A 125,471-nucleotide genomic window follows, 5' to 3' on the forward strand; every position below is an offset into this window, starting at 1 on the left:
GCAGAAGGAATTTCGCTTATTTTCGTAGTCCTCGTTGTCATCGTCGTCTGCATGCCCCAGATGGGCCTGATCCCCGACTCCCGCCTTTCCCTGGCCCAGCATCTCTCCCACCCAACGATTGATTTACGGGCCGAACTACCAACTACTGTAGAGATGCCAATAACGATGCCTTGGTCATGATCGTTGGCCAGGTCAGTTCCATTACTTTCGGGCCAATTCGCCATTGTTACAAATGCTAATTTTGAAATTTTTTGTATTTAAATGTACGCGAGGAAGGCGCTGAGACCAACTCAGCAATTCTTAAAACTGCAACTTCAACATCAGCAGCTGCTTCTGCTTCTTTTAATATTATAACCTGTACGAAAGAGTGTCAAGAGGTGTTGTTAGTATATGCCTTTAACAACAGGTCCGCCGAAGCTTTATTTCCCTGTAATAATATATTTTCATTCACGTGTACTTAGCTATAATGTCAACACATATCATGTTATTCCGATTTTTACCACCCCTCAGAAGAGTATCCAGTCTTCATCTATTAAACCCTTTCAGTGGTTCCTAGTTCATGGGGCAAATGTGGCATTGAATTTCATATTGCAGTGCCTGACCAATGTTTGGACCCTAGCAGGAGCGATCTCAAAATGGCATTCACAATCGAATGCGTCCTCGTCGCTGCTCCGCTTCTGCAGTCGATCGCTGTGTAATGAATGTTATGTTCTTGGCGGCGATCGCATGACAGGCGCATGTTGCAGCCGCTGGCATCCGCACCATTATGGCCAAGAGTCGCGAGCTGGAAGTAGCCCACCGTGGCCCAATGCAATGCACATTCCCCAAAAGCGTGTAATCAATAAACAACGAGACTCATCGCCATCGGAGCTTCTCTCTCAGCCGCACTATCTGGGCGTCTGGCTTCTTCTGGATCTTTGGACAGGATGGGTTGGGATGTTGGCCTGGACCTATGGCATCTCCCATCTGGCCGTGTAACCTATGGGAATGCCGTGGCGATTGCGCTCGATTGTATCTGCTTCGCTTTTGGTTTTATTTTAGTATTCGTGCCCGGATAATGATCCATTGTTTGCATCCTGAACTTGTTTAAAATGCACCCAGTCCGCGGATCCACGGGAGTGTATTCACTCCGCTCCATCTTGTTTGCTGGCTGCCTCATCATCGTATCGCGTCTACCATATCTGAAGCTATGCCTAATACATTATGTATTTTGGGCACTGATTATGTCTGCAAAGAATCAGGTTACCCAATTTTTGGGAATTATTGATTGTAATCATTTAAATTACTAAAATATATTTAATCTAGTACAGCTTGTATTAGTCCCAACTTAAATCAACATGAGAGCCTTTGCTTTTTCGATTTAACCTTCTGTGAAATTATCTTTTACGGAAGACCGAAATGTGTTAGGACATTTAGGGATACTTCATCACGACCAGAGCTAAAACAATTCTGCAGTTGCGGCCAATAATTTCAGGAATAGATACAAACTAAATAAATCACTCACAAGGACAACACCACCAGGTGCCCGAGGGGATCCACCCCGTGCTCTGAATCGTATTCGCATTCGAATTTGGGCATCTTGCAATACTTGTTGCCTGCCATGATGGGCAACGTGATCGCTAAGCCAAGCAAAGAGACAGGAGCAAGAGTGAGTCCGGCCTAAATGACCCATTGTGTAGCTGCCTCGCTGGCCCCTGAACAATTGTTCTGCCTGACTGACATCGGGTTGGGATGCTTTCGATGTTCTGTTTCGGTTTGGGAAGAAACAATCGATCGTTGGGTCTGAAAGCGATCCTGTCGCTGCGACAAATATCACGCATGAATATTTAAAAGTATCTTTTTTCCGCATAAAAGACAAAGGCTCTTTTAAATTTATGGGAGTCAGGGGGCCCCAATATTGTGGAATGAATTTTGTGGTCAGCAGGCCACGTAACAATTCCTAGCAAATCAGTTATGAAGGGTCTTCAGGGAAGCGTCATTCGCTTGAAAGTTCGGCACGTTCGCTGTGATTTACTGCAGATAGAAATCCCGGTCCGTCGATAAAGGTGCAGAGAATCTCTTTGTCCTATCGGCGACGAAGTCGTTAAACGATTATCTTGCAATCGCTAAAATGGTTTTACTGTTTAAAGCTCTCCAAGTCAATGTGCAGGCCAATTTGCCGATATGGATAAGGATTAACTAGTTCTATGTCATTCCAGAATTCTTCCTTCTAATAGCGACAATAATGATATTGATAATAATTGTGCAGGCGGATTTACGGCACAGATATGAAACTTACATCGTAAATCAGTCATTAGCTATCAATTCCTATGATTGATTTACACATTGTTTTTGATCGTTATTGATCACATTGTATTTGTCTTTTTTCATATAGATTAGATTGGTATTATTTATAGAACTTAAAAGAAATATTGATAAAAGCTTTATATTAGATCAGGTTAGTTTCATGTCGCCAACCAATCAATAAATTTAGTATGAAGTTCGAAATTTAAACATTTAGCTTTAGAAATGCTTTAGAAAAGTTCGTTTTTGCTTAAAGAACACAACCCATAATTGAACCGCACTTTGAATTTCACTAAGCGAAGTTTGTTACAACATTTTTGGCACGTTAAGTGAATCCGCATTTGCACATTCCCGATTCAATCAGTGGCACTTCTTTGTTCTTTCGTATCACATTGTTTTTTAAAGTAATTAAAGCGTCTTAGTCTGAATCAGGAAGCTCCCCCCGACCGCGTCATAATACACATGGCCAGGCGATGTCAATCCGGCGCAGCCAGGAGCAGCAACATAAAGATCACAACAGGAATAAGTCCTTTTAATGGCCGCCACAAAGATCGAAGACCAGGGAATGCAAGAGCGGGCGGTTAGCAAATTAAAATACAACAAGAGAGAACGCTATAGTCGAGTTCCCCGACTATCTGATACCCGTTACTCAGCTAGTGGAAGTGCGAAGAAGAGTCTTCAACACTGACGTTTTTGGCGGCTTGTGGGCGCGGCAAAAAGTTTTTCTGCAAATCGATAGTAATTTACAGGACCCATACAAAAATAAAAAAATATCAAAACACCTTTCAAAAGTGTGGGCGTGGCAGCTTTGGGCAGTTTGTGGGCGTTAGAATGGGCGTGGTAACATGAATCGACAAACATGCGCTGCTTCTATGTCACTGGAGTCTGTATGTTTAACCTCAACTTTCTAGCTTTTGTAGCTCCTGACGTTCATACGGACGGACAGACAGACGGACATGGCCAGACCGACCCGGCTATCGATCCTGATCAATAATATATATACTTTATATGGTCGGAAACGCTTCCTTCTCCCTGTTACATACTTTTCAACGAATCTAGTATACCCTTTTACTCTACGAGTAACGGGTATAAAAATGGCGACATGGGACTTACGAGCCCAATGCGGTGGCGCTAAATCAAACGATGAACACAAAATTGCCATAATGGCGACACCAGCGCCATTGCAGTGCGGGATCTGGGATTGGAAATCCGGGGCGACTCTAATTATATGGGTAAATTGCTGGCGCACGCTCCAAAATGTTTAACATTAATTGAGATCTCGCTGGCTATTTGCAAAATGACCGTCTTACCATCGCGCGGCACAGAAGCTGAAAACGTTCATCACAAGTGCCAATTTGGCCAAGTGAAGACCAAGCCGAGAATCCGCTCAATGAATTCATATATACAGCAAGAGATGGGCGAACAAAAGTCGGTTAGGTCACGATTATGAAGCTATTATTTAGAAATGGTGCCTGAGAGTTTGCCGGTCTTTGAGGCTATTCTACGTCTACGTTTTATTAGACGCTGCATTCCGCCATACGGACGGATGTATCTCAGTAAAGGCGATTTACCGGCGGCATTTTAAATTTTGACTTCATCCAGCAATTCAAACATTCTTCGGAATTACCGAAGAATTCCAAATTCCGGAATTACCAATTTCTATGTTAGTGTTTTATGATCCTTAATGAAAGTGTTTAGACCAAAACAAAACTGTATTTAAATAGAAAATCATAATATTTAAACTCAAAACTCAGTAACCTATTATTTAATACCTCAAAAATCATAATCAAGGTTCTTATTTTGTATTCTTAAAAAATATTTTTAACTCAAAAAATGTACAACATTATTGTTATTCTATCAATAATCCGATCATATCAATGTAGCCGATTAACGCCACAGATAGCACTGTCGATCAACAAAGCGTCACGACGCGTCGTTGATGCGATTGGATGGACGTTTTTTGATTTCTAAAATGCCCAAGGGAGTCAAATCCTGAGCACCCGGATATTCGTTCGCTGATTAATTAAGTACCGTATATACTTCATTTTCAACCCCTCAAACGTCGAAAGCAATTCTGAAAGAGGAAACAATGGCGATTTATCGATGTTCTGTTTACCTCTGGGTAGAGCCGCCCTTCTTATGCGGCAAGTTCTAAAAATTGTCAAAGACCCCGAAGCGAAGAAGGATTTGAATAACATTAGGTTTTCAAAAATCCAGGATTTTTTGGATTATAGCGACATGTCCTCCCACTTTTCGGGTAAAAAGCTCCTCAAGAAACAACCAACTAAAGAACGAAATCGAACTGCTTCCATTAATTTTACAGTCTCATTTTGACTGACACTGTTATGTCCCCCCAAAAATGTTTTCTTAATAGTTGCATAAAAACTTTTATCTTGTATTTGATCACAATGTTTTCTTATCCAATTTTATATCTTTTCGCCTTGGCATGTGACAGCCCCAACAAGGACTCGTGTTTTCGGATGTAAGGTTTATCCAGTTTCCATTCCACCTCCGATCAGCAGAAAGAACCAGTCTTTTTAAGGAATTTAAATGGCGCTTTCTGTTTTCTATCCTAAAATGGTAAAAACGGAAGGGAATTTTCAGTACAAATTTTTCATAGAGCAACTTTCAATCAAAATCAAAATTAAAAAATAATTGTACAATACACGAAATACTCTATACTACTGTTAAATCTTCTGTGACAATTACCTTGAAAAAGTAGGCCTAACGGCTTGCTGAAGGGCCGGACCAACTGAACGCGGCAGGAATCGTGTTGGGCCAAAATATCACCACCACTGCAGCGAGTATTTTAACATTCTATACAGTTGTTAACACAATCGTCAGTTTGCACGGCAGATTCTTCTGAACATATCGATTTCTTTGGCCAGTTAAAACAGATCACGTCCGCCATAATTTTACAGACGGATTCAACCAGTGGCTCCATCCGTGGCTTTTTGACTTGAATCTCGGTTCACCAGGCCAAACCCAAGGCCTGAACTCAAAACCCCGACTAGCGCTGGAGAGGGCATTTGGGTTCGGGGCGAAGGCAAGGCGCTGACAAACCAAAAAATGTTGAAAATGCGTTTTGCTCGAAACAACGAAAACAAGGCAAATGATTCGGTTTCGCTTTTCGTATCAGCTCACGGACTTAGGCGGTTTTCTCCTTCTTTACGCAGAATTGTCGCAAGGCCGCCAAGGAGTTTCCCCCGGAGCTGAGGTTCTCTGGGGATTCTGATCCTCCGGCAGTAGCTGCGGCTGCTAACTTTGCTTTGGAGTTAGCCCCGGCGCCACTGCTACCCAAGGAATCGAACATAGATGACAATGCGTTGAGCGAATCACTTGGATACTTCTTTGTGCTTTCCGAACTCCCATCGTAGGATTTGTGGCTAGAAGTGGGTGATTTAGGAGTTCCTGATCTCTGACTTTCGGCAGGGCTTTGAGGAGGTAGCAACCTAGTCTGAGGACTTTCGGCCGAAGGCGGTGTCTTCGGGGAGCACCTTTCCACATTATTATTGTTATTGTTAGTGGCACTCCTATTAACCACAGCTGTCTCTATTTTGGATGACTCGTCGACTTCATTTTGTTCATCAGCAAATTCAGACTTGATCTCCATATTAATAGGTTCCGATTCCGTCTCCCTTTCTTGCTTTATTGCTGGCTTTGACGACTCCTCCTCATGCCCTCCCCCTTGCTGCTGTTTTTCGGGAGTCGGTGCACCCAATCTCGGCCTGGCTTCTGCACTGCACTCACTGCCACTCCTTTCGCTGCTTGTATATCTATAGTGCTGATAGTAGGGATCATTGGTATCGATCAATGGCTTGTTGTAATCAACAGTTTCATCGATCCCCAATCGTTTCAGTATGCTGGAGGCCACGGGCGAGGTGTTTTTGGTGGATGAGTTGGATGGACTGCTAGCTGGCAGGCTGGCGTGTCTGGGTGGGGTGTCAAAGCTGGTTGTAAACATCTGCTCAATGGCACTCAAAACAGAAGAAGCCCCTGGAGCCTTTGCGCTACCGCCGTTCTTTTGCTCCACTAACTCTGGGGACTTGTTTTTCGTTAAAAGTTGGGCAGTAGCAACTTTGGCAATTTCTTCTGGGGCTTTTACCCCCGTAATATACTGCCGCATGCGTTCGGCAAAAAGAGCGGCATCGTTTTTATCGCCTCCCCCAGGTCCCAAGCCGGGTTTTCCTTGCACCGATGATTTTTCGTTTGAATGATCTTCCTGCGTCGTTCCTGATCCGCCCTTCATTTCCAAAAGTTTCCGTACAGGCAGAGATTTCTCGCGCTTTTTTGGAGTTGGTCGCTTTCGCGCTCCTGCAGACTGTAAGAGCGGTTCAGCATAGTGATTGTTCTTGGCCATGTGGTTGCTCAGATCACCTAAAGAATTAAAGGCCTTATCGCAAACTTTACACGTGAGGACTGCACTGAGGGTGCGACTTTCTTCGGAACTCAGACTGTTGTGGCTTTCCTTGGCATCTGAGATGGCATTGGCATTCCCTGATTTGATAGATATACTCTGCTCCTGCGATAGGATATTCGTGTAGTGCTGGGTCTCCTGCATGTGTTTTGTCATTTCGCCTAGAGATCGAAAACTCTCTCCGCAACGCATGCACTTAAGGATCTGCATGGCCTGCTCTACACCCTTGCCAAGCCAAACGTTCTGGCCTCTAACCAATTTTCGTGGTAGTGGCGTGGGTGGATCGCCTCGATATTGGAATGCATTCTTCACATTTGCCGATGGTGAGTGATTGGAGGCGCTTCCTGAACTGTGCTTTCGGAGGTTATGATTCTGCGGCGGTGGCGGTGGAGTTGGATGGTGTGGTTGCGGCTGGGGATTGTTACTTGGCAGATTACCAAAAGGTGGTACATTCACTCCACAATGCTTACTGTCCTTCATGTGAGTGGTCAGGGCCTCCAGAGTGGGGAAACTCTGCTTGCACCACACACACCTAAACACCGAACTGGCCACACCCTTATTTTGCCAGTGTGATTGCCAAATGTTATGCCTCGCTTTGGTCACTGCGCCACTACCAGCACCACCGACTCCGGACCCTCCTCCCGATTCGGAATTCTGTTTGGATGTTGGTTGAACCGGACTTTTTGGTGGCTGAGATGCTGCTTGTGGGGTTGTGGCCTTGGAGGAGTACATTTTTTCCTTGGTGCCCATTCCACTCGCTCCACCCTTTACAATATCAGACATCTTTTCTAGCGGATCCATTACCAAATCGTTTTTGCTATTCCAGTCGGGGAATTGTCCCGCTCGGAAAATATTGGCGGCTGCCACAGCGGCAAGATAAGGATTAACTCCTGGCAACAGTTGACTGGCTGAAGGCGAAGCCACGGAATTTGCGGGTGGGCTATCTGACTTGAACATTTTCTTAACCTGAATGTGACCAAGTTGAGGTTCCGATTCGTGACCACGTTTCCGGGTTCCTACGGAGAGATCAAGTGGATTGTTGGCACCGTCATCAAAGTCCTCCTCCTCGCCCTCGGAAGCAGGTGGTTCAGCCGATTCCGCCCTTCCATACAGATTGGTGCGAAAGTCCAGAGCTTCCGAATTATTACTCGATGTAGTGGGCGAAGCCTGTGGAGGAAGTTTAAATGGAGCCGCCGCCTCATTAGCCAGTGGGAGTGGCAGCCGTGGACCCGCCCCAGCAGCTGCAGCAGCGGCCAAAGGAAATCCATACTGCTGGGCGGCTGCTGCAACCATGTGCAAGTACGCCTCCATTGAGGGCGGCTGGGCGGGCAGGGACTGCGGAACTGCCGGAAATGATGAGTGTAGTGTGGTGGGCCCTTCTCCGGGCATCACTCCGGTGGATAGAGTGGCTGCGTCTAACCTATGACCTACTCCGCCGCTGGCAGCACCACCACCATTCTCTGAAGAGTTTGAGTCATGCGATGGACACCGTTCGCTGGAATTCGCCGACTCAGTGGAACGCGGACGAGCTGTGGGCAGAGCGCTGCAAATACAAAAATGGTTATATACATAATTAAATTAAAGTTTATTAATCTTTAAAAATCTAAAAAAAGAAGTTAATCATTTTTTGCACTTTTCATAGCTTAAAAAAATAGAGACTAGATGGAAAAACACGTGATCAAAGATATGACATGACGAACACATTATGTCAAAATAAGAACTCCTAAGAACAATAGGTACGTGTTACTACAGTAAAAATCATACATTTGGAAGCTACAGGAATAAAACGCGACTTCTAGATTGACAGAAGTGTACCTATGTATATATACTGATAGTCCATTAGGTAGAAAAGGATTGAATTTCAAAAAAATAACTAGTAGTAAATATAAATGCGGCAAAACCCAAACCAAATACAAAATAAAAACCAACAAACAAAAGCCTTGATAGGGCTTTATAGGACTAGTACATGTTTAACAAAACGTATTGACCGTTAAAAACTTTTTTATTTTACTATTCGCATTCGCCACAGTCAAGCAATTAAGCTTATCGTTGAGATCAATCAGCAATCTGTCACCTCTAAATAGCTGAATTTTAAAATAATTTGAGCGACAAAGCTATCTCTCTTCCTTTTGTCAACCGACTTTCGCAGGACAAACATTTCTCATGATGAGACCGGTAAATAAGCCATCAAAAGCATTGGAAATCATTATAGATCGGTTTACCTTTTATTTCGCTTCGTTCTGTGCTAAATCATTAGTCGGACAGGGGGACCTACAATGCCATCAATGGCCAAAATATGTCAACATTTCGATTTGTTATTCAAATTTTTGAGCGCCATAAGGCAAACGCGAATAGAAAAAATAAAACTATTTCGCAGAGAGCTGTGGTTAAGTATTTTACTCGGTTCGAGGGATGTAAAAATTCAAATGAAACAATGGCGATTAATTCGAGACTTTAAGCGTGCGTTATGAGCAATGCGGATCATAATCAAAAATACGAATCTGAGAAGAGATTTAAGTGTTTGACAAACTTGGAGGCAATAATCGTTTAGACGACCGACCACAAATTCCTCAGGGTTTGAATAAATTAATTGGGCTGCTAAAAAATGTGCATAAATAGAGATGAAAAAAACAAATTTTATTGCCCTCGTAGCAGAGAAAACCAAAAAAAAGAGAATAAGGAAATTATTTACCATCAAAGAGACTGAATCTCTAAACTTTATTTCCTTGATTTGTTCAAGTGTGTAACATTCAAATTAAAACCACTTATGATTTTAATAGCCCCGATTGTTTGCTTAGAAAATATTTCACAGAATCATAATTCAGCGGGTTTCGTATAGCTTATTTTGAATGATTGCCTGATTAGCTTTGAAGTATATGCAAAGGTTATAAATTGTCGATGATAGCTCTATATAATAACTATGTATTTGTGTGTGTGGGCGTATTGTGCCTTGCTGTTTGGGTTTGCATTTGAGTCGGGCGGAAATAACCGAACTTAATCAATAACCACAGTTTATGGGGTCTTTTTTAGTCAAAGATTCGGATATCAAGTATTTATCATGTGCTTTTGTGCGACGAACGATCATTCACCGAAAAAACATTTTTTACCGGCATTAAGTTGTTTGATTCGGAGGAGTTTTGTCACTGGGCCCTTTCAGAAAGTCAGTATTTAATTGATGGATTGTTTACTAACAAATCCGGCCTAGCACAATATTGATGGCATCTTAAGGAACGTCGAAACAAAATCTGAGCTGCACATGGCAGCTTATTTGGAGCTCAGTTACCTGCCAGGTGACAGCATATCAAAGATAGTTATTACACGCACTGTGCAATCACTCACCACTAATTAGCTATCCAGATTGCAAGGGGCGATTAAGCCCGCATACAACCCGCTCGTTTCCCCTTTATTTTGCTACACTACTATGAAATACTTGGCAACAAATTTTCCCGCAAGCATATCATAATCTGAAATCTCGTTATTCGATTAAGCTTAAATCAAAATGATTTATACGCAACTCCAGCAAGTGCAGTTAATTACAAGTTGAAATGTCTCATTAATAATCGAAAGTTACATATTGATATGCACCCGTAAAGCGAAGGCTAACTAAAACTGTAGTTGTAATTATAAGTCTGATATGGGAGACTTGTTTGGAACTAAGGTGAGAATAAAAACAAGAGAGAACGCTAAAGTCGAGTTCCCCGACTATCTGATACCCGTTACTCAGCTAGTGAAAGTGCGAAGGAGGTCTTCAACACTGACAGTTTTTGGCGGTTTGTGGGCGTTAGAGTGGGGGTGGCAAAAAGTTTTTTGGCAAATCGATAGAAATTTACAAAGCTAATACAAAAATGAAAAAATATCAAAACATTTTTCAAATGTGTGGTAGTGGCAGCTTTGGGCGGTTTGTGGGCGTTAGAGTGGGCGTGGCAACATGAATCGACAAACTTGCGCTGCTTCTATGTCTCTGGAGTCTGTATGCCTAATCTCAACTTTCTAGCTTTTGTAGTTCCTGAGATCTCGACGTTCATACGGACGGACAGACGGACGGACGGACGGACGGACGGACGGACAGACGGACATGGCCAAATCGACTCGGCTATTGATCCTGATCAAGAATATATATACTTTATATGGTCGGAAACGCTTCCTTCTGCCTGTTACATACTTTTCAACGAATCTAGTATACACTTTTACTCTACGAGTAACGGGTATAATAATACACTGAGTACGAATATGAGCTGACCGATCAGAATTTCATTACATTTAAAAAAGGTAACTTAAACTAAATAATTCCGACAATCACTTTAATAGTAAATTTTTCTTCAGAAATATATTTTTATAGCGAATACTTAACAACCGAAGATTCCTTTCTAAGTTTCTGCAAAATGAAGGTTAGAAATAAAAGAAGCCCTATTTAAACTGACTACAACCCTTCATTTCCTCTTGAACGAAATCCGACGAATCCGTTAAGGTAAATGAGTAAATATCACTAAGCACTCACATGCATCCGGAGACTCAACCACACGCACACGCACACGCCAGCGGCAAATTGTGAACATAAATCTCGCCCGTAATAGGCGCACACGGGGAAAAGGAAGGGGGTGCAGAATGAAAAGATGGGAAGCAGAGCGTAGCGCATTTTGAGTTTTTCACTTTTTCGCATGATTTATTCAATTCGGCTACTTCATCGCCTTGGAAAATCTTTAAAATTTGTATATATCTGCATGCGAATCAAACGAGAACGAGACAATTTGTCGCACTTTATTATTAATACACCCCGAAATACCCTCGCCACCACAAATGTAGTGTCATAAAACACGTTTTCAGCCTTCAGTTAATTTGCTCAGACTCAAAATACAGTTCGAGTGCAAGTGTGAAAATATATCACAAACTTGTTTAATCATAATTTCAGAGAACACCCAGATACAGATACACAAGCGCTTACCCAAGTCAGTATCCCATCATCGAACTATAGCGATTTATTTTGTTATTTTCAGATTTCCCCGGCCCCTCCCTGCGGCTCCCTTTTTTCGTCAAGTTTAGCTTTTTCCCATCTGAGGGAGTGCAAATCACCGTTTTCGGACTCGTATTCGGAAACTCAGTAGTCTTGGATTGGCGGGTGGGTGTTGTGATATATGGGCGCGCTATTGGCGAGGTGCTGAATTTATACAGACAGGTGTGCGACCACGCCGAGGTGCCGATGCCAATCATTAAATGCCATGGAATCATACATTCTTCATATATTTTTTATGCCGATCTGGCTGAGAGTCTACAATAATATTTTAATGGGAATTGAACAATTTCGGAATAATAAATCGGAAGTTAATTTTTGATTTTGATTAAAACGGTTTTATATTCAATACATTTGGTGTATGGTTTATGTCATTTTTTTTTAATCATATTTAGCCTTAGGCCAGATATGTGAACGCACGTACATACATAGCAAAAAAAAAAATGTACTGATTAATGATTAGTGTTAAAATTTAATATGTGAATATTTCGAATATTCGTCACTTTTAGTCTAGAATTTAAAATTTAACTATGTCAGAATGAACAAAACTTTAATCCCCTGCATCTAATCGTAATAAAGGTGTGACCCAAATGGTCCATTTGAGTTTTCTGTAATCTAAATCATTCACAGTGAATAGATAGTTCTATGGAAAATAATTGTCCATATGACACTTACCCGGCATTTAGCGCCTGTCTGTAGATCTCGAGCATCAGAGCCTCGTGCAACATTTTGAAATTTTGCTGAATTTCGACGGTTTGTTGGAACTCGGATGGTTTTTTTTTTTTAACAAACAATAAGGATGTCAGTTGGATTTCGGAACAACTTTAATTTGACACAATAACCATATAATCTATTGTTTTGCACTTGGTACGTTATCGTATAAAACTTGTTGTTGCTGGAGCGTATAACTTTAATTATTTTGTATTTTTTGGATTTTATAATTTATAAACTTTCGTATGTCAGACAAAAATGACGTTTCGAGGCGTTTGTATTTTTAATTCCTAATTTGTGTGGGTTTAAATTTAATTTAGTAATTGCATTGAATCGTATACTTCGTTAATTTGTTTGTTGATTTAAGTAACTGGTTTTACATTATATATGTAGTGTGGATTTGTTGAGTTAAATACCGTTTAATGTAAATATATGCAATAGTTTATCTTTAGTTTTGGTAATAAATATATTTTTGTGGTATATTTTATTTAACTTGTGGTAGTTTTACGTATACTTTGTTAAACCATTTGTAGTTGTTTCTCGTGTGTTTCAGTCTTGATCGAGCATCTGCGTTTGAAATTATCAAACCTCTGCTTCATTGACTAGATATGATGATGACGCCCTAAAAAACACTCGTTCTATCCTCCCCCAAAAGCGCGTTTTAAACTGAGAATTCACTGTTCTGGCGGAACCGCGGGTCGCGATGCGTGCGTCTTCTCATCCGGAATCGTCGTCACTACTCGAACGAAAGTCCAAAGGCGATTGAATTCCGTTGGCCGGGTTCCTTCGTCACTAGCATCTGCTGCGGTGCTCTGCCGCTGCGCTGTTGCTGCGCTGCCGCCGCTGTCAAGCTGACAAACAACAACAGGGCGCTGCTGCTCTGCCGTCACTGATTGATACGGATGAAAAAATGAAGCGACGCGACGGACGCGCAGCGATTGGAAGCTGCGCTGCTGTTGACGAGCAAACACGAAGCCCCCGTTTTGGCGACGGCAATTTCTGATTCGATTTTGCGTTCAGGCGACGGCTGCGCAGTTGTGTGTGTGCTGTGTGTCCCGTGTTTGCCACCCACACCCTTGCAGGACAGCTGGCTGTCAGCGTGATTAAATGTGCTACTCTCTCGCTCGCACTCGCCGACTGAGCCGAGAGGCTAACTAATTACCGTACGATTTTTTCAGATGCGGCGCGCGGCCGAGCTTTTTCGCACGATCGTACGCAGTAACGGTTTCTTGTCGACTGACTGACACTTGGTGAAAAGAAACCGACTGGTAGCCAAAAAGTGAGCGCGAGAGAGAGAGAGACAAGAGAGAAACAAGAGCGCAGATGCAGGGCTGTCTTTTCCCCTTTGCTGGCAAGTGAACGATTGGAACTGAAACAGGGGAAATTTCGAGGAAAAGAGATGGCGTTGTCGGACCGCTCCATCTCGCTCTCTCCAAAAGTGTGGGAAATCTGTTTTGTCGTTTCGTCACCCTTCTTTTGTCCCTATTCCGAATCCGATTCCATCACAATTAAGATTTATGACAGTTTAACACAAATGCTCTCAATCGCATGCGCCGTTCTGCTCGCAGGCACTCAAACTTTGGCTGTCCCTGCTCTGTTTTTATTTCTTTGCAAAACAAACAGTAGTTGTTGCTCTCTGAGCTTTCGTCCTCGTCACTTTTGGACTCTTCCCTCTCGCTCTCCTTTCTTCACGCCCTCTGCTGTCAACTTTTGTTCGCCTTTCTGTAGCATCTTCGTGGATTTCACTCCACTTGACATGACGTTTTCTTTTAGCTTATTTCGTTTCGTTGCATTGCTGTGCGAGCGAGAAAGAAGGTGAAAACGTGGAAAAGTGGTTTGGGGCAATTTTCACTTGAAGTCAACTCATTCCACTTTTATTTTTGGGTGCCAAAACAATTAAATTAGCGACAGTCCGCCCGTTCTGTCCTCTGAAAATGTGCCTAGATGCCGCGATTTTATTAGTTTAATGCCATGGTGTCTATGCATGTACAGCTGCGAAAAAAAAATAGCAGCACTTGCCCAGTAAAGCTTTGAATAAGTCTCCTACCTACATTTTAGGGCTTAAAAGGAGCTGAAATACCTTTTTAGAAAGGTTAAACAGCTCACTTTTTAGAAAATAAGAAATAACTACAATTGTTTTATTTATTCTTATCTTAAATGAGGATCTTTGTTAAAAACGACAAAATTAGGCGAAAAATAAAATAGCACCACTTCATGAAAAATGCTTAAATTTTCCATTTTAAAATTGATAGTAAAAAATTCACTAATAACAAATGTTTGCGTGCTAAAACTACACCCATCCCACTAATTTAATATTTGGTTGGGTATCCCTTATTACCAGTAACAGGATCGCAACGTTTTGGCAGGGAATCAACCAGGTCCTGGCACCGTTTTAAGGATATTTTGCTCCAAGACTCCTTAATTATACCCAAAGTTATTCGTTGTTAGATGGCTTTGAAGCTACAACTGCTTTTCTCATATCTGACCAAGAATTTTTTATGGGATTACGGCCTGGGGACTGTGAAGGCCAATCCAAAACAGGAACAGATTAATTTTCCTGCTGGTGTACTTGGGGTCATAGTCTTGTTAATAGTTTTCGGAAAAGGGTAGCATCATCGTCACCAAAATATCCACAAGCACATGTTGATCCATTATGGTTTTTATCCATGGTATATTATGGTATTGCCCCAACTACATAGTACGAGAAACAAGCCCATACCATTATACAGGATCCTTCGTGCTTAATTGCTTCTACTGTGTTGTTTGGCTTATATTCGGTGTTCCTAGGGCGCCTTACATTCGATCAAGATCCATTGCCACCAAAAAAAACCACCTTGCTCTCATCTGACAATAAAAAGTTCGTCCATCTTTCGCATGGCCAATTTAAATGTTCCTTGACGAACTTAATGCGCTTGGGTATGTGTCTCCCATTTAAACAAAAGTACTTTCCTTAGACTACAGCCTTTTAAACCATGTTCCCTTAGACATGTGTGAACTGTTTGCACTGTTGCGGATATGTTGAGATCCTTTTTCAGTTCGGTAGGAGCTTTAAATGGATCCTTCTTGCTCTCGGGCACTAGCCTTTTGATGAGATGGGTGCCCAATGATTATGTTTTCCCACTTTTTTCGGGATTCTCGTTGTAGGTGATTGCATTTCCTATCATTTTGTTTTAGCATTGAAGGATTAGACCAATATTTTTGTGTGATTTTCCTTCAGAAATTGGTTTTTTGACCATGTCACGTTTATCTGAAGTGCAATGTTCTCCTCGTCCCATTTTATTAATTTTTTTTGAGGTATGTTTAAAAAATAATACAAATGTCAAGTTTTATAACCATAACCAAAACAAAACGCCGACAAGTATTGAATATTTAAAAAAATAGATAGTGCTGCTATTTTTGTTTTCGCCTCATTTTAGACCTTCCTGCCAAAAAAAAATTATAAAAAATAAAGGTATGGACAATTCAAATTTTTTTCTTCATTTTTTGATGGGAAAAATATCTAGCATTATGCGAAAAATCTGTATTTCGTAACTTCGGTACCGCAACCTTAATTTATTTGATCGAGAATAAAATACGTAGTGGTGCTGCTAAGCTTACGCTTAATTACCTAATTTTTATTTTTGGTCAGAACTATGTTACCTTAAAATAATTATTTGCATATTTACATATTTATGTACGTATAATTTAGTATCTTTCAAAATAAATTTAACACATTTTATATGCAATAATCAAAAAGTTATCAAATCTTTTGATTATCCCTTTGCAGAGGATAAATTGATTTCAGTCCGACGTTTGCAACGCAGTGAAGGATCAGTCCAGTTTTTTCGATATGCCAACATTTTGGATATAATTTTCAAGCCAAGATAACACGGATTCCAATTTAAAACTTTTCAGTGTGCAATTGAATTTCATGAAGTAATTTAGTATTGGACCCATACTCAATACTTTTATTACAATGTTTCCATTCTAAGGTTTTATTTTCAATGGTTCGCAAATTTGGGGTTATGGTCCATTAGTGGACGAAAAGCACACATTATCGAAATCCGAACATTAAATCTGGGGAGGCATAAAACTCGGCATCAGAGGGCCTTACTTAAGTGAAAATGACGAAAAACTGGTTCGGTTTTTCTACTTTCTGCCGCTGGTTTTATTGTTCACTGGATCTTCATCCAATGGGAATCCTTGCTGCACTTGTTGCTTCCAGAACGGGCTCCGTTATAGGCTGAGGAAGGAATCGTTAAAGATTTAACGATCCACCAATTAACCGATAATAATCAAATCACGTGAATCCACTTGAGTCCTAAAGAGTATCTCCAGTATCATCCCCATCGGAGTCTTCTTTGTACCCTTGGCAATAAATACTTTTACGATTCGATGATTTGATTTGGGAATCTTTTTTAAATATTATTTTTTCTGCCTTTACTGTGACAGAGAGATCTCTTCGCGATGGGTCATCTATTGATTTCTCATCACATTAATTTTTTATGTTTTTGATCATTAAAATTTGTTTGATTTATTATTAATTGGAATTCATTCTGCAAACTATATTTTTTTCTCATTTGCACCGTGCTTAGCTTATAAGAAAAAATCATTATTATTTGTTTTAGTTTAATTCAAAATCTTCAGCTATTCAGCAAACACTCCATAGAGTGCAAAATAAGTTATGATATGGATGTATAATAAAATGATCAACAGTACATGTCTCTATGTAAAAGAAAATTTTAACCTTTTGATTTATGTGCATAAAACTAAAAAAAAATGAAAACATTTTTTAAAAGTGTGATCGTGGCAGTTTTGCGCTGCGTCTATGTCCCTGCAAACTGTATGCTTAATCTCAACTTTCTAGCTCCTATAGTTCCTGAGATCTCGATGTTCATACGGACGGACTAATCGGCTATTGATCCTAATCAAGAATATAAATTATGGTCGTAAACACTTCCGAATTTTCAACGAATCTACTCTACGAGTAAAGGGTATAATAATGGGAAATCACGAAGGTATAAGAGGCAGTCATCAGATATAAGACAATATTCGCCCACGAATAGCGCAATGATTGTACCGATTGTGCATAAGTTTTTTTTTATAACCGCAGTTCTTTGGATTTATTTCTTTCAGCCAACGCCATCCAATTTGAAATTATAAAGAGTGGTAAGTCTCAACCAGCAAATATGAGCTTAAACTTAAATATTACTCTGATGATATATGAAATATTCGGTTACACAAATATATTATAATGATCCATAGAGCGATCCACTTTTGGAATTGAAGAAAATATATTCGGTCACTTGATAAACTTAAGTCTCGATTTGATTGCGAAACTCGTCTGCGATTCTGGCTGTGATCATATTTATTCATTCGATAAATCAATCAAATAAATTACAATTAGCAAAAATCATAAAACTCAATAGCACAAAGAGCGCCCATAAATAAAATCCATATAAATATGAGAAAGCAAAAAGCGGCAGCAAAAGGAAGACAATCAAAAGAGACTCACATAAAAGCTTAAGAAGTTAAGTTGTTAATTATAAATGTGAAATTTATAGCGCCACTCTCCGCCAGAAAAATTCCACAAATTGATCATTCCAGATTTTCAAGCGAATCTTGATGACAACTCGAAATCGAAATCTGGTTTTCTCGGCCTCGGTTTCTCTTAATCATTATTTTGAATGGAACAATAATACAACAATTTGGCCGGTTACAACAAATTTTTATACCCGTTACTCTCTCTTGTTTTAAATTATACAGAGGCAAATGTTTTACTTGAATTTCTATCAGTGTCGTTACTTATCGCACACTGTATAAATTTTCAAACAGCCGGACACAAAAAACGACAAGGAATAGTAAGGGAATCAAAGGAAATCGAAAGCAGATTTGAGGACTAGCATATTTTTGGCATAAAACTGATGTTAAGTTTGTAATGAGGTTACATTGTCGGGTAAAATTCAATGGTATGGCCCTTATAGCTTTAAGTCTTTTAAATAATCTGCAATACACCAACCAACACTGCCAAGATTTGCGAACGCAAATTAAGGATAAAACAAGAGAGAACGCTATAGTCGAGTTCCCCGACTATCTGATACCCGTTACTCAGCTAGTGGAAGTGCGAAGAGTCTTCAACACCGACAGTTTTTGGCGGCTTGTGGGCGTTAGAGTGGGCGTGGCAAAAAGTTTTTTGGCAAATAGATAGAAATTTACAAAACTAAAACAAAAATTAAAAAATATCAACACATTTTGCAAAAGTGTGGGCGTGGCAGCTTTTGGGCGGTTTGTGGGCGTTAGAGTGGGCGTGGCAAAAAGTTTTTGCCAAATCGATAGAAATTTACAAGACCAATACAAAAATAAAAAAATATCAAAACATTTTTCAAAAGTGTGGGCGTGGCAGTTTTGGGCGGTTTGTGGGCGTTAGAGTGGGCGTGGCAACATGAATCGACTTGCGCTGCGTCTATGTCTCTGTAGTCTGTGTGCTTAATCTCAACATTCTAGCTTTAGTGCTGAGATCTCAGCGTTCATACGGACGGACAGACAGAGGGACGGACAGACTATTGATCCTGATCAAGAATATATATACTATATATGGTTGGAAACGCTTCCTTCTGCCTGTTACATACTTTTCAACGAATCTATTATACCCTTTTACCCTACGAGTAACGGGTATAAAGAAGGCACTACTTATATAGTTTTCAGGTTGGATTAACGTCTCCACAAGCTCTATCGCTCTGCTATCGAAAATTAGTTAAGCCGAAATATATGTACGAAAAACTGGGCGCTGCAAACCTATGAGCGGTTCTGTTAAGCTTTACTGGATCAATCGGCAGACTGTACGGTAAATTAAAAGTCAACAAAGCCGATGGACTTTTAAAAGGGGAGGTGGGAGGTCGACGGATCAGCAAAAGGGATTTTAGGACATTCTGAGGTGGTGTGCTTTAAAAGTGGACTCGAAAGTTTACGACTCGCTGTTGAAGCATTTGCTGAACTCAAAACGCTCTTCCTCTGACCAATGCTAATAAACCATTTTTACCTAATGGAAACGATTCGCGGTAGAAAAATCGCTGAATTTATATTTTATTTAATGTTTTCAAGGGCCGAATTTATTTACCAAAGTATATTTCTGCAGATTTAAACACTCATGTGAGGATGTTTTAGATTTGGTTGTTAGGGTTAGTGAAAACTTATCCCAATTCCGGTGTTTAGTAAAATATTTACTGTTAGCATTGTAAAATATAAACAAATTGGTATACCGTCCAAAAATGGTAATTTTACTCTAATTTTTACTTTAAACAGAGTCATTTTAATAAGCCCCGCCACTCACGCAACTTCAAGTTTCCGAGCCGAATCCGCATCGGTGGTAAGCCATCAAAAAAAATGAGCAAAATAGCATCCCAATCGGGATTCACATCCTCGAATCCAAGCGTCGATGAGATAAAGTTGTTGGCGTGCTGCGCCTGCGTCGTTCTTTGAGTTCGCCAGTTTGCTTTTAGTCGAGTTTTATTCGGGACTCGACTTGGATTGCTTTGTTCTTGGCCCAAGCGTTATTTATGAGAATCATTATAAAGTCGCCCATTTTATTGGGTCGCCCTCGAATAAATAAGGTTCAATAAAGTTGTTACTTTATATTGACACGCGCAGGCGGCAATCGCTCGTCACATTCGGCGATCGAGCCTTTCCTGTGGATCTCCGGCCTGTTGTTTATTTATGTGAAAGTCTTGAGAAAAAATTTCCCCCTCGAATTCTGATGCTGCCCAATGTCGTGTTTAGTATGTTTGTAAAATTTGAAAATGTCTCCAATATGTTTGGATTTTTATCAAGGCCAATCTGGTTACGCCCCAGAATCGGGCATGCTATGTCTGTAAAAATGATCGTGAACATATGCCGGTCCGATCTTTACGACCGGGTTCATTCTGAACAACCTCGAAAATTGTTAAAATATTTTTATTGAATGCTCGCCTTTATGATGTCCCCTTCAAACCAAGTTTGTTAACCAAAGTTGCTTAGCACGCAAAATGAAGCATAAATATTTTATGGTAAGTCAATGCCTGGGAGATTGAAAACTAAAAACAATTAAATGGATTAATAATGAACTTCATATTTTATATGTATGAAGAGCTTAACTCATGAAATCAATGTTCACTTAAAAAAATATGAATGAAAAAGAAATATAAATAAAAACAAGAGAGAACGCTATAGTCGAGTTCCCCGTCTATCTGATACCCGTTACTCAGCTAGTGGAAGGGAAAAGGAGAGTCTTAAACACAGTTTTTGGCGGTTTGTAGGCGTTATAGTGGGCGTGGCAGAACGTTTCTTGGCAAATCGATAGAAATTCACAAGACCAATATAAAAATGAAAAAATATCAAAACATTTTTCAAAAGTGTGGGCGTAGCAGCTTTGGGCGGTTTGAGGGCGTTAGAGTGGGCGTGGCAAAAAGTTTTTTTGGTAAATCGATAGAAAATTACAAGACTAATACAAAAGTGAAAGAATTTCAAAACATTTTTCAAAAGTGTGGGCGTGGCAGTTTTGGGCGGTTTGTGGGCGTCAGAGTGGGCGTGGCAACATGAATCAACAAACTTGCGCTGCTTCTATGTCCCTGGAGTTTGTATGCTTAATCTCAACTTTCTAGCTTTAGTAGTTCCTGAGATCTCGACGTTCATACGGACGGACAGACGGACGGACAGACGGACATGGCCAGATCGACTCGGCTATTGATCCTGATCAAGAATATATATACTTTATATGGTCGGAAACGCTTCCTTCTGCCTGTTACATCAACGAATCTAGTTTACCCTTTTACTCTACGAGTAACGGGTATAATAAATAAATATAAATTTATCATTAAATAATAAATATATTAATTTCTTTTTCTGGCTTATTAAATTGTGTTCTTTGCTTCATTTTTGTATTTAAAGTGAATACAATTTTACAAGTTCTCCCGGGCGGAACTGTAGAACTTCATACTGACCAAACACATAACTATTTAACAATAAGCCTTTCTTTTCGAGGCGGAAACGTATGCGCCAATAATACACTAGATTTAGTGGCTGTAATTTGGACTCTGCCATCAGCCATGAGCACCAAAATATCTCTGGTTGTGTGGCTTGGGGAGTTGGGAATCGTCCAGTTAAATCCACCAATAGGGCCGCCAATTATCAAATCGATAAGAGCAAAGGGAAAATATCACGTTGGGGCCGATTCCGCCGGTCATAAATATGACGTCAGCCGCGGTTTGTTTTGGCTGTTCGGTCAATGTGCCAATAGCGTCAGATGCGAATAAAGTTGCGTGGAAAGCAGGTTCCCGGAACGAAGCGCGGATTGAATAGGAATAGTAGGGATGTCCACCCCATTTCCTCGAGCGGTGGGTGGGTGGTGGGCGCCAGTGGAGCGGCAACAGCTCAAATGTGAAAGCGGCGCGAAACCCTTTGATCACCGCTGACTGGCCTGACTGGCTAATTGGTCCTAATGTGGGCGCTGCCTCTTTGTAATTGATAACATGCACAGGTATATCTTTATATGGCATTTGCTAGCGGCACATCCATCAACGGTCTTAGTGCCTTAAACCACTTAGTTTGCCTCGTTTGTTTTGGGGCTCTGCTCCTCAGCTGTTTCTTTGCCTTTGCTGACCAGTGGCCAAAGCCTGGCGAGGGTTTACCGCAGCTGACCGCGCTTTGCCGCCAGCAAAAGCCCATTGATCGATTGTAAATTTGGCAATATGCCGCGCACAGGCCGGTTTTGAGGGATTAATTCTCGATTCGGGCCTAACTCGCATTATGATGGATGGTAGATGGATCACCGACGATCGCTCTTTCATTTAGCGAGGTTTGGGTTTCGTCCGTTTGGAAAATTGATTAAGCCACGCGTTCTCCTTTTAGCAGGTGATATTTTGATATTTTGGCTACCACAAAAAGCGGCGCTAGTTACTCGATTTCTCCGACCGGCGTTCCCCAGCTTGATTGATGTCTCCAGAAAAAAAGCAAGTGCCGAGGCCGGTGAGTTTATAAAACAAAATTAAGCAAATAAACTGTCTCGCGGTGACGCTGATGTATGAATGGGTTATTGTTTTAAGGTTGTGCCGTTATATGTGGGTGCACGTATAAACACGAAGCTTTAAGTGGGTGGTGGTGGTGGGAGTGATTAATTTACCTGGGCCATTCAATACAATTGAAATCGGAGGTATTTACCAGTCGTGTTATTTAGTGTTGTACCCGTCCTGGCGTTCTCCATAAATTTATGCGTTCTTTCGTGCTTAGATTCCGCTTCGAATTATAAAATGCTTAAATAGGCCAATGGATTTACAGTTTTAGATATTTGATCAAGCACTTAACCTTAAATATACCGTATTACCGTTATAATACAGACAAAAATGAACCAAATACATACAGGATAGAATTATATTCCTAATCTGTCTATCATTCTGTCTGTCCCCGCCGTATCAGCTTGGGATGTTTTGCCACGCCTACTCTTACACCCGCAAACCGTCCAAAACGATTAAATTGTATAAAATTCTTTTATTTTTCAATTTGCCCCAGCTATTTCTGTGGCTATGCTAATTACAAGCGGCAAACAGTAACTGTTTACCGAGGAAATCGACTTCTGTGTTTGTGTTCACTTAATGTAATAAATTATTATTTTGTTGTCTATTATTTAAATATTCGCTGGGCACTGATGACCTAATAAAAAAATGGACAGTGCGAAGAAGGTGGTTTTCCATTTCCAAAATTCAACGCACTTGTGATACATCAGCTCGTAATAAGGTCTTGGCAACATATTTATTTTCACTCGCGGAAACCACAAACATGCAACGTGTTTAAAGTTTTGGTTAGCTTCGAGTTTAATGCGCTTTTAATGGGCTTGAGCTCTAGTGACTCCCAGGAATTTTAGAGTGGGCCATAAATACCAGGAGCATTGCTCATAAATCTCTCAGTGATTCCGCTGGCTAAACCGCTAGCTATTGGGTGCTTAGGCATCTTTCGATATTTGTTTTGATTTCATGAGGCACTGCTGCGCATCTCAGGGATATTATATACCAGCTAGCATTCACCATTTACTGCTTACAAATACACTTCATTCCCATACCAAGAAATGGGGCAAATGTGTTTTTGCTCCCCACATATCAAAACATCTGTCAGTCAACGCTCGCAGCCTGACAACAATGTTGAGATACAAATTATCTAAATTGTATCTGTACAAAGCAAATGCATCTGGTGGATTTGTTTGTTTGTTTCTACTTGGATTTTCCTCTGCCGTCTTCTCCTGCTAACACTTCCCCTCGCCGACGTTGACTTCTTGATTGGCCCAGCGCTGAATTTTCTGTGCCCCGTCGCGTAGCTATTCATTTTCCACTCTAACTTCTAGATCTCCAGCAATTACTCAGTGCTGGCATTTCAAGTCGAAACGGACTCGTGGTGAGAGATTTCAAATTAAACATTAAACTGACAGATTTATCAGGTATTAGACTATACATTCGTTAACACTGAGCTATCGCACTCTCGGCCCTAAATTTTCAATATACACACATATGTGGTTTTAATTCCAGTTCTGAGTTCCAGGCCCAGCAATACGCAATCACGTAATTAATGTGCAAGCAGTTCCAGAACGGCCGCGAAAGTCACATTGTTAAATGGAAGAGTGTACGAATGAAAAGAGTTTTATGATCTGATATTAATCACAGCAAACTAAAAAGGGTGCTAAAGCTGCAACTCTATTTAACTTAAAATTGATAAATAATTTAAAATTAAACGAAAAAGAGGTGGGCGATGGCAAATTAATAACATATAATAACTAGAATACTATTCGCCAAAGGGAGTGGTTGTTTCCCGTGATGAAATGATTCGTCGACCCACTTAGTTGGCTATCTGAATCTGTGGGTCAGTGAGCGCTTAGCCGCAATCATCCATCAATCAAAAGTGCTGGCGCATTTCGAAGTGTCTGACTGGTGAGCTGCCTCCTTTCCCGTTGCGTGTTTTTGGATGACGCAGCGCAGTTGCCGACCCCCTTCATGCGTAGGTTCGCGTCATAATCAGTCGGAGACCCTCCGACATTTGGCCAACTGTCGAGCGATCGATCAATCAACTCCCCATCAGTTGAAACATCAAAAAAGTGAACTGAGTCGTTTTCCAGAGCTTTTTACTTTTTTACGCTGATTGATAGGAGAATGAAGCTAGATAGTTTAAGGCAAATTTACTTAGCCGCATTTGTAACAGTTTTAATTTAGTTCTTATCAATATAACCGTTACTTGTAGAGTAAAAGGGTATTCTAGATTATTTTAAAGAATATTTATTTGATGAGGAAAGTGTTTTCGGCCCTATAAAGTATATATATTCCAAATCAGGAGCACCAGGCAAGTCGATATAACAAAGTCTGCCTGTCTCTGCCTTGTTCATTATACCCGTTACTCGTAGAGTAAAAGGGTATACTAGATTCGTTGAAAAGTATGTAACAGGCAGAAGGTAGCGTATCCGACCATATAAAGTATATATATTCTTGATCAGGATCAGTAGCCGAGTCGATCTGGCCATGTCCGTCTGTCCGTCCTTCTGTCTGTCCGTCTGTCCGTATGAACGTCGAGATCTCAGGAACTACAAAAGCTAGAAAGTTGAGATTAAGTATACAGACTCCAGAGACAGGATCTCAGGAACTACAAAAGCTAGAAAGTTGAGATTAAGTATACAGACTCCAGGGACATAGACGCAGCGCAAGTTTGTCGATTCAGGTTGCCACGCCCACATTTTTGAAAAATGTTTTAATATTTTTTCATTTTTGTATTGGTCTTGTAAATTTCTATCGATTTGCTAAAAAACTTTTTGCCACGCCCACTCTAACGCCCACAAACCGCCCAAAGCTGCCACGCCCACACTTTTGAAAAATGTTTTGATATTTTTTCATTTTTGTATTAGTCTTGTAAATTTTTATCGATTTGTCAAAAAACTTTTTGCCACGCTCACTCTAACGCCCACAAACCGCCCAAAGCTGCCACGCCCACACTTTTGAAAAATGTTTTGATATTTTTTCATTTTTGTATTAGTCTTGTAAATTTCTATCTATTTACAAAAAAACTTTTGGCCACGCCCACTCTAACGCCCACAAACCGCCAAAAACTGTACTTCGCACTTACACTAGCTGAGTAACGGGTATCAGATAGTCGGGGAACTCGACTATAGCGTTCTCTCTTGTTTTATTATTTATGTGGCCAACTTCTAGCGCTAAGCTGGCTGTTAACATTATTAATGTTAACATTAATACACATTAATAATATTAAATCTCAAAGGGTGGCATACATTTTGTTACGTATTAAATAATACTAAAATGCGTTTTAGTTTAAGGTATAACACTGCGCACATTCGGGAGTACATAGAAATATTAATTAAAGGTTATTGCTAAGCCTTTAAGTATCCATCAAATTTAATGATTTGGCAAATGTGGAATTTAAAACGGTCTTTGAGGCCATTGAGAATTATTTCACATGTTGCACACATAAAATAAAAATTTATTTTATTCATTTTTCGCTACCACTTAAAATGCAAAAGAACAATTTATGAAAGTATAGGAAAAAAGTAAAAAAAGTGAAGAGGAAACAAAGACTAAACACACGCACACCACCTAACTGATGGAATGAATAAATGAGCGGGGAGGGCTTGCGCACCAAGCAGGAAGCATAATTTTAAATTTGTATTACCACCCAGAGCCCAATGAGGAGCAGCAACAAAGGAAACCTGAATATTTTCCACTCTTCTTCCAACTCCCAAGTTTCCCAAACCGACGTACCACCCTCCACAACACCCATTTGCTCTCTAAATGAAATGCTCAAGTGTGCAAGGAATTCTGATTTTTGCCAAATATCCTCCCTCACATCGCAATTGGAATTTTTCCCTCTACAATTCCGTTCGTCATGTAGTTCGCTTGCAAATCAATTTAATGTTAGTCATTTTGCTGCTAAGTGGGAATTTTTTTGAAATTTCATCAAAACCCGCTCCTCCACACGGGCTCTTTCTCCACTTGCCGCATTTCTCAAACATATGCTGCTCTAGGGAATTGGCTGCACTGAAGTACTTTTCCAGAGACGAGGAGACGCTTTTCGCATCTGAGCGTAACACATTTGAATGTAAATTTGCTCAGACGCCGTTGCATGTCCATGAATTCTATCCGGCCCTCCTGCCACAGGACGTTTTACTTGCCCTTAGCTGTGTTCAGGCACGGAGAAAAACAAATATTGTATTAAAATGCTGGAAAGCAGCTAAAACGCATAATAGTAAAATTTTATGATATTACCAGCGTGAGGAAAACACGTCAGGCAGTTAGTCAAATAACGTAGAAAGAATATGTGCTGCTGCCCGGAAAACGCGAAGAAAAGAAAACACAGAGGGACAATGAAAGTTTAGATGACGAAAAACTGGAACTGACAGCACGATCCGAGCAGGGAGTTAAGGTCGGACGTAAGACATATATATGCACAAAGTTTTCCGGATTACAGAGCTCAACAGAAATCAATAAAATGGGAGACAAAAATATGTTCACTATCGAATTGATGAAATCTTTCAGATGAAAAAAGCGTTATCATCCATTTGTTAATTTCCTGGTCACAGAATTGCCAATAAGGCGAGTTGGTTGGGAATTTTAATAAAAATGCAGTATCGAAAAATATTAGTCATAAAAACCAAATTTCTCTTGCCACAGGTTTATCGTGAACTTATAAACTATTGGAAGCTGGCTTTTGAATATGTTTACCGACCATTTATTTATACATTTTGAAATTGGTGATCGTTTGGTTTAGTATGATACATATGTTTATTTCCCATATTATTTGCGTATCATTTAATAGGATGGCTAAAGCGGTCTGTAAAAATGGGAAAATTGAAAAAAGGTTTCCTGTTGCAAAAAAAAAAAACAAGAGAGAACGCTATAGTCGGGTTTCCTGACTATCAGATACCCGTTACTCAGCTAGTTTCCACTTCCGTTCGAAGGAGAAATTTCAACACTGACAGTTTTTGGCGATTTGTAAGCGTTAGAGTGCGCGTGGCAAAAAGGTTTTGGAAATATTTACAAGACTACCAAATATGTGAAAGAATAACAAAACATTTTTTAAAATGGGCGTTTCAATATGGGTCAACAAACTTGCACTGCGGCTATATCTCTGGACATGCTTAATCTCAACTTTCTAGCATTTATAGTTCCTGAGATCTCGACGTTCATACAGACGGACATGGCCAGAACGACTCGGCTATTGATCCTGATCAAGAATATATATACTTTATATGGTCGGAAATGCTTCCTACTGCCTGTTACATACTGTTCAACGAATCTAATATACCCTTTTACGAGTAACGGGTATAATAAAATAAAATCAAACGCAAAACAAGCGAGAAAACTTCAAATTGATAAAAAAAAAAAAATAGAACAGTTTGTCGGTGGAGGAGTGACCGCCAATTCAGGCGAAACGCATTACCACACTCCAGCCCTATAAGAAAGTTCAACTACAGGACCCCAACAATTTAAGCTGGGGCGTTAAAGCAGTACACTATTTTATTGGTCAAAAATGATTTTTTATTTTCAATTTTCGTCTCAGTTTGAAAGTGGAAATAAGAGTATCGTGTTGGACGAATGGTGAAAGCAATTTGATTTTGAATACGTTATGAGGCGCAAAAAAAAAACACTGAGTGCAAACAATTCGGAAAGAACCGTAAAAATACAAAAATAAAAGCCGAAATCGAACATGGCCTGAAAGCATCAATTCCGCATCCAGATCCCCGGAATAAAAGGGTTCTCCTTCTAGTGGCAATTTTCTGATTGTTTGGCAGCCGCACTAAAAACTAATGATTTTTTATATGTTTGTTCAATGAATCGTGCAAGCATTGAAGCCCTTCCGAAACCATTCAACACAGGATCTTTTTGATTCTACTGCACCTATTGAGAGAAGAATTACGAGTGCTTATAAATTGGAGAACATTAAAACGTTTGCTTGAGCCAAACACCCTTTTAGTCTAAGCACAGCCAGATTTAACAGAAGAGGCGTTGGGCTGAACAGTTGTAAAACTGTTTTGCGTCATTGAATTAAAACCTACTCTCCAATGTCAGCTGGTGCTGTCACAATATGTAAATAGCTCTCCTATTCTCTGCTTGCATAAATATATTTAAAAAATTAGTAGATAAGTGGATCCAGATTAGTATATCTGTCAGTATCGGCCTACTAGTACCTGGAATCTGTAGTGATGCTAAAGCTTTTCTTTTGACTTTCATGAATAGTAACATGAAATTGTGAGCTCTCTGAGCGAAAAACATCTGACGCGATGGCGAAGGAATGATTCGGAAAAATAATGGTATTTATACCCGTTACTCGTAGAGTAAAAGGGTATACTAGATTCGTTGAAAAGTATGTAACAGGCAGAAGGATCGTTTCCGACCATATAAAGTATATATATTCTTGATCAGGATCAATAGCCGAGTCGATCTGGCCATGTCCGTCTGTCCGTCTGTCCGTCCGCCTGTCCGTATGAGCGTCGAGATCTCAGGAACTACATAAGCTAGAAAGTTGAGATTAAGCATACAGACTCCCAAGATATAGAAGCAGCGCAAGTTTGTCGATTCATGTTGCCACGCCCAAAACTGCCACGCCCACACTTTTGAAAAATGTTTTAATATTTTTTCATTTTTGTATTGGTCTTCTAAATTTCTATCGATTTGCAAAGAAACTTTTTGCCGCGCCCACCCTAACGCCCACAAATTGCCAAAAACGGTCAGTGTTTAAGACTCTCCTTCGCACTTCCACCAGCTGAGTAACGGGTATCAGATAGTCGGGGAACTCGACTATAGCGTTCTCTCTTGTTTTGAAATGGCCCCATGTTGCACTTAACCAATAAAAGGGTGGTGCGGGCCACTAAGGGCAGAAGTGTCAACTGACAGTCGACTGACTGCGTTCGATATTTTAATGGGCCAGACGTCATTTTGGAGCCCGCCATTTGGATCCTGGCCACCACCAAAGCGCAAAATTTATGACAACATAACGAGCCAGACGATAGACGGCGGGCAGTGTGGCAAATCGGTGGGAAAGGGTGGTGAGAGATTCAGCTTGCATTAAATGTGACGTTTGGAGTCGAAAATAACAATAATCATAATTAAGGATATGCAAATGCACATTCCAGGACATCCCACTCCGAGTCCTGCACGCAAAAAAAATGTAATTCGATACGAACAAAATATATAAACTAATTATATATTATATATTATAAAACATTATAAACTAATAAGACTAATAAAAACAACTACAACGATCTGGTAGTTGATTCACTCAAGTAAATAGTTTATCCGCGCTTGTTTTAATTTTTCTCCAGTGTCTGTTGATCCTCTCGTGGAAGGGCGGTGGCCCGGAGTGGGCTGTAAATCGATCCATTTACAACTGCGAATGCAAATCCGAACATTCCGCACGTATGATGATGTCCCTATCCTGCAGTGTCCGCAGTCAGATACCATTGAATAATGACTGTTAATACCCTTCAATGTGCGAGGGCTCTTTTCGTCTCTTTCGGGTCTCCCTCTCCTGCCGAGGCAGTCACTCTGAATTTGCCCCTTGCCAATCTGATCTGCCATCGCACCGAAATGAAGTGGATTTCAATGCACTGCACAGCCAAGTCAGCACGGCCTGCGAAATGGACGAAGGAGCCAAACCGCCATCCGGCGGGTGAAGTAGAAGCGTGGACGGCGGGCAAACAGGGAAAGAGCGAAAAGTGCGTGAAATAATATGCGAATTGGTCGAAAAGTTTGATAAAGCACAGTCTGAATATGAAGCCTGTTACGGGATTGCAGCTCTGTTAAATAAAATAAAAACTCTTATTGTGGTACACTGCCGGAACGAATGACTGAGACTTAAAATAACACGGACAGGCGGACGGACGGACACTCCCTTTACTCCACGAGTTTACCATTTTTAGTCTACGACTTAAAAGTATATTTATCGTAAAATGTATACATACAACACAATTTACTATGCATTTTAATATTTTTTATTAGTCTGGTAAATTTTTATCGATTTTTTCGCAAATGTTCGCAATTCCACTAGCTGAGTAACGGGTATCTGATAGTCAGGAAACTCGACTTTTAAATTCTTTACCGATACAATATTTGCTATAATCAACAGCATATCTAAATATTTCAGTGTTGTTCATAGATGCCTTGTTCTGAAGCAAAATTTAAAATTAGTTAATAGGATTGGCTAATGAAACTTTCTAGACACGTTTCATCGTCTTAATCAGTTTGACTTATAAAGGCGTTTGCACCTGGATCGTCTTTGCAATGCAGAAAGCGCAGGATTTGGTTAAATCAACATTTATCAGTATGTTAAACATTTTATTTTAATCCAGAGCTAACAACGAAATGCAAACTCCACAGCTTGCACTGAAACGAGTGCGGGCTCAACTGCCAGCAGAACACTGAGTTGTAGTGAACACTAGGTAAGGTGTGCTCAAAGTCGAAAATTGGTTTTAATTAAATCGAATTCTGTTTTTTCCGCTTTTTGTTTGCTACTCCCTCCACGCTGCACTTTCTGTTATTGCCGTGATTGCTCTTTATTCGCACCCGCCTTTGCATGCGAATGAGGCAGGACTGAAATGAAGTGAGTGAGTGAAACGCAACTGATGGCAGCCAGGGAAGTGGACGTCGACATGTCCATAGACAGGATGTGGACACAAACGCATTTTACGCTGACGCTGCGAATTGGATGCTTCACACTGGGCGCCACAAGGGCCATCGCTGCCCTTTTGATTGAAATGTTGTCTGGCACTGCAACACTGCAGTAATGATGTGGAGAAAACGGAGGGGACTTCAAAACAGTTGAAATGTCGGCTGGTTGGCATTCAGGCATTTTTTTTGCTCACATTGCAACAGAAAATGTTGCACCAACCACCACCCACGTTGGTGAGTGATGTATGGTCGGTCAGTTTGCGGACATATAGTGGACAATTGGATTAACATGACGTAATTGATGCGGGAAGTGTTGAGTGTGTGGCAGCTGACAGAGCTTCTTCCTTTTTCCGTCGCAGACACATTGAAAGGGCGGAAAAGCTGTTTGTTTTCGCCTACACTAAAACAATTGACGTAATATAAACATTTATTTCATGTTGGAAGCCATTGCTCTGCGAACTTATTTTTTTGAGTCGAGTCGAGTCCTTTTGTCGACCAACGCTTCTACTTCACCGGCTTTCAGCTTTTAACGCAACATTTCATGCGGTCGTGTGCACTCATCATCCTTGCAACCCGTCGAGCTGGTGGTTTTTCAATGCTCACCTGCCCGAGGGAGGGTTGCATTGCAAATGTTTGTAGCCGGACACGCAACGTGCATTTGGCAGTCGGAACAGTACGCTGGAAAGGACGAGGACAAGGACGAGGCTAGGATGTCCTGAAAGGGGCAGCCACAGACGCTGCCAATATTGACTGAACCAGAGTTCTCGCTTCAGTTCCTTTTTTTCTTCCCCTCATATGGCGAGTGAGTGGGCTATCCTTGCATTTCGATGCGATGCAAGAGTATTTTTAATAAAATAAACCCAGAAATGTAATCAACATAAAGGATTTCACAGAGCATATATGAAATTTTCTGCTGCTGATGCTAGCATGGAAGCGCTTAACGAGATAGCACGTAGATATCATCCAGCAGATGTCCAGTCCCCCTTCGTCTTGCTGAGCTGCACAGTGGCACAAGATATTCCAAAAAATAGAAATTGTTTAAAATTTAAAAATCCTCGCCGAGCAATAAAATCTTAAGAAATTTAGGATGCTGCAACTGAAATGAAATACCTATGTACATTAAATACGTTGCTCTCATCAATCTTTTTACCACGGTTGTAAGCTAAGCGCAAAGGAAAGCCTATATAAAATATTGTCCACAGTAACCGTCAATATCCGTAACTCGTGGGATACAAGACTGCACTTGACTGTTTGATAAGTATTTTATTTTCCAATACCTACGGCTTACATTTAAGTGTCAAGTAAACTATCAACAGATGACGGTATTTTCAAACAGAGGATCATTTATTTATAAAGCAAAGGGTATCAGATTGTCTAGGCTCTCGATCTGTTCGTTTTGAAATACATGTGCAATTATCGTGACTTGAGATGACCTAGCCGAGGACCAGACAAGCAGTAATACAATACTGCCCGGTGGGTGGCATGCAGATGACAGTTTATTAAATCGATTACTTTCAGTTATTGATATTCTAAATAAACATATTTTTTCTCTGAAATCTCAAAGTGGGTGCGCTGGAACGGATTCGTCCGGGCCACTGACCACGCACTGGGCAATCATCGGTGTTACCATTGTTGTTGCTGGCCATTGATAGTATTCTATGTTGAAAAATGCTCAGACTCGCATTAACGAATCTTTCTGAATAGCTTCCTTTCGTTCCTCCCCATTGTCAAGCCAACGTCAGCTGCAGCGCAGGTAGCATCGTCGAACAGATTAGTTTATTGCTAATCAACAAAGATGGAAAACATTTCACATTTTGCATTAAATTGACTTTAAAATTGACGGCATTAGGCAAGTTGGTTCCTAAACCAAAATTTGCCTCTGCGAAATGCGTTCAAGGCGAGAGGAGGAGGTAGAGGTGTCAGGTATGTTGTCCAGATTTCCACACTTGTGCCTAATTCAAATACGTGTTTGGCCTTCTGATTTTGACAACTGGTTAAGGAAAATAGACAAATTTCTAAATGAATTTCCAGGCTTTTGAATGCTAGTATTAGTACGTAGAACGTTGCGTAATGTATGTTTGGTTTTCGAACAATTTTGGTTAGGTATTTAGAGGTTCATTAAAAATAATATTGAAGAAGTTAACTTAAAAAAAAATAATTTAAAGCCTACATAAAAAAATATGCCCTCATTGTGGTACCGTAGAACCAAACCCAGAACCAATCGATCGCTGCTGACTTTCTGATATTGTGCCAGAGACTCACAGATCTGAACTGAACCCTTTGACAAGGGACCACATGTGGTGCATTCAGCTTTCGCATTGCATGTGGCTGATATTGTATGGCGGTACTGCTATTGCGTGCTCAAGATGTAAAGGTGGCTTCACTGCACTTCTGGCGCTCTCTGATGGTAAAACGCTTCTGGTTTGAAACTGTAACAGCTTCAACAAGCGCCACAACAACCTCAACAGCAGGGGTACAAAACCTTCAAGCTCACAAACTAGAAAACAACACGTACAGCAAAGTCCGGACAATGTGATTGCCGATAATTTAAACGATACTGTGAGTAATTGCATCAGGCAGGGGAGCTGAGCAATATCTGCAAATAGAAGAGGTATTTCTCCAGCTAGCGACTACCAGTCATGCAATATTTGCCGCGAAATCGAGGCACTCCAAATGACCCGGCGTAGAATGTTTATAAATTATATTAGCCTTATATGAGTTGAATGCAGAAATGCACATAGCTGTTTAAAGAAACTCATGAAGCCATGGGAGTCATGCAACTGCACGTTAATCATAAACATCTTGGCAGAACTAAAAAGTTGGTCGTCTTTTTTTTCACATTCCGTTGGCTTCAGAATGATTTCTACAGATCTTTTCATTCAGAACACAAGAGCTGTGACATGTTCATGGAAGAGGCATTAATTTGTTTTAATTGAATATATGATGTAAGTAATTTCGAAGATAATTAAGTTGTGAAGTTGTGAAGGTAAGTGATAAATACTTTTTTAGTCCTCTACAAATTCAAGATAATTCAAAATAATTCAAAATTCAATTCAAAATAATCTTCAATAATAATAATCACCAAAAAAATAATTTTAGTATTAAATTTTCAAATTAAATTATTAATTAACGCTATTTTAATACCAGAATAGATATTTCATAAAGTATTTTTTTATGTTTTTGTATGACAGCGTCACCTTAAATTTAGTCATTTCTGCATCATATCTGTAGGGGCATTGCCTACCCATGACATGTGTTTCTATCGGCAATACCGACTAATTGATTCTGTTTTGCAATTGTCTGGGGACCAGTACTGCAGTTCAGCGGAATACCAATGCTAATAATAATAATCGTCATGTAAATTGCTTTCATCTGGCTTGTGCCACCTTTCCTCCCCTAAGCGTAAGCTTGGATATTTAAAATCCATCAACTAAACAGTTTGACGTAGTCTCATTTATGGGTTTATTTTGGATCCGAACTGGTTCTGGTGCCTTTTTGCGAAGCTTGAGAAAGGTAAATCCGAATGGTTCACTTGTCAATTGACTTCCCTTTGCTGCATTCATTTTTGTAAACTTCCAACATTTTTAACATAGGTTAACCTATGACATAATATGCCTAGATCGATAATATAAGCTTACAAAACCATTTCAGACATGGTACAATAAATTCAAAAATTGCAGTGTCTTCATAACTCAGTTAAATTCGAATTCCGATTTTATGTCTGATTATTGATTAATTCTTGTGGCTCTCGACTCAGCGACAGGCTTTTGACTCCGCTTAATAGCTTTCGGCACATGGGTATGCATTAGATGTAAAAGATACTCGGGCTCAAGCGCAAAGTACCGTGAACAAATATACACATAAATCACAAGAAGAGCATTATTCGAAGCGGGGTACGGGAAAATTCATTGAAGACAACATTCCCAGTGACGGTAAATCACTCAAGATGACATCTATCGATGGGCCCCGCCAGATAAGAAGTGTTTCGTCTCGTTTTCGCACTTTTCACAATCAACCCACATACGAGTAAGGATGAGCAGCGATACTTTGAGGAGGCAACATGAAAAGGGACATAATCAAAAAGGCTGCCAACTTGACGTCAGACTTAACGAACCTCAAACCTAAACCTATTCGATTCTTTAGCTGAATTGGGCCGCTAATAGAAGTCCAATGACGTACTGCGGGCGAGTCAACAAATCTAGACTACGTATAAAATGATGAAAAAGGAACCTTTTCACCCAAAAACAATAAAAAGACAAAACGTTCCATATTTTTACTTTATTTATTATGGTTTAATAGTTTATAACTTTTTTTTTAATAGAAATACATACCCTTTAATTGGAATAGCCGCTTTACGACTGTCAAGTGTGTGAAACTTTTAGCTGGACTTGGGAGACAATGAGGTACGAGATTTATTAGCAAATGAATCGAAGTTGATGGAAAATACTGAACTTTGCAGTTAGGGTGAAGGAGGCATTTGGAAAGTGAATACGAAATATGTAAAAGCTGAATGATGCCATCTGAACAGAAGAGAGGAAAAAATGCTACAAATTGAGACGGCAAAGTGGAAGAAAAGAGCCCGATCCAGACCTAAAAAACCACTTCGATAAGCCCGAAGTTAAAGCAAGATGTCGTGGGGACCGTGATATATCACACGCAACATTAAATCAATCCCAAGGAATGGCCATCCCGTAGGACAAGAGCAAACCGATGATGGTCGAAAATCGCTTTATTTCTTTTTTCTTTTCCTGCTCTTACCTCGAAGCTGTCGCTTTGACAATTTACTGGCCGAAACGCCGAGGGAGCGGTACAAAAGAGAGGAAAGGCATCCGTATAGTTGATTCTCACTTATCTGATGGATTCCTCGAAATTTTCCTCACATGCTCAGTCGACAACAATAACAAACTGTTCGTGCCTTTCCACTTTTGAAAGCTCAGCAATCGTTGTGGGATTTTGGGCTGTGGACCGCGGTTGAAGCCCGCTGCTCCACAACCCTCAAAAGAATGAACAAGAGCATGAATAATATTTATGAGGATGAAATGTTCCCAAATGCGACATAAATATGTCGGCAACACCCGCACATGAGACGAGTGCCAGCCAGAAATGCGTTGAGCTGCCGAGAATCGGAGTTTCAGGTTTTCAGTATTGGACTATTCCCATTGAATCCGAGGATGTCTTTTCAGGGGTGGGCAAACAAGGAGCGCTCTGAAAGCAATGGAAAGTTGTAAAGCTTTGCAAGCGTGTTCTGCGACAGTGCTGGGAATGAGGCGCATCACATGTGCAGTAATTACGAACTGGATACGGGGCGATATGGACCTCATAAATTAGAATTTGTGTCCATAATGGGTTTCAGCATTTTTTTTCGCATAATTAAGGCTTTCAATTTTACTTCTGTACTTCATTTTTATTTGATGCAGTAGAGAAAAACGTGGTTTGTACAAATTAAAAAAAAACAAAATGTCTTTTTTTTATATGGCTTGAAAGTACACATATATGTATGTTCTACTGGCAGACAGCAATCAATAACATTTTAAGGGTTGCTATAGAAAATAACTCGACCTAAGGAGAACTACCCCTTAATTTTGATGGATTGCTGTCCTCAAAATATAGGAGAGATGTAACGTAAAATGGATGAAACTCAGAAACAGCCGAGAGTTTTGGCATTTCAAAAAATGGAGTTTGTTTCGGAAAACTACGTATTTACTTTACAAGTAAAAAACACCCACAGACAAGCCCCGTTTATAACAAGAATCGCGCAGGAAGCTCTTATAATACATATGTACATAAGTCACTTAAGCATTCAAGATGCAAAACAGCAAAACAACAATTCGTTAAAAGAATAAAAAGCATAAAAAAGAATAAAAAGTTAAAAGAAAACAAAGCATAAAAACAAGAGAGAATGCTATAGTCGAGTTCCCCGACTATCTGATACCCGTTACAAATGTGGCAAAATGTTTTTCGGCAAATCGATAGAAATTCATAAGACTAAGAATAAAATGAATAAATATTAAAACATTTTTAAAAGTGTGGGCGTGGCAGTTTTCTGCGCGTCTTGGGCGTTAGAGTGGACGTGGCAAAAAGATTAAAGAAAATTTACAAGACTAACAAACATGTGAAAAAATATAAAAACATTTTTCAGCTTTGGGCGGTTTGTGGGCGTGGCAAAAAGTTTTTCTGCGAATCGGTAGAAATTTACAAAACTAATACAAAAAGGAAAATATATCAAAACATTTTTCAAAAGTGTGGGTGAACATGAATACACAAACTTGCGGTGCGTCTATGTCTATGTCTCTGAAGTCTGCATGTGGAATCTCAATTTTCTAGCTTTTATTCTTCCTAAAATATCGACGCACATACGGACGGACAGACAAATCGACTCGGCTATTGGTCGAAAACGCTTCCTTCTGCCTGTTACATACATATCAATCTAGTATACCCTTTTACTTCAGGAGTAACGGGTATGTTTTATTACCCATTATTTTGTTTCCCTATTTCTGCTACTAAAACATATAATCACTAATTTTACTATACTTTTAATTTATGATGTATGTATTTAAATTAGAGGTAACGTCTGTGTATACCTTGTTGTACATGTGTTTAAATTAATGTTAATAAAGAATTGAATTCACTTAACCCATTTTTTTTTTTCTTAGAATACATTATTTGAATAAAAATATAGTTTTAGAGATGCTTTGCAAGTCGCAGCTAGCTTAGTAGCCAATACTGATGGCTAGAAACCAAGATTTTGTGAAAAGAGGAGTCGGGATTTGTTCGTCTGAATGTTCGCTCATATACACAAATACGCGTATGTGTGCGAATTCATAGGGCGGGCAAACTTAAATCATTTCAGTATTGACCAAAAACGGCGTTAGACCGCACGCTCATGGCTCATGGGGCGGCTGCGTTTACATCAATTAATAAATCTGTCGTACCGGGCGTAAATTTGTCGCCAGTCGGACCGGTATTCCTATCGACTTATCCCCACAACCATGTCGGATCGGAAGTCTCAATGCTTGACCTGCTTGTCAATCAAGTCCGATCACTTTGGCAGACATCGGAATTCGCTTCAGCACCGACTTCGACTTCAACTTCTGATTCCACATGACTGGACACACCTGTCATAATCAATCACAGCTCGCACCGCGAATTGAATGCATCAATTATAATTTTGAGCTGGACCGTGTGAACAATCTCTTGAATTACAGTCCATTTCCACTTCTCTCGTCCGGATTTCTACATATTACTATTGATGGACTCTGACTCCGAACAGTTATCAAGTAAATTTAAAACTTTAGGCGTTAAATCATAAACAACCAAGTCAGTGAACAATGAAACTAAAAAAACTAAAGCTTCTTACTATAACCAAACAAGTTTTTGTTTTAAATTTGTTATATTAAGCACTCATAATTTGTTAATTAACTTGATTTATTATGTAAAATCAAAATTAAAGTATTTCATCATGCATTCATTTAGAAAGCGTCACGTGACTTGGAGATATCTATAATATACATATAATTTATACTCGATTGCGTGCAATATCGTTTTCTCTTCAGTTAACTTGGACTTGACTTGTCTTCAAAATCTGCTTTTAGAGATGCTAGAAAAAAATGTATAGAACTGTTCCTGCAGTTATTTGGCCCTTCTCTGCTCAGTTCTTTTTTCGCAGCTTGTTGACAAGAAATTTATATTAATTTATTACAGTTCGGTTGACAGAGAATTACGCGTCAGACAATTTATGGCCTTGAGGGGCAGAGAATCATTTATGTAAATATCCATATCAAGTGCGCCTCTTTCCTCGACCTATCATTTGCTTAACGCTGAGTGAATTCATTTAGTTGGCCAGACCATACCACTGACTTTAGGCATATCAGTCTTCAAATCTGAAGATGTGGTCCATTCTTAGTGACAAGGACATGAGCCACCCGGTAAAGAAGACAGAGAAAGCGAAAGAACACAGTTCAGAGACAGTAAAATTTTTCGCGACAGCTTCTTTGTTTTTTTCGGCAGCGACTGTCGCCAACTCTTCGCACTCGTCCCAAAACAGTCCTCTCTTTCCATCACGCTCTGGCATAAAGTTGTCGCTTTATTTCGGTACAGTCAACGCCACTCATAACGTACACACACACACGGTGGTGCTGGTGTTGGTAGCATCATCATTAGCAAAAGAGCTGTTGGCAGCTTTGTCGCAGGCTCCGCTGTCAGAAATTGATTTACCGTTTTAATTTCAAGTTAAAAAGCTGTCAAAAATAAATCATTCAATCCACTCGTCTCCATTGCCAGCTATCCTGCTCTTCCGTCTAACTCTCGGTGGTGTTTCCCTCTCTTTCTTTGCGTATTTACTCATAAGGCAGTGACCCAGTTGCCAGACTCTCCCCATCTCTCGCTCTTTTGCGCAGATAGTTTACTCGCAATTCATTAACAAGAATCTGAAAATGGGGATCGGCCGGGGACTTGATAATATCGAGCATTCTCATTCATGAAACGGTCGAGTGGCCCGCCTGGTTAATTGAAGTCATAGACGACTCTGACACTTTTTAATTATGTCAATAACTCTGCAGCGTTAAACCCAGGGGATCAGAACATTGACTCGCATGCTAGGCCAAAAACTTTACTTAAAAGCTTCGCACCTTAACGGCGCAATTCAGTTAAAATTAAATAAAAATTCAAATATGTATATAAAATCCATTTTTTGTTTCAAAAATATATAGACAGTGGCTAGTAAGCCATTTTAAGTTTGCCTATGAAGGTCACGTGAAATCAATATATAAAAAGTGTTATTCAAAAATATAAGTGGAAGCAGCTCACAGCTCATACTGAACCTCAACCAACATATAAACTAAAGATTTCCATCGATCCGACACACAAAACTGTAAGTGTGTACCAGCCAGCCACTGGAAATAATCCTAATTTGAAATCAAATCATCATATGGGCACTTGCAGACACTGGCGTCGAAATTCGATTAAAGGTATTCATGCGATCTTTTGGCACTGCAAGATGGAAGATTCTCAAACGTCTGTGAGGAGAGCTGTATGCATGCATAAACTAGCGACAACTAGCGACATCCAACAACGAAAATTCAACAAGCAACAAGCGAGAAACCACAAGCACAGACAACTACGACAACAATCGAAAAATGGATGAGCAGCCGAGGTAAATAAATCAAACTGATTTATAGTCATTCGAGTAGTCCAACGTGCCCGAAACAATGGCAGTATTGAAAAAAGGGGTGTCGATGTGGTGGGAAGTCCACGCGTGACAAATCAAATGAGAGGTGGACGAACGGCGAAGCAACGTCACTAGGGGACCCGACATGCCAACTGCAGGATGCACTTGGCTAATTGGTTGGCGAAAATAAGCACGGTGACTGATTATATTGCTTTGAAGCTGGCAGCTTGATGGTGACACATCAACCAAATGGTCGAGATGAACTGGCTGACGTCGGTTGAAAAACTGACAAATGCATCTGAAAAGTGAGGCGCGGAGCTGAACGGAACATATTGAAAGTCATTGACTCCATACACTAGCAATTGATTTCTCCTGGGGCAGCTATTATACTTCGATTTTTATAAAAGTCGGTTCCGAGCATTTAACAGTGTCTTTCTATTGATTTTTCACTTATTACATTGATACAGCGGCTGACAGATTGATTTGGCTGTTGACGTATCTCAAGATATTAAATTTATTATAATAATCATTGCGAGTCTATAAAAAGCAAGTAAAAGCCAATAAAAGGCAAATATCAAATTCATTATATAATATATCATATCATATCATACTAATAATTAGACCTAACGCACCCAGTGGCGGTTACAAAAATACTATATATTTTGCATGTCGATGAACATTAAAAAAGGAATCAGCTTCGGAAAGCCGAAGTTTATATACCCTTGCAGTAATTATTATTTAAAATAAAGTTTTCCTTTCTTATGTATAGTCGATTTCCTCGGCTATCAGATATCCATTGCTGAGCTAGTGAAAGTGTTTAAAAGAAATTTAAAAACTGGGAATATCGATAGAAATTGGCAAGAATAGAAATATCATAAAGTAATTTCTACAATTTCGGAGTGACAGCTTATTCCTGTTTGTGGGCGTTAATTGGAAGTAAATGTTTTTGACTATTCATAGCACTTACTCATACGGTATTTATAGTTTTTGAGATCTCGACGTTTATACAGACAGACAGACATACTTTATAGGTTTAAAAACGCTTATTATACCCGTTACTCGTAGAGTAAGAGGGTATACTAGATTCGTTGAAAAGTATGTAACAGGCAGAAGGAAGGGTTTCCGACCATATAAAGTATATATATTCCTGATCAGGATCAATAGCCGAGTCGATATGACCTTGTCCGTCTGTCCTTTGTCTGTCCGTCCGTATAAACGCTGAGATCTCAGAAACTACAAAAGCTAGAAAGTTGAGACTAAGCATACAAACTCCAGAGACATAGACGCAGCGCATGTTTACCGATTCATGTTGCCACGCCCACTCTAACGCCCACAAACCGCCAAAAACTGCCACGCCCACACATTTGAAAAATGTTTTCATTTTTGTATTAGTCTTGTAAATTTCTATCGGTTTGCAAAAACACTTTTTGCCACTCCCACTCTCACGCCCACAAACCGTCCAAAGCTGCTACGCCCACACTTTTAAAAAATGGTTTGATATTTTTTCATTTTTGTATTAGTTTTGTAAATTTCTATCTATTTGACAAAAAACTTTTTCCCGCGTCCACTCTAACGCCCACAAACCCCCGAAAACTGTTAGTGTTGAAGACTCTCCTTCGCACTTCCACTAGCTGAGTAACGGGTATCAGATAGTCGGGGAACTCGACTATAGCGTTCTCTCTTGTTTTTACAATATTGATAGCAGTTACTCGTAGGGTAAAAAGGACTGGTGCTACTGCGACTGGAATGATAGATTCGTTAAAAAGTATGAGACAGGCAGAAGGAAGCGGTTTCGATCATATAAAGTACATATATTCTTGATCAGGAGTCGATCTGGCCATGTCCGTCTGTCCGTCCGTCCGTATGAACGTCGAGATCTCCGGAACTATAAAAGCTAGAAAGTTGAAGTTCAGCATGCAGACTCCAGTGACATGTTGCCACGCCCACAAACCGCCCAAAGCTGAAAAATAATTTGATATTTAAATAACATAACATTAATTTAAATAACATTTCTTAGACTTTGTATCAAGTTAAAACCGAAAGTAACTTATCTGAACCAAATTGGCTTCGACGTTATACATATATATTTAGGAGCGACGTAATCGCATCCATAGTTAGAGCTTTTAGTTCCTTTACGAAAATCTGCTACTGTCGGTCGTCTTCTCTTGTGCGGCTGTGGCATTTATGGGATAATCATGAGGTTCCCTGCTGCACTTGCTCAGAAGCCAGAATTGTTCCGCAGTAAATGGTCTGTTTGCATCTGACTCCCAAAAAGTCCAAGCACACAGATACCACTCATGCTGTGCCGCAAAGCGCATTGAGGGTGTGTCATTGGTGCATCCGTGGCTTGGTAGAGGAGCGTTTTGTTTTTGGCATTTATGCATGCCACTAAATCTTGCTCACTCACTCAAATGTGTTTCGGTCTGGTTTTTCGGTCCGTGCCCAAAGGATGCTGCCGAAATTAGCTTAAAAGCCGACTACAGGGGCTTTGGAGCTCCCAATGGCATCGGCATAAAATTTCCCGGCATACCCCAACCCTTGGCCAAAAAATCAAATCGAGTGCAACGTTTTACCAACTCAATCACCCTGGCTCTGGTAATTATTTTGTGACGCCAAATGGGAGGCTAACGGTCATGGACTCCCTCCCGAAGCTCCCGGCCTCCTGGCCACAGGACTAGGTTCAGTCCTTTGACTGAGCAATCGAGTTTTTGGTGCAGCTGATGCCGCCGCAGTCGACTCGTAAATATGCACGCATGTCCGGGTCCATGTTTCAGGGGGGTTTTGCGATATTTGGTGGACTTCAGTGGTGTGGGGGCTGGCAGGCCGTACCGGGTGCAGCTATTTATGCGCTTTATGCATCGTGCGTGCCCTGCCCATTTGGTTGCCGTTGTGAAATCTGTGCGCCAGATAAATTCCAAACCCAAAAGGTTCATGAAAATGCAATTTTATTTTCTAAAAACATAGACGCACTTCAGCGCACTCGCATGGCCGAACACATGCCGCCCACAGTGTTCAAGGTGTCCTCCTGGCCGGGAGTGCGAATCGGATCGGATGCAGAATTAGATTGGTTTGAGTTGGGTGGCTTAGTTGTTGGGTTGACCGACGCCCCTGTTGTCCAATCGGGTATGAAATGATGCGTTTTAAACCAGGACGCCTAATCGGCAAAGTCGGATTGGTTTGGTACAGTGGGTGTAATCAAAAACTAATAGAGAGGAATTGCAATAAATAGGGTTATATACCATTGAATCAAAGCTCACAGTTTAGGAAGCAGTTCAGAGAAAAGAAACATGTCTTATAAAGTTTACTGAAAGTGAGAGCACATAAAATACTCCATGAAAAGTTTTTCGAAATTCCTGAACCACCGTGCTTTATTTGCAAGGTCTCCGAAAAATCACCAATTGAGTGCAGCCGGCCGGCGCACAACACGATTGACGATTGGAACAATCCTACAAGCAACCCTACGCACATGGGGTTTGCCAGGACACTTTTCTGGTCATCATGGCGGCTGCGTTGCCAGGCTCTCAAATATCGACAATCAATGACAGTCACTTGTCCAGTAAAATTAGATTTACTTCATGAAGCATTTTCAGCGCTTTATGGTCCAGTGCCGTGGAGTGCAAAGGAGGCGGGCGGCAAATGAAGAGGACAATCCCCAAGCGGAGACATTGGACCCACTGCAAAAGGATCTGGTCATAATTTCATCCTGGTCCGCAGTGTAGTTGCAGTATATGCGAATTGATTTCGATTGGTTGAGTGTCCGGGAAGGATGAGTATCGGGCCCTTTTGAGACGGGGAATTGCCGGCTGCGTTAAAATTGAATTTGAATTGAATCTAGACAGCGAAAGACAAAAAAAACCTCGTTTAATTTTGCCAGACAAAAGTTCTTTGATTTCATTTTTATCTTTCTTTGCTGTTTCAGCTGAGAAAATAGCTCACATAGTTGACCAGAATCTTATTAGGAAATAGGCTTCCTGGGGACATTCTTTGAGAATGTTCACATGCACACCAAACCATTTAAGTATTATGTGGATTTTGGCACGCTCCATATATTGGCCTACAAAGCACACTGGTAGCACTTTAAAGTGTCCTTGATTTGTGTGAAACTCTAGAGTTGTATTAAATGTATTAGCCAGTTTAGTCTTTTTAAATATATCACGAAACCGCAATACAAAATATTTTATTTGTTTTTATTTTATTAAAAGGATTAATTTGTAAACTTATACACAGTGTCTATTTTATTTTAAGTATTGTGAAATTACTTGCAGATAAGCCTTTATATTTATACACACATGTTTCAAAGGTAAAACTAATGTGGATCTATCGTAGCCATAAATTTATAAATACCTTCTTTTTTCTTTCAGTTAAATTTTTTTGTCAATTAACAATTTTCTTTCAAAACGAAAAACAAAGTTAACCTTTTTGATGCTCTTTGTTTTTCTTTTAGACAACGTGTTTTAATGGCTGCCATTAACAACATCCCGAGACCGACTACATCAACAAAACTTTGACGGCCTGGTACTGGGATTCAGGGTTTCAGAGCTTCGGTGTTTTGGTGTATGAGCCCCATTTAAAATCACTTTGCGGCTTCGCCCTTGCCGCGCGTTGTGCATAAATAAGCGGTATTTGGGGTGCGGTGAAGCTCGCCCCTCCCATCCCGCTCTCGCACCTGCCGTACCTTTGCAGGACTCACTTGCATCCGTCATTTGGACGGACTTTCGGCGTTGATTGATGGCAACTTTTGGAACATGGCAAAGACTAAGTGGCCCGATGGTTTCCTCCCTCGAGCATCTTTATGGCTGCGACTGGTGCTAAGTTATGACGTGTTAATAATGGCGCATAAGCACAGAAGTTGTGGGCGTCACCTGTCTGAATTTAATACATGCGATACATGCGATGGCCGTAAGTCGATTTATTCATCTGAGCAGCAGCAGATGGCACGTCCAATTGATTGATTGATAAACAGAAAATGAGAAAGCCACACAACTAAAAGTTAACAGAATTAGCAGAATAGAATTATCAGAAAGAATTCAAAAAAATATAATTGTAAAAATCTAAATCTATCTAAAAATATATCTAAATAACTCATATTTAAATAGTAATTTAATATAATGGACATGAAAAGAGAAAGCTTATCACTGATCATGTCGATAAGGCGAATCCTCTATTTACTCGTAGACTAACGTCAAGATCTCAGTTTTGTATTTGTCTCGTAAATTTCTATCGGTAAGCCAAAAATTTGTCACGCCCACTCTAACGCCAACAAACCACCCAAATTTGCCACGCTCACAGTTTTGATAAAAGTGTTAAAATTTTTATACCCGTTACTCGTAGAGTAAAAGGGTATACTAGATTGGTTGAAAAGTATGTAAAAGGCAAAAGGAAGCGCTTCCGACCATATGAAAGGTATATATTCTTGATCAGGATCAATAGTCGAGTCGAGATCTCAGGATATAGTGGCTAGGGAGTTGAGGTTCAGCATGCAGCATGGCCGGGGAACTTGACTATAGCATTCTCTCTTGTTTTTCATTTAAAATGCATGCATTGGGCATTATCACGATTCTTTGCAAAGTAAATCCGCAATCGACTGGCATGAAATAAAATCTAACTAGACAGTCCATGCCCACCAATGCTCTTCTTTTTAGGGGCCTGCACAGCAAAGATCATCGATGCGATCACTAAATAGTGATACTCTTGTGCCGTTTTGATCAGTTCAAAATATTTTAATCGTTGATTTTGGTGGATGTGATAATAATAATTTATGAACATAATAATAACAAATTCGCTAATTGATTTATTGTCGAGTGTATAAACACCATTCGCTTAATTTATGCCGCTGACGTCTGAGTGGTCTTTCCTTTTCTATATTCTTTGAACCAGCTTGGAGGAGCAACCAGTGAGTTAAAGCATCCAGGCCAAGCATCGAACGTCGAGCACTGGGCGCGCTTTTTGGGATGGGATAATGTACGGCGAATGTCCTGCCACAGTCGCACACACACTCTTCTACTTGTGCACAAACCGTTCATTATAAAGGAGTCAGGTCGTCAGGTGAGGTGAGCGAGAGACAACACAACCGCAGGCAATCACTGGCAACAGGCAACGCAAATTAATTATTAATCAACAGAGTAGGCCCAGCATCTTGGGAGAATAAGCATCTGAAGGAAGTGGGGACCTTCACCCTTCCCCTTCAACGCTCGATCCGCGATCGTCCAGCCAAGAGAGTGATTTATGCCCTCAAGTCCCTGCTCCCAGACCTAACGAATCTCAAAAGGCCAGCCCCTATCCAAAACCCAAAGCCAGACCCAACTGACAATGTTCCGACCAAGATGGACGGCCAATGGACGGCGATGGAGATGAAGACTAAGCCCAAAACCAAGACGAAGACGAAGGCCATGCAATCAAGCTCGGCCAACACTCAGCGGTAGATCGTATACAAGGTCAAGAATTCAAGCAGAGGTGCTCGATTTTTAATTTAAGACTTTTTTAAATACTTTTTAAACAGTTATAGGGTTCTTTCATATGCTTGAAAGGAATGTTTCCACATTTGTGTTTTTTATAGAGATCCTCGACTATCAGACTATCGATGCTATATGAGTAAACGGTATAAAAAACGTATATTCACTGTCCTGATGCTCCTGATGTAGAGAAGCGATGACTGGTTTTTTGCGTTTGATTCCGGAATGCCAGTAAATTAATGGCCAACTGTAATATACATATAACCAATATTTTTCAACGGATCTGCTTCAGGGCGTCCAGCAAGAAGAGTTCGCCGCTCTGAGAGCCTTTTGGTTACACCCATATCAGTCAGCCCCCAAGTACGTCAGTCAGTCAGCGAATGAATGTTGTCCGTTTGTCCGGAGTCTGTCTGCCCGTCCGAATGCCCATCGCACACGCAATGGCCGCCGTATCATCATTTGGGATACTCAGATCTCGGCGGGACCAAACCAGCTTGCGGTTTACGGGGTCGCGCGGCGGATTGGGGAGATGGGATGGGAGGGCCTCAAATTGCACCACAGACACAGGGCGAATCAGAAATGCCAGAATTGAAATCGCATTTTAAATCATCTCTCGGTGGAGCTTCTCGCTCTTCACCCTCCTCGCCCACATGGTGCCCAGTCACAATCGCCTCAAATCTCGAATAACAAATCGCATAATTACGGGGAAGCGGCTGTCCATTGCGTACCCTCTCTCTACCATCTGTGCGTCCCGCTCTAGTCTTCTGCCTGGCAGCCAAAAGAAGACGAAGGAGCAAAGACTCGACACGGCGACGTAGTTCGAATATGAAATATTTTAGCTAAATGCCAGCCAAAGAAACAAAAATGTGGGATTGAAGCGTATAAATCAGCGGGTATTCGCTACGTTCCCCACCTTTCCTTTCGGTCCTTTGCAAGCTGCATCAATATGTGGATGTACAGCGGCTGTGTGGTGTCTATGTGAAGCATATAACCAACCAGGGGCGATAAATCGAAATGATTTTTGCACTGAACACGCAATTAGTTCTCCTCCAGTGCCCATCTCTGTCTCCTTTCCACAACTTAGCATCGAAAGATTCACAGAAGATCGGAAATAAGAACGATAACAAATGACATGGAAAAATTGTTTTGATTTCGCAGTGCAAAATAATTAGGCAAATCCATGACTCTTATTTCTAATTACACAACTAAGGAATATTTTGAAAACTTTAACCTTAGACTGTTGGGCAACAATGTTGTTGTTGTGATCGTGTCCTAAGATATACAGCTTCTTTCCTAACAATAATACATTTCTACATTTAATTATCCAGCTTTCGTAAAATCAAATATAAGATATTCAGTTTTAAAAGAATCGAAAGTATTTAGACCCGTTACTGGTGTAATAGGAAATATAAGATTGCTTTTAAATAGTATGTAACTGCCTTTCCGACCCTTTAAGACCATTACCAGTAAGCCTCTTTCTTGGCAATATAGATTTTTTCAATCAAAATAAATGTTTTTTTAAAGCCTTAATTTTGTCACAATTTTACATTTTTCTCTTATACTCGTAAGATAGAAAATAAAAACATTCAGCAGTGCCTAACAACTTTTGCAAATGTTTTCGATCAGTTGACTGAGATGGGCATAGTTTTACAAGAGGAACTATTTGTGATGAGCGCCGAAAGATTTTGACTAAGCTAAAACAACGGGATAATACAAGCAATTGTGGCTTAGAGCTCTGAGTTAAATAAGAAAGGTGGTGAAAGAGGGCTGAATAATAAGCAACGGTAAAAAAAGAACACGAAGTGCTATTTTTGCGGTCGTAATGGTCACCTTCAAAGTGAGTGTAGGCTTAAAAGAGGAGAATGCAAAAATGAAAAAACGAGAGTGCTAAAGTTTTTTTCTCCCTATGTAGTTTGAGCAATAACATTTTACTCAATAAAAATATATAGTTTTAAATAACCCCTAAGATGTTCCACAATTTTAGTGTAATTTTATATCAGTTAGCAAAGCTGTTAATAGTGGCTATAAAGTGATATTTTAAACTGTTCGCTATTATATAATAGAAACAAGAGAGAACGCTATAGTCGAGTTCCCCGACTATCTGATACCCGTTACTCAGCTAGTGGAAGAGAGAAGGAGAGTCTTAAACGCAGTTTTTGGCGGTTTGTAGGCGTTATAGTGGGCGTGGCAGAAAGTTTTTTGGCAAATCGATAGAAATTTACAAGACCAATATAAAAACAAGAGAGAACGCTATAGTCGAGTTCCCCGACTATCTGATACCCGTTACTCAGCTAGTGTAAGTGCGAAGGACAGTTTTTGGCGGTTTGTGGGCGTTAGAGTGGGCGTGGCCAAAAGTTTTTTGGCAAATAGTTAGAAATTTACAAGACTAATACAAAAATGAAAAAATATCAAAACATTTTTCAAAAGTGTGGGCGTGGCAGCTTTGGGCGGTTTGTGGGCGTTAGAGTGGGCGTGGCAAAAAGTTTTTTTGCAAATTGTTAGAAATTTTCAAGACCAATACAAAAATGAAAAAATATTAAAACATTTTTCAAAAGTGTGGGCGTCGCAGTTTTGGGCGGTTTGTGGGCGTTAGAGTGGGCGTGGCAGCATGATTCGACAAACTTGCGCTGCGTCTATGTCCCTGGAAACTGTATACTTAATCTCAACTTTCTAGCTTTTGTAGTTCCTGAGATCTCGACGTTCATACGGACAGACAGACGGACAGACAGACGGACGGACAGACGGACAGACGGACATGGCCAAATCGACTCGGCTATTGATCCTGATCAAGAATATATATACTTTATATGGTCGGAAACGCTTCCTTCTGTCTGTTACATACTTTTCAACGAATCTAGTATACCCTTTTACTCTACGAGTAACGGGTATAATGACAAAATATCAAAACATTTTTCAAAAGTGTAAGCGTAGCAGCTTTGGGCGGTTTGAGGGCGTTAGAGTGGGCGTGGCAAAAAGTTTTTTGGTAAATTGATAGAAAATTACAGAATTAATACAAAAATGAAAAAATTTCAAAACATTTTTCAAAAGTGTGGGCGTGGCAGTTTTGGGCGGTTTGTGGGCATTAGAGTGAGCGTGGCAACAACAAACTTGCGCTGCTTCTATGTCTCTGGAGTCTGTATGCTTAATCTCAACTTTCTAGCTTTTGTAGTTCCTGAGATCTCGACGTTCATACGGCCGGACAGACGGACGGACAGACGGACATGGCCAGATCGACTCGGCTATTGATCCTGATCAAAAATATATATACTTTATATGGTCGGAAACGCTTCCTTCTGCCTGTTACATACTTTTCAACGAATCTAGTATACCCTTTTACTCTACGAGTAACGGGTATAATAATTAATACGTATTATGCTATGAAAACGGTAATGAAAAATAAATTAATAAATGTTTAATAGAACTACACGAAAATAATCTTGTGCATGGATTAAAATTTAAGACAAATTAAAAATAAATAGACTGTATAGTGTGTTTAAAAAGTAAAAGCTGACGTTACCATTTACGCATTCCGAAAATAAAGTCAACGAGCTTTTGGAAATTGTCCATAGTGACGTATGCGGACCTATCAATTGTCCCTTCGATCGTTGGCTCAAAATATTTGATAGAAGACTGACTTATCGCGTTTTGTGTATGTTTATTTCACCAAACGTAAATCGAAAGTCATAAACATTTTAAATAGTTCAAGAAAATGTCACAGTGCCAAACAGGAAAAATAATTAAAATATTACAAAGGGATAACGGAACTGACTATGTAAACTAACTGTTCCACAACCGCCACAACAGAATGGAGTGGCAGAGAAGATGAACCACACTTTAATTGAAATAGATCGCAGCATTATAGTAAATGCAGCATTGGATGAAAAGTTTTGGGCAGAAGTCGTGCATACTGCTGTTTACCTACAACTAAGGCATTGGTAAAGGGTCTTAAAAACTACCCTGGATTTAAAGCTGAAATATCAGAATACTGGACAAATGGTGGCTGGTTATTGGGGTGGAAACTCTATAGATCGCAAATAGTATAGTGGTCGTATCTTCATCTTAGGAGGCAGCACTTTTACATGAGAAAGCAAGAAGCAGACGTCAGTTGCATTGAGCAACACAGAGGCTGAATATATGGCACTTTCCAAGGCAGCAACAGAAGCAGTATACGATTTATATATGAATTTAATTAAGAATTATTTAAATAAGAAATCCATAACTATATATAAAAACAAGAGAGAACGCTATAGTCGAGTTCCCTGACTATCTGATAACCGTTACTTAGCTAGTGGAAGTGCGAAGGAGAGTCTTCAACACTGACAAGTTTTTGCCGGTTTGTGGGCGTTAGAGTGGGCGTGGCAAAAAGTTTTTTTTGCAAATCGACAGAATTTTACAAGACCAATGCCAAAATGAAAAAATATCAAAACATTTTTCAAAAGTGTGGGCGTGCCAGTTTTGGGCGTTAGAGTGGGCGTGGCAGCATGATTCGACAAACTTGCGCTGCGTCTATGTCCCTGGAGTCTGATGCTTAATCTCAACTTTCTAGCCTTTGTAGTTTCTGAGATCTCGTTCATACGGACAGACACAGACGGACGGACGGACAGACGGACGGACAGACGGACATGGCCAAAACGACTCGGCTATTGATCCTGATCAAGAATATATATACTTTATATGGTCGGAAACGCTTCCTTCTGCCTGTTACATACTTTTCAACGAATCTAGTATACCCTTTTACTCTACAAGTAACGGGTATAATAATTTAAGTGCTATGCATTTAGTTAAAAACTCTGTTTATCATGCAACATCAAAACTAGATATTCGTTATCATTAAGTACGAGAAATTTAAAGTGAGTCCAACTGAGAAATCTACACAGCTACTTGGTCTTCACACTTATGAAAATTAACTTAACTTAAGTTTTTATACCCGTTACTCGTAGAGTAAAAGGGTATACTAGATTCGTTGAAAAGTATGTAACAGGCAGAAGGAAGCGTTTCCGACCATATAAAGTATATATATTCTTGATCAGGATCAGTAGCCGAGTCGATCTGGCCATGTCCGTCTGTCCGTCCGTCTGTCCGTCTGTCCGTCCGTATGAACGTCGAGATCTCAGGAACTACAAAAGCTAGAAAGTTGAGATTAAGTATACAGACTCCAGGGACATAGACGCAGCGCAAGTTTGTCGATTCAGGTTGCCACGCCCACTCTAACGCCCACAAACCGCCCAAAACTGCCACGCCCACATTTTTGAAAAATGTTTTAATATATTTTCATTTTTGCATTAGTCTTTTTGTATTAGTCTTGTAAATTTCTATCTATTTGCCAAAAAACTATTGGCCACGCCCACTCTAACGCTCACAAACCGCCAAAAACTGTCCTTCGCACTTACACTAGCTGAGTAACGGGTATCAGATAGTCGGGGAACTCGACTATAGCGTTCTCTCTTGTTGAAGTTGTATTGTCTGTATTAAAAGGGAGTGTTTACATATGCAATACATAAATACGAAATTACCTTGGTCACCCCTAATTAGTATGTACTATTAGCTTAATGACTAATTAGACGATATAAAAAGCTGTTGAAATAAAACATTTCCTTCTTCTATTTGAATATCTAAATTGAAATAAAATGGCGCACTTTGATCTACATATTTAATCTCAATAGTTTTCTATTGATAGCTTTTAATCTGAGAGACACCTTGCGAAGAAAGGGACTGACGGAAAAACAAACGGACATGGCTGTTGATACTTCTCAAAAATATATAGTATATATTGTAAGTGTGGTCGTGATATTTTATCAATTCGTTTTGTCGTGTAGTCTTCGTTTTCCTTGGTTCGTTTACCTAAAATTTACTTTTAAAAATAACATTTTTTTTCGGTGGAAACTGAAATTTTGTATGCAAAATTAAAACTTCAAAGAATTATAAAAAATAAACTACTTAAGCCCCGAAAAATAAATATGTCGGCTAAATTCGCCTCTAATATACGTTTACCGTTTAGTCTTATACATTCATTAACGAAAAAGATCATTAAGTTGAATAAAAAACTTGTAAGCAAATAAAACCAAACAGTGTTTTAACTCAAACAAACTCTGGTCTGGTACAATCTGAAAAACCACTCAACTATTTGAACGTAACTCTCTCAATTGTACAAACGAGTTCGAATTTCGAATTTTCTGTGGGAGAAGCATCGCGTCGTGTGCGTCGTACGCTTGCTGGTGAAAAGTGCGCTGTGAATTAAGTTTTTTTTTATTTGTTTGCACTGTTTGTTCTAACAAATTGAAATTAAGATACGTGTCAACCACAGTGTATAAGATCTACCTTACCGAGAAAAGACTATTTGGTTTAAGCCAACCTTCCAATTTTAATCCGATCCCCAGGTTAGAAATACAAACATATATAGCCCGAAATGACAAAATTACAAAAGAAATTGTATTTGTGTTTTGATTTAAACTAACGGACTTATTGAATTATTGTTTTGTAAATTGATTTCGTACCAGTTAACCATTAAATTGTAGTTAATTCAAAGTTTGCTTGCATATCGAACAAAATCAGCTGATTTGGTTGTTTCCAAGGTCAGTGGCGTACAACGGAAAAGGGGTTTCAAAACATTTTCGTTTTGCCATACAATTTGAAGGGTCCCTAAACAGTTTATATTAAAGGTATAAAAACTCATAACATAATATGTTGTTGTTTATTATCAGCAAAACTTCATATTATATGTATGTATGTAATAATTTTCTGATATCGAAACCCCTATCCGAACGCCTCTGTCCACAGTCTATTTTCGAAAATTCGACAAGCGAAAGAGCAAGAGCAGTTATTGTTTCATGAGTACGAGAGCGTAGACCGGTTTTCGCTCTCGCACGTTTGAGTGATTTCGAAAGATGAATGAGTGAGACACGACAGAATGGCTATGATGTTATACCTTCCAAAATTGATTCTTATGTATTTCTGAAAAAATTAAAAAAAATTAAATTGAAATAAATCCTTTAGGCTAAATTGACTCTGCACCAAGTAATACAAAGGCACGAAAAAGTTTACCCTTTATTTAAGATTTTCATCTCCCTAAAATAAAATGTAATAATAATAAAACATTTAATAAATGTTTAGGCTGAAAAACTTTCCCCCTACCAGTTACATACTTTTCAACTCTTTACCCCAAGTAGTAACGGGTATATGTATTAACCAAAGAAAAATAAGATCAGATGGAAAATAAAATGGCCGTAAAAATATTTAAATTCCCCATCTGATGAGTTCTAAAAAATTACTTTAAAATAATTTTAATACTTTTCGATTGCTAATTTAAATCATTTCCCATTTTAAGGCAGTCTCTGTGAACTGTCATGTGCAGTGACACTGCTTAAAGTTTTATTTATGCCAATGAATTCTAAATTGTAAAATTTTTCACTGAGTTATTTTTGAGAGGAGCAGAAGTGGTATCGAACTTCGGCGGAAGCCCGGTTTCCGACCTAAAGTGAGTGCAAAAGAGAACAAATGGCTATTCCCTGTCTTACTTACTCCCTGAGCTCCACTGGAATGTCAATCAATTCTCTGTCAGATTGGTCACGCTGACTGGTCATCGTTCCTCACAGACACGAGGAGTATTCTGGAAGCATCTAAAAGATACATGAGAACTCAGGGAACAGCAATGGCTGGTGTTTGTTTATTTAAAATGGTGGACCTTGACTTCAATATATTGAATCAGATGGCATGACTCGGAGAAGAACATTAACCGCGATCCATATTCCTAATTCTAGCTCGACAAACGTGTCATTTACTGGAAGGTTGTTTTTGTTTTCTGCACCTCTTACCAAAAATTCCCTGTTTCGATTTGTTTTGTGGCACTTTATAGAGAAAAAATTAGATTTTAACCCAAAAACATATATGGACAGAAATGGATTTAGCGAAAGGCTTTTACGCATCCTAGTAATATTTCAGTTGTCGAGTTAGCTCCCTTAGTAAAAAAGAAAAAACAATTTACTTTTTTTTCCCCCGACTATCTAATACCCGTTACTCAGCTAGTGGAAGGGAGAAGGAGAGTCTTAAACACAGTTTTCGATAGAAATTTACAAGACCAATACAAAAATGAAATAATATCAAAACATTTTTCAAAAGTGTGGGCGTAGCAGCTTTGGGCGGTTTGTGGGCGTTAGAATGGGCGTGGCAAAAAGTTTTTGGTAAATCGATAGAAAATTACAAGACTTATACAAAAATGAGAAAATATCCAAACATTTTTCAAAAGTGTGGGCGTGGCAGTTTTGGGCGGTTTGTGGGCGTTAGAGTGGGCGTGGCAGCATGAATCGACAAACTTGCACTGCGTCTATGTCTCTGGAGTCTGTATGCTTAATCTCAACTTTTTAGCTTTTGTAGTTCCTGAGATCACAGCGTTCATACGGACGGACAGACAGACGGACAGAAGGACATGGTCATATCGACTCGGCTATTGGTCCTGATCAAGAATATATATAGTTTATATGGTCGGAAACGCTTCCTTCGAATCTAGTATACCCTTTTACTCTACGAGTAACGGGTATAATAATTTAGTATAGCTGGAGAGCTACGATTTAGAAAAATCATGCAAATTCCTACAAAATGGGTGATGTTTTTATACGGGTGGATAGGCGCCCGGCGGTAGACAACTAAAAATAATTAAATAATTAAATTAAATTTCAAGCGCCTGGGGTCTTGGGTTTATACTTACTGAGTGACTGGCATGTCTGTTGCCCCCTAGCCAAAGTAACTGCCCCTTGAAAAAAGGGGGCTGTTAAAAAAAGACAAGAGGAATTTTATGCATAATTCCCTCGCTTTTGTTTTTCCCTTCTAGCCCCCCCTCTCTTCCAACACCACCACAACCCAACTTCCCCAAACCGTAACAAAATCAGTTTGAGTTGTGTGATTGTGTACGTGGTCATAACGGTTAAGGTGGCCATGACTGAGTGCAGTCCACCCCAATGGCCACCCCCTGTCAGAATTGATTGATTGAATTGCCACTTTATAAAATTTGTGAGCCTTCCGAGATGTGCGTGGAAATTCGTGTTCTCGTCTTCGCCTTTCCTCTGGGGGTGGCTCCGTCCGGAGGGCGTCTGGGTGGATTTTCTTTGGTTGTGTGGCTCACCGAGGGTTGTTCCTCCTGATTTGTGTTTGTGTGCGCGCTGGCTAACAATTTGCAGCATAAAATACATAAAATTATGTGCAGCGCTGAGGCGGCCATTAAACTTGATAGATTTATGACAGACAGTAGCAAAGGAGCTGCACAAAAACAAAGCGGGAGTGTCTGTATGGGGTCTTTCACGTCAACCCCCGTAAAGAAATAAAGATTAAAATTGCAAAACTGTCCCAATGAGATTTGCGCCCCACCGGAGGGGATATTCTGTAAAATTTCAGCGATTTGTGACTTTATACATTTTATTACTCTGATTTTTTACGATTAGCTTTAATATTATAAATATATGATGCAACAAGAGCGCGTGCTGATACTAGTTATGCTACACCAATTCTAACGCTGTGTTGTGGTCTAATTTTCTTGCGAACAATTGTTGCCTAAGCCCCAATACTTATCCAAGAAAAACATGAAAGTAATCCAAACATTCTTATATATAGTAACGAAATTAGATACAAGACAAAAGATAACTCTATATTCGAGTTCCTTAACTATCAGCTAGGGAGTCCGTCGGAGAAATTTAAAAATTGGCTAACCAAAAAAAAAAAAGAAAAACAAGTACAAAATAAAAATGGCATAGTTAGAAATTGACAACACATAAAAATCATGGCAAAATATAAAAAGATTTCTTCAATTTGTGGTCGTGACAGTTTTGCGAGGTTTGTGGGCGTTAAATTGGGCGTGCCAGCCTTCTGAATCGACCTTCGCGGCGTGGATGTTAATACAATCTGCATGCTTAATCTTAACTTTTATCGTTAATAGTTTTCGAAATCTCGACGTTTATATAGAAGGGTTGGCTCGGCTATAGATCTTAATCAATAATACATATTTTATAAGAAACTCTTCCGATGACTTCATACATACCGTTTCAAGGAATTTCTACGAGTAACCGGTATAAAAATCAATAAACTCGAATTTCCTTGGGCCACTTCTGGAATAACCGTAATGAAAAAGGATCCAATTTAAATGCAAAATAATGGAATCAAAGGCTTATTAAAACAGATGGGCGCAATTAAGAACTGGCCCAAATAAATGAAGTAAATCAGCCACCTATTTTTTTTCCTTTCTAGAGCTGGAAATTACAAATTGATTGAATGGTAATTTCGGTGGAAAAGTTGGTTTCTGCCTTTTGTGTTTAAGGTCTATGAGACTTTTGGAGTGCGTTTGTGCGAAACTGGCATAAATTTCCATTATTTATGGGAGCTGCTGCTGTTTGTGATATTTTATTTCGCGCAAGGCAAGCGAAGGATAATTTGCGCCCAAAACAACAGCACAAAAAATTCCGAAACTTAACAAAGAAAAAGCGTCCAGAATGTTTGGAATTAATTGCCCAATCTCCTCCAATAACAAACAGAAAAAGAAGCTAAGAGAAAGGGAGAAAAAATGGTTTTAATTAATAAAATTGAATGTGTGCGAAAATTGAAAGGATTTTTCGGCCCCTTGATGTTGCTCTCCGGCATTCATCTTCGACGCTCATTCGCAGGCTTTCCTCATTGGTCTCATTTTGAATGCAAATGATTTATGCCAGAAAGTGTCCTGGCCGAAGAGTCGGGGCCACAAACTGGATTAGAGAATGCCAGCGGCGGTTCGTTTCGTTTCACACCCTCTAAACTTTTTCACCCATTGCAAAAGAGCGGACACAACCGGCAAAGTTTTTGCCCCAAACTTTGGAGGTCGCCTACGATTCCTCAATTACCCGAGGGGTATGTGCCGTTGGAGCCGAGTGGGAGAGGGGAGTTCTTAAATATTTACTCAACATCCTATTATCCCCATGCGGGCTGGTTTGGGATTAGGACCGGCAGCGGACCACGACCCGAGTTTGTATCAACATTTAAAACGATAAACTTACCACATACACAGACACCCGACAGAGAAAAATGCAAAAAGGACGAAGGACACGTCTTGTCTGTCACACCAAAATGTCACCGCGGGGTGAATTACTGGCAAACCAAGGGAGAAAAATGCTGAACAAACAAAAATTCTTAGATAGCTGGAAAATTCAGTTGAACTAGTGAATGCCCTTAGGTTTTCCATAAATTTATATGTATGTAATATGTATGAGAAATATTATACATTTGAGTATTTTACATTGCCCTATACATTTGAGTAGTCAAAATATCATCATATGGACTATTGGACTTTATTTTCAGTGCATTCAAGTTTTTATTTGCCGGAAAGATTCCCCTAAAACAAAGTCATTGCACTACGTCTATGTGTGAGCAGGACGACATCATAGTGAGGCACGCGCCTCACACATACACACGCAATACAAACAACAATGTGACAGACACAACCAGCCAGAAGCAGACAGACGTAGAGGGTGAAAGGGACAGAATGACAGCGGGAAATGGGCCAAGCGTGTGAGTGATTTATGGCGCTGCAAGTGACGAGGACGAACCAGAATTCTTCAGGATAATGCCGACATAACGAGATTGTTTTATGTACACATTTTCTCCTTGTTTGCGCCGTTGGTTCGTTGCCGTTGTTGGCTTTCGGATCCGGATGTTCTGGAAGGAGGAGTTTTTGTAGGTGGAGTGGTTTAACGTTGTGTGTACACATAATGACGCTTTTCGCTGAATATTCACGCTCTGTTGTTGGCGTTGCGCACTGCAAATAGGAACGAGATATATGTATGTACATAGATATACGCATATGTATGAGTGTATCCAGCCTGTGGCGATGTGTGTATCAGATTATTTACCCTGACTGCATCTGTGGGCGTACTTTTGCCCAAAGGACCTTCAATTAAATCAGTAATTCTTACTCAGTACGTTAATGAGCTTCTCATTAATTTGTCACCCACAAAGGCTCACCTGATTTTTTGTTTATATGTATCTCCAAACCCGCAAACGAATTGTGCAACTGTTGTTTAAGCTGGGGGTAGCTTTGTGCTATTGAATTCTTTGAAATGGGAGTAATTTGATAGAGGATAGACTAGTTTGGCGGATAAACTTATTTATCGCATTAAAAAGTTAAAATCTAGTGACGACCCCACATTTAAAATACAAAAGTAATTATATAACTAGTCGAACTTGCACACTCCTCTTCTTCGTGGACCGGCTTCTTTTGTAGGACGAATATGATTTTAATATACCCGTAGTGTAAAAGGGTATACTAGATTCGTTTAAAATTATGTAACATGCAGAAGGAAGCAAATCTGACCATATAAAGTATATATATTCTTGATCAGGATCAATAGCCGAGTCGATCTAGAGCTCTAGATTGAGCATGCAGCCTTCTGTGACATATACGCAGCGCAAGTTTGTTGACCCATTGCCACGACCATTCTACCGCCCACAAAGCGCCCACATGGCCAGATCGACTCGGCTATTGATACTGGTCTTGAACTTTATATGGTCGGAAACGCTTCCTTCTGCCTTTTATATTCCCTTAACGAATCTGGTATACCCTTTTACTCTACGGGTAAGAGGAATTAAAAATAAAAAACGTTTCAAGCGTGTGGGCGTGGCAGCTTTGGAGGCTTGTGGGCGTGGCACAAAGATGTTTGGCAAATCGGTAGAAATTTACAAGATTAATAAAAAACAGAAAAAAAATATAAACACATTTTTCAAAGCTGTGGGCTTTTGTTTTTTTGTAATGCACTCTCAATCATGTGATTGGTGAAACGCAGTGTATTTGAACTACTATTATGTAAATAAAAAACAATGGAAATGAATTATCTCTTCAACAACTTCTGATATTAAACAAAAAAAACTGCTTACCGAGGTAAAAGCAAGGGTCTATCGCGACTTAACATACAAACGTTCTTATATAACCTTTTGTTAAGAAATATTATTTTGCACTTAATTCATAAATACAATAAATATATTAAACTTACTCAATCTCCATGCTATAATAAAAATGGCCAAGGATAAGAAAATATCGCACAGAAGTGGATACCAAAACAACCGAGTCGTTCTATTTTGCCTCTGATTTCTAATGAATTTCATTAAAAATTTTGGAAACGAAGTGTAATTCTCTTTTTTGTGAAATAAAATGGTGCATTCACCAAATTCGATTAAAACCGGAAATTTAACGGAAAGCACAAAAGCGTCCGTCCTAATCAGAAGACCTATGAATGTATATGTGTACGTAATAACAAAGCATAGATACATGTGACTCATTCCGTTGTATTTGGGACTGCGCCAGTGTCCTTCTTGTCCTTCTATTTTTCATAATTCCTAATTTCCGTCTAAAAATAATTCTAATTTTAAACGTTAAGTAGAAATTATTTTCAAAACTTTTCGCTCTAACTGCTTGTTGTTGTAAATTTACAACTAAGCTGAGCAGGCGGGCCGTCGGAAAACCGAAGCAGAAAAGGAATCCCCTGCCGACCATCACCTACCACCCTAACCCAACACCCTTAAACGCCCTTCGACCACGTCGATACAAACAAATTCTCATTAATGGCCAGGGAAGCCTGCTGTAGATGAAAACTGAACTGAGGTCTGAGCTAACGCAAAATTATTACACTGAAGCTCTTTATATATTTTAAATATAGAATAAAATTATTTAAAAATTATTTAAGTTGCAATATAATTGAAATTCAACTTAACAAAATGCATATAACTTCCTGGAAAGCCATGGCACCAATTTATATATATATTGCTTCCGTTCAAACTGATTTCTCTCAGTCTGCCCTCAGCGAAATTTTCGGTATGTAAATAAGTCGGGCTTGTGTTAGCAATAGAGAGTGGGGGTTGGTGGTGAAGAAAATATGATTTTGACAGAAAACAACAAAACAAAATCCATAATTCAGGATAAAACATAATTCCACTCAGAAAGAGAAGGGGAAAGGAGAGCTTGAGCGTGAGTGGGATGGTCATAGCCTACGCAGATGCAGAAGAAAAGGGAAAAGTCTGCATGGAGAGCGTCGAAAAAACAACATTTTGAATTACGGTACAATGGCGGGAAAAGGCAAATGAGCATCAGCAGAAGAGGGTAGCGTGGTCGGGAGGCAAGGGCGGAGCAGTAACAGTTATTTATTTAATCCCTTTACGCGTTTTTATAACATTTCGAAAATATTTTAAATGCTTTGGCGACGTGGTCGGGGTTTCCCATTTTTATTGCAAGCTCCCCTCTCCAGGAAGCGATGTCTGCCTGCCATCGGTTGATTCATGTCGGTTCCTCAGTGTTTGTATCATTAAATTTTTATGCAAGAAAGCAAGACACCTTATAAGGAGCAGCAGAAAAAAACATTTATGATAAGAACGACAAACGAGTTAGAGCTTAGTTTCAACACTTTTTGTCATATCGATAAAAGCTGGCTCGAACAATAATACAATTTTAAAAAATCTATATACAATTTTTAAAACTGTGTCAAGTCCAGTATTCTCTATTTATGTATGAATTTTGGGTGACATCTAACGCTATGGTCAAGTTCCTCGACTATCGGATACCCGTTACTAGTTAGTAGGGAGGCGAAAATATATTTTAGCACTTTGGCACACCGATGGATAAGGCAAAAAATAAAACTGTGGCTTGTGCGGTTTATGGGAGAAAGAGTGGTCGTGGCCAAAATGTTTACCAATCGAATATTTGTATAGAGTCGGAAAATCTTCTTTCTAGCCTTTTACATACTTTTCAACACGCGTTCAACCATCCTTTTAATCTAGGATTATCGGATATAAAAATGAAGTTGAGCCTGCTTCAGTTTTTAATTTTTATAAAATTTTATATCAATCCTTTTGGTTTTCGCGATACCTTTTGATTGGTGTAATTGGTATTGTGATCCTAATGCACTTCGTCACTATGTAGCTGCCGCCCATAGTGTTTTCCTTTTATACCCGTTACTCGTAGAGTAAAAGGGTATACTAGATATGTTAAAAAGTATGTAGGCAGAAGAAAACGTTTCCGACCATATAAAGCATATACATACATACATATGTATGTTCGTGATCAGGATCAGTAGCCGAGTCGGACAGGCCATGTCCGTATGAACGCCTCGATCTCAGGAACTAAAAAAGCTAGAATGGACTCAGCATGCAGCTTCAATAGTCATAGCCGCAGCGCAAGTTTATTTATACCCGTTACTCGTAGATTAAAAGGGTACGAGTATACTAGATTCGTTGAAAAGTATGTAACAGGCAGAAGGAAGCGTTTGCGACCATATAAAGTATATATATTCTTGATCAGGATCAATAGCCGAGTCGATTTGGCCGTGTACGTCTGTCCGTCCGTCTGTCTGTCCGTATGAACGTCGAGATCTCAGAAACTACAAAAGCTAGAAAGTTGAGATTAGGCATACAGACTCCAGGGACATAGACGCAGCGCAAGTTTGTCGAATCATGCTGCCACGCCCACTCTAACGCCCACAAACCGCCCAAAGCTGCCACGCCCACACTTTTGAAAAATGTTTTAATATTTTTTCCGTTTTGCATTGGTCTTGTAAATTTCTATCGATTTGTCAAAAAACTTTTTGCCACGCCCACTCTAACGCCCACAAACCGGCAAAAACTGTCAGTGTTGAAGATTCTCCTTCGCACTTTCACTATCTGTGTAACGGATATCAGATAGTCGGGGACCTTGACTATAGCGTTCTTTCTTGTTTCAAATTTTACAACGTTATTTTCAACCAGGTCCTGGCACCGTTTTAGGGATATTTTGCTCCAGGACTCCTTAATTATACCCAAAAGTTATGCGTTGTTAGTTGGCTTTGAAGCTACAACTGCTTTTCTTATATCAGACCAAAAATTTCGGTGTTCCTAGGGCGCCTTACATTCGATCAAGATCCATTGCCACCAAAAAAAACCACCTTGCTCTCATCTGACAATAAAAAGTTCGTCCATCTTTCGCATGGCCAATTTAAATGTTCCTTGACGAACTTAATGCGCTTGGGTATGTGTCTCCCATATAAAAAAAAGTACTTTCCTTGGACTACAGCCTTTTAAACCATGTTCCCTTAGACATGCATGAACTGTTTGCACTGTTGCGGATATGTTGAGATCCTTTTTCAGTTCGGTAGGAGCTTTAAATGGATCCTTCTTGCTCTCGGGCACTAGCCTTTTGATGAGATGGGTGCCCGCCCAATGCTTGTGTTTTCCCACTTTTTTCGGGATTCTCGTTGTAAGTGATTGCATTTCCTATCATTTTGTTTTAGCATTGAAGGATTAGACCAATATTTCTGTGTGATTTTCCTTCAGAAATTGGTTTTTTGACCATGTCACGTTTATCTGAAGTGCAATGCTTTCCTCGTCCCATTTTAATAATTTTTTTAAGGTATGTTTAAAAAATAATGTTGGAAATAGGAATACAAATGTCAAGTTTTATAACCATGTGCTTTTCACCATAACAAACCGCCGAAAAGTATAGAATATTTAAAAAATCTATATCTAGCATTATGCGAAAAATCAGTATTTTGTACTATCGGTACCGCAACGTTAATTTATTTGATCGAGAATAAAATACGTTTTGGTACTGCTATTATTTTTTCCCCATATATATTATATATATATTAAAATATATCTATAAAATATATCGTAATGTTCATTTTTCACATATCTGGGTTTAGGATTCAACAGTATTCAACTATAGCGTTTTACCCAGACTTTAAAGCCTAATGAAACCTATTATGGGATCTCCGAGATGAAATGGGCAAAAGTTGGAGGAAAATGAAAATGACAGCACGAAAAATAATTCTAATCTGCTCATGAATATTCCGTTTACATTTTCATTTTCCAAAAAGGACCGACCAAAGCGTAAACCATCAACAAAAAGGACAGCCCCAGGAGCGAAGTTGCAAAGGCGGTGCTAATGCGAAGGCCAAAGAAATACGACGACGTCACTGATGGAAAAGCGGGCTCGGGTTGTGGGGTCGGAAAAACACAAGCAGGGTGAAGCAGTCGGCTAAGTGTACAATGGAAAAAAGCACATACATATATATCCCGGCAATCGTTTGATATTTCATTTTATTGGAGCTGGGCCGACTACACTGCGTAATAAATCCTATTAAATTATACATTGCAGTCGACATAATTACATTTACCAATGAGCTACCTATATGAGCTAAATTGAGAAAAGTATTTAAAATGTTACTTAAAAAAAAACAGTGTCAAGGGAATAGCTCTTCATTTTATATGTCCTGTTATTGGTCGTAAGACAAATTGGCAAAAATTAATGGATGAAGAAAAGTAAATATAAAACTTCTTCAAAGAACCACTCTTAGATATGATGTTTATTTGGTTACTTCTTCACACATTAAAATTGAGTATTCTACCTTACGACATTTTTATGGATTTTGAAAATCTGAAATAAAAAATTGTTCCTTAGGCCACAAACTTTCATTGTGCTCCAGAACTTGTTCTTTGCTTTCCATGCAATCCTGCTTCTCCCAGTGCCCATCTCCATGTCTTTTGTATTTCCTCCACCACAACTCCAGAATTTCGCTGATGGGTAGTCGTCGTTGAAGTGCCGCAGTTACCAGCTTCATCGTCATTCTCGCTTTGGTCGCCATCGAAATTATAAACTTGGCTGTTAAAGAAGGTTAAGTGATAAATTAACGCCACTGGCCCGGTCTCCGCCAGCAATATTTTTGCTATAGCTAAGATTAGAGTGGACTCGCACAATTAGAGCGGACACTTGCACAAGTGGACTTTTAAGTTTATTGTTTTTTTGAAAAAGGAACTAAAATGGAGCTTAGCTTGAATCGAATATTTACGAAAAGAAGCTGTGACATAAATACTAGGGAAGGTATACGATTCTATTAATGGCTATACTTATTGTCCGAGCGTACTTATTGACGAAAATTGCCCTAAAAAACATACATTACAAAATAATGCAGAGTCCCCTCAAAATGTTATTTTTCCTATAATATGTAAATACAACTAATATAGATTAAAGAACAGATTAAACAAGTTCCCAGACTATAATATACCCGTTACACAGCTGGAATCTATATCTCTGGAGTCTGCATACCTAATCTCAACATTCTAGCTTTTATAGTTTCTCTTAAGGCGTACGGAATGAACTGACATAGTCAGTTCAACTTGGCTATTGATCCTGATCAGGAATATATATACTTTAAATGGTCGGAAACGCTTCTTTCTGCGTGTTACATACTTTTCAACGAATCTTGTATACCCTTTTACTCTACGAGTAACGGGTATAAAAATAAGTTCCAGTTGATATCGCCAACAAAAAAAGTGATGTACTTTAAATATTGATGACGTTTTGCACAGAATAATTTTGGTCACGTAGGATTTTTGTTTTTGTTAGCTTCCAAAAATATTCCCTTAAATTTCGATTCATATAAAAAATTGTGACAATTCTGACGTAAATGTGCTTTTGTCATTATTTTTCTTTGTTCGTCAATTTAGGGTAGTATCCAATAGTTTGATGTCTGGTCGATAGAAATAAGCAAAATGTGCTCCTGCAGTATACGTTGCTGCTTCTTGTATAGCTTGATTATCTTCTCCTTCGTCTACTACTATAACGATGTGGTGGTCGACTACCTAGTCTTCGAGGAGCAGCATCACGTGGAGAAATACTCTGTGGACACTAAGAGCTGTCGTATGCTGACTATGGTTCCCAATGAACGCGACGTAATGTTCTTGTGGCGCGGCCTTCGTAGAGACTTGTGCGCCAGCAACCTGGACATGTCATCCTTCAGCAAATGCGAATATAACTACCTGAGAACGGAAGTAAATATAGAGCTTGCTAAAGCAAGGTACGGCATCGAGACTTTGGAGAGTTTCAAGTGCATTTATTATGCCATGGAGCGAAACACCGATTTCGACAATCGCTACTTGTATAGCAGAGAATTCGAGTTGCTCACGGATGGTAATAATACAATCGAACCCCATGTGGATATCATAAGGGCTGAGTGCTTTATCAACGCTAAAAACATCTACAACGGAGTCCATTTTTACATTCATCCAACCGACAAATGGCTGCGCAACACCCAGGGTCTCCCTCCTCTGAAGTTGGCTACCGACGTCGGCAGTTTGTCTGTGTTGATCGTGGGCCTAGATTCCATTTCCCAAATGCATTTCCACAGAAGCATGACTCGCACAGCCAACTTTCTGCTATCTCTACCGCACGTGAAATTTAAGGGGTTCAATCGGTTAGGTAATGACAGCTTCGATAGTATGATGCCGTTGCTTAGCGGCCTAAGTGGGCAAGAGATGAAGGACATTTCGTCTAACCTCAGCAGCCTGGACAGCTGTCCTTTTATCTGGAAGGTTTTCCAAAGAGCCGGCTATGAAACGGGCCTGGGCGAGGACAACATAGACAAGAGTCTGTTCGTGAAGGGGTTTCGGGAGCCGCCAACAGATTTTTACCTTCGGCCTGGTCTTCTTGAGATGTGGTTAAAAACGAGAACGGACGGATTACTTGGTATCCACTGCAATGAAAAGGACAATTACGCGATGGTGCTTAGGGAGTTCCTATTCAAGATGCTTCCCCATCATAAAGCGCACAGGTTCTTTACATTCCTTTGGTGGACCCAGGGCATCGATCACCTATTTAACTACGGCCGGAAGCTGGATCAACCGTTCCTAAAAATGTTTAAAGCCTTAGCACAGAGTGGTATTCTTAAGAACACAGTGCTCTTGGTGGTTTCCAATCACGGGTTAAATAAGGGCCGGTTTTACAAAACCGTGCAGGGCAAAGTGGAGGAGAGTCAGCCCCTGGCCATGCTTTGCTATCCCAGGTGGCTGGAAGAACGATATCCGCAAGCCCTTGGCAATTTAAAGAGTAACAACCGTCGTTTGGTCACCGCCTTTGATTTACATGCCACTCTTCAGCAATTCCCAAATCTGACGTCCCTGGAGGATGAGAAACTGAAGCAGCGCAGATCTGATTTATGGGCAATGGGCAAAGACATTCCGCGTGGAATAAGCCTTTTCTTGCCTATTCCAGACCATAGAGACTGTTTTTTGGCCGCCATACCCACGGCTAACTGTCTGTGTCAGCAGCTTAGAAATGTCTCGACTTCAGATGGCTATGTTCTGAGGGCTGCACGCCTCATTATTCGAAACCTCAATAAGATGACCCGCACACATACTCCGCCTTGCAAGACTTTATACCTGGTACGGGTTTTGACTGCCGATAAGTGGAGACGCATCGCAGATGAGCATCAGTCCGAATTTAGGGTGCGAGTGTTAGCCACTCCTGGCGAGGGTCATTTTGAAGGAATCGTTAGGTATTCGGGATATACGCTGGCTGTAGACGGCCTTATAACACGCGTTAATGACCACAGAAATGGCTCTCAGTGCATTGAAAACTACTTGATTGACATGTATTGCTTTTGTCCTTGAGCCGCCACATAAAAATTTAAATAGATCGAATGTTTAAGCTTTATTGTTTCTAGGCGTTAAAGTCTGCGTGGTTAAAGTTCAATATAAATTTGGACGTGCACGTTAAATTCAAAATCACTTGGTCTTGGGGTTTAAAAAATCTCCCTTCCGTCTGCCTCCCATTTGTCTGATCCAACTGCTCCAGCTTGTGCCAATCTTACACAACAACAATCACGACTGCTCTCTGCGGCAAATGGAGGAATGGTGGGTGGCTGCCAAAGCTGAGGGCAGTGATTTGCGATTTGCTAATTATACCCGTTACTCGTAGAGTAAAAGGGTATACTAGATTCGTTGAAAAGTATGTAACAGGCAGAAGGAAGGGTTTCCGACCATATAAAGTATATATATTCTTGATCAGGACCAATAGCCGAGTCGATATGACCATGTCCGTCTGTCCGTCTGTCCGTCTGTCTGTCCGTCCGTATGAACGCTGTGATCTCAGGAACTACAAAAGCTAGAAAGTTGAGATTAAGCATACAGACACCAGAGACATAGACGCAGCGCAAGTTTGTCGATTCATGTTGCCACGCCCACTCTAACGACCCCAAACCGCACAAAACTGCCACGCCCACACTTTTGAAAAATGTTTTGATATTTTTTCATTTTTGTATTGGTCTTGTAAATTTCTATCGATTTGCCAAAAAACTTTTTGCCACGCCCACTCTAACGCCCACAAACCGCCCAAAGCTGCTACGCCCACACTTTTGAAAAATGTTTTGAAATTTTTTCATTTTTGTATTGGTCTTGTAAATTTCTATCGATTTGCCAAAAAACTTTTTGCCACGCCCACTCTAACGCCCACAAACCGCCAAAAACTGTGTTTAAGACTCTCCTTCTCCCTTCCACTAACTGAGTAACGGGTATCAGATAGTCGGGGAACTCGACTATAGCGTTCTCTCTTGTTTTCTGTTCTAGATCCAACATGATCTAGAAAGACGGCTGATAGTGCCGGGCAGATGTTAAAGAACTATCGGGTTTTTACATTTTAAATTATTCAATGAGTATTTTTGGGTATGTACGAGTAATATCGAACGCTCTTTTACGTTTTCCGGCCAACTATTTACTTTTCTATCATTTATAGAAATAGTCACCTTTAGAATGTTACTTTTCGGTGACTTTTCGAGAGATTTTCAATAACGAAAATACAAGTTTAAGCACGAATAATTCAAAACCAAAATTTAAATTTTAGATCGAACGTTGTTAGTCCAAGCAGTAGAATGTAATGTGGACGAGGACGTAAAGTAATTATTTTAAAAACGGGATACATACGCAAAAATTAATATAATAAAAGCAATTTTTGTTAACTTTATAAGCAAAGTATATTTGTATTTTATATTTTATTTATAAACTAGAAATTTTAATACAGCTGTCGGAATAAAAATAATTAATTTTTGTGTATGTATACTTCGTGCATCGCGTTAAAAAAGGATTTTATTTCTCGACTTTGGCAACTCTAAAGAAGGAGAATTTTACAATACTATTTGAGAAAGGCCATAACTACTTCCGAAAAAAAATAAACTTATAAGAAATTTAACAAGGAAATTTCGTCAAAACCGTGTCAATTTGTTAAAAATTCATTCACCATAGATATATGTTCTCTATTATTTGAAAAATAACCAGAGAGTCAACTGGTTAGTGTGTAGAGTTTTAAAACACTCCCGTCTAATGCATAGTACAACTTTCGAACAGCTGACTGGAATTCGAAAATATTTAGAAACAAGTGGTTTCAGAACTTGGAAAGTTTGTATTTCATTTTGCCGGGCGTGAGAATCTCTTTATAATTGTGCAACTCATCTGTAACCATTTCCTGAAATGCTTCTGTAAGCATTACCTTCGTAAACGTTACTGAGAATTTTTTCTGGATAATTAATTATTATTAGGAAAATTTCTTAATTATTAATAAAATGTCTATTGAGTGTATACTAACTAAAGTAGAGGAAGTGTTCCCAAGGAATATAAAAGTCCCGGTTCTATAAATATTTATAAATAAATAAATATTTTATTTTTCATTTTATTTAAATACAATAAATCGATCAATTTCAGTAAGTAGCCTTGTTAATTTATCCTGGAGGGAAGAGGCAAACAAAGCCGACTGTGGTAGCTTTATTTTATAATTTACCATTTTCGGTAGAATATTAAGCTGGAACATTTTATGATCAAAAACAACAAATAATTTGACTCAAATTGTTCCCCTCTTCCACCATCTAAAATCCGAGACTTCTTTCGTCTTCTATAACAGATATTGTGGTTTATTTTTGTCAAATTCCAGAACGGAAAAACACAAATAGCTAAAATCAATATTATATATAATTAAAAACTAGCGCTTTTTTAACCCACTTGGCAAAAAGAAATTTAAATTATTAAATTTTTTTTATTATTAGCGGATTACGATCAGGTAACATTTTCAAGACACAGTGTTAAAATGAAAAATTTAAATTCTCTAAAGTGTCAACGCATTTGAACCGATTGAAAATGTTTTTTTATGGCTTTGGTTTGGTTCCGGAATGTCTTGGGGGAAAACCCCATTAACATATTAGCCCATGTGGGTAAACTTTTGCAAAGCTCATTCAATTTGCCGGTACAGAGAATTTCCCAACATCTGTTCCTTACAGGAACCATGAATGCTAGGCACTGGTTTTAATCTTATGATTTATACAAAATTAAGGACGCCATATAGTCGCATTAATTACGCCTCATAATGAGTGATTTATGCGAGAGCTCAGCCTTGTGGCGGCGTCTAGCATCAGCAAGCATTATTTCCATCCCAGACCGTCATGTCCTTCCTCACATCACAACCTAACGTCGTGATAAGAAATGTTCTGCCAACGCCTGCGGCCAGAGAGTCACATTAGCAAAAATGCCCGTAATTATGCTTTTTATGATGTCACTCATATTCTGCTCCACCCAGGTCAGTACCTTATCAGCCAAGTTGTGTTTGTGGTGCTGGATCTTTAAGAGATTTTACGCATTCTTAATTCTTTTTTTATGAGCAGCCGGCATGAATTCAGAAATTCGTTAAAACAATTCTTTGGGACTGATTTTAGGACCTTTTGACCAATATCGCAAACTTTACCATGTTCTTCCTTATTTTATTTGACTTGCGATGAATACCTTAGTTACATCTGCAAATAGCTAACATAAAACAAAGATGGTCCGGATTGTTAAGTTAGTTAAATTCGTAAAAAGGAAACTTAATTATCCTTGCAGTAATTATTTATTTGAAACAATTATATATTACAAGTAAAATTGTTAATAAGTTTATTAAAAATACCGATAGCTTTGGTGGCAAAAATAACTACATTTTCCGCCGGCGACGAAAAGAATTCGTGTGCGCTTGATGGTTTCAAATTTCGACTTAACTTATATTTTGACATGATCAAAGTTTGATTGGTGCAGATGCCGGACGTAGCTCTGTTGGAATCGTATGATATAGGAGCGCTAGCTAGTCGCCCCCCAACTCGAAACAACGAAAAGTTGCACCAAGTGGCCGTGTCTTCATAAATGAATGGGTTTATTCGTTGAAGACTTGGGCTAGCCTTAAAGCCTTTACGAGCCTATTTAATTTCTATTTCGACTATTTTAGGAAAAGCTTCATTGTATTCAGTCGGCGACAAAGTTTCTTCAATAACTATACTCTTGTCTGCATTTTCTTATAAAGCGGAACATAAAGCGAAAACTCGATGACATCAACAAATCGGAAGTATGCACAGAATCGGTCAATCCGACTGCTTGATGACGCAATACTTCATCGTCCAGCTCGAAATGTGCATTCTTGGGTCAGTTTTCCTCTTTGTCCATCAGAAATAGTGGTCCAATGACGTCACAACCTCCATAGATCAAAAAACCTTTCAAATAAAAAAAAAATTTTGCATTTTTTTTCCTACATGCATTTTTATCCATTTCAAAGATCAAGCGCCCCCAATGAAAAACCCTTTATAACCTTTGGCAGTTTTGCTAGGAATATAAGCGCAAGCTCCATAAGCTCTTATGGGTCGGAAAAGGCATGTAACTGTACAGGTGACATCAGAACAAACCGAGGAATCGAAATCTCATCCAGTTGAGAAAGAGTGCTTTTTAGCATATTCCTCCAAACTGTTTCTAAATACATCGGAATCGACTCATAACAATCTAACTTATTAAGCCAAAGTGTCTGCAATAGGATCTTTAATGACAATGGGTCTTAATTAGCCGAGGGTCTTCGATAGGCAACCACGATATTCCTAACGCGTTAGTTGACTTAGTTGAATCCGAGATGGGTCCACTCTATTCAATACCACATAAATCAACATTGCATTCAAAATTCTTGTATCGTCTCCTATCGATAACAGAGAACCATAAATCAATGAACCAAAACCAAACAATGTTGAAATATTATTCACAAATATTAAATATTCGTTATCGTAAACCCTTTTAAACTGGCCAGTGTTGTTTTGTAATTTCTCTCCGTGACTTTGTAAGCTTTAATTGTTCCCAAAGCTTCACCAGAGAGTCAAGAAATTAGATAACTGGAATGCTGGCGACTTTATGAACCAAAGTTTCGAAAAGGCTGATGAAATTTATGAACTCCAAAGAATCTCCATTAAATTTTGGCAATGCCAAATTCGGAAGTCGCGCACGAGATGGGGATACAGCAGCTGATCCCGAAGTTTGGCTGATGCTTGCAGTCTTCAAGACAGATACAAGAGTCATTATTTTTGCCTGGCTCACAATACAAAGTTCTTCTTATTCTAAAATCGGAATAACTCCCTGGTTGTTCGTTTAACCAATGTAATTTTTATACCCGTTAGATTCGTTGAAGCAGAAGCTTCCGACTATATAAAGTACATATATTCTTGATCAGGATCCAGAGCCGGGTTGATCTGGCCATGTCCGTCTATCCGACCGTCCGTATTAACGTCGAGGTCTCAGGAACTATAAAAGCTAGAAAGTTGAGGTTCAGCATGCAGACTCCAATGACATAGACGCAGCGCAAGTTTGTGTATTTATGTTGCCACGCCCACAAAACGCCCAAAGCTGAATAATGTTTTCACATGTTTGTTAGTCTTGTAAATTTCTCTCGATATGCCAAAAATCTACTCGTAGAGTAAAAGGGTATACTATATTCGTTGAAAAGTATATAACAGATGGAAGGAAGCGTTTCCGACCATATAAAGTATATATATTCTTGATCAGGATCCATAGCCGAGTCGATTTGGCTATGTCCGTCTGTCTGTCCGCCCGTATGACCGCTGAGATCTCAGGAACTACAAAAGGTGGAAACCGCCTAAAACTGACTAGTTTGCGTAAGAACTGGCTTAGATGTTGATACTTTAAAGTATATACATACATATAAATATACATATACATTATATGGTCACAAATGTCTCCTTCAGTGCGATGCAATCTTCTGACTGACTTCTGACTATAAAAATAGTTTTATTCCTTATTCTCTAAATCATATTTATGGGTTACTAAGAGCTGTGAGGGTCTTAAAAACGGTGACGATCCCCACCCACTCCTCCAAAACGCCATAGAGTCGTAAATTCGGTAAACGCCTAAGTGGTTTTCTTACTTAAAGCCAGCGGGTCACTTGGGCTTTTATTGACTTGACTATTTCTAATGTTCCTTCAAAGATGGTCGTCGAAACATAAAATTTAATTTTATGTACACTGTACCAAGTCGGCAGAACACAGCATTTTAAGAAAAATGAATTACGTTTTAGTTAAGCTTCCATTGTTTTTTAATCTGCTTGATTTGTCGCCGGCCGAGTTTAATCATCATCATCGAGGATTTTTTGACAACCGACCGAGGGGCGCTGCCGTGTATCGTATGGCTCGAATCGAGAGAATATAGACGCGATATATAAATTTTATTAGTAAGATCTTGATTGCTTTAAGAGCGGCAGAGAGTCAAGATTAGAGATAATAGGACAACGTCTATTATAGCCAGAACATCATGCTCTGTAGGGGTCATGCAACTCAAAGTTAAATCTACAATGATTTAGGATTAGGGTACGTAGTTTTTAGTGTATCTGCTCAGGGAAGTTTAGCCGACTAACCAAGTCAGGACTATCAACTTTACCATGAACAAGCTTACAAATGAAGACTGTTTTAAGCATGTTCAACTGTTCTCTATATTGCAAACATAAACGTAATTGAACACAAAAATTTCACTCTCTGCCGGTTTTGTTACTGATTACTGATGATTATCCGAAATGATATAAGCAATTTCAAGTTAAAAATAAACCCACGCGTTAAAAACAAAGAGAACGGAACCGCTGCATTACGACAGCGGGAAAGGCGATGACCCAATGGGAGCCATTTAACAAGGATTGCACCCACGGAACAGTCATGGTGTCATGAAGATCGCCACAACCGAAACCAAAGCCGATGCATAGAGTGAGGCTAATGTCCGTTTGCTGTAATTGATATACATACATCATCTTGTGATCATGTCATGAACCTAAGTCCACAGCGATTACAAATAAGCTATTTGTCCATTAAATAAATATAACCTTCACAGGTTCGCCGCCTTGCCAGTGAAATATAATGCATTTTCTGAGTGCCTTTCAAGCATTCCCATGATGAGCCACTTCGACAGATTAAGGAAGAGAATAATAACAAATTCCATATTATATATACGGCCTATAATCGGTTGGACTCACAGGCAGATAAAGAAGAGGCAAAAGCAATCAGAACTCTAAATCTGATGTACACCGCTAATTGCGCATAGATTACCAGATGCATGCGCGATATAACAGGCGAAGCCGCCCCATTGCAAGACTAAGTATCCAGGGAACATGGTCAGCAAGGGAGTGCGGATGAGTGTTGGCCAGCTCAATGAGAAATTGCGACAGAGACAACTCTATTTGGCCAATTCGCAGAGGTGCGCTCGAGAGACTAGGAATCGCCAAGACCATTGCATATTTATTTCAAACTGACCCATTTGGTAATATTCATAATTTAAATTCATACGAGAGCCGCTTTGGCTGTTCAGCACCAAAAGCGGCATAAATTCTCGCTGTCACTTTTTTAGTGTGGTGCCATTTGAGTTTATTTGCGAAGAGTGTTCTGTCATAAGTTGCCGCCAAATTGTTGCGTTGTACCTGCTGCGAGTCGTAGGAAATCAGATTTAAAGATCCCACTCGGCCAGCCTGTAACCCAGAAACCATTTAAAGCGTAAGGTACTTTATGAATTCGTCGTGGGCCGAGATGAGAGTTGCTGGTGCGCACAGATCGAACGAGCGCCATCAAATATGTCCGTTTAAATGTACGATCATTCTTGCCTTAAATGCAAACTAGTCTGATCCCTCGCTAAATTATTGTTAACGATTTGCACTTCATTTCGGTCGTACGTTTGGTTCGATTTCGTGGTTTGTTTGGTCTTGACATTATATTGTATTGTAATGACTAGAGGATAGGTTTCGATACGGTCTATCAGAATAATAATATTAATAATAATAATAATATTATTGAATTAAATTATTTTCGAGTTCAACCCAGGCACAATTATCGGGTATGGTTTATATTCTATAATATACACATAAAAATTCAGCAACCTTAGGTTCAGCTTTGGTTCCCTATTCATATAATATATTAAAAAAGACAAAGATACTCCTACGACCGAAACAAAGAACTAATTACCGTCTTTATCGGGTTAATGCAATCGATTAGCATATTCTCGTTTACGATCTGCTTTAATTTACGATACCGCATTTATTAATATTGGCATCCCCGTTTTTCTCCTCGTCAGCTGCCAGCCAATTTTAATTTATAATTGAAATTCCCCCTCGCTGTTTTACAGTGGCCGGCTAAAAGATGCGACAATACCGGCAGATGCCACTCATGAGGACTCTGGATCTGGACCCAGGTATCGTGAATCTGGGTTGGTCGGGAGGTACCTGTTGAGTGCATAGCGATTCGCTGGACGGTCATCAGGCTTATGTGGCATATAATTTTTTTTTGGTCCGCTCATGAAAGAGTGGTCGTAAAATTTTTTGATGACGTTTGTCAAGCTGCCAGGTTGGCCCGCATGGCAATGAATTTTTTCAGTTTGTACCATTAAATCGATATATTTATGACACTCCACTTAAGCTCCATCAAGTGAAGTATTTTTGACTTGTTTTCGTTTTTGGTTTATTTTTAGACTTCATGTGAGTGACGCCCAAGAGAATAACTTGGACTAAGAACCGTACATTTTTATTTGAAAGCAGTTATATTTTACATTTGAGTTAAATATATGGAGCAAACGATTTTTTACTAAACAGAAATTAACCAACGTTTTAAGCGATGGCTCATAGTATGCGTTTTAATACATCACAATTTGCATGCCCATACTCATACTTTAAATTAAATACTTTGTTATCCACTTAAAAGGAACGTCCCTATCAAGTCCACCAGCCCACTTGCACCAACTTGTCCACTTACGTGCAGACTGTTTGGATTTGACAGCAAATTTTGTTGTACAGTATTTCTATATTTTTCCTGTTCCAACTGACGACGACGGCTTCTACATTCAAACAGCCATTTGCTCCCCCTATTTCGCGCTTGTGGTACCAAATTGGGTGATAACTCCTTTTTAATGGTTGCGCTTTGCCTGACTGGATTGTTGCTGTTTTTCTACGTTCTTTTCTATTTTTATTTTTATTTGTCCCGCTTAAACTCATTCTTCGAATCAAACAACCACGAGTATTCCACGCGGCTCCCATTGGCATCCTCGCGTACGATTTTCTTCCTCAACTGTGTTGTGCAGTGTTTGCCTCGAACAACAACAGCATTAGTGTAACAACAGCAACAATGTTGTCATGTTATTTGTTGTTTCGCTATTGCCCCATTGCTTTTATTGTTGTTGATGACGGAGAGGTTGGTAATGTTTCTGGTGCAGATTCCCTTGGATCTGGTTCGGTATTCGGCTTGGGTTTGGGATAGGGCTGGCGTTTGAATTGGCATAGTCCGTGTTGTACGTAGTCACAAATGCAAATAATTGGAAAATGTTGCTATTCAGCAACACTGAAACTGCATTTATGATTTAATTCCTAAATATATCTATGGCGACTTCCCCCATTATCAGTTTCGCTTAGGGGATCCAATAAAATCTCCGCTAAAAGTTATTAATTTAAACACAAAATGCATCTCAAAGAACGATTAACAACCAAATATTTGTAGTTAAAAATTTCCGGAAACAATACCTTTAGCTAATTAACGCTATAAAATTGCCACGGTTGTTAGAGCAGCATAGGCAATATTTTTGGGCGCCTTATGCTGCTGCCAGCATGTTAATTGTTACGTAAATGTTCGTTTATCACTCACAGAACCATCATGTAGGGTGGTGGATGTGGCCAATATGGTCCTTTCTTGTTGGACGGATGAGGGCGACAGTCGCGGATGTTCGGCATGGCCCATCCCCCATATAAGCCAGATCGCATGTCCCGCATTCCCACATGGATCCATATCGTCCGGGCGTAGAAACGGTAATGGAACGAGGTTCTGCGTCGGAATTGTTATGTTTTTCGTATTTAACCTCAGACATGGGCCTCGTTTGGATAAATTCCCGCCAACTGCTGCCAGCGATTGGTGTCGCTGCAATTGTGCGCTAAAATTATTAACAACCGAGACGACAACACAACAGCAGCACAGCGGTAACATCGGAGTTCCTGGCGTCAACGTCGACTTCGACGCATCGTTCATCACGCTCACATGTGGCGGAAATGACACTTTTACATTTAGCATCTCTAAAGGGCCGGAAAGGGACAGCAGGGCACGAAGAGAGAGACAGCAGCAGTGGCAGCAGCAACAAAGCCTTACACGGATGCAGCACAGACGCCATAAACTTCGTTTCTGACAAGCCGCAACACACAGGACACGGGGACAACTGTCGAATACGTAACGTGGAGCTCGAAGAACAGGACGTGAGTTACGGACATGGCTATGTCAACGCTGCGGTGGCCATGGCTGTTGTTGCGACGCACGGTCTGAGGACTGCGGGAGCGAATCTCAAACCAATAAATGGACTAAAAATACTGCGAGTTTATTTATATCCCCCGTGAAAAGGAGTTGGCTAGAAAGCTAATCCGTCAAAAAATTATTATTATTAATCATATTCGGCAAAGCCGAGCTTAAGAAACTCACGCCTCAACTAAAAGGCGTACTCGAAAATGCAGCAAAAGAAAATCATTAAATAAGCTTACGCATTATGTGTTCGAACTTCTTAAAGTGAAATCCTATGAAAATAATGTCCAAAACAAAAAAAAAAACGCTATAGTTAAGTTCCCCGGCTATCAGATACTCGTTACTCAGCTTGTGGAAGTGCGGACGAGAAATTTTCAAATTTTTTCTGGCATATTGATAGAAATAGGAAAAAAAAATTTAAATTAAAAAAAATTAAAAAATGTTTTAAAAGTGTGGCGTAATCGATTCCAAAAACTTTCCAGCTTTTATAGTTCCTGAGATCTCGATGTTCGTATGGACGGACAGACGGACATGGCCAGATCGACTGCGCTGTTAATCCTGATGAAGAATACATACGTATGTATGTATATACATTATTTGGTCGTAAACGCTTCTTCTGCCTGTTACATATTTTTCAACGCCGATAAAATTTCATATTTTTTATTTTTGGGTATACAGATTTTGAATCCCTTTTTTTTTGTTTTTCCTCAGATAATTATGAACCCCGACCATTTAAAGGACACTCATCTGTGCATTAGGTGCAACGCCACTATACTTGGACTCACAAAATACATTGAGCACCGAAAACGAAACTGTATCGTAACAGAAAAGCAAAATGTTTCGCCAAAAGCCGATGGACGAGCAAGAATCTCCTCTGGTACTGAAGTGTCACCGTCGATTATCAGTAGCAGTAATTTGGATCAAACATATGATGGCTTCCAGTTTACGGAACCGGACGCTCCAAGTAGTTACCTCCGCAAAACTACCGCCAGTCATGGAGGAAAGACCTCAAAGTCCTTGACGGAAGCTTATGATCTTCCGAACGAACTTGGAGCCGATCTTTTCTTTTCGTCTCTACAACTGCAGAGCGTGGCAACGGGTGGGAAGATAGTATCGGTGGCCCGTCAAGAGCGAAGCAAAGATGAGACGTGGGTCGCACCAACTGGCGATCCCCTACTGAAAGCAGTTAGGGAGCACGATGAAACGGTGTTTAAGCCTCTTCACTTTGACCATGAGTCACCAGAAGCGAGTGAAGAGGAGGATGATGAGGATGAACACGAGGAATTTGATGCGGAAGAAGATCAGGAAGAGTACGATGTAAGGCGTCAGTCACCGCCCATTGTGCCCGCCAGTCACACAGGTGGTAAATGGAAGCCGGAATCGCGGCCGCAGCTACGACATCCGCATATAGAACGCCTCTCGCCAAGTTGGGATGAGCCCTCCGAAGATAACTACATTCATCCTCCAGCGGACCATACAAAAGGCAAATGGGTTCCGGGTAGCAAACAGCTGGAGTACATCGAAAATATAGATCTTACTAAGCTGGACCAACCGGGGGCTAGTTATTGGTGCAACATCTGCTGTAGGCGACTGAAAAGTCGTTTATATTATGACCAACATTTGAAGAGTGGCTACCACATTAAAAGAGCTGAAGCAGAGTGCGAATTAGAGCAAGCTACTCTAGGCAGAGAACTTACCCTAAGCAAGGACTTCTCAATAGAAGGCAATGAGGACAAAAAAGAACAAAAGCCACCAAAACGACAGAGGAGAGCAAATCTTCTGCGATGCGATCTATGCCGGCACACGATGGCAAGACATTTGATGGGCAAGCATTTAATCTCCCATTTTCATTTTAGAAGACTCCAGAAGCAGAGTCGAATTAGACGGCAAAAGTGCTTGCAGGAAATACTTAAGCATATGGGAAGCATAGTGAGGCAATCTCCTTTTCAGTGCTTGCCTTGCCGATTCTATGCTAACACTGAAGATAACTTCCTACATCACTGGCAATCCCACGAGCACTTGCAGCTAACAAAGAGACTGGGGGGAACTTTTTGGTGTGCTTTTTGTCAGTTTAGCTCCAACACCAATAATTCTATGTTGCTTCATTTGCTGGATTCCTCTCATAAGGAGGTGCTTTTAGCCCTCAATAGATCGGTTCCCATATACATAGCCCAAATAAGACGGCTACAGTGCTCTAGGTGTGGAATGGAGTTTTTGTACAACATTCAACTACGTCGACACTTTATCTCTGATCATCCGGGACTTGCTCTTACAGGAACGGCAGCCGATGAATACCAGAGTAGGTTTCGATGCAATTTGTGTGGATCCTCACAGACATCTCGTTTAGCTCTTCAACGTCATAAAAAGCATAAGCACCTCCTGGCAAGGTATTTTTGTGCAATCTGCCGATTAGAATTTGACTCCTCTTTAGATGCGCGACGTCATAGAAGCTTGATGGAACATAAGCAAAAAGCAAGAGCCCAAATGACTATTTTACCACCCGAAAAGGAAATAGAACATATGCTAAAAGAAGTTTTAGAGGAAGCAGCTCCGAGTTTACCCGCCAAGAGGAGTGGGGATATTAAGTGCGCGATTTGCAAAAAAACGTTTGAATCGTCTCAAAGCTTAACCAAACATCAAGCAGAAGTTCATTCATCAGATAATCATTTGTGTTTGAGTTGTGGTTCAAGCTTTAAATCTGCTCAGGCACTAGGAAGACACACACGCAGCTGTCAACCCCTGGCCAGCACATCATCCCCCCCTCATCCATTCCTAGCCCAAAAGAAAGCAATCTACTCCTGCGATCAATGTCGATTCCAATCTCAATATGAGTCCGATCTAGTTTATCACCGAATTTTTCACACAAGATCCGGAACAATAGGAAAGAACGAGCTTCTTCAGTGCCCCTTGTGCCCGAAGAATTTCAAAAAGCACTCCCTTAGGCCTCACCTAAGGAACCATACAAATGAAAAAATTTTTGAATGCACGGAGTGCCTTCAGAAATTTGCCAGAAGACACAACCTGAAGAACCACGTTATCACGAGGCATGGTAAAGTAGGTGATCAGGACAAGACTGAAATTTCTAAAAAAGATGTTGAACAATCAAAACCCAAATATCAGTGTGGAACATGTGGAAAAATACTGGCCAAAAAGTGAGTAGTAAGCATAATGTTCAACTAAGCAGCTTAATTTTAAGGTACTACAACTTCTCGCCAATTTGTTGGTTTATTTCTGTAATTTGGATACCAAACAAAGACCGCTAATTAGAAATTCGTAATAGCCCCAGGCCTGTGGCAAGCTGCTACGGAATTGCTGGTCATATGGAATTGTCACAAATTGTAGTATTTTTCAAAACCCGCCCAAATAGGTTTCATTCAAAAGAGACTTATATAAACTATATGAAAGCCGAGAAAAGTGCCGTTAGGAAATGAAAACCAAGCAAGAGTTTTGGTTGCGTTGCATTAATTAAAAATTCCTTGCTGCGGTATGTGAGAATAAGTATCCGAAATAATACAGCAAAATATAACTCATTAAGTGCTGGGCATTCCGCCCAAAAAGCGCGAGGACACCCCCAAGCGTGGACAGCAGCCACATGGTATGCACTGCGCTTACAAATCAAGCTTGCGGCTATTTCACCAAAAACTGCAATATCCCCACTACAAGAAATAAATATTTTTAAGGGTAAGCAACTATGGAAGCGGGAAGAACCACATTAGTGGTCTGTTGTAATTCGGAACTCATCCCTTTAGGGCGCCAAACAACATTAATAGAATGACTGCATCCATGTCCAATTTAAATAACTAAATTAGGATTTGTTAGTTTATTATATTACGTAATAAGAATGACGGTGTTTGAAGTTCTTAACATATTTTGATATCCTTTTAGTTCTTTCTCCTTTTAGTCCCTCTCGTAATTGAATCTCAAAAATAAACCTATTATCACTGACATTTCTTAATCGCATCGTCGAACTCCGCTGCTCTTCATAACTACTCATAACTTTCGAAGTTGTTCACTTCCCTCTGCCAACTAATTCCTTAAGCAAACATTAAGTTGAAGTGCAATCGGGACCAAGATGGAAACAGGAGACCAACCTTTCCGCCGGGGCTGAGAATTTTCTACTTTTCAAGCGATTATTTGAAAAATTTATTAAAATGCTCATTTGAAGTTATTGTTGTGCTCGCTTGATGTAGATACTTTGCTTTTACGACTAACGAGACCAAGTGGCCAGCAAAGCTGCCGGATGGTGTCGTGGAGTGGAGTCTCTGAGCTCTGCAACTTTCAGTACGCCTCAGTACCAAATGCGAAGGGAGGCCACGGGGACAGGAAGGACGACGACATCGTCAGTCATGTCAACAGCGGAGCGCTACACACACTTCCGGAATTTCAGACTTCAGCTAACTCAACTTTTACGTTGGTCTTTAAGCTTACAACTCTTGAAGATAACAGTCCTAGGGATTGAATATTGTAATTCTGAATAGACTGGCAATTACAACCTCGGTTTTCAATTTTCTAAGTTACTTCTTACTAATATAAACACATTTTAATTTTTAATATTAACGTTAATCACAAAATTCTCATGATAATGCAATAAAATGTAATTTGAAAAATTAATTAATATTCCTAAATCTACTATTTTCTAATTGCCCAAAGATTTTCAAATTTAACCAGTTCAAAGCTGTTACACTATTATTAAAATATGCACCTGTGTTGTGCAAGGACAAGCAAGGAATACATTTCCTCCTCGTGTCACGTTTCCATCGCTGGATGATATCCTTTGCGAATTCTTTCTGCAGTGCCGAGTTGGGATGGTGCTCCAGAAGGAGGCGGCTGAAGTTTGAGGCGTCCGCTGACGACGTCGTCGCCATCGCCGCGTCGGGCAATTCACTTTTATTGAAATAGCGTGCAATGTTATGTTGGCTGCCTCTGCTAGTCGAACTCGGATTCGGATTTGGAGTTGGTTTCGGATCTACCCTCGCCATCGCCGTCTTGCTTTGCCCGCTTTTCCTCTTTCTCAGTGTGCGCATTTCTTTTTTTCAGTTGGTCCGTCCTCCTTTTTTCATTCGGTTTATTTTTGTATTTTACGTCATTTCTATGGTGCATCATTCGTTTGCCGGCCGTTGATTCTCTGGATGGCACAAAGTGCAGTGGAATTCATTTTAATGGTCGCCGTCGTCCTCCAGTGATCCGGACCGCTACCACCCACGTCCCGTGCTCTCCCCAAGTTCCATCACTGGATAGTCAATTTTACAAACTTGATTTTCCATTCCCAATGACGCCAGCCCGCTCCATTGGAGGATTTAGGGATTCTGCTGCCACATTGCATTCATTCATTTTTATGAATCTGCGAAATTGAGTCGGACATTCTTCGGTTTGCGGTCGGCTGGCACTGGAACGTGTTGTTCGAGTCCTCGGTCTGATGTCTCAGTCACAATCACCCACCTCACTGTGGATTCCAGTTTGTTGTTGATGGGCATTGGCATATTCTGACGCTGTCATGTTTTTTTTAGCATTTCTTCTTTGTTCTGACTGATTGTGGATGCTCGTCTAACGAGTCATGAGGGAATTTAACAATTCACATCGAGCGAAGTCTAACCTAAGAATCAACCATATATTTACGTTACGTAATGTTCACAAATATGCTTCATAATCTTATTATAATATGTAAAACAAGAGAGAACGCTATAGTCGAGTTCCCTGACTAGTATAAGATATCGGTTACCCGATTTTCAAAAGTGTGGGCATGACAGACTTGGGCGGTTGGTTGGGCGTGGCAAACATTTTTTGTCAAATCGATAGAAATTTACAAGACAATAAAAATATGAAAAAATATCAAAACATTTTTCAAATACGTCTGTTTTTTGCCGTTTTAGGCGGTTGGGCGTTAGAGTAGGCGTGGCATGGGTCAATAAACTTGCGCTGCGTCTATGTCTGCGACAGCTTGCGCTGCGCTGTGATCTCAATGTCTATACGGACAGAGCCAGATCGACTCGGCTATCGATCCTGATCAAGAATATATATGTACATATACTTCACTTGGTCTTACTCTACGGGTAACGGGTATAATAAGTGGTTATATAGTCCGAGTATAAGTACAGCCACAAATCCATAACAATGGCCCGTTCCACAATGCTTTTAAAAGATCATTTAAAACTTCAAGGCATAAAAACAACATCATAATAAAGCCAAAACAAGTCAAGAAAATACACACGTATCGGTATAAGGGGTTTAAATGCGGCTGGTGGTGTGATGCTAGACAAGTGCAAGGGTGACATTTAAGGCTAATTTCCTGCAACGATTTTATTTCGCTCAAGTTTGCCAGATAAGCGCTAAAGAGTCGTCTAAATGAGGGAATAGAAAGGAAGGCACTTCCCTAATTACACATGGTATAGAAATGTTGCCACGCCCTAACGAGTGTGCAGGGGGTAATGGTGGTGCACTGTGGCAACTAATTCCACATGCAGCACGGGCCGAGGCATCAAATCCGGCTAATATCGCGCCAGCGAGAAACAACTCTTAGCGTCTCAGACCGGGAAAAGAGGACAGACAAGGACTTACGTACCAATTACACGAGAACAGCTCAGAAAGGGTATGTACCGGTGGGCGTCGTGGGTGAACGTCTACCAGTGATGCTTGAACCATTTTACGATAATTTCACAAAAATAACACGACTCCAAAGGTTTTAGATTCACGATTTGTATGGAGGAACATTGAAGACCAACCTTCAAATACGTTTGTAAAAAAAATAATTTCTTCTTTGCTGTAAAGCACGGCTGGGTGCGAAACATTTATGTAGGCATGACTTTTTGTGTTTCCTTCACCCAAAAGACCGGTACTTAAACCCGTTACTCGTAGAGTAAGAGGGTATACCAGATTCGGTGAAACGTATGAAACAGGAAGAAGGAAGCGTTTCCGACCATATCAAGTATATATGTTGTATATTCTTTATCAGGATCAAAATCCGTCGGTATGAACGTATGATCCAGAGACATAGACGCAGCGCAAGTTTGTTGACCCATGTTGCCACGCCCACTCTAACTCCCACAAACCGCTCAAAACTGCCACGCCTACTTTTTTTAATAATGTTTTGATATTTTTAAATTTTTTTTTAGTCTTGCCAAACCGCTCAAAACTGCCACGCCCATACTTTTGAATAATGCGTTGATTTTGTATTAGTTTTTTAAATTTCTATCGATTTGCTTAAAAACCGTTTGCCACGCCCACCCTAACGCCCGCAAACCGCCAAAGACTGTAAGTGTTAAAATTTCTCCTGAAAATTCTGAAAACGGAACTTTCGGCTTTATAACCATTGCATTTTCTAAATCCTTTGGTATTTCTGAAAACGGAGCTTTCGGTTTTATAACCATTGCATTATCTAAATCTTTGATAATCCTTTTTCGGCGAAAACGCCATATCGGCACAACTAGTGTGTGCCCACTTCCTGGTGACTGACACCGAAAGCCTTATGCATGGGGGCTGCCTTGACTAACGCCCCGCGGCCAAAAAGTTTTCACCCAAAAGACAGGACAAGAAAGACGCTGTCATAAATATTTATGCGAGTTGGGGGAACAACAATGCGACCGCGCCCGGGTAAAAATTCAGCTGCTCCAAACTACACATGCGATTGTCTTAGACAACCGAAGACAGGAGTCCTTCTTGGGGCAGAGGCTCCACCGCACTACACCTGCCTCCCTTGAAAATTCTGCATCTCCGTGCAGCCGACAATGAGCAGCAGGAAACATTTCGCACCTGCCGCACCCGTAACATGTTGGCTCAGCGATGTCGTTGGAGACAAGAGGAGGAGCATCTGCTGAGGGCATGAGCATCTCTGAAATGGATGGCGTGCTAAAGTTGACACAACACCCGGACAGAGCCAACGGTTTGTCCTAGATTGCAGATGCTGCGCTCCGACTCCTCCTCGGCGGGTGTGTTGATGACAGCTCCACCCCGTCCCGTGTCTGAATAACAGAGTGGAAAAGGGCAAAGTTTTCATCGCAAGACGTTTTCGTCAACTAATCGGCAACGAAGCTGCTTCCAGGAGACGCAGGATATGGCGTCTTATCTCAGGGAGTTTCACCTCTGAACAGTTTTTGGAAATTAATCCTGGCTATGGGGCTGACTCGAGAATATATGCACATCATATGCGCACTCCAAGCTGAAAGCATTTATTGTATACATTTTTTTCGTTATTGATTGAGTTATTATACCCGTTACTCGTAGAGTAAAAGGGTATACTAGATTCGTTGAAAAGTATGTAACAGGCAGAAGGAAGGGTTTCCGACCATATAAAGTATATATATTCTTGATCAGGACCAATAGCCGAGTCGATATGACCATGTCCGTCTGTCTGTCCGTCCGTATGAACGCTGTGATCTCAGAAACTACAAAAGTTAGAAAGTTGAGATTAAGCATACAGACTCCAGAGACATAGACGCAGCGCAAGTTTGTCGATTCATGTTGCCACGCCCACTCTTACGCCCACAAACTGCCCAAAACTGCCACGCCCACACTTTTGAAAAATGTTTTGATATTTTTTCATTTTTGTATTGGTCTTGTAAATTTCTATCGATTTGCCAAAAAACTTTTTGCCACGCCCACTCTAACGCCCACAAACCACCCAAAGCTGCTACGCCCACACTTTTGAACAATGTTTTGAAATTTTTTCATTTTTGTATTGGTCTTGTAAATTTCTATCGATTTGCCAAAAAACTTTTTGCCACGCCCACTCTAACGCCCACAAACCGCCCAAAGCTGCTACTCCCACACTTTTGAAAAATGTTTTGATATTTTTTCATTTTTGTATTAGTCTTGTAAATTTCTATCGATTTGCCAAAAAACTTTTAGCCACGCCCACTATAACGCCTACAAACCGCCAAAAACTGTGTTTAAGACTCTCCTTCTCCCTTCCACTAGCTGAGTAACGGGTATCAGATAGTCGGGGAACTCGACTATAGCGTTCTCTCTTGTTTTTTGTTTGGATGGAAGACGGAAATATTTGAATACTTAGATTATATATATACAGATATACCAATTTTATTTACAGTTTTCCGCTCCGCTGATCGCCTGATATGTGGTCTAAGCTATAATTGAATTGTTTCGAGAACAATGAGCTAATTCAATGCTGCAATCCAGTTGAGAACGTAATTTTGCACGGTCTTGAGAACATTTTTTCCGTTTTTCTCTGGGCGGACACACGTATTAATGAGACAAACGGTTATGGCTAGGAAAACTCAAGAACTTCCCAAGAAGTCTGGAAAATGCATTTTGGGAAATAAAAGTTAATGTCGGAGGTGAAAATACAAATGGAAGCTGGAAAACGAACCCGGTAAAAGATAATTTTGTTCGTTCAGCATAATGTTGGCGCTACTCTCTCCCCCGATTCCGCGTTTCTGCTCCCATTATTCCTGCAGCAGTAGCAACAAAAACAAGAACAAGTTACGGCAAACTGTGCAGGCAAAATGGCATCCTTTTGTCAAGTCTGGCACAACCTTCAAGGAGTTGCGGCCTCCCACCATCTGACATGCCCTGCACCTTCTCAACCGAGCTCGAGTCGTTGTCATTGTCGTTGCTATTCAAACTCCATACAAAGTGACATTTCACATATCAACGACGCCCCTGTCTTTCCCCACCCTCTCTAACGCGCGATGGCATCATTACAAATGCATGACAATGTTGTCCCGTCCCCATTCAAGAGAATGTCCACACCCCACAGCCCTTTACACCGTCCACTCCAAAGCCGTAGCTCGGTTTTTGTCTGGAAACGAAAACTTAGATTAAAGATTGAAACTTTCTTAATGTCGTGCCTTATTAAGAGAAATCTTTTTCCTCCTGGAATACGAAATGAACTAAGTAACTTACAACAATGCATGCCGAGAAAAGACAACACGTTTGAAAAAATGCATTTCAATATGGTTATAATAGCTAAAACAGGTGATTTTAATGCACGTCAATACAATAAGTAAAGTTTACCTCTAACCCTGAGGCACAGCCACTTTAAGCCCAACAATTCTGCCCCAGCCTATTTGAATCCTGTTGTTGCTCCAATACTAATACTCTTTGGGCACTAGAGCTACCCTCAGCTGCTTCGATTAATTAGGCGTAATTGATGTGCAGAAACTTTTGCCTACAAAAATTTGCATTTTTGTTTTGCGGATCCTTTTGACTTAGCTGCGGCTGGACAATCGTGGACGTGGCATAGAACTCGTCTGGGTGGGTTTTTTGGTTTGGATACGAACGTGCCTTGTGTCTTTGCCGTCCATAAAACGTGACTTTGGTGCGAATTACTTTGCCTTGATTTAATGTAATTAAAAAATTTCCGGTTTCTACAAAACATCGGGAATAGGGCTTAAAAATCTGACAGACTACTGCACATGGCCTGATTTGGTCCTTAATCTTCATTTAAAACTTTTCCAGGTATTCCCTTAAACTTCATGAGATCAGCCACTCGAAGACAGTTCAGCGCCTCTATCGCTGCCATTTTACAGACTGCTCGTATGCAGGGCGAACCCCGGAAAGCTTAAAAACTCACTTGGTCTCCCACTCTCAGGAAAGACACAAATGTGCGCGGAACAACTGCAGCTATGTGGGAAAGAGCGAGCTGCACCTGAAAAGGTGAGTGATTAATTGAATAATCAATCCATTCTGCATACATATAACGTATTAAAATTTTGGCAAGAAAAATTTCAAGAATTTAATTTTTGTTAACAATTAACAAAGTAAAAGTATATTTTTACCCGTTACTCATAGAGTAAAAGGATAGACTAGATTCGTTGACATTAAAAGGTATACATATATATTCTTGATCAGGATCAATAGCCAAATCGATCTGGCCATGTCCGCCTTGATCACTGGAACTATAAAAGCTAGAAAGTTGAGATAAGTTTGTTTGTTTCATAATTTTACCACGCCCACACTTTAGAAAAATGTTTGGATATTTTCTCATATTTTTTTTAGACTTGTACATTTTTTCTCTATGCGCCAAAAATCTTTTTGACATGTCCAGGATACGACAAAAGCGGTCGGTGTTGAAGACCAAGGTCTCCCAGGTGCCAGAAAACTAAGTCGGTATATACTTATCTTCGAAATATTAAACTGAATGTACATGGAAAGAATACGATCCGAAAATCAAGGTTAATACAATTGCCGGTATCAAAGTAAACGACCGGCATTTTCAGCACAAATTTTCATTTCTTAAACGAAAAGGAGTCTGAAAATAGAAAAAGCAACAAGTGCAAGAATGTCATTCATAATTGAGTACTTTGCACGGCAATTGCATAAATTGAAGAAAAAAGAAAGGACGCAGATCCACTTGGCAGGGGAACAGTTGTGTGGCGATACATTGAAGGAGAACATTCTCCAAAGTCGCAGCTGCTTTCTTCCCTACATAATCGTGACTTATCGATAGCCTTTAATGTGCATATTAAATTCTTGTATATTTATACTACTCCACCGATTGACTGCGGTCCCGACGATCAGTTTAAGGCCAAATGGCCGGCAATATAGTAGAGTCACTGTTGGCAAGCCACTGTTCAGTTGGCCTCCCCAGAGTTCACCGTTAAAGAAGGAATGGAACGAATCGAAAAGTGCAGCAGATTGCAGGTTGTAAGGGGCTTTGGACTAAGACGAAGATGAGGCGGATGGCCGTCGTCGGTTTTCTGATCGTTTTGATGGGGACAATTACTTTATTTGTATGCCACCGCCGCACATTGATCGAAGAGGCTCATTTTGTTGCGCTTAAATCACATCTTTGGAATAAACATTATTAGATTCATATTTGCAATTTTTGTCAGTAGAATACAATATCTACAATTTTATGGACAGCTTTTTAAATTGTGAAACCCAACTTTTTTTGTTTCTTAATTAAAATTTTTCCATTTTTCTCCCAATTCTTATACCTTGTTACTTGTAGTGTATACCATATGAGTATAATAGACTCGTTGAAAAGTATGTAACAGGCAGAAAGAAGCGTTTCCGGCCATATAAAGTATATAAATTTCCTGATCGGTAGCGGAGTCGATCTGACCATGTACGTCTGCTAGTCCGTATGCATAGACGCAGCGCAAATTTGTTGAACCATGTTGCCACGCCCACTCTAACGTTCACATGTAATTTTTTCATTTTTTTTATAGGTCTTGTAAAGTTCTATAGAAATTTATTTTATTATTAGTCTTGTAAATTTCTATAGATTTGCGGCAAATGTTGCTGCTCGGCAGCAACTTCCGAAAGTCGTCGGTAGCTGCAGCAGCGACGAACGTCTACGATGAAAAGCAACAGCAAAGCAGAAAGCGAAAAAACGAAAAACGGCGACTGCTGCTGATTTTTGATATTCGTCGCTGCGGGATTTTTACTTATGCTTTGACTGCGACTTCTGATTTTTCAGAAGCAGAAGCAGAAGCAATTGTTCGCTTTCTGATATCGCTCGCAGCAGAAGCAGTGAAAAGCAAAAATATTGCGACTTCTGCTAATTCGACTGCAGCTTTTCAAACACTGGATTTGCCAAACAACTTTTGTGGGCGTTAGAGTGAGAATGGCAAAAGGTTTTTTGCAAATCGATACAAATTTACAATACTAAGAAATAAAATGTTAATATTATCATAAGATTTTTTTAAAATTTTTAGTTTTGTTTTAGTTTTGGGCTGTTTGTGGGCAATATGGGGAAACACACTTGTGCTGCGTCTATGTCTCTGAAATCTGCATGTTTAATCTCATTTTAGCTTTTAAAGTTTCTGAGATCTCGGCGTTTATAAGGTCAGAAAGATTCGGGCAGATCAACTCGGCTATTGATCCTGGCCAATAATATATATTTACTTTATATGGTTGGAAACGCTTCCTTCTACCTGTCACATACTTATCAACGAATCGAGTACACCCTTTTACCGGAGTAACGGGTACGACAAGAGACGAAAACGGTTCCTTTTACCTTAAAATACTTTTAAACGAATCTAGTATCCATTTTCTTATATAAAAAGTTGTCCTGCGCCGAAAGTCGAGTCTTGCATAAATCTTGCCCACATCACTGTTGTGATGTGCTTAACTCACATCCGAGATCTTCAATTAGCTATCAAAAGGCAGCGGTGGCAATCCAGGAATTTCAAAGCGCAACCAACAAAGCAATCGGTCGGCAGTCCCGGCCTGGATTTGCAAGCCGATTCGCGGCTTTGTCGACATTCGACAGTTATATAGGGAGGATGAGTGCGGAGGGGTGGAAGCCTCCTACAACTGCTGGAACGATCTTCAAACTCCATTACTCGCCGCTAATTAAGCCTACCGAGTCGCGCATGAGTCGCTTGGTCTTGGGCTTCAGACTTCAGTTTATTCAGTCGAAGCTTAAGATTTCACACAGATTTCGATTCCAGCAGCCCGAGCCCACAAAAAACATTGGCAATTAATTGTGAGTCGGTGTGCCTGTAGCTGATAAGTGGAGTGGACATCCAACACACACATTTGCAAGGAGCCTCCTTTATTTGGCTTCTGGGGAAACAGCTACACAAGTACTGGGTATAATTGAAGGCGCGTAACTCAAGTCGAGTGAGTGCGGGTACCTCTCTTTCTGTGTAGAGCTTATTGGTACATCACTAACGGGATAATCATCAAGGGATAATAATATTATTATTTAAGGTATGGCAAACAAAACGATTAAAACGATAAGCATATGTTATATTATCAGCATATGTTATATTTTGCAAGATGGAACAGCTAAAATGATTGACAATAATTTTAAATTACGTTCTTTAGATCCCATGTTTTTAACTATTTTTGTTATATTAGATTTTGTTTCTTCCTTTTTTAAAGATTTTATTTTACAATATACATACCGAATGATCTCTCAGATGTAGCCCTTTCGCTAGTCGTCCTGACCAGACCGCTCGATTGGCCAATATAGGTTTCCCCTCCTAACCAAAAAACTGATCACTATCTAAGACAACCGGATTGGCTGAGCCCTCTTTTTGCTTCTTTTTCAGTCGAAAGGCAATTGGCAATGGCCAACTTGCTCGTATTTTGATTTCAAGCGAGTGATTCGAATGCGAAATAGCAATTAGTTCTGAGTGCGGTGGCGGGACAAGCCGCCACTGGAATTTACTGTCTAATCAAGCGTTAAGATTTTAAATATGGCTTCGCTCAAGTTTCCCTTCTGTTTTTCCACAGGCACCTCAAGTCGGCTCATTTCACGGAGAAGAGTAGTGAGGAGTGGTTTTCGTGCGATCAATGCGATTTCAGAGCCCGATTCAAGGGTCACCTCCGTCGGCATTCGTTGCGCCACTCGGGCCAGAAGCCCCACCAATGCCCCCACTGTGACTTCCAGTGCAGCACAATAGATAACCTACGTAAGCACATCATCAAGACGGGAAAGCATCCTGGAATGTTCATTTATCAGTGCGTTAAATGTTCCGAGGCTGCCAGCGAAATATTCAAAAGCAACAGCTACAAAGAGTACCAATATCACTTGGAGACTCACAAAGCTGATTAAGAAAGTATTGCAGGGAACATTTTTTCAAAATATTATTTTATTTGCAAGTTTGATCAACTAAATTAAACTTAGAACCCTAATTTTAGGTTCATAACGTATATCACGTACGTAGTACGTTACGTGGATTGATGTCTACTACTAAAATAATTGTTTATAAAACAGAAATTTTAAAGAAAAACGAGAGAATGCTGTAGTCGAGTTCCCCGACTATCTGTTTCAGTTTTTGGCGGTTTGTGGGCGTAGCAAAAAGATTTTTCAAATTTTGCAAATCAAAGTAACTTTAATAGAGTAACATAAATGTGAAAAATATATAATATAATAATATCAATATATATTTTTCAAACGTGCGTGGCAGTTTTGGTCGGTTTGTGGGCGTGGCAAAGTTTTTCTGCATATCCATATTTACAAGTCACAAAATATAAAAAAGTTTTGGGCGGTTTGTGGGCATAAGAGTGGTCGTGGCAACATGGGTATATTGCGTTTATGTCTCTGTAAACTGTACGCTTAATTTCAACTCTCCAGCTTCTATAGTTCCTGAGATCTCGACGTTCATAGGGACAGACAGACGGACATGGCCAGATCGACTCGGCTAGTGATCCTGATCAATATTTTATGGTACAAAAAATATAAATGGTATGAAACGTTTTTGCGTGACGGATTTGATCGGTTGGTGAGCGTTAGCTGGCATGACAATTATCTAAAAACAATCTTCGACTGCGTGATTATCACTAGTTTATGCATGCTTATTCTTGGCATTCAAGCTTTTATAGTTTTGTAGATCTTGCCGTTCATACGGACAGATATGAAAAAATTGACTCAACTAGTGAACCTGAAAATATGTAAGTCTGCGTCCTTGAATGGAAAACACTTTCATTATATCCCCGAACTATTCTGAGCGAATTTTCTTTCTTTTAATAATAAGTGCCACCTAGCCCATGCGTACGAAATGGTATGAAAATCTATAGTATAAACCGATCTTTTTTAATTTCAAGCTTTTAAGGCCATTTTTATCCTTAAAAATGTAACAAATTTATTAGTATTATACAATCTGAAATTATAAACAACTTGTTTTAAATTTTCGTTTATTGTTTCTCATTCTGTGAAATCAATGTCGAATGCCAGAATTGTATTTAATTTTATGTAAGTAATGTGGTTCGGTTCTTCAATCGAGCCGTTGGAGGATTTGAAATAGCCTTTTAGGGTAAACAGAAATTACAGCTTTGATTGGAAATAAAATTCTTACAGTACTCTAGGATGAATACAAATAAAAACCCATTGATGATTTGCCATCCACCAAGACCTCAATCATTCAGTGCAATCCACAACAAAAGCGACCTCTTATAAGGCATCAGATATTGAGGTACCGAATCCAAAAGTCTGTTTGATGCTATGCCAGTAATATCGGTACCAGTTTATTTTCATCGCATCATATTCGGACGCGGGAATCCCGGTCTGCTTAAGCGACATCATTGTGCTGGATGACTGCAAGTAGAAAGCGTGATATGTGATATGTGTAGTATTTTCGTGGACAATAATTAATTTGCGACAGCAGTTCAAAAATTAGTCAATGAAGCTAAAGCAAGGATCGGAAACCTCAAAGGTAAAAAAAACTGAATTTTAACTCAAAATAGTAGGCTTCAGGCGAGCCTGGCAAACCACGAAAGGTATTCGTTGCCCTCACTGTAAACCTAATGGAGATAAGCAAATCGGATCCAAAGACAGTCTCAGACGGTCTGCAGGGCATTTACAATAATGAATGGCAAAAAGCGATAAATATCGAAGCTTGGGAGCTTGAAGACACCAATAAGAATTTAAATATTTTAGGATGCAATAGGTGTTTACAACCAAACGACATGCTGATGGCAGCATTGAGTAGACTGATAAGTGGATCGTAAACGAAGTAACAGTCGATTCCACTTCGTCCAAGAACAAGTAGAAAAAAAGAATATCAAGACCAAATATTTCCCTACTACGTATAACCTGGCAAATGCCTTTACTAAACCCTTAGCAAAGGAGTAACACTTACAAAACTGTACATTCATTAATTTCCATTTTTAAAGCTATACATTCGAGTTGAGGCAGAGTTTGTAAGAACATTTCATATGCAGTTTTAGAGCAACTAAAGTTACGTCGGCCCGATACCCTTGATTTGCGGTAGGGTTTTTCCATTCAAGAAAGAAGAAGACAGTCAAATAAATAAATGTCAAAATGACACATGGAATGATGAACACTAAAATTTTTGGGGGACAACTATGAAAGTTGGTCACTCCGAATGAAAAGTCTATTACTTCCCAGCTATAGAAGTATGTCATAGGAAAAGTGTAGCCGACAATGACAACCACAGAACAGTTGTCATGGCCAAAAACTTTTAGAAGCTCACGTGAAGTGTGGCAAAAGTTACAAGAAATATATTTTGCATATGAACCCGCCAGAAAGTACAGCTTGTTTAAACCATTGATTAAATTTTAGATCAAGAGTAACGATAGGATTTCCCCACAAGTTACCAAATTTGGTTCGATTGCGCAGAATTTGAACGATATCGATGTTAAAGTTGATAAATGTGGTTATATTGGTTATACTACCATTGGATTAATTTTTCGATTTTTTCGAGATCTTTGTAAAAAACAATACAGTGCTCATAATTCACGAATACGTGACTTTCTGTGATTTTTAAATAAAACAAGTAACTTACGGTTTCTTCCAGCTCTATGATAACGTTAGAGTAGTGACCAGATGACCAGTTTTTCAGACGCCAGCTCTGCTTAATTTTTTTTTCGGGGACAAGCTCTTCGAATTTTCCTAGCACATTGCCTCCGTAAAGAATGAATCTGCAATAGAAGTCCAAAGAATAATTATCATAAAAAAGAATACAACAGTAATTATACCCCTTACTCGTAAAGGGTTATGTTCATTGAAAAGTATTGTACAGGCAGAATGAAGCGTTTGCGACCATATAAAGTATATATATTCTGTCCGTCCGTATGAAGTCGAGATCTCAGGAACTATAAAAGCTAGAGGTTTGAGAATAAGCAGAGACCTAGACGCAGAGCAAGATCGTTTCCAAGTGCATATTGAACATTTCTATCGATTTGCCAAACTATCTTTTTCAACGACCACAGTTTTGGCAAATGTTTTGATGTTTCATTTTTGTCAAGTTTTATTGATTTCTCAAAAAACTTGTTGTTTTGTGAGTAACGGGTATCTGATAGTCGGGGTACTCGAATGTAGCATTCTCTCTTTTTTTAATGGCATAATGCGATAATATGACTCTATTGCAAAAAGTATGGTTTTTACACAAACGAAAAAAAATTATTGTAAAATTAATGACGGTTTAGGGACATGAAGAAACTCACTCGCCACCGCGCACGGCATCGACTTTGGCAGGTGCCCTCGTAAAAGCGGTGACCATCTCCGGTTTTGTGAGAGCGTTGTAAAGGTCGTTAGCGCTGCAGTGGAATTCCTCTGTCATCGAGAGCGTGCGAACGTCCAGCTTACAGCCGATACCAGAGACGTTGAGTTTAGGAGCCGCCACCAAGGTATTTTGAACTGCATCACGGGTATTGTTGGCATTCTTAAAATTTGCCACAGAATTTCCCGCTCCGGCCTCGTCGCCCTTCTTTGGTAGGATCAGGTTCTTCGAGTACTCCTCCTTTAACTCGCGAATGTATGAAGCCAGCTGCTGCCGCACGCGATCACGTCCCACGTTGTACATGAACTGTTTCAGGGTCTCCGACTCGTCGTTGGACTCGTCGATTGTCACCGTGATCTCCACGTCCGCCAGTTCGTTCTCCTCGGAGAGATTGGGAATGGTCAACTTGCCCTTGTGGCTCAACTTGCTGTTCTTGAGGAGCTTTCCGGACCATTTGAGCACCAACTCCCACTCGTAGAAAAATATTAGCTTGCCCTTGCGATTGTTTACGGTGGCCTCCCCGGAGCACTTGTCCACGGAGTCCACGGCGCACTCAATGTCGCTGTGCCCTGCTTTTTGAGAAGTTTACTTTTAGGTTAGAATATACATCTGTCATACTACGACTACACATTGCTGTATACTCGCCTATTTTGAAACTCTGAAAAAGCTGATGTAGGCGGTCCTTGGACCATGGCGTTGCGTTCTTTTCCGTCCAGTGCCAGTTGTTCACGTTGGTGGCGTCGGGCCGCTCCTCCACAATCCAGCGCGGATCTCCTTCTCCCCACTTGGCCATCGCTTTCTTATGGTTAACTGTCTTTAATTGTATGAAAAGCTGGAAGATGTGGGTGAAATTTTAGTCCGGCAGTCTTTGTCTTAACTAATTCTGACAATTCCAATGGCCAGCGAGTGGAATTTTCTAGAATTCTGCGGTTAAAAAATTATCGATGCTAGTGCACACATATGTTGGCAGTGTTGCCACCAAGACCAAAATTTGTGTGCCCTCAAAAAACGGAATGATGTCTAAATAAATTTGTATTTCTTGACGATATTTTAAATGAAGTTATGACCAAAAACGTCTCGGTTCAGCAAAGTTTATTAGAATTTTAAATAGTCAGCAATTGCCAATAAAATCAAATTTAATTCTTGTATAAGTTATTTTAATGTTTTATTTTTGATGTATTCCCAAAACTTTGTATACAATTTGTTATAAGTTATCATATTTTCTTAGCTTGCAAAACTTGTACCAATTAAATTTTAAGTAGGGTTTTACACAATTCCCACAAAGCGTCGTCGTCATCGTAATGAATATTACCCATGGAGTAAAATGTATCTTTTTTTTGATTCGTATTAAAGTGTGCGGAAAGACGAGTTTCTGATCCTTAAAATAATATTTCCTTACATTCCGAGATAATCATGTCTGTCCTATTCTTTATACTTACGATTCAGATATCACTGGGTACACGTGCAGCAATTTAATAAAAAAAATTGGGTGCAAACAAAAGTGTTTTACAGACATTCAAGCTGTTTTAATATTTTAAAAAAATATTTAACGTTTCTTTGCTAGCAAATGAATAACAGTTTTTTGTGATTGCACTGCTTTAAAAGCTCTCAAGTTAGAGTAAGGTAAAATACGAAAGATGCAGTGGAATCGGGATTTTCAAGTTGTCTTGAAATAAAAACATTTCCTTTTTTAGTACCAGTACTAATCTTTAAAAAATAAATGTAACGTCTCTTTGTAAACAAAGGAATAATACTTTTTTGTGATTACACTGCTTTATAAGCTGAAAGATGCAGTGGAATCGGGATTTTATAAAAGTTGCCACACGGAACTCGCGTAACACCCAGCTTAAGTCAGTATGCACTTGATATTTTTCAGCAGTATTTTGTATTTTTCATTTACACATCCCTAGTGGAGAGCTGAAAGAAAATGGCGATAGAATTTTTTTGGTGTTGATTTGTTTATTATCCGCTCGTCTTAGATTGTTCAATGAAACGCCTTTCAAATTAGCCAACTGCTGGTGAAAAATGTACAACTAGAGTGTATGTCGTGCGCGCGAGAGTGTGTGTAGTAGCTTAGTAGCTCCGCGATGATTAGCGCAATGGACAATTTCGACAACAGATCGTACGGAGCCATTTCAAAGGGGCGCAGTGAATTCTCAATGCCAGGTAAACAGCAGATATTGTCGCTTTCCCAGAGGATATTGTGCAGCATATACAGAATACGGTTTTTTATATTGATGCTAATTTTTTTTAATTCATAAATAAGGATACCCACAACTAAAATATAGGAGAAGCAACAAGCCATATTCGTACGTGTGTGCTAGGTGCAGTGTTAGTGTATGCGTTCTTATTTTATGAACTTCAGAAGAATTCAGTCCGAAGAGCTTTGGTAACGCGAATAAGACAATTTGTACAATTTGCAATCCATTGTGATTTTATTGATTAAGGGAAATAAGTGACAAAGCGACAATTGTTTATTTATTGGCCTTACCTTGTGACGTAGCCCACGAGATTCTGTCAGCTCTTTAAGGTGTGTTTCTGGAATGCTGCTCTAGTGTGTTCGTTTTTTTTTACTGTTGTTCAGCGTCACAGTTTACAAAATAGCTGAATTATTATTGATTCGCCTTTGGTTCTTGCAGAACTAACACAAGAGCAGCAAAAACTGCTGATTGAGCTGCGCCGCAAGAAGCAGGAACTTTTGCTCGAAATACAGGTAAGTAACACAAAAAAAATAGACTGTGACTCGTAAAACAACAGATATAAGTACAAAATAAGTACAGTATAAGTGTTTAGTGGAGCTTCAACTACATATAATATACTATAATATATTTGTGTGTATCGATTTAATATGTTATATTTGTTATATACTTGTAGCCGCCTAAAAAATTAGAACATCCATGCAGTTCTATTATACAATTGAAACTTGCATTCCTTTTTCATAATTTATATACCTGGTACTCGTATAGTAAAAGCGTATACTACGTTCGTTTAAAAGTATGTAACAGGCAGAAAGAAGCGTTTCCTACCTTATAAAGTATATTCTAGATCAGGATCAATAGCCTTGTTCGTCTGTCTGTTCGTACGTATGAACGTCGAGATCTCTGGAACTATAAAAGGTAGAAGGTTGGGATTAAGCATACAAATTCTAGAGGCATAGACGCAGCGCAATTTTATTTCGTAATGTTGCCACGGCGACAAACGGCCTAAAACTGCCACGCGAACACTTATGAAAAATGTTTCGATATTTTTAGATTTTTGTATTAGTCTTGTAAACTGTTATCGATTTGCCAAAAAACTTTTTGCCACGTCGGATTTGAGCAAAAGATGTTTTATATTTTTTATTGATGATATTACCCTTCACCAGACTCATTGAAAATAACTTTTCTTTGTGCTGCCGTCCACAGTGATAATTTTGGTAGACTACTAATAGTCAAGACATCAAATTTTAATTACCAATTCTACTTAATTTCTTACTCGATTTAAAAAAACACTGTATATAAATTGTACAGGTGTACGATACAAATTAAAAGAAACTGCACCTCAGTCTAAACAAGCGATTCTTATATCCTGATCCTCTGGAATTCGTTCATATTCCACTAGCACCTTTAGAATATTCAAGGCTTCCTTGAGCTCATATGGCGCGTTGCTCTGCACGATTCTCTCTTAGTCATTAATGACGGTTTGCCAGAGTAAGAAAACTGCGTCGTACGTCTCTTCAGCCAACGCCGAGCGCATTGAAGATTTTTCACGTGCAGTGATTGTTATTCTTCGAGTCTGTACCAAAAATCGTGATCTAAAGTGCACGAATTTTTGTTTTGTTTTATAAACAGTTATCATTTTTGTTACTGCAGTGATATGTTCAAATTGTTATATCGTAAGATTGTGAAAAAACCTAATGTAAAGGTGAGTGTATTAATAAGTCATTAATAAATTTGTATGTGTGTATCGTAGCACGTAGCAATTAAATAAATAATTCTTACAAAAAAACTTTTGCTTAAATTGAAGTAAATTAGTAAAAGGGTTAAAATAACATTCAAGTTATTGATAACGTTAAAACGTCATCTTCCTTAATAATTTTTAACTATTTTTACTGGGACAATATGTTGTTATCTTGTCCTATGTCGACACATATACATATGTTCAAAATATGGGCTGATTCCACCAAATTTCCGTTGCTACACTATTTGGTTTCCTTGAACTCCTAAATATCACGCTTTATTATTTCTACCTAGATATCCACTTGACAATTTGTCCCATATTTACTCTTCTGTTCCCCGACTACCTGAAATAAATATGGTAAATATGGCATTTTATTTGTTCTGCACCGATTTAGTTTATATTCTTAATAAGGTCAAAAACGCTGAATTTTACCCATTTAAATCCTTTTTTATTTACACATTATTTAACTAACGAAGCTAGTGCAAGTACGAACAAGAAATTTAAACATGTTCGGTAGAAATAAGGAACAAAAATAATAAAACGAAAAAATAAAAATATTTTTCATAAGTGTTAGCGTGGCCGTGTTGGGCGGTTTGTGATCGTTAAAGGGGGCTTAACAAAAAAATTGTTTGGCAAATCGATAGAGAATACTAATTAAGAAAATTAAATTTATCAAAACATTTTTTAAAAGTGAAGGCGGCTTGTGGGCGTTAGAGTGGACGTGGCAACATTACGAATCAAACTTGCCCTGCGTCTATATCTCTAGAATCTGCATATCAACCATATAACTTTTATAGGTTTTGAGATCTCGACGTTCATACGGACAGACAGAAGGACATGGCCAGATCGACTGCGAAAGAGATCCTGATTTTGTATACTCTACAAAATCGGAAACGCTTCCCTTTTACCTGTTACATACTTTTCAACGAATCTAGTATAATCTATTACTCCACGAGTATTGGGTATAAAACTGGTTGTTTGTCTTTTAAAGAAGTACTCGTATAGTACTCGTATATTTATAATTTCGGGCTTAAAACTAACGCGAAAAAAAAATGTGTCGATTTTGTGTTTCGGAACGATAAAAAGCAAATGTCTCCTTATTATTATACCCGTTACTCGTAGAGTATAAAGTATATACAGTTGCGAAAAAAATAATAGCAGCACCATAACGTATTTTATTCTCGATCAAATAAATTAACGTTGCGGTTCCGATAGTACAAAATACTGATTTTTCGCATAATGCTAGATATGAAAATGAATGAATGAATGAAAATAATGAATATATGAAGTTTTATAATTTTTTTTGGGCGGCAAGGTCTAAAATGAAGCGGAAACAAAAATAGCACCACTATCGATTTTTTCAAATATTCAATACTTGTCGGCGGTTTGTTTTGGTAAAAAGCACATGGTTATAAAACTTGACATTTGTATTCCTATTTCCAACATTATTTTTTAAACACACCTTAAAAAAAAATATTAAAATGGGACGAGGAAAGCATTGCACTTCAGATAAACGTGACATGATCAAAAGCCCAATTTCTGAAGGGAAATCACAAAAATATTGGTCAAATCTTTCAATGCTGAAACAAAATGATAGGAAATGCAATCACCTACAACGAGAATTCCGAAAAACGTGGGAGAAATCAATCGTTGGGCACCCATCTCTTCAAAAGACTAGTGCCCGAGAGCAAGAAGGAACCATTTAAAGCTGCTACCGAACTGAAAAAGGATCTCAACATATCCGCAACAGTGCAAACAGTTCACACATGTCTAAGGGAATGTGGTAGTGCAAGGAAAGTCCCTCTTTTAAATGGGAGACACATACCCAAGCGCATTAGGCTTGCCAAGGAACATTTAAATTGGTCATGCGAAAAATGGAGGAACTTTTTATAGTCAGATGAGAGCAAGGTTGTTATTTTCGGTGGCAATGGATCTTGGTCGTATGTAAGGCGCCCTAAGAACACCGAAATTACACAGTAGAAACAATTAAACAAGGAGGAACCAGTATAATGTTATAAGCTTGTTTTTTGTACTATGTAGTTGGGGCAATACATTGGATAAAAACCATCATGGATCAACATGTGTTTGTGGATATATTGGTGACGGTGATTCTACCCTTTGCCGAGTACTATCAACAAGACTATGACCCCAAGTACATCAGTAAGAAAGCCAAGGAAAAGTTTTAAAATAAAAATGTTTCTGTTTTGGAGTGGCCTGCCCAGTCCCTGGCCGTAATCCCACCAAAAATCCTTTGTCGGATATGGCAAAAACAGTTTTAGCTTCAAAGCCAACTAACAACGAATTACTTTGGGCTATAATTAAGGAGTTAAGGATTAAGGATTAAGGAGCAAAATATCCCTAAAACGCTGCCAGGATCGAGTTGATTCCATGCCAAAACGTTGCTCTTCTGTTATTGCTAATAATGGATACACTACCAAATATTAAACTAGTGGGATGGGTGTAGTTTTAATACGCAAACATTTGTTATAAGTGAATTTATTACTATCAAGTTTAAAATTGAACATTTAAGTATTTTTCATAAAGTGGTGCATTTTTATTTTTCGCCTAATTTTGTCGTTCTTAATAAAGTTCCTCATTTAAGATAAGAATAAATAGAACAACTGTAGCTATTTTTCAATTGCTAATAAATATTTAAATAAGTCTCCTACTTACAATTTAGGGCTTTAAAGGAGCGGAAATACCTTTTAGAAAGGTTAAACAATTATCTTTTTTGTAGGTCAGTTGCGATATGACTTATGACTTAAATAGGTTAAATTACAATTGTATCCTTTTTTCTACCTTAAATAAATATTATATGGATTTATAATGAACGGTTTTCATTTTCCCACAAAGCGACTACAAAAAAGACCTACATACATATGTATGTGCAGCCTCTAAAGGCAGTTCCCCCTTAGTTTATGAAATGTGCTGTTGTATGTGAAAAATATTCTTTACGCTAAGAGTACGCCCATCGTGCTCTTTTATGCTCTTAGAGCAACTTGTTGTGAGCGTTTGCTAGTAAACTGTATGCCACTCGGGTCTTCCTCGGTGGAAGCGTTACTCTCTCAGTCTGAGTCTGGGAGCCCTCGCAAAATGATGAGGTGACGGATACGGAATTGTCGGAGTGCGCGTTTTTTTTAATACTTTTTGTTCGCATTCTTTTCACTTCTCGAGCGCCAGCAATTTTATGAATCACACATACAAAAAGTGGAATGAAAAATATATTTTAGTACGCAGCTTCTGTTGTTTGTAGCGTTGCTACAAAATATTCGAAAATTAATATTTAATAATAACCTTTGATTTATTTTCGCTGGACATGTGTACTAAGTAAATTGATTGATATGGAAAAGATAAGAGATAGCAGATATAAGTGACATCTTATCTTATCTCATTGGTTGTGCTGATAACGAAAAGAATACGTATTTTCACCCAGAAGACGCTTGACAGTGCAGATCGCAATAAATTGCAATCTATCTGAATTATCGGAATATTACATGTAAATATGCATTAAAAAGTTTCTACTTTTTATCTTGTGCAAGCAATTTACAAGTACAAAACAATGTGCGTCACTTATTACGCATGATATTAAATATAAATTGATATGTTCAAGTGTCCGCTACACAACCAGACACATACTAATGTATTTTGATTTTCTTACTGTTCATCCGTAATGTCGCTACTATGTATTTTATCTGTACATACTGCTCGTTTAGTTCGTGCTTTGATGCCAACCGGTTCTGAATTTTTGGTGTTGTCAAAATGTTTTGCAAAATTATGATATTTTTTATAAGTGTCGATGTGACAGTTTCGGGAGGTTTTTGGACGTTAGGTTGGGCGTGTGCAACCATATTTTTGCTTACTGTAGAAAAAAACAAGAGAGAACGCTATAGTCGAGTTCCCCGACTATCTGATACCCGTTACTCAGCTAGTGGAAGGGAGAAGGAGAGTCTTAAACACAGTTTTTGGCGGTTTGTAGGCGTTATAGTGGGCGTGGCAGAAAGTTTTTTGGCAAATCGATAGAAATTTACAAGACCAATACAAAAATGAAAAAATTTCAAAACATTTTTCAAAAGTGTGGGAGTAGCAGCTTTGGGCGGTTTGTGGGCGTGGCAAAAAGTTTTTTGGCAAATCGATAGAAATTTACAAGACCAATACAAAAATGAAAAAATTTCAAAACATTTTTCAAAAGTGTGGGCGTAGCAGCTTTGGGCGGTTTGTGGGCGTTAGAGTGGGCGTGGCAAAAAATTTTTTGACAAATCGATAGAAATTTACAAGACCAATACAAAAATGAAAAAATATCAAAACATTTTTCAAAAGTGTGGGCGTGGCAGTTTTGGGCGGTTTGTGGGCGTTAGAGTGAGCGTGGCAACATGAATCGACAAACTTGCGCTGCGTCTATGTCTCTGGAGTCTGTATGCTTAATCTCAACTTTCTAACTTTTGTAGTTTCTGAGATCACAGCGTTCATACGGACGGACAGACAGACGGACAGACGGACATGGTCATATCGACTCGGCTATTGGTCCTGATCAAGAATATATATACTTTATATGGTCGGAAACTCTTCCTTCTGCCTGTTACATACTTTTCAACGAATCTAGTATACCCTTTTACTCTACGAGTAACGGGTATAAAGACTGTAAAAAAAAATATAAAAAAACAAGAGAGAATGCAATATTCGAGTTCCCCGATTATCCGATACCGGTTACTCAGTAAGTGCAAGTACGAACGAGGAACTTAAACATTTTCTGGAATATCGGTAACAATTGGGAAAAAATTCAATTTAAATAAAACAAGAGAGATGCCTGCCTGTTACATACTTTTCAACAAAACAGTATACCGTTTAACTCTACGAGTAACGGGTAGATTTAAAAATTATCAAAATTATTTGGCGTGGCATTTTTAGACGGTTTGTGGGAGTTAGAGTGGGCGTTATTAAAATGCTTTTGACAAATCGATAAAAATTTGAAACACAATAAAATTACAAAATTTCAACACATTCACTATTGTTTTTTTTATTAGAAAGGGTTCTTTCTCAGTACGCACCAGTTTATTTTAATTTATAATTTCTTCCAAATCTATCTATGTTTCTGCTTGCAAAATCAACCTTCTTTTCTTGTTTTTTTTTTTTAATTTTGTATAGAAATCAAGCCAATGAAGTTGCCACAAACACTTCTACCGACCGGTCAGAAAAAGGGAATTGTGACGTTAAGAGTCCCCTGGTCTGGCATACATTTTTACTCTCTTTGCCGATGGTGCCAAGAATGAAAATGGCGCACGCTGTCAGCTTGTGTCTATTTTGGGCCATTGTACAGTATACAGCCTGTATTACTTTTTTGTACTAATAAAATTAAATAGTTGGAAGTGTAAATAGTGCGGCCAGTAAACTTTAAGTTACACCGTTTAACAGGAAAACCAAAAATCAATACTTGCTACTGGAATTACACTGGTTGACTTTAGATTTATGCTACCGTGTAACAGCAGTCATATCTATGACTCACTTTCAGTGCTAAATTTGCGGACACATTGTTTTGCTTAATCGCCAATCTTATCTTTGTATGCGCAGGGAACTGCAGGAAGTACGGCTTAAAAGCCTTTCTTGGTATATAATCAGAGCCAATGCGGATGCGTCCAATTAAGATATTGGGTCATCCGACTGCAGTGCAAGAGTTTTTCGCTGTGCAGACGCTAGAGGCATTAAGTTCAGTAGATTCCATGAGCTTTTTTTTTGTCCTTTCCAATAATCATTTTGTTTTGTGCGTCTGTTCGTTTTTTGCTGAAAACAATTTTATACCAAACGGACAAGGCACCCCCTGCATCATTTGCATGAGCTCTGAAAGCCAGAATAGCCGGGCATCAATTGTAAACCAACATAAGCAATCCGATTGCATTGCGTTGGCTTGCGCCTTGGTCGCTTATAGTATGTGCGAAAATAATGTAATTAACCTTTTACAATTTATTCCAAATTTATTCGCTGGTATTGAAGCGGCACGTTGCCCAAAGTATTATAATTTCGTGGCATGGGAGTGTAAAAATAAATATTTTACGGATTTGTGTTGGACTGGACTCTCATATTGTTTTGCTAAAACTAGCATCAAAACAAAGCACAATTTACATCATGACGTGAATGTGACGGCAAATATATTTGAAATCTGTTTTCACAGAAACTGTTATCTTGTTCAATTAAAACTAAAGTGCCAAAACAAAAATTTTCTAGGCAGAAAATAGTCTTGAAGAGTGTATGACTAAATGTACGTAGAATATAGTCCAAATAAGAACACTAATGTTTAATCAGAGCGTGTTTTAAACTTATTATTAGCGCAGTTTGAATATATTAGTGTAATTTCCAATGAATGCAGTGAATCTAAATTGTTGTAATTAATTTCAGAACATTGCCACGCCCACAAACTTTCCAAAATTGCCACGCCTTCCTAACATTTTTTATGGATTTTGTAAACTTCGATCGATTTGTCAAAAAACTTTTTACCACGCCCACATTAACGTCGACAAACCGCTCAAAAGTGCCACTTTTGAAATTTTTTTTGTTCGGAAAAATATAAACTTGACGTTTTAAAACTGGAATTGTTTGCCCATGTTTTCGCTCCTATTATTTTTTTTGACCATGTCCAATTTTAAAAATATGAAATTTCCAAAATTTCACCTTCTCACTCCTAACTAATTAATTTAGTTAGCTTACCTCTTAATACTAAATATATTCACTTAGCGTTTGCCTTTAAAAATGGTTTTTATAGTTTGCCCACCCTTACAAATGAATAATTTCGTTGCTCATCTCTTAAAACTAACCATTTTGTTTTTGTGGGCGTTAGAGTGGGCGTGGCAAAAAGTTTTTTGGCAAATCGAGAGAAATTTACTAGACTAACAATAATGTGAAAAAATATGAAAATATTTTTCAAAGGCTGGACGTGACAATTTTGGGTGGTTTGTGGGCGTTTGGGTGGGCGTGGCATAGACCTGCGTGTGTGTCTCAACTTTCTAGCTTTCATAGTTTCTGAGATCTCGGTGTTCGTACAGACGGACATGGTCAGACTCTGCTTTTTATCCTGATCAAGAATATATATACATTATACGTTATACTTTTCAATAAGTATAGTAACGAAAGAATATTAGTCCAGACACACGGACATAGCTAGATCGTCTCGGCTTGCGATCTAGATCAAGAATATATATATATACCTACTTTCTGTTAAATTTTTGTTAACCAATCTAGTATACCCATTTATTCTACGAGCAATAAGTAATATTTTTATCGGTTAGACAGAAGTATTTATTGGTTGCTGGAAATAGGTATTTCCCAGACCAACTTGCTTTAAATTGGTTGTTTAACAGGAAAACTCGCCACACGTACATACATATGAATATGCTGAACATGCAAAAGATATGATATCGAAGTGAATAAATATAAGAATAATATACTGAATAATATACTATTAATTCGCACGGCTGGTGTTTTTACGCATATGCAATGTTTAGCACACAATATATGTGAAGATAATGCAGATAACACATATAAACATATTTTTGAAAGATAATTATACCCGTTACTCGTAGAGTAAAAGGGTATACTAGATTCGTTGAAAAGTATGTAACAGGCAGAAGGAAGCGTTTCCGACCATATAAAGTATATATATTCTTGATCAGGATCAATAGCCGAGTCGATTTGGCCATGTCCGTCTGTCCGTCCGTCTGTCCGTCTGTCCGTCTGTCCGTCCGTCCGTCTGTCCGTCTGTCCGTCTGTCTGTCCGTATGAACGTCGAGATCTCAGGAACTACAAAAGCTAGAAAGTTGAGATTAAGTATACAGACTCCAGGGACATAGACGCAGCGCAAGTTTGTCGAATAATGCTGCCACGCCCACTCTAACGCCCACAAACCGCCCAAAACTGCGACGCCCACACTTTTGAAAAATGTTTTAATATTTTTTCATTTTTGTATTGGTCTTGTAAATTTCTATCGATTTGCAAAAAAACTTTTTGCCACGCCCACTCTAACGCCCACAAACCGCCCAAAACTGTCACGCCCACACTTTTGAAAAATGTTTTAATATTTCTTCATTTTTGTATTGGTCTTGAAAATTTCTATCGATTTGCAAAAAAACTTTTTGCCACGCCCACTCTAACGCCCACAAACCGCCCAAAGCTGCCACGCCCACACTTTTGAAAAATGTTTTGATATTTTTTCATTTTTGTATTAGTCTTGTAAATTTCTATCTATTTGCCAAAAAACTTTTGGCCACGCCCACTCAAACGCCCACAAACCGCCAAAAACTGTCCTTCGCACTTACACTAGCTGAGTAACGGGTATCAGATAGTCGGGGAACTCGACTATAGCGTTCTCTCTTGTTTTATTCTCTATTTGATAGAAAATTGAGATTAAGCACCAGAGATACAGACGCAGCGCATGTTTGTTGACCCATGTTGCCACGCCCACTCTAACGCCCACAAACCCCTCCAAAACTTCCACGCCCATACAAAACGTTTTGAAATTTTTAAACCCGTTACTCGTAGAGTAAAAGGGTATACTAGATTCGTTGAAAAGTATGTAACAGGCAGAAGGAAGCGTTTCCGACCATATAAAGTATATATATTCTTGATCAGGATCAATAGCCGAGTCGATTTGGCCATGTCCGTCTGTCCGTCCGTCTGTCTGTCCGTATGAACGTCGAGATCTCAGGAACTACAAAAGCTAGAAAGTTGAGACTAAGCACACAGACTCCAGAGACATAGACGCAGCGCAAGATTCATGTTGCCACGCCCACTCTAACGCCCACAAACCGCCCAAAACTGCCACGCCCACACTTTTGAAAAATGTTTTAATATTTTTTCATTTTTGTATTGGTCTTGAAAATTTCTATCGACTTGCAAAAAATCTTTTTGCCACGCCCACTCTTACGCCCACAAACCGCCCAAAGCTGCCACGCCCACACTTTTGAAAAATGTTTTGATATTTTTTCATTTTTGTATTAGTCTTGTAAATTTCTATCTTTTCGCCAAAACCTTTTGCCACGCCCACTCTAACGCCCACAAACCGCCAAAAACTGTCCTTCGCACTTACACTAGCTGAGTAACGGGTATCAGATAGTCGGGGAACTCGACTATAGCGTTCTCTCTTGTTTAATGTTCTATTAGTATTGTAAAATTCTTTCGATTTGCAAAATTATTTTTTTTCCCGTTTGACTCGGTTTTATATACTTTGTATGGTCGGAAACGCTTCCTTCTGCCTGCTACATACTTTACAACGAATTTAGTATACCCTTTTACTCTACGAGTAAGGGGTATAAAAATAACGGAGACCAGTTCTGATCGGACACAATGTTTTAGGGTGCAGTACGGAGACGAATCTCTTCAGTAAACTTTGAGTAGTCTTTTGATAGGTTAACCCTATACAAATTTTGCACAATCTAGTATACCCATTTAATCAACGAGTAACGGGTATGAAAACCAAAAACACGCAATTGTACTTGTAAATTGACTACCTTAAAAGGTTGCACCAAAAAGATCTTCTTAAACTTAGATCTATACAATTTTCAGCGAGGCACTATGGAGAGGCATGCTTAAGTGTCGCATTTGTTTCTGAGGAAGTAAGCAATTGTGCAAGAAGGATGGCCTCCCTCCACCAGAGGCGTCCCAGCATAAGTAACTGGTTCTCCTCGCTTCGTCGGCAGCCCAAAAACAAGAAGTGCTCCTCCGGTTTGGGAGGCGGAGAAAATGTTGGCAAAAAGCAAGCGTTGCAAAGGAGTTGCTTTGACCTATCCGCGACGACGGTGGTTTGCGATGATGGTTTAAGAGTGGAGTTCCCTGAAAGTCGGCGAAGCAACAGCACTTTTTACATCAACACCGGAAATGTATCGTCTGCTAGTTTTAAAGACAATCGTAAACTTCTAGTGGAAATGGACAGTCGTAGTGATAGTAGCCCTAGCAGCATTTGCGTTCGCTGCTCTTGCAATTTAATCACAAAAAGCGGGGACAGAATAGAAACATATCCTATAACCACGCCTAAGTCGGACATTAAGATCGCGCTGAAACCACCACCCAAGCCCCGTTCCCCATCCATTGCTCCATACACTAGTGTAGCCACATATAATATCACAAAATTAGCGCCGGATAGCCCACCTCCCGCTAGCCCAACATTTAGCACTCAAACCGTAAATTGTAGCGATGTTACCTCGAAAGTCACCGAGGTGCAGCACCTGCCCTGCGATGAACCTAACACGGAACTCATTAGCAGGCGGACGGAGTACAAGAACACAACCATCACAACGACAACAAGAACCTTAATTGTGACGCGACCCATCGAAGTGCTATTAAATGAAAATGGTGAAATAATCGCACGGCGATCCCCGGACAAAACGCGCTCTAATTTCCTAGGCCGCATGCTAGACGTGAATAATGAAATTGAAACTGGCGTCAACCCTCCCGAGCTGTTTCTGAAAAATTATCCTTGTTCGAAACACAGTTCACCCCTAACACCCGATACGTGCGACATGCGCTTCATTGACGACAGCTCCAACTTGCAAAGTGAGTCCGAGCGGAACTCTATTATATACAAAACCAACAAATATAATTCAAAGAATAAAAACAATAACCGCAAGCGGGACAGTCTGCAATCGAATCTGTGCGAGAGTTGCCACATGCTTCTTGAGCAAAATTGCATAAATACTGAACGGAGTCACAACCTAGTCAACCTTAGGCGACCATCAAAGGTATGAATAGTGGGCAAAAATGGTGGAAGTCCGAAGGAGAAATTTCAGCACTAACAGTTGTTGCCGGTTTGTGGGCGTTGGGGTGGGCGTGGTTTTTTTTTTTAGCAAATCTGTAGAAACTTACAAGACTAATAAAGAAATGAACAAGAGAGAACGCTATAGTCGTGTTCCCCGACTATCTGATACCCGTTACTCAGCTAGTGGAAGTGCGAAGGAGAGTCTTCAATACTAATAGTCTTTGGCGGTTTGTGGGCGTGGCAAAATCGATAGAAATTTACAAGACTAATAAAAAAATGAAAAAATATCGAAACATTTTTTAAAAGTGTGGCCGTGGCAGTTTTGGACGGTTTGTGGGCGTTAGAGTGGGCGTGGCAACATGAATCGACAAACTTGCGCTGCGTCTATGTCGGAAACGCTTTCTTCTGCCTGTTAAATACTTTTCAACAAATCTAGTATACCCTTTTACACTACGAGTAACGGGTATAAAAATATTAAGACATTTTTCAAAAGGGCAGGATTGAGCGGCTTGTGAGCGTTAGTGTCTCTGGAAAGCGTATGCTTAATCTCAACTCTCTAGCTTCTAAAGATCCTGAGATCTCGAGTTCTCCTTCGCACTTCCACTAGCTGAGAAACGGGTATCAGATAGTCGGGAAACTTGGCTATAGCGTTCTCTCTTGTTTTAGTTTAATTTTTTTTTTTTGTCCATTTCTTTCGATATACCAACAAGAATTTTAAGTTTTCTTTGCAGTATATGTATATATTCTTGATCAGGATCAATAACCGAGTCGATCTGGCCGTGTCCATCTGTCCGTCCGTATGAACGTCGATATCTCAGGAACTATAAAAGCTAGAGATTAAGCATACAGACTCCATAGACATAGACGCAGCGCAAGTTTGTCGATCAATGTTGCCACGCCCACTATAGTCGGGGAATTCGACTATAGCGTTCTCTCTTGTTTTTACCTTATATGAAAGCTCGCAAATGACTTCATTTGAACTGTGTCTATAATGAAAATGAAGCACTCTTTAACTTAGAATTGCCGAGTTTAATCTTAAAAACATTTAATTATGTTAGGCTTGTGTAGAATATGATTAAAATTCTTACATTTTTAAATATACCATTTTAGCAAATAAAAGATGAGTTGTGCGAGGTTGTATCGGAAATGGAGGCGCTGGATGTGCCCGATGACTGCAAGCATTCCAATAAGGATAAACAGATGTCCATTGGCCGTAAAAAGTTTAACATGGACCCCAAAAAAGGTAATAAATTGTTGCAAACTACCCGGTTACAGCCATTATTTCGAATTGGTTCCCAGAATTCTTACTCTTAGCGAAATAATTTTGTAACTAAAAATTCCTGAAAATTTTATTTGGCACAAGAAATATTAAAATATTATATTTTGTACGACAAATAGAAGGCATATACATATATACAGCAGAATCCGGTTATAACGACTCCGCCTATAGCGTCAGCCCTGTTATTATTGCGACCAAAACTCGATGGCTTGGTTGGTCCCCATACAAAGTTATATGAAGGACCTCCGGTTAGTACGTCTCCGCTTTTAGCGACAAACCGCTTATACCGACAAGATTTTTTATAATTCAACCGGATATTGCGACGTGCCAAACAAAAAATACAGCAAAATAATGCCAACAAATTTAAGCATGAAACGACTCTGTTAGAAAATACACAACTATCAGTGACCAACGTCACAAAAATGTTTACAGCGTGCGTGTGCAGACCACATGCCTATTGCCTATATTCCATGAGATGTCCGGTTATATTTCTATTTTTTTTGCTTTTTTCTACGAAAAACCATGTTATTTGATTAAATTTTTTGGTTGATTAAAAAACTAATTTGTTTTATGTTTAAAAATATTACGAACATGGCAACCATAAAATAAACAAAAAAAAAAATTTTTTTTTCACTTTCCTATTAGTGCGTCTTCCGGGTATAACGACGTCAAATCGTTGGTCCCTTGAAAGTCGCTAAAACCGGATTCTACTGTATATATATCTGTCCATATGAACGTCTGTACGTATGAACGTCGAGATCTCAGGAACTACAAAAACTAGGAAGTTGAGATTAGGCATGCAGAGTCCAGAGACATAGACGCAGCGCAAGTTTGTCGATTCATGTTGCTACAAACTGCCATGCCCACACGTTTGAAAGATGTTATAATATTTTTCCATTTTTTTATTGGTCTCGTAAATTTCTATCGATTTGCCAAAAAACTTTTTGCCACGCCCACAAACCGCCCAATACTGCCACGCCCACACTTTTAAAAAATGTTTTGATATTTTTTCATTTTTGTTTTAGTCTTGTAAATTTCTATCAATTTGCCAAAGAACTTTTGGCCACGCCGACTCTAACGCCCGCAAACCGCCAAAAACTGTCAGTGTTGAAGACTTTCCTTCGCACTTCCAATAGTTATAGTGGGTATCAGATAGTCGGGGAACTCGCGTTCTCTCTTGTTGTTTTCGTTAAGATCATATAATGTTCTCTTGCAATATTAACCGTTACATGTAGAGTTAAAGGGTAAACTATGCAGTATATAAATATTTTTTTCATCAAGTTTACTAGGCCGAGATTGTGCTTGAAGTGAAACGTTACAGTGTGGACTATATCGTCTTCAAACGCCCATAAAGTTAAAGTCTTTTAGGCTGTGACATGCTTATCGTATTAGTAAATATATTAATTGTTTTTATTTAGCTAATCAATATTAATCTACGCGTTAAAATATCTCTACAGAAAATCTTTATTAGTCGAGTTCCCGGACTACCAGTTACACGTTACTCAGCTAATGAAACATTTTCTGGAATATAGGTAAAAATTGGGGAAACAAATTTTAACATTTTTTCTCAATAGCGTGGGCGGGACAGTTTTGGTCGGTTTGTTGACGTTAGATTGGGTGTGGCAAAGAGTTTGTTTGGCAAATCGATATAAATTTTCAGGACATCAAAAAAAAAACCATATCAAAACATTTTTCCAGAGTGTGAGCGTGAAGCTGCATGCTTTATCCCTAGTCTTAAAAGTTCCTGAAATCAAGGCGTTCATATGGACATGGAAAGTTCGACTTGGCTAACTTTCTTTTTGCCTGTTACATACTTTTTAACGAACTAAGTATGTATACAATTGTTCCATTATATCAATTCGTGTAGGGTGCGGAAAATAGTATGAGCTGCTATCTTGTGGAGTAATCGAACCTAAATAGACCACTACAAGTCTGTTTCTTCTTTACACATTCTTATTATACCCGTTACTCGTAGAGTAAAAGGGTATACTAGATTCGTTGAAAAGTATGTAACAGGCAGAAGGAAGCGTTTCCGACCATATAAAGTATATATATTCTTGATCAGGATCAATAGCCGAGTCGATTTGGCCATGTCCGTCTGTCCGTCCGTCTGTCCGTCTGTCCGTCTGTCCGTCCGTCTGTCCGTCTGTCTGTCCGTATGAACGTCGAGATCTCAGGAACTACAAAAGCTAGAAAGTTGAGACTAAGCATACAGACTCCAGGGACATAGACGCAGCGCAAGTTTGTCGAATCATGCTGCCACGCCCACTCTAACGCCCACAAACCGCCCAAAACTGCCACGCCCACACTTTTGAAAAATGTTTTAATATTTTTTCATTTTTGTATTGGTCTTCTAAATTTCTGTCGATTTGCCAAAAACCATTTTTCCACGCCCACTCTAACGCCCACAAACCGCCCAAAGCTGCCACGCCCACACTTTTGAAAAATGTTTTGATATTTTTTCATTTTTGTATTAGTCTTGTAAATTTCTATCTTTTCGCCAAAACCTTTTGCCACGCCCACTCTAACGCCCACAAACCGCCAAAAACTGTCCTTCGCACTTACACTAGCTGAGTAACGGGTATCAGATAGTCGGGGAACTCGACTATAGCGTTCTCTCTTGTTTTTTTTCTATTAAATATACTGGAGGTCATTGGCTTTATACGGACACACATTTTTCTTTTGTTACTGGCGTAGATTGTTCTTCAAGAACCATTATTTTGATAACAAGAAAGATTGCTATGAGAGACTTAAATACTCGCTACTCAGCTAGAGAACAAAACATTTAAACATTTGTTTCGCCAATAGATAGAAATGGGCAATAAAAATAATAAAATGAAAAACAAAATTTCAGGACTATACGGCGGATGACATATTAAATCGATGTTTTGAGTGCTCAAAAACGCTGTTGCTTTAGTCGATGTGCGAGATCTCGCCATTGTCGTGATCAAGAGTGATCCGACTTTGACTGTTGCTTGTCGTGATTTCTTGGAGGACAACTGGCAAACAAATGATTGTGTACCACTGTTGTGGGTTGTCCAGTTTTTCTCAAAAAACAGGCTATTATTTGCGTGGAAAGTGCTTCGTGCGGGAGCAACTTTTGTTGGATTTGGCTCATCTTGAAACACCCATACCGTCGACTGCTAGACATTTTGAAGCACCGCGATCGTATTTTTGGAGCATTCCCTTCGACCAATCAACACGAGCGATTCTTTTGAGCGATTGACAAATTGTGCAATTCATGCAATATTGAATGTATGCAAGTCCCAATAATGCCTAAGGTTGCATTAATCCCACAATAGGTCACATGACGATGAAGTTGTAAAAAATAATCGAACAAAAACGACTAACGCTTCAATTCTATTTTTGGGTGAAATCAATTTAAGTAAACCCCACAAATAGGGCTTGTATGTTAAACGTCCTTTGTACGTATACCATCAAAAATGTCAAGAATTACGACAGAACTTTCAGTTGACAGATTGTAACCCCATTCGCGAAATAAAAAAGACAGTGTTGACTCAGAATTGGAGTAGATTGTAAGTTCAGAGAGTGCGCTTGATGACAATTAGCCGCATTAATGTGTCATATTCTTATTAAAATTAAAATTCTGACGATAAGCCTGGGCAGACATATCGAATTAAAGACTCGCCTCAACAGTTCCTCTTTAGTATACGTATGTGTATACTTTATATTATGTAGCAAAGCAAAGGAAAACATTTGAATTAAATGTTTACAGTCAAAGGCTTTTATCCGAAGATTGCCGCTGGCAGAATACTTAGGCGAATCTGAATCTGAACATCTGAATTTTGTATGCCTTGAGACCCAAATTTTTGCGATCCACAACGTCGATGGGCAGAGGTGTAACTCCTGCGCACGGTGACGAATCGATGTGTTCGGGTCTTTTGTTACCCTGTCCTCAACGGCCGCAATATTTTCTACAGTGCGCACTCTGCAAAGAGTGGTCGGTGGCCGGAGGTTAAAAAAAGTGAATTGTGTGCGATGTCAGCTGACATCAAAGACTAACTAAGCCCTTATAAAAAAACAAGAGAGAACGGTATAATCGTTACTTGCTCGTGGAAGTACAAAAGAGAAATTTCCACACTGACAGTTTTTGGTGGTTCGTGGTTAGAGTGGGCGTGGCAAAAAGTTTTTCAGCAAATCGATAGAAATTTACAAAACTAATACAAAAACAAGAAAGAACGCTAAAGTCGAGTTCCCCGACTATCTGATACCCGTTACTCAGCTAGTGGAAGTGCGGGAGAGAGTTTTCAACACTGACAGTTTTTGGCGGTTTGTGGGCGTTAGAGAGGGCGTGGCAAAAAGTTTTTGCAAATCGATAGAAATTTACAAGCTAATACAAAAATGAAACAAGAGAGAACGCTATAGTCGAGTTCGCCGACTATCTGATACCCGTTACTCAGCTAGTGGAAGAGCGAAGGAGAGTCTTAAACACTGATAGTTTTTGGCAATTTGTGGGCATTAGGGTGGGCGTGGTAAAAAGTTTTTTTGCAAATCGATAGAAATTTACAAGACTAATACAAAAATGAAAAAATATCAAAACATTTTTCAAAAGTGTGGGCGTGGCAGCTTTGGGCGGTTTGTGGGCGTTAGAGTGGGCGTGGAAAAATGGTTTTTGGCAAATCGACAGAAATTTAGAAGACCAATACAAAAATGAAAAAATATTAAAACATTTTTCAAAAGTGTGGGCATGGCAGTTTGTGGCAACATGAATCGACAAACTTGCGCTGCTTCTATGTCTTGGGAGTCTGTATGCTTAATCTCAACTTTCTAGCTTTAGTAGTTCCTGAGATTCATACGGACAGACAGACGCACTATGGGGCGAACGACCACCTTATGTGAAAAAAACCCATTTTTTAAAAGTCGTTAAAAAATTTTTTTTTTAATTGAAGCGTATTAAAAAAACATCAATCTATCATGTTACGTACTTGAAATTTAAAAAGAGGGCGCCACTGTTCAATGAGCAGCTGTTTAGTCAGCTGTTTCGTTTGCGCTGGCACACCGATAACCGAATTTTTGTTAATAGCTGAAAAATCTTACAAGTTTGAAGTGACAAAAAGGGCTTAAAAAATTATCAAAAGTGGTACTTATAACATGCAGTCGAATCCTTGTGGTTTTTAATATGTGTTTGTGATCTTCGAATGTTAAAATTAACTGTGGTGTCCCAATAATCTTTAGTAAGTTCTAACCCTAATAAAACACAACTTTTGTAATGTATTCTAATTTTTAAATAGAGCTACAAAGTGAGTCCGGCTCACTCCGTCTCTAAAACCTGTTATTTGTTGCAGAGTTATAAATTCTTAGTTAATGCTATTAGTATAAATGCACACTTTTGCACACTTTCTCCAAAATTTAACTTTTAAGGGTCTAACCTCAAAGTGAAAAACAGCAAATTGTTTGAGAAATGGATAACAGAGACGACGAGTAATGCAAAAAATAACGCCATTTTTAATGGTTTTAAAGCTTTAATTCGTGTATGACGATTAACAATAGGTGTGAAACATAATAAAATTCTAGTTCCTTGAATTTTATGTTTTTTGGGAAACATTAGTTTTTAAACATATTTATGCTATTTTTAAGAATAAAAGCTGTGAAGCAAGAAGTAAAACTTCGATATTTTTTAAAAACAAGGTAAGCAACTCCCATTTCTTACTTTATTGGTTTAATTTCAGATTATATTTTAAATTGTTTCGATCAAAAATTTTTTTTTGTACACTGAAAAATGTGGGTTGTTTTTTTTTGTTTGAAGGCAAGACCACGCCCATTTTTTTTTCAAATATATTACTATTTTTATCATGAACATAAATCAAAAAACAGAACTTAAATATGTTGCTTCGTTCTCGAGTTATTAATTAATTCCACAAAAAGTGGTCGTTCGCCCCATAGTGAGACGGACGGACAGACGGACATGGCCAGATCGACTCGGCTATTGATCCTGATCAAGAATATATATACTTTATATGGTCGAATCTAGTATACCCTTTTACTCTACGAGTAACGGGTATAATAAAAAAATATCAAAACATTTTTAAATATCTCGACGTTCATACGGACAGACAGACGGACATGGCCAGACCGCCTTGGCTATTGATCCCGATCAAGAATATATGTATATACTTTATATGGTCGGAAACACTTTCTTCTACATGTTACATAACTCTTCAACGAATTTAGTAAACCCTTTTACTCTACGTGTAATAATGGCTGGGCTGCAGTTAGGAAACCTATATTTAATATTTTAAAAATTTTGTCATATATTTTTAGGCATTGAGTACCTCGTTGAAAACCGGCTGCTACGTCATGATCCCCAGGACGTTGCCCACTTTCTCTATAAGGGAGAGGGACTGAATAAAACAGCCATTGGTAAGATATTGTAATTAATATTTATGGTTCTGTACGCCTTAATGGCCTACGATGAAAAAAATCAAACAGACACTTTAAGAACAAACTTATTTCTAGGCGATTACCTCGGCGAAAAAAACGATTTTAATGAGGATGTGCTCAAGGCTTTTGTAGCGCTCCACGATTTCACCAATCTCATTCTCGTACAAGCCCTTAGGTAGGTAACTGACAACCCTTTTTGTTATCACTATCGCTAATATAATTTTTCCTCTCCATTCGTGTTTCTTGCTACAGACAATTTTTGTGGTCTTTTCGGTTGCCCGGCGAGGCACAAAAGATCGATCGCATGATGGAGACCTTCGCGCAGCGCTATTGTCAACTGAATCCCGATATATTCACTAACACAGATACTTGCTATGTGCTCAGCTTCGCAATTATAATGCTAAACACCTCACTGCACAATCCATCTGTAAGCACTGATAAAATCTGATTTGGATAAAAGAAGGATTCACGAGCTGAGATCAGAATAACGTTTATTTCCAAAATAATAAATTCGGCTATCAACATTTTGATTAGTTCGCAGTAGAGATTTCAGAAATGCAGAAAGCTTACTCCACTATATTTTGTCTAATAAAGATTTACATCAGGAATATAGAGTTTTTATACCTTGCAGAACAGAGTATATTCATTGCATCGCATTTAATTAGACATTTCTTGTCCAGTATTCACAACCGATTTGATATATGTATGTCCGTTTGTCCACATTTTCCAAAATTCCCGACATTCTTTTCCAATTAAAGCTGCCAAGAATTTATCAAGAAATACTTAATGTTCCTTTTCTGTAGTAGTTAAATCAAAATTTAACGACTACATCCTATATGAACCTGGAAAATTAACTGAAAATAATAAGTTTTGTTGTTTTTATTCGTTATACATCTGTATTTATATAATTAGTCAAAGCTTTTTTTTTATGTTTAACGCGAGCTACCATTTTGCTTTCAACAGGTTAAAGACAAACCCACCGTTGATCAATTTATATCTATGAATCGGGGCATCAACAACGGCGGAGATTTGCCCCGCGGCCTTCTCGAATCTCTTTACGAGTCGATTCGAACGGAGCCATTTAAAATACCCCAGGATGATGGCAATGATTTGATGCACACCTTCTTCAATCCCGACAAGGAGGGCTGGCTGTGGAAGCAAGGCGGCAGGTAAGTTGATAAATAATGCCAAGATGGTTGACTGACCAACGAATTGCTCTTTATTTTTGGCTAAGATACAAATCGTGGAAACGACGTTGGTTTATTTTGAACGACAATTGCTTATACTATTTTGAATACACAACGGATAAGGAGCCACGCGGTATTATACCACTAGAGAACATATCAGTACGCGAGATTCACGATCGCAGCAAACCGCACTGCTTTGAGCTGTTTGCGACGGGCGGTGCTGATATAATCAAGGCATGCAAGACTGACTCTGAGGGCAAAGTATGTATATAGGATAATAGAATGTACTTCTTAATTAGTTATTTTTTCCTATTCCAGGTTGTAGAGGGCAAGCATACGGTGTACCGTATGTCCGCTGCCACGGAGGAAGATCAACAGGAGTGGATCAAGCGTTTAACGCAGTCTATTAGTCATAATCCGTTTTATGACATTCTGGTACAAAGAAAAAAAAAGGCACTCAGCAAGAGTTAATATTAAAAAGAAGCTCTGCGAAGCTTTTGTCTTGGATCTCAGTAAAACGCTGGTACTCGCGTGCGTTGCTCTCTACCCCTATTTAAACAACTGCATATGCATATACCAATTATATACGTTGTGTTGTGAGAGTATTTCCATGATGAACTAATGCCTGTAATTGTTTTACCTTCCGCATTGGTCCGATCCCAAATAATGTCTTTGTATTTTGTTTGATTGACTCGAAACAAGCCATCACACGCCGACGCACTTTGTCTCTATTGTTGTGATATAACTTATTAAAATTTAGAATAACCAAAATTAAAATAATTGAAAATGGCGTAAAGTAGACATACACATTTATTCACATTTTCTTTAGTGCAAATTTTAGTTTAGGTTCATCATAGACATAAGTCTTCGTATATGGTTTGAACTTTTATAACATAAGTTGTCCCACAACCCTTTATTATTAAAAACATATCCCAGCCGCCAAACGTTGTACATTGTCTATATGTTTAGTTATTGGATGCAAATGAAAATAGCATACAAATGTTGTTGACAATTGTTGACAGCTAAAAAAAAGTGTTATTTAGATCTAAAAGATAATTCTTACAGCGAATAAACTTTAAAATAATTAAACAAAGAAATTTAAAATTAATAAATACAACTCTTAAATGCATTTAGATGGCAATCTGATTTTAGGGAGAATTTTGATTACGTGACATAGTTTCTTTACGCCAAAGATCGAATCTTAACTTTTATTAGCCAATGCTAAAATTACCCCTTTACACAATATTTATAAGTTGAAGTATATATTTTTTTTAATGTTTGCTAATTTGAAGAGGGAAACGGTTCAAGCGCCACATATTTGGAAGTGCAGAAACGCATGCCTAATTTAATAAAAATGTGTGTAAGCAGAAAAGTTTAAGTCAAAAATTAAACAAGGAAGAATCTTGTAGTAGCCATAAGAAGCTCTTAGAATATAGTTATAGTAAGTTGCGTGTCGTTGGGCTGTGATATCATTGATAGGAAAGAGCTTCTAGCAGATCCCATATGGTTTGATCTGTGTTGAGACTGAAAAAAACACTTGATCGCACGGCTTACGGACGTCTAATCTTAATGTTTTTTAAATTTTGAATTATTTAGAAATCGCAGTACCATATAAGTTTGCAATATTATAAATACTTTAGCTTTATTTGTATATCTACACTGCTGTGTACTATCTTGTGTTTAATCGAAAACAATGTACATAACGTGCAACATTATTTAGGTGTACTATTTGTATTCGATTACTATTTTGTTTTACAAAGCTGTCTTATATGGGCAGTTAGTGTCTTTGCTAGCTTGGGCGTACATTTTCAATAAACAGAAATCAAAATTAATATATGTCGGGATCTTGAATATAAAAAATGGAAGTAATAATAGTTTAGATGAGTATATTTACCGCTTTAAAACTAATGTGAACAGCTTATATTCATAAAATAACATTAATATATCAAGAAATACTTTATATCGTTTATAAAAAATTTAACTAATTTATGGACTTATTTAATTTAAGGGATTTAAAACTATTTGGTGTCGGGATAGGGGAACAATTTAGTAACCAAGATTTTTGGCTAAACGTGAATTATTTAAATTTTATAATAGAATCCCCTGATTATTTCTGCTTGTATATCAAGGGAATTTACATGTGATCTAAGTTTTTTAGCTTAAATCGTTTTGTCACTGAAAAGTTAAAATTTAGTAAAATTGAAATTTAGACAAGTGTGTTTAACTATTTCGACCTTTTCAACTTTCTTCCCGCCGTCGGTTTTAAATATCCTTAACATATTTATATAAGATCATCTCGTAGTCTTCAAGAAATGTCTGCCTTCTACTTTTCTGCTGTTGTTTCACTGCTTCTGCTGTTAAGCTGTTTATCCTCTGCTGGTGCTTTTCTTCTGATAGTATTAACTTACAATTGACCAATCATGTCCTAGGTAACCAAAAATTGTCTTCCTTCACGTAACGCCACAACTTCATGTGAACACGCTGGTGTAGTTACTCGTAGAGTAACGGGTATCTGACGTTCGAGAAACTTGACTTTATCGTTTTCTCTAGTAATTTATAACCGTTACTCGTACAGTAAAAGAGTATACTAGATTCCCCTTTTATATTTGCCGTCATTAAAGGATGGTGCTTCCTCGGATTGAAAATAATTAAAGGCGGCTTGTGGGGATACAGCCAAATAATCCAGTTATAAAAAGTGCAGTCAAACAGCAAAAGGCTCCATATTTTTGCTCTTCATATATTTATTTGCATAAGCCACAATATTTTAAATTAAAAGAAGTAAAACTAACAAATCTGAAATGTTTGACCAAATATCGCATTAAAAAATTTAAAATAAAAAAAGTCTTGTTTTTCAATATTATTTTATGTATTGAAGTGTTTTTTAACTCTCTTGTTTTGTAAGAGGCGCAATAACTGGTTGAAAAGACTCTTTGTGTTTAGTTCTTTCTACATATACCCAAAATGTATATACTCAAAATAATAGTGTTTAAAGATCAAAATTAATAAATAAAGCAACTTCTTAGTTTATACTAGATTCGTTTAAAAGTATGTAACACGTAGAAGGATAATAAAGAATAATCTTGATCTGGAGTATTAGTCGAGTCGCTCTGTCCCTGTCCGTATGAACGTAAAGATCTTATGAACTATAAATGCTAGAAAGTTGAGTTTAAGCATGCAGACTCCCATGACATAGAAGCAGCGCAAGTTTGTCAAATCATGTTGCCACGCCCACTCTAACGGCCACAAGCCGCCCAAAACTGCCACGCCCACACTTTTGAAAAATGTTTTGATATTTTTTCATTTTTGTATTGGTCTTGTAAATTGCTATCGATTTGCCAAAAAACTTTTTGCCACGCCCACTCTAACGCCCACAAACCGCGCAAAACTTCCACGCCTACACTTTTGAAAAATAAATTATTTTTTTTCATTATACCCGTTACTCGTAGAGTAAAAGGGTATACTAGATTCGTTGAAAAGTATGTAACAGGCAGAAGGAAGCGTTTCCGACAATATAAAGTATATATTTTCTTAATCAGGATCAATAGCCGAGTCGATATGACCATGTCCGTCCGTCCGTCCGTATGAACGCTGAGATCTCACGAACTACTAAAGCTAGAAAGTTGAATTTAAGCATGCAGACTCCAGAGACATAGACTCAAGTATGTGAACCATGTTGGCACGCTTACTCTAATGCCAACAAACCGCGCAACACTGCCTCGCTCACACTTTTGAAAAATTTTTCGATATTTTTTTAAAAATATGTTAGTCTTGTAAATTTCTCTCCATTTGGCAAAAATCTTCTTCCACGCCCACTCTAACGTGGACAAACCGCCAAATACTGTCACTGCTGAAGTTTATTCTTCGCACTTCCACTAGCTGAGTAACGGGTATCAGATAGTCGGGGAACTCGACTATAGCGTTCTCTCTTGTTTTTATGTGTAGGTGTAAAATCTTTATAAGCACTACACTAACTAATAACACCTCCCTTTTTCACATTACTAATAAGTTTGTGACTTAACAAGAAGTTCTTATTTATGCTTGCTTATATAAAAGCAGATATTTATACGGAGCTTGGAGTACTTCCCCAACAGCCTGTATTTTTTTTAATCTCCACGTTTTTTCTTAACGTATGCTTTTCATTTGAACCGAGTGTCATTCCGAGGTATTTAGCCTCGCTTGCCTTTGAAATTTTACTTCATTTATTAGCACATTTTTATAATTTATTTTCATATAGGTAAAGCTTACAGAAACCATTTGGTTTCCATGAGCGCGATTCCCCAAACCTTTGTTCAATCATTTACACGATTTAGCACTATAATACAATGTATAGCTATAATTTCATGATCTGGCAAAAGTCGTTAGTCTTCTAGAATCGGTTTTGAAATGATCGGCAGGAGCAATCTATATCCTATAATGACTTTATCTCTGTCGGTGATTTTCCTAGATTTGGTACCACTATGACCTCGGTGACTTTTCATTCACCTGGTACATATTCTAATCTAAGAGCGAAATTTATAAAAAAGAGTAATTTAAGTTTGCTTGGTAATTCTTTAAGGATCTCTCCTGTTATTCAGTCATATACGGGAGTTTCGTAAGGCCTAAACGTTACTACTTCTTCACTTTTAGTTCAGGGAGCCCAGCTCTTGCTATTGAGCAAGCGCTTCGCCGTTAAATTGCTTAACAGTCTCGTCAAGGTATTAAGCCTTTATCTTATTTTTTCCTATTGGCGGCGTCGAAATTTGCGGCTGTCTAAGACCATGAACAGCTTTTTATATTGTTATTAAATATGATTAAATATTATAAATAATTATTAATATAATTGAATATTATACTATATACATATATATACAGTTGCGGAAAAAATAATATTAGTGAATTATTAGTGAATTTGTTACTATCAAGTTTAAAATTAAAAATTTAAGCATTTTTCATGAAGTGGTGCTATTTTATTTTTCGCCTAATTTTGTCGTTCTTAACAAAGTTCCTCATTTAAAATAAGAATAAATAAAACAATTGTAGTTTTTTTTCATTTCCTAAAAAGTGAATGGTATAACCTTTCTAAAAAGGTATTTCAGCTCCTTTTAAACTCAAAATGTAGGTAGGAGACTTATTCAAAGTTTTACCGAGCAAGTGCTGCTATTTTATTTTTCGCAGCTGTATATATATAAATATATATGTATATGTATAAATATATATGAATATTTGTTTAGTTCTGATTTTGGGCCGGAGGCGTGATTTGTCCATATTTTTTGGAAAACGATAATGGTGTGGCCGTCACCGTCACCGTCAATGGTGAACCATACCGGTTGATGATAACCAACTTATTTTGGCCTAAAATCAAGAATATGGATCTGGACAACATACGCCACGCCATCGAACAAATACAGCCCGATTTGTGCGCCAGGGTCATCGAAAATGGCGGTCATTTGAATGATCTCATATTCCATACATAATGGATCGAACTTTCAAATAAAAAAAATTAGAAAATATCTCTCCTACATGTTTTTTTTTATCACAATTACACCCTTTACCTTGATTTTCAAATATCATAGATATGCTTTTTTTTACAGTTATACAGACTAAGCGTGTTTTATGATGTGGAGCACGAGTTTTTTGACACATTTTTCGCAATTTTCGTTTCTGCTTAGTCATTTCTCTTATTTCAGGTGGATAACCGAAGTATCAGAAGTATTATTTTAAGCTCCTGTTTGACTATAATGGCATTCTAGGCATTACTTTAAGCTCAGTGCGTTCTTAAATTTCTTTCAGTGAGTTTTCCGTAAAATTTGAGGCTAACTACTCTTTCGAATATTAGCCCATTTGTTTTGGTCTGCTTTTTAAGTGCTGCATGAATAACTGAAAAGACTGTTGAAACAGGATCAGACCATAGACTTTCGTTTTCTCTTGCGCTTTAATTAGTGCATACGATTTCACACCTGTAACTGAACAGTTTTTATGTGTCGCGATTTTCTTAGCGTTTGTCGCTGGATCCAGGGCTTTCAAATTTGTCGTTTTTGGTTTATTCCGCCGCTTTTGTAGTTCTTTCGCTACCTCACGCCATAAATAAATAAAACATAAAAATGTATATTTGGGAAAAGAGCTGAAAATCGTTTTCAAATTATGAAATTATGAAAATTAGCGAGAAATTATACCAATATACTTTATATTAATATACTAATATACTTTACCTTATACACAATATTGAGTTAGAAGTGGTTACCTCCCATTTGCTTTCCATTTGCCATTCAAACAGAATGCTATAGTCAAGTTCCCCGACTAACATATACCATATACATACATATCAGCTAGGGGAAGTGCGAACGAGAAATTTCAACACATTTTGGAATATCCGTAGAAATCGGTAGAAAACAAGTACAGCAAGAGAGAACGCTATAGTCGAGTTCCCCGACTATCTGATACCCGTTAGTCAGCTAGTGGAAGTGCGAAGGAGAGTCTACAACACTGACAGTTTTTTACGGTTTGTGGGCGTTATAGTGGGCGTGGCAACAAGTTTTTTGGCAAATCGATAGAAATTCACAAGACCAATACAAAAATGAAAAAATTTTAAGACATTTTTCAAAAGTGTGGGCGTGGCAGCTTTGGGCGGGTTGTGGGCGTTAGAGTAGGCTTGGCCAAAAGTTATTTTGCAAATCGATAGAAATTTACAAGACCAATACAAAAATGAAAAAATTTCAAAACATTTTTCTAAAGTATGGGCGTGGCAGTTTTGGGCGGATTGTGGGCGTAGCAACATGAGTCAACAAACTTGCACTGCGTCTCTGGAGTCTGTATGCTTAGTCTCAACTTTCTAGCTTTTGTAGTTCCTGAGATTTCGACGTTCATACGAACGGACAGACGGACGGACGGACATAGAGGCCAGATCGACTCGGCTTTTGTTCATATGGTCGGAAACGCTTTCTTCTGCCTGTTACATACTTTTCAACGAATCTAGTATACCCTCCTTTTACTCTACGAGTAAC

General features: G+C 39.1%; 5 protein-coding genes and 1 long non-coding RNA gene across 10 annotated transcripts; 4 read left to right on the plus strand and 2 right to left on the minus strand.

The window, feature by feature from the left end:
* Positions 1–4,657: 4,657 nt before the first annotated feature.
* On the minus strand, positions 4,658–13,651 carry LOC6529196 (protein teashirt). The gene is made up of 3 exons (XM_002090167.3): positions 12,384–13,651; positions 4,993–8,243; positions 4,658–4,855 (listed from the first exon to the last, which is right to left on the minus strand). Exons 1-2 carry the CDS (start codon positions 12,434–12,436, stop codon positions 5,432–5,434), a joined length of 2,865 nt encoding a protein of 954 aa, XP_002090203.1. The 5' UTR covers positions 12,437–13,651; the 3' UTR covers positions 4,658–4,855; positions 4,993–5,431.
* A 26,136-nt stretch (positions 13,652–39,787) lies between these two features.
* On the plus strand, positions 39,788–40,669 carry LOC26535262. The gene is made up of 2 exons (XR_005560599.2): positions 39,788–39,947; positions 40,019–40,669. It is a non-coding gene; the product is annotated as an uncharacterized LOC26535262 (long non-coding RNA).
* Positions 40,670–52,863: 12,194 nt separating this feature from the next.
* Positions 52,864–91,868, plus strand: LOC6529198 (zinc finger protein 407). Of its 3 annotated transcripts, XR_005560809.1 has the most exons (5): positions 52,864–53,073; positions 77,788–80,228; positions 87,487–87,684; positions 90,042–90,690; positions 91,219–91,349. XR_005560809.1 is itself a non-coding variant. In XM_002090169.4 (4 exons), exons 2-4 carry the CDS (start codon positions 77,794–77,796, stop codon positions 91,538–91,540), a joined length of 2,955 nt encoding a protein of 984 aa, XP_002090205.1. In that variant the 5' UTR covers positions 52,866–53,073; positions 77,788–77,793; the 3' UTR covers positions 91,541–91,868. The 3 variants fall into 3 exon arrangements, 2 of the variants coding, with proteins under 2 accessions (XP_002090205.1, XP_039229242.1); XM_002090169.4 differs by lacking the exon at positions 90,042–90,690 and having other exon boundaries at positions 52,866–53,073; positions 91,219–91,868; XM_039373308.2 differs by lacking the exons at positions 52,864–53,073; positions 77,788–80,228; positions 90,042–90,690 and adding an exon at positions 86,101–86,398 and having other exon boundaries at positions 91,219–91,868.
* LOC6529197 lies at positions 64,898–67,211 on the plus strand. Its single transcript, XM_002090168.3, has one exon. It carries the CDS (start codon positions 65,216–65,218, stop codon positions 67,109–67,111), a length of 1,896 nt encoding a protein of 631 aa, XP_002090204.1. The 5' UTR covers positions 64,898–65,215; the 3' UTR covers positions 67,112–67,211.
* A 737-nt stretch (positions 91,869–92,605) lies between the features above and the next one.
* LOC6529199 (activator of 90 kDa heat shock protein ATPase homolog 1) lies at positions 92,606–95,976 on the minus strand. The gene is made up of 4 exons (XM_002090170.4): positions 95,595–95,976; positions 94,894–95,518; positions 94,233–94,368; positions 92,606–93,022 (listed from the first exon to the last, which is right to left on the minus strand). Exons 1-4 carry the CDS (start codon positions 95,740–95,742, stop codon positions 92,879–92,881), a joined length of 1,053 nt encoding a protein of 350 aa, XP_002090206.1. The 5' UTR covers positions 95,743–95,976; the 3' UTR covers positions 92,606–92,878.
* An 882-nt stretch (positions 95,977–96,858) lies between these two features.
* On the plus strand, positions 96,859–120,476 carry LOC6529200 (cytohesin-1). 3 transcript variants are annotated; one of them, XM_002090171.4, is made up of 9 exons: positions 96,859–97,115; positions 97,589–97,662; positions 110,734–110,866; positions 117,185–117,283; positions 117,380–117,479; positions 117,557–117,731; positions 118,268–118,473; positions 118,539–118,752; positions 118,810–120,476. In XM_002090171.4, exons 1-9 carry the CDS (start codon positions 97,037–97,039, stop codon positions 118,960–118,962), a joined length of 1,233 nt encoding a protein of 410 aa, XP_002090207.1. In that variant the 5' UTR covers positions 96,859–97,036; the 3' UTR covers positions 118,963–120,476. The 3 variants fall into 3 exon arrangements, with proteins under 3 accessions (XP_002090207.1, XP_015052246.1, XP_015052245.1); XM_015196760.3 differs by lacking the exon at positions 96,859–97,115 and adding an exon at positions 108,435–109,606; XM_015196759.3 differs by lacking the exons at positions 96,859–97,115; positions 97,589–97,662 and adding exons at positions 101,962–102,384; positions 108,435–109,606.
* Positions 120,477–125,471: the final 4,995 nt, after the last annotated feature.

The sequence above is a fragment of the Drosophila yakuba genome, chromosome 2R, assembly GCF_016746365.2.
Source record: "Drosophila yakuba strain Tai18E2 chromosome 2R, Prin_Dyak_Tai18E2_2.1, whole genome shotgun sequence".
NCBI classification, from domain to species: Eukaryota; Metazoa; Arthropoda; class Insecta; order Diptera; family Drosophilidae; genus Drosophila; species Drosophila yakuba.

Excerpts from the sequence above, each read along its gene's own strand:
- LOC6529198 (XM_002090169.4), top strand. The coding sequence starts at position 77,794 with ATGAACCCCGACCATTTAAAGGACACTCATCTGTGCATTAGGTGCAAC. Across the intron at positions 80,229-87,486 it reads GGAAAAATACTGGCCAAAAA|GTATTCCCTTAAACTTCATG; the intron begins GTGAGTAGTAAG and ends AAACTTTTCCAG. Across the intron at positions 87,685-91,218 it reads AGCGAGCTGCACCTGAAAAG|GCACCTCAAGTCGGCTCATT; the intron begins GTGAGTGATTAA and ends GTTTTTCCACAG.
- LOC6529196 (XM_002090167.3), bottom strand. The coding sequence starts at position 12,436 with ATGTTGCACGAGGCTCTGATGCTCGAGATCTACAGACAGGCGCTAAAT. Across the intron at positions 8,244-12,383 it reads AGACAGGCGCTAAATGCCGG|CGCTCTGCCCACAGCTCGTC; the intron begins GTAAGTGTCATA and ends TTGTATTTGCAG.
- LOC6529197 (XM_002090168.3), top strand. The coding sequence starts at position 65,216 with ATGTGCTCCTGCAGTATACGTTGCTGCTTCTTGTATAGCTTGATTATC.
- LOC6529200 (XM_015196760.3), top strand. The coding sequence starts at position 108,506 with ATGGCCTCCCTCCACCAGAGGCGTCCCAGCATAAGTAACTGGTTCTCC. Across the intron at positions 117,284-117,379 it reads ACTGAATAAAACAGCCATTG|GCGATTACCTCGGCGAAAAA; the intron begins GTAAGATATTGT and ends ACTTATTTCTAG. Across the intron at positions 118,753-118,809 it reads AGACTGACTCTGAGGGCAAA|GTTGTAGAGGGCAAGCATAC; the intron begins GTATGTATATAG and ends TTCCTATTCCAG.
- LOC6529199 (XM_002090170.4), bottom strand. The coding sequence starts at position 95,742 with ATGGCCAAGTGGGGAGAAGGAGATCCGCGCTGGATTGTGGAGGAGCGG. Across the intron at positions 94,369-94,893 it reads GATGCCGTGCGCGGTGGCGA|ATTCATTCTTTACGGAGGCA; the intron begins GTGAGTTTCTTC and ends CTTCTATTGCAG. Across the intron at positions 93,023-94,232 it reads TCATAGAGCTGGAAGAAACC|TCATCCAGCACAATGATGTC; the intron begins GTAAGTTACTTG and ends TTCTACTTGCAG.